Below are 144,179 nucleotides of genomic sequence, written 5' to 3' on the forward strand. Positions count from 1 at the left end.
AGGTACAGCACAGGCAAAGCAGAAGAAATAAATGGAAAATGTTCAAATGCACAGGAAAGAACAGTAATAGTGAGATTTTATATGATGTTTTCTAATGTGAGTATGTCATAAACTGAAATTAGTAATAACTATGTACTAGCCGTTGTTTCCTTCACTAGATTGGAAATCAATGAATGGTGGTACTATAAAATCATTAGAGGTAAGTTGTGATCCAGAGCAGGGCATAAAAAAAGTAATCTGTCACTTAGGTCCTCTGCACTTAGGTCCTACGTGTTATGTACCGCAGGTAACTTTAGTAAGAGGTTAGTCATGTCATGCTCTCACATGATGTAATTAATACACAGTAAATGACTCCAAAATTTAACACCAGTCTGAGTATAGTAATTGTGGAATTGTTCCAGATCTCCAAGAATGCACGAGTGTATGGTGTTAATAGCCTGATTATGTAGCAGCAAGGGTTTAAATATAGATTTTGAGGTATCTAATTCGATTTCTCAAGAGGCAACTAATTCGACAGCAAGCACCTTGTATTGGAAGCTTAGTTTGTGGAAGAGCTGTAGAGCCAGGCGGGTTTTATTTTGGGGAGCGTATGAGACCTGTTAGATGCTTCAAGTGTTTACGTCTTATCTGCAGTACTTTAACAGCATCCCCAGACATACTGATTCACCAAAACCTGAACTGTGTGCAGTTCTGGGTGCTACAATGTAAGATTTAAAACTACTAGTGAACATCCCAAAAACAGCAACAAAAGCAGTGAAGGATCTAGAGGGCAAGACAAATGAGGAGCAGCTGATGCTCCTGGTTTGTTCAGCCCGGAGGAAAGGAAGCTGATCTCAAATGTTGTCCTGCAATAACATAGCATCATCACCAGCTTCAGAGCATGATGAGACTACTGAGTGTCACTGGCTGACTTTGTCCATGAGAAAGCTGAAGAAATAATTTGCCTATCCAGCCCCATTCTTCCCTGTTTCACTTACATATGCTCTCTCCACAGTATTTTTTTATAACCTTGAAATTTGCAGTAATCTTTCAGAAAGCCCTAACATATACTGCGTGTTTTGTGTGAAATCTGTGTAGCTTCTTCTGGTTACAATAGTTGCTTTTTCTGTTGCCAAGAAAATAGCATCATTAGCTACTTGGACTATACAGAATATTACAGAATAAAATCAGCAACAGAAGTACACTGTTATTTTCTTCTTCCTTATGTCCTGCCTTGTGACAAGAATCCTTCACTCTTCTAAGTTCATCGGTTCACAATAAACCAAAGCTGTTTTCAACAACTGTTTTATCATAGCCTCTGCGTAGCATAGTACAGTGATCATAACATAACTGGCTGGCTATTATTTGTATGACTTGCAAAATCTTCTAAATGGAGATTATACATTTTTCTTGTTTCCAAAGAGAACAAAGCTTCTGCAATTCCATAATAACAGTGTCAGAGAAAAGCGTTCACTGCAAGAGATATGGGGTCATAGAGATTTTGGAAGTGACTAGAGAGTTTACTGTGGATTGTGGGTTGCTTATATCTTTCATTCCTATTAACAGAAGTTTTTGTCATCGATCCTTCTTGGAAATTACATAAGGATGTTTGGCTAAATCTCAAACACTGATTCATCAAAAACACCTTTTAAAACATGAAAAAAAAATTGTTCATCTTGTCCAAGGGAAATGCCTTGAGGCATTAGGATAAGAACTTTACAATCCTCAGTTATAGGAAACTAATTTTGGTCAACAACATTGTGATTTTAAGTTCTGAGTAATCCCTTTGTAGTTAACAGAAAGAGGATCTCCTGGGGATTCTTGACCACAGTTAGACTTTTGATCAGGAATCTAGCTTTCTTCCACCCTTCTGAGGAGGCTTGTGGGAGAGATAAGAAAACCACCTCAGACATCCTTGGTGATATAGGAGGACTTGCATTGGTGGTCTCAGTGTTCCTGTGCTAGAGGCTGGCTGTCAGGTCTGGGGATCTCCTTACAGGGTGAGGAGGACATGAACACAGGGTGAGGTATCAATTTCTAGCCAACATGTCTTTACTTTGTCTCCTTTAGCACTGCTTCAAAACAGATAGTGAGCTAGAATCACCTCCTACACCATATACCTGACTTGCAGACCACTTCTTTTTAGGGGTATTGGTTTGTCTTTTACTTTGCAGGTACTCTGTCATGCCTATCTTTTGTTTTTCAAGTTGTATAATCAACAAATATACAGGGTGGTTAGGCTGATGGTATAGCTAGAATTATCTAAGTGGGTTATCACAGTGGAAAGGGGTAATCAAAAATAATTGAAAATACTGGGGCTGGGCTCACAGGAAAACTCCAAAAGGAGCTGCCTACAAAAAGAGATCTTTCTAGAGTGGCAGTCAGCTCTTAAATGAAGTCTAGCAGATGTGGAGCCAGGCTCCTCCCCTTCCCGGTTACACAGCTGAATTGCCTTCACCTGTGTTCCTGTGGCTGACTCAGTGCTTGCCTCAGGTGATCAATCAGAGGTTCAGGCTGTGATTCAGTAGTACCCATACACAAGTATATTGTACGTGATTTTTCTGATATGTGTGCGTAAGGTTTTCCTGCTCACGCTCATGCCACGCAAATTGTATGATGCTAAGTTCTGATTAATTCTTTGTTCTGTTTGTAGTTTCAGCTGTGGATGATAACGTTTATATTCAGAAAGCACTGACTGTGCCTTTATGCTTGAATAACTGTCTCAGGAGCAGGCCCAGGTACCCCAGGACCTCTGATCTCTCCACTGCTGTCTCACAGACTGACCACGTGGAGCTCGTTCGGTCATGTGTGATGTTTTTGTGACACTGGTGGTGCTTTGGTATTTGAAGTTGTGGGTTCACCTTCACTCATACCTGGGAGTGTTTTTTCTGAGTTTACAGTTTTAGGTCTACCCAAAACTGAAGTTTGGAGAAGTAACCAATAGCCTTCAAAGGTAATGTGAGTATTGACTGTGATTTACTTTAGGTAATCCTTCAAGTGGGCCACTGACCTGCATCTTTGTGCTGGAGAGTGTCTGTTAAGGAGTCCTGTAACTTGCTGTCCTTTATTGCACTGTGCTGCTGTATCATTTATTTAATAACGTACTTATACTCAAAAACTGTTACAGATATCTGGATCTTGAAATTTGTTGCCAAATTCTGTAGCGTTCATCCTTCTCACCCAGTGAAACTATCCGCTCTCCTCAAGTGAATAAGACATAAAAATTTCTTTGTATTTTTCCTTGCATCTGAAATTTCAGTTTCTACAAAAATCTGAAGGCTACTTCTGAAGGTAACAGCTGTGCTATTTTGTTTTCTGTTGTCAGTGTTTCTTTTTTATTAATGTTTATGTTATTTCTCAGTTAATGTGGCAGCCTAACATTTAGGTAGAAGAGAATCTGATTTTACATAGAACGCATTTTATTTATTTGAGGCCATTCTAGATGACTTGTTTAAAGGGATGTATCACAACTTAACTGATGATCTCATCCTCCTTCTGTGCAATTACAGTTCTACATAACAAAGAGATGGCCATATGTATCCAAGGAAAATGGAATTACATAAGCAGAAAATTAAGCCTGTCAAAATAGTATATAAATGATGTGTAGTATATAGCATATGAATACTTTTGCCTGGTAAGTAGAGAGATTTCCAATGTGATCTGAAATTTTGCTCCTTGGACCAAGGCAGAAAATGATCACCTCAAGGTAAAATACAAGTCTCTAGTCCTTTTAAAAAATATTAGTTACATATAAATGGGTGATCATGTTAAAGCTCCTTGCTTTGATTTATCTTATGAATTAAATTTATCAGCTGCAAAATTTGCTGCATCAGGATTTTCATAATGATCCCCCCTCAAAGAGATGGCATCTAATGTGCTAAAATGAAGGCTGATATCGAAAGAGTTTGAAGCTCAATTTAAAGTGCTAATCAGAGGTATGTCTGCAACCAACAACTGCTCTTACGGTACCTCTGGGTTGTACCTCTTATGATAATGCAGCATAATGATTTATAGCAAGAGCTTTATAAAACCTCTCTCATACAGAAAAGACTTCAAGAGAGAGAGTGAGGCTTCTTTACTCAGTGGTTTAGCCCTCTACAGAGGCCTTCTAAAATGCCATGGACATTAACATTTACACAAGCACAGCTGGGATGCAGTTTTTTTCCTGGCATCTTTCTCTTCCTGGCATCTTTCATTCAGATATAAACAGGTACCAGGAGAATATTAACAAGTATATTTTTGAAGAAATATAGTCTTGAACTAAAGTCTTCAAGAAAGCCAGCATTTTTATTTTTCAATTCTGAGTACACATGAGACTGATTAGGAACTCTAAACACAGAAAGGTGCATGCCAAATGCAGTAGATCTTTAGTATAACTTGTTTAAATGCTCTCTTTATTAAAGCATCATTGTTTCCAAATTCAAATGCTTTAAAAAATATGCAGAGTTGCTCTGTGTGAAGAAAAGCTAATAAAGCATTAAAAAAACCAACATACATACAAAAAACATCAACCACCGCACAACAAATTTTATTTCACACATCCAGGAAGGAATGTTTGGAACACTTAAAAATTAATAAAATGTGAATTGCTGTACCTAATCGAAAGAAAATTGAACTCTGAATGAAACTTTGTTGCAATTGCAGCAAAATAGAATTTAAGTTGAAATTGGAAAAAACTGACAACTTGAAATGCAATTTGAAATAGAGAATCCAATTCCATGACAGGTCTGTTTAATTATGATTTCCTATGACCAAATAATTTTGATTATTTTAAAGAGAGAGAGAAAAGTCAACTCACAAGTGCAAGTGTTGTATTAAAAATCTTAGACTAATTATTCTTTAGCAAAGCACAGAATTCTCCATTACCTGAAGTATAGATTGCTCTTCTTTTGCTGATGTCTGAGAACTTTTTAGTTGATCTCTGTATGTTTTAAATGTGGTATTGCCTTTGGAACAAAGAAATCATGGCAGACAAGCTGTTAGGATGTCTGGATGCATCTCCATACATCACCACAACGTGTTATGCCATGGGTTTCACCAGAAGCTGGACAGTGATAGAAAGCTGGGAAATTTTTTTATTAGGAAGAACACCTATGTTAGTGGAAGAAATGTTGGTGGATGCAGATGTCATTAATTTGAAGGAAGCCGAGCCCATTCATTAGCTCTTTCTTCTGTGTGGGAAACTGCCACATAAAATAAAGAAGACTAGTTATGCACTGCAAGTAGTTGCTATGTAATGAGCATTAACTGCACTGTTCTTTGAATGTAACAACAACTGGTGGCTGGCTTTCTTTTTTTTTTCTCCAGGGTTTTTGATCTGTTTCCTGTAGAAGCAGATTCCTTGTGCCACATTCATGCGTTTCCCATCACTTTGTAGGCTGAAGAAGAAATCCAGTCTGCCAAATTAATTAGCTAGAAATCTCCTATGTAGGCGACTTTGTAGGAGTGTGTAGACCTTAGAGGACTGTTTGTCACCAAGTGAACGTGTCTGTGCTAGTTCAGAATCCCCTTCGAGCTATGTCTGAAATATTTTTCTGTTCAAATGAGTTACTCCTTCTCGTGGGTGTAATGGAGAATCTTGTCCTACATCTTCATTTGTATATACCAGGTTCATGACAGAGCAACTTAGTCATATGAAAGAATGCAGATATCGCCTCCCTTCTATACTGTGTAAACCTACTGTGAGCACTGGAGCTGTGTAACTAACAGACAAGTAGAACCAGGTCTGTGAGGTCTACCAAAACAACCCGGTTGTGAAGTCTGCATAGTCAAGTTAAAAATCTAATCTGTCTGTATGTATACTTAATCATGGACATACAAGTTCACATTCAAGTTATCCTTAATTACACCTCTCAGCTCTACTACCTAAATGAACAATACTTTGATGAATGTTGCTTTGTTTTTTTTTTTAAATAATTATCCTCCTATTACACAGCAACTGAATATTCCTATTCTACCTATGGGCTTTTGTGCATAGGAGCGGTACACTGAAAACTAAATATATCCAATATTTATTAAAATATGTATCTAAGAAGGACAGCAAGACAATTCTTTTTTACAGCTTTATGAGAAGATTTGTCTATGCATGAAAAAAACTCAGTCAGTGTCTTCTACTTCAATTTCAGATTTATATTTACATCTGTGAAAATGAGTAACAACTGCATCCTGCATTTTACAAGTTGGTATATGCAAAAAAACCCAAGCTTTGGTGAAACTGAGTTTTAAAAATACTCTGAAAATGGGAAGAAATGATGCAAAGGGCAAAAGAAAACCGAAGATAAAACAGGGACAAAATATTTAAAGGGAGGGAGAAATAAACCAACAAAATACAAATCTGGACATAAAAGTATTGGTGAATCCTGAAAATGATGTACACTGTATTACATTATAATTTTGTTTGTTATCTCTCTCGCCCTATTAATCTCCTGCAAGTATATCACATATGATTTGTGCTCTTTATGCTTTTCTTCCTTCGTAATGAATGTCTTATCTCAATGAACAAACTTATCATGCTTCCCACCAGGCTGCTGTATCTATGCTTCATCTTCACACAGTGTTGCCATCAGTCCAGCTGCACTGATGTGGCTCTCTAGAAGTGTGCACACTAGCTAGCGTGCTTATTGGCACCGTGCTGCGCTGAGGCCACGGTGCTGCCTGCAGTTCCAGTGCCTCTCTGCCCTGTGTAAACATGTACACTGTCTTTAATCATCTCAGCTGGTGGCTCTGATGCACCACCACAAAACTCAAAGGTCTTTTGCTCAGCTGTCTGCAGTAGCTGTGGAAAGGCTTCAGCAGAGTTCCACCTTGAGTTCAACAGAAGTCCACCAAACCTGAGATGGTGCAAATTTGGCGTGCTGAATTCAATGAATCAGAATTATCCTAAATTCTTTTGCTTGGATGTAGAGCTGTCACAGGTTTACTTCATCTATAGCGCAAGTACGCTCTTATACATAATGCTGCTGTTTATTCCTTGACCAAAGCTGCTTACCCACTCTTTCCATCCAGGGACATGGACAGAGACAGTCTGGCAAAGTGAGCTGAAATAGTTTGAGGCACAGCCCCTCCAGCTGTCTGTTCTGTCCCTTTTTTATCAGCTTCCCCTCCCACAGCTGGCTTGGCAGGATGGAACACCTGCACATGTATCAGCACAAAGTCAGCTGTCTTTGCACAAACAGTCTTTCATCAGCACTTTAAAGAAAACTGATGGACTTTGCATCTGAGGTGTGCACACAGCTCCAGCCTGCTGCTTTTCTGTGGGGATGCTTTTCCCTGGCAAACAAGTGGTAGCAAATTGTGGAGGGCTTACAAGTTTAAGAAAGGAATAGTGCCTTAAATCGTCACTCATTTCTGCCATGGGTATATTTTTGTAGCTTCAATCTCTAAAGATCTTTATACGTATATTTTTTTTTCCCTTTCTCCTCACAGTGTTGCAGAAATTGTTACTTAGCTCTACTTACATAGCTGTAACAGAAGGCTGTTACAAACGTTCTCAAATGAAAAACTATGTGGTATGTAGGCACCAAAGAATGCAAATAAATATTTTGCAAAACTGTCTGTAATTATGCAAAGTGAGTTTTATGCAAGGAGTGGCACCACTTAAATGGCAACATAACATATGCACACATTCAGAAAATACCATTTTTTCAAACAGGCTATTGCCACCATCCTGGAGTAGCTGGAAAGTTGTCTTCAATTGCAAGTTAAGTATCCCACTTTAAGTCTTTAATGTTGGGAGTGGGCCATTTTTCTGTAGTAACCTATTCTTGTTATTTGTTGAAACAGTCAAGTGACTCAAGTCAACAGGAAAAAGTAGAAATGAATGCTGTATGCAGCAACATGACAACAGTTCTGCTACAACTTTCCTCCAAAAAGAGATCTGAAGTGAAGTGGCTCAGATGTTACCTAAGCTGGTTTATAGCTGGAGTTTGTTAATTTCTCACTTTAAACTTAGACCCAGGCAAGTAAGTTTTGTACTAACAATAGTTCCAGTACTTATGGTTCTCTCCCAGTTCACCTCATCTCTGTTTCCTGATGAATAGAATTGGTCCGGTGGCACTGAGCAGCAACAATTTGCTGCAAAGTGGGAACAAGGCTGCTCCAGCCATGGCAGCAAGTATCTGCTGTATGCTTGTCTGCCATGACGTCTTCTTCATACAGACTCTCTGGGGAACTGGGCTGAAATTACGGCACTGTGGTTGAGAATGCAATTGCCTTTTTAGAAGGGGGGAATTTACAGCTCTATAGGTTGCAAACACAAAGCTCCCTCAGCTATTGGTGTGATGAGCCCAATTCTAACTGCCCGCATTTTTAAAGTTCCAGAAAGCACATGAGAGTAGTATCTGTTGTGATGAGGCTGCTGCAGTAATAGCTGTGTGTCAGAACCAGAAGGTGTTGCAACTTCCTAAGAAGTAATAATAGATGAGTTGATAAAATCTACTTCCTTAGTTTGTCTTTTCCTGCTTTGTCATAAGGATGTCTGTCTGGCAGGGCTAGAAAAGGGAAGACACTGAAAGATTTGCAATTGTAAGCAGCTGGAGTGCTAATTTTCTTCAGGGTCAGATTATTACCCTGCAGTCTGTGTTGTGCAATGAAGCAGGCTCAATGACAAGATGGGTTCAGGCTTCACTAGAGAGCAAGAGAGTGGTGATTTGGAAAGGCGAGATTCTCAGTTGGTTCCTAGTAATTCTCCTGGTTACCTGTGAAAGTCTTAGGGATGTGCCTATCAGTAGAGCCATATTATCCATTAATTTAGGTGTAGATCTCCCCAAAAAGAATGGCTTTAAGGAAAAAGTTCAAATGGATGAAAAAAAATAGCACTGATTCTGATAAAACAGATGCCTTCATCCATCACCTTTCCAGATGAATCCTCAAATCCATGACTGCTTACACTAAAATTGACTTTACAGTCTATACAATCTGGTCTTCAAATATTCAAAGTTTTCCTTCCCACCATATTCCCCTAATGAAGACCCAACCATTTGTTATTACTTGAATCAATAGGGACACCATTTGAATCTCAGAAGTTTATGCTGAGACATTTCAGTTGTATATTACAGCAATTCATGTATCTTTTCTGTGGAGGCCTGAATATCCCAGAATAGAAAAAAAGGCTTACATTCTGTTTTGCAATGTAAAACAAGCAAAATAACAACAACAAATCCCCTTACCATGTAAGATATGTTTACCTGAACTCATCACCTTATTGCATATGTAATTTGGTGGGAATGGGAATTTTATGTCTCTTGTCCTCTTTGTCTTGCTCTTTCATTGCACGCATGGAATTCACGTTCTTAGCATCACAACTTCTCCAGCACCACATGAAAGTGTCTGCTTGGGAAGGCTCATAGAGCAGGGAAAGAACTGTGATGTCACAGTTAAGGCCACCCAGTCTGGGGCACACAGAGTGCCTGCCCATTGTCCTCTACTGCAGGGATTTTTCCCACAGCCCCTCCTTGACATTGTGGGAGTCCTCCCACAGTTTACATACTGCCACCCCTTTGTACTATTTAGCCGTGCCATCTCGCAGCCTTGGTTAATAAAAATAAACAGAACCCTCAGAACTGATTGCTCTACCTCTGTTTTCTAGATGCAGTGCTAAGATAAATGTATGAGACTTCACCTACCTGTAATGCTGACCGGCTACATTTAGAAAGTTTTTGTATTTTTCCCTGCCTTCATGCTTAGGTAATTAACCCATATCATGTTCATGTGATGGATGACTTCATTGTCTTCATTTTGTCTATTCTTACATTAGATACATAGGTTTATTTGCCTGGTTTTTTTTGGGTTTTTTTTTTTTTTGCTTTGTTGATTCTCTACAATATAATATTGAGCATACACATGTATAGCATGCTTGAGCCGTGCTACAGTGTCCTGGGTGCTGTAATACCCACCCTCTTCTCTTCCAACTTTGAGATTCATGCCACCAAGGCTAGCCCCCAGAATGGTTTTCCTTGGAAACATGTAACAAATGTGTAATAGTACAGTAAATTGAATAATTTTTAGCAGGTTTTGTATTAAATATTCTTCCAAATGCTGTGCAAAGGATCGTCAATGAAAGCCCCCACTGAGAAGCAAGTGCCACTGGAGATCATGTGTCATGCAGTATGACTAACACAATTTATGACCCCATCTCATCTCATCAGGCTCCAGTTTTTCAAATGTGTCACCCTTTCAGTGTTATGTTTCACCCCAGCTGTTCGTGTTTTAACATTTAAAGCCTCTGCTGTCTGATGCAGTAATAGAGTTTCATTTCTGTTACCAGACATGATGAGGAAGAGTCGTAGTCCACTGTTCACAAAATAAGCTTAAAGTGTTTAATGTATTAAGTGATTGCTTTTAGTTGGTCTGTTCACTTCAAGTGAGACTAGAAATCTCATTAGAATACATAATATTCTCTGGGCAGCCTGGTCTGGTGGTTGGTGACCCTGCACATAGCAGGGGGTTGAAACTAGATGATGATTATGGTCTTTTTCAACCCAGGCCATTCTATGATTCTACAATATAAAGTGACAGATTTTATGGAGCCAGCTTACTCTTAGTGACCAATATTGTCCTTCATGTGAATGCAAAGAGAAAATAATTGAATATTTGTTTAAAGGCTGTCATCTGTCATACAGCTATGTCTGGAGTGCCCAATGGCATCAGCAGCAGTTCTGCCTCTGAAGAGGTTTTCAAAGGGCAGTTTTATACTGACTAAAAACTTTATTTTTCTTTCTTCTTGGTGGGTAACTCTCCTAATACAGATTATTAAAATCTTCACTATTTAATCAGCAAAATGGACAAAATATACCCAGATAAAACAAGTCATATCACAGAATCACAGAATTGTAGGTGTTGGAAGGGACCTCTGGAGATCATCTTTGCCCAACCCACTGCTAAAGCAGCTCCCTACAGTATGTTGCACAGGAAAGTGTCCAGGAAGGTTTTAGACATCTCCAGAAAAGGAGACTCCGCAACAGGTTGTTCCATTGTTGTGCTCTGTCACCTTCACAGTAATGAAGATTTTCCTTATGTTCAGATGGAACTTTCAGTATTCCAGTTTGTGCTCACTGTCCCTTGTTCTGTCACTGGGCACCACCATTGACAGAGCCTGGCCCAAATCCACACACACCCATCTGCACTTTGGATATTTATAAATGTTGATAAGACACAAATACAACAGAGATGTGAAAATGATCTGTAACTGTCAGCACTGCTCTGTAAAAGTTAATTGAACCAAGCGTGTTGGTTAAAACCACGAGAATAAAAGGAAACAGATATTTTGTCATTTCCTCAGATGGCCACTGCCTTACAAAGCTGCTGTTGGGGCAGTCAGTAAAAGCATTTAGATACCATGTGCCATTGAAATAACATAAAGAATATATTATTTCCTGCCAAAACAAAACAAAACAAAAACAATTTGAAAAAATGTGATGACTGCATCTAGACTGGATAGTGAGTAGTTCTGAGAAGTTCTGTGCGATGCAGAATGAGAACCATTAATTTTAAAAAAGCTTTTAAGCTCAGGGTGTGGGAATCTTACACTACAAGAATCCTATAAGATCCTAGAATGTTGTACATTGTAAAATCCTATTTTATCTCTGTTTTTTAAATACCAGGGAAAAATAATTGAGGTCATTTATGAGAACTGTCCCAATTGTTGTCAGTGTTTCCGGTGGCTGAACATTTTGCTCTACCACAACAAACCTTTTGCTCCATCACCATATTCTCTATGAAGCTACCTGTTGTCAGTTAGATTGACTGAAAATATGGAGGGGAAAAAAAAAAGAAAAAAGCAAAATATTCAAGCATCCCCCCTAAATTTTAAGGCCTCCTAAGTGCTGGTGAAGGACAGTTTCTGAGATGTTGTGCTTCCAACCTGGCTTGGGAAGAAAGCAGCTTTCCTAAATGGGAAGACATTCCCCAGTTCACTATTCCTGAGGATGCTGATAGGTGTACTTTAGGCATGCTGGCAGGAATGAATCAACATGAACACACAGCAGCCTTCGGTGCTTATTTGAAAGATACAGACTGCAAAGGAACTGGTAGTGATATTTGGTTGGTTTTTTTGTTTGTTTGTTTGTTTGTTTGTTTTTTAATTTCATAGTGTTTCATGTCTTCTCTGAAGAGGTGGAAAGATGTCGGTGTTGTGTCCTCCTACATCACCAATGGTTTGGAGCCCTGCTTGCAGAAGAGTGGCCAGATACAGGGGCTGTAGACTGTGCTGCAATAAGGAAGTGGTGTGATTGGAGGTGGTTATGAATCATTAAGTATGAGTTGTGAAACATGAATTTGGACACAGAACAGCTTCCCACTTGTCCAAAAGTAGATTCACAGTCTGTCTTAGGGTAGGATATTAGGCTTGTGCCTCTTTCAGCATTTCAGCAAGTCAGAGTTTGTGCTAGGCTGTAGATCCCAACTTGAAGTCTCTAAATTTCTTCAATATCTAGGGCAGGGAGCTTAGGCAACTACCTGAAGAGTTTTGGTTACTCTAAGAACAGAATACTTAAAGATAGGTTTTCATCTAGAGCATGTCAATAAAATACTGCACTTCCATGCTCTGCATTCTTTCATCTCTTTACTTAGTAGTAGTTTATGGGTGACAAGAAAACTGGCATCAAAAAAATGATAGGAGCAAAAAATGTGAATTTTGTACTGGTCTCACCAGCCTTGCCTTCTGGTTTTAGCTGTCAGTTAAAGGATCCTGATGGAGGGCAACCTTGTTTGTCTACATAGTCCATCAAACATAAGGTCATTGGCTAATGAACCAATTATCTTTCATTATTTAATAAGGAACAGTGTATGTAAATGACTGTGTGCATGGGAAACTTGTCCAGGAGGTACAAGAGTATATCATTATGTTCAATGAGTATTTGCTTGAATAGAAAGCAAGGCAATAAGTGAGAAGGTAAGAATGTGACATTTTATTTGGTTAAAAGTTATGATATTTCAAAAAAAAAAATAAAAAAAAAAAATCCCCAAAATCCCTAAAAAAAAATCCACAAAGTACAAATAAATAATAATAAATGATTATTATTTCTTCATAACTTTCTGCATAACTGGTTTAATTATTTTATAATCCAATATAATTTATTTAGACGTTGAATATTTGAATGTTACACTCCCATGATGATAAAAATTATCGATGTTTGAGCAGATATGCTTTCAAACTAAGCACTGGAAAGAATCATTAGCTGAAGTTTCAGAAAGTTTTTTTTTTTTTAATTATCTTGTTTTTGGCTTAGTACTATTTATATTATTTATTCATTATTTACTGTTATTGAATTTATAATTCAATTAGGATAATAATCTGCTGTGAAATGTTTTCCATTAAATAAGTTACCTTTTCAATGAGAGAAACCTTTTAAGGAGAGGTTCTGAAACTTTCTACTGCTTGATAAATAATGAGTAGTGCCTACTGGAAAGACTGGTTTTCATTGTTGAGCTCTAAATTACCTTTAGTCACATTGGAAAAAATCTTATTGCTTCTAAGGGAGGCTGTGTGAAATATATGATCAATGCACAGGAGTGGTCAAGAAAGTAAATAAAGTGTGAAGATGGCTAAGGCTAAATGTAAGGCACTCAAAGCCTTACATTTAGGTTTTCAGGCTCTCTGAGAATCCAGAGGTGTATTCTGTGCAATTCAGCTGCAGCTGTTTTATTGTTTATTGTTGTTGTTGTTGTTGTTTGCTTATTTTGAATATAGTATTTGACTTTTAGGAAGCATATGAATAGACAGCTGCTGTCTAGAAGCAACTGGAAGGTGATGGACCTTCACTTTTAAAATACATTCATCATGGAATATGAGGCTCTGTTTTGTACAGTAACAAAGCTTACATTCGTATTATTTTAGTTTCACTTTTTGTTTTCAAAGGGCTTTTGTGTGGTGATTGCCCTCTTCCCTGAGTTACAGCTTCAGTTATCTTTTGGTTTGATTCCCACAAAGAGTAACCAACAGGAGATTTTGCAGGCACAGAAGCAACATTTGAACTCTCACCAGTGACTGAGTGATTGTTAACATTTTGGTTTAAAAGGTGTTGTGTTTAAAAAGCTTCTGGAGCGGTGTTGCTTTTGTTTCATGTGTCAGAACTATTTACTGCAAAGATAAAAGATCTAAGTGAATGTGTTCCAAAATAGGTTTCATAAATGCAGATCTATAGAGGCTTTTCTCTAGGGTTAATGCTGTGTGTTCGTAGCATTTAATGTTTCATAGCAGTGCTTTCTCATGGCTGTTATTACAGGTCACACATTTGGGAAAAGAAAACCAAGAAGTTCAGACTTGTACTTCCTGAGGAAGTAACTAGTGTAGCTACAGTATAATTAAAGTCCTAAATAAATGATGTGCTTAAAGACAAAAACAGACAGATTGAAAACAAACAAAGAAAAAAAAAACCCAACAGGGGAAATAATGAGCTATTTCTTGTTGTACATGATCTTTTTGTACGACAAAATGTGCAAAAGCGTTTGCGGTTGGCTGGGGTCTTCCTCTCTTTTCATAAAAATGGGAAGACCACGAGAATCATGAGCAGGAGCAGGCTGTGTGTGGGCAGTGGGCAGTCCGCAGGCAGGCACAGTCACCGCCTGGTTTAAGAAGCGTGTGAAGCAAAGTTCAGCATGTGCTATCGCTAAGTCTGTGTCACCCTCTCTTTCGGGCTGGCACAGCTGTTCAGCTGCCAGCCAGTGAACCATTTTGGGGAAGTGATCTAGCAGAAAAACAACCGGTGTGAGGTGGTGAAGCTGCAGCTGTCCTTCAGGTGGATCTGCTCTCTAGGGAGTTGGTGGCCAGGGTGAGCAAAGAGGACAACCTTCCTGAAGGCACCAAGCAGCTGGAAGTGAGGGCTGCACCCAGACGCTGTGTAACACAGTTGCCAAATGCAAGCCTACCCTGTGTCACCATTAAAAGGTGAGGAGAAACTAAGTGGCGATAGGACAGTAATATTTAGCTACAGGCTGTGCTATTTAAGATATTAAAGGTACAGTAAGGTACATTGCCCAACTTGTAGCCAACTCTATAAGGAACAAGGAAGGGATAAAAAGAAAGGAAATAAATTTCAGCTCTTGAGACTCATAAGCAAACATAATCACACAGCCTTCATTTCGCTGCAGACCAAAAGCTCCCTTTTCTATGCACTGTCATCAACACGACTAGCAGCAAAACACTTCCAGCTCTGGTTACGTGACAGCTAAATGATTGCTACAGACTAGCAGGAGGAGAGTGGAAAGTTAAGGCTGTGGGTTCCTTGTGAAGGAGGCATGTCTCAGAAACAGTACCTCTTGGGTACTGTTGTGCGGGAGGATAGATGAAAATACATAATTTAAAAAAGCAACCACCTGTATGGTTGTTTTCATGCACTACCTGCAGGAGTGACAGCTTGTGGACCTAGAGTTACTGTGCTGAATTCTCTGTTGCACACACAAGATGAATCTCAGTATCAGTCAATGGGATCTGGAAGCAGAAGAGGAATGAAGGATCCCTAGAAATCAAGCAGCCTCCTTGTTCAGTTTCTTCTGAAACAGTTCCTTACATATACTAAGGAATGCTATCTTGGAGTCAAGAGCTCTTTCTAAATGCGGCCCTGACAAAATTATCAGTTTTCTGACAAAATACTAATTCTAATGCTATATGTAGCCACATAGAAATGTGAGCACGAAATTCCATTCCACCAGTACTCCTGGGCTATGGCCCACTTGTGTTTCAGTTGTAGATCTCTGCTCAGGGACCTACACACATACACACGTACACACGTGAACACACATTCATCAGACTTCTTTTTTTTTTTTTCTTTTCTTCTTTGCTTAAACGATCACTCAAAAGTGATAAATTTTTGTTTTGTTTTATTGTGTTGGTTTTTTTTTTTTTTCATTTTGTTTTTTCCTTTTGGGAGGGTGGAAGAGGGGTGAGGGGAAGAGGGGAGAAAAGGGAAGGAATTTAATGGAAGATGATACTTTGTCATCCTATCCTGATTAGAGGTAAATTGAGTAAAAAATAAAAATTCTTTTCAACACCTTTTTGGATCCTGTGTCTACCAAGGAAACAGACTTTAACAAATTATTGCAAAACAAATTCTGTTATTGTTTTTAGTGCTCCACTGAAGCAAATACTTTCAAAAAGTATAAACAATATCTTTAATGGAAGTTATTTAATTCTGAATAGTGCAGCATATATAAAAACAATCAACAACAGAAACAACAAACAAGCAGCATAGGAGAATCTGTAAAATAATACAAGAAAATCTATATTTTGGAAGGGGACAGGAACTGGCACAGTACTTTGGCCAACAGTGCAACAGGAAACTTTTCTTAAAACAAACCAAAGTCCTGCTGTTAGCAATCTCACACAACGACACTGGTATAAGAAGAGATAATTTCTGCTTATTCCCAAAAAAGCAATTTGTAAGCCGTTTTTGATCTCATTATATCATCTTCATTGTTTCTCGCCTTTTGCGCAATAAACTCTTAGGGAGCATTAATTTTAAAAATTGCTTTGCATTTTGCAGTATAAAAAGCAGAAGCATTAAAACTGATACAATCTATGAGCACCAAGCCTTAGAAAAGGAACTATTGATCAAATTGCAACACCTCATGCTCAGAAACTGCAGTGAATTAAGGCAGTATTTAGAGGTTGTCATGAGCTGTGCAAAAACTGGCGCTTTTCTTAAGGACCAAGAGCTTGCAGAGATGTCATTGCCTGATAACCTCATCTTATGTGGGGGAAGAAATTGAATTGCTGGGTCGTAAATGCTCTGTGTGGCCGACAAGCAGCACACAACTCATTTCAATGCATTGGGCTCACAGCTGCAGAGTTTTTGGAACATAGGTGAGCCGCTCTCCCAAGCTTTTCTTACAGATCAGACTTCACCAGTGTGGGGAACTCAACTGGGACACATCCACCATCCCCCAGACTGCCCACAGGCCTGTCCCTGCAGCACCAGGGGCTGGCAGGGGGAAGCAGCTGTGTCTGTGGCCAGCTGGGCCTGCAGCCCGCAGAGTGAGGAGGGCAGTAGGTACACATACCCCCTGCACTTCGTATGACTGGCTGCAAGGATGCTCACTTCTTTACACAAAGGGACCTGGACAGGCCCCCCCCAGAGAGGTGGCTGAGTCACCATCCCTGGGTGTGTTATGAGAGTGGTGAGGTGCTGGAACAGGCTGCCCAGAGAGGCTGTGGATACCCCATCCCTAGAGGTGTTCGAGGCCAGATTGGATGAGGACCTGGGCAACCTGGTCTAATATTAAATGGGGAGGTTGGTGGCCCTGCACGTGGCAGAGGGGTTGGAGATTCGTGATCCTTGAGATGCCTTCCAACCCTGGCCATTCTGTGATTCTGTGCTTAAAAACCACAGAATCAGTGTTTGGGTATGGTGCTCAGGGACATGATTTAGTGTAGGGCTCTTGGAGTTACGGTAGTACGGTTAGGTCGTGGTTGGACTCGATGATCTTTAAGGTCTTTTCCAACCTGAGTGATTCTATGATTCTTGTAATTTTCTTGACTCCACAGACTGGTCTTATAAAAATAAATCTTTTTTTTGTTCTCTTTTTTTTTTTTTTTTTTTTTTCTTTCTTTCTTTTTTCCTAGTACTGTTTATCTGAGGTGCCATAATTTGCAGATCTGAATGCATACACACACATCGTCATAAGCATCTCCCATTTGTTCCCATTTACCCCTCGTGCTGACTACGGCCATCTCGCAGCCCCGCTGGTCAAACGTTATGAGCGAAGCGAAGTGCATCCTCAGACCCCGTGTCGGGACACCTCCCGCCCAGAAGCCGCTGGCCGGACAGCCGCCGGGAGCAGGTGGGTGTCGCTGCCGCCAGGCCCCGCACGGAGCCCGTTCTCCCGCGGGCATTCGCCGGGCTGCGGCAGCTCCCATCTCCCTCAGCGCCGAACCGGGGAAAGCGCAACCCGCGCGCGGAGACACCGCCGAGCCCGGCCGGGCAACGGGGCCTCTCCCCTGTCTCGGGCCGGACCGGGCCGGGCCGTCCTACGGGGCCGTGCGCTGACTCCGCCGCCAAGATGGAGGCAAGCGCTGCCAGCGGTGCCGCCCGCTAGGTAGCCGCGAGGCGGCTGGCCTGCGTAGGGGCAGAGGGGCTCCGGCGAGGCAGGTGCGCGGGGCGGCGCTGCCGCCGGGAGCCGCGGCGGAAGAGCTGGAGGCGGGGCCGCGCTCCGAGCACGCTGGGCGGCGGCGGCCGCGCTGGGAGTGACGGCGGGGCCTGAGCGGATCGGCGCTGCCCCATGGCGGCCGCCCGCTTCGGCGGCCCGCCCGCCTGGCGGTGACTCGGGCTCCCCCTCCCGCCCCTCCTCCTCCTCTTCGTCCGCCGCCGCCTCCTCCTCCCTCCCGCTCCGCTCGCTCAGCCCGGGCCCGGCCCAGCCGCCACCGTCGCCCGCCCGCCGAGCCCGGGGCGCAGCCGGGAGCCGCGCGGGGCCATGACGGTGGAGCAGAACGTGCTGCAGCCCGGCGGCGCCGCCAAGGTGAGAGTGTTGCCCGGCCCCGCAGCGCCGGGCCCGGCCCGGAGCGCGCCGCGATCCCCTGCCCCCGGCCGAGCCCGGGCCTAAGCGGGGCCGCTCCAGTCCCTGCGGTGCCACGGCCGGCCGCGCCGCCGCCTTCGCCTCTCGGGGGAGCGCGGTCCCGCTGGCAGCCGGGCCTGCGTCCTGCCCGCGGTCGCCCCGAGGTACGGCCCCACGCGCCGCAGGGTCTGGCCGCAGCGCCGGCTCCGGGGAGAGCCCTCAGCCGGCCGGCCGCTGCCCCGGGCTGCGTGTGCGGCCCTGTTGCGCTTGTGGTTGCGGGCGGAGGGGGAAAGGTGCAGTGCCGAGGTTGCGGGAGGGCCTGCCCGCTGCTCCGTCAGGGTGGAGGATGCTCGTGTGCGCGGCATGCCGAGGCCGAGCAGTGTGTGCGAAAGGTGACAGCTATTTTGGGGCCGTGACACATACATGGCTGTGACGCTCTCTTGCTGAAGTAGAAAAGTGGTGGTGTATTTAGGGGCTGCGTTAATGCACGTTATGAAAGGGGGCTGAGCGAATGGCAGTTACACATCTTTTAGTGTGGACCGGGAGTTGCTGAAAAATCTCTTTAGAAATGGACACCCTCTGCAGCTCTTTGCTTGTAGCAGATGGGACTGGCGAGGGGAAGACGATCCTGGAATCTAACCGCGGGGCTCTCTATTCCCCCCTGAAGGTAACTGTTGCTTACTCATGTGCCTGCCCTGCTTACAGGACAGACCTGCCTCCTCTCCCATGCTGTATTTTTTTTTTTCTGTTGCATGTGATGCTTTTGTGGGATCATGGAGGTAGGTTTGTGTTGGTGTAGTCAGGATGGAAGTTTAATGGTAGTGGTCACACTTTATAAGCAGTGATGAAGGTGTAATTGGTCCAGGTTGTGCAACTTACATTCATGAAGCTCTCCTGGAGGGTGATGCAGGTATCTCTGGGCTGCTGTTAGCTAGGAGCATATATTTTGGCAGCCTCTACAGGAAGGAGAGGGCTGAATGGACATTTTTGTCCCTTCCTTCCTTTGTTGGTATGGTTTTCAGTTGAGGAGAGCTAGCAGACTGTGTGCCGGGCTTCTGCTGGTTGGGCTTGTGCTGTGCTTTCTGTGTTTAAACGCTTCTTCCTTGCTGCTATTTATCTGGCAGTTTTCCTGAGAAGGTGTTCTTCTGCAAAATGCACTGTTGATGCTTTACTTAAATATCCCTTAATTATTGTATTGGACGTTCTGTTATGTAATCCTTGCTGAGCCTTTCTAGGGCTTGATGATCTTTCAGCAGTGCTACACAGAAAATGTTATGGATAAACTACTGCTTCTAGGTCAGGAGTTCAGGAGGATTACAGTTTCAAGAATTTCTTTACTGTGAGGGTGACGAAGCACTGGAACAGGCTGCCCAGAGGGGTGGGAGTTTCCCTCTCTGGAGATATTCAGAACCCGCCTGGATGCTTCCCTGTGCAACCTGCTGCAGGGAACTGCTTTAGTAGTGGCTTAGACAAAGGTGGTCTCCAGAGGTGCCTTCCAACCCACCTTTACGGTTGTGTGTAATAAGCTTTAAAAGCGACTGGAGATTGAATCATAAATATTATTGGGGGCCGTATGCTGGAGCAGAGAATTAATGTCAGCAAGAATTTTAAAGCTGGCATTTCTCTATGAATGCAAATTACTACAGTATCTGCAGAAGCTGTGTAAAATTTCAAACTTTTTTCATAGTAAACGTTTGTATTTTTTATTTCTGTTGAACCATCTGATTATTGTGCTGAGATTCCTTATTACCTACTTTATCCTCAGTTGCATTCTGGGGGAGGGGGAAACAAACTTGAGAATAGTCTGCAAAAAATCGTGTTTGACTCGTATTGTTATTTAGTGAGGCAAACAAATAGCTAACTGAGTGACAAGCTTTAACATTGTACAGTTTATTCTCATTTAAAAAGAAAATTTATGGAAGTACAGTGGCCTGAGGCATGGTTGGAGGGATTACCACTAGCTCATCATCTTCCCTGAGAAGAAAATCCCATGCTCCATAAATAAAGAGAGTTTGTTCTACAGACCTCAAAGTTTGTCGTGATTGTTTTCTGTTAGTGTGAGGAGACCACATCTAAACAGAATTATATTGCATTTCCAAGAGATGTCTGAGTCACCAGCATACCTTATTCACAACTCTGGTTCCCAACATTGTTCATCAGATGTTTTCTTACTGTCATACAGGAAGTACGTGTTAAGCTTTAGCAGAACTGGGAGATGCACATTTTTATTAATAAATACCCTGAGTACAAACAGCCCACTTCCCACTCAAGCTGTCTTTAGTTTATTGTACAGTCGAAGAATTTGAATCAGTTCAAAGGAAATTCTTTCATGTTGAGTGATCATCTTGATTCCTCATTGAAAGTAGCAGTATATCTTCTGGAGCAAATAATCAGTCTTTTGACTCTTGTCACTCTCAGCTCCTCTGTGATCCTGTGGTGTGGTGGGGTGTTTGTAGGCTGTCTGTTCTCACCACATGAAGCCCAGAGAATTTGAACGTGGCTGCAGAGTGTCTCTTGTGCTGTGCCCTTCTCTGGTGTGTTCCTAGAGCAGTGGGTACAAGAGCAGGGGGTGGCGAAAGGTAGTTTTCTAGTGATTGGGGGGGAAAAAAAAGATGTGGAGAAGTCAGACATGCTTCAGCAGTGTGTCAACCTAACCATAATTACTGTGACGGTCATCTTGTGACAACAGATTGGAGAAACTGGATTTCAGAGGGTGATAGCTGGTGTCTGAGCTATGTGTGTCAAGTTCTACTGCTTTTGGAGAAGGGCTGAGTGTTGGTGCGCGCATGGATTGAAAGAGTAAAGAGTATGTTTGTTTCTACTCCCCTGCTATTTCAGACTTGTGATTCAGCACTGTATTGGTAGTCTAATCACAGGAGTAGTGAAATAAAGTTAGAGGTGTCAGTTTTCAATTTTTATTTATTTATTTATTTATTATTTTAGAGAAGTGCATATCTGAGGATATTTAGCACTAGAAACAATGGATGGCATTAAGCAAGATCTAATACTGTTCACTTCTCTTTTGCTCTTTTTCAAGGTATTGAGAAAACTGTTAGCTAGTGTATGTATTTCTACTCTGCTTGACCTATGTATTTGATGTCCTTACTGGAAGAGTGTAGTCCTGTGGCAGTAACAGCTTTTCTTTGCTGAAAGCAATAGCTGCTAACTTCTTAATACCGTGCAGTTGTACATACAGAAGACGGTGCAGTTGTGTGTCTCCAGCAACAGAGACAGTGATGTTTATTCAGTTCTGAATGGTGGGAGGTGATCTCAGAGAATATCCCCTCGGCATTTGGTACATGCAGAAAGTATTTGAGAGTTGTGCTGTTTTTCACCTTGATAGATGGTGACCTTCCCAGCAGCCCTACAGCCTTAATTATCTCAGTGTTATCATCAGCTGAGCTCAGGGCTGACTGACCTGCCATTTGTCCCATAGACCTACATCTCCTCATGTGACCAGAGGCTCTCTTCCAAGTGTTCTCCTTCATCTGATAAGAGTTCCCTGCACCATGTAATGGGGCCTTATCACATATTGCCCCATGTGCAGGATGCCTGTGTGTGGGCTGTATGGCAGGCCAGCTAATCATGGTGGGTTTGGAAGTGGGGAGTTAGACCTCTTTGGCTGACATGGAAGGTTTTATGACCTCTTTTGGCCAGAGAAAGGAGAATAACCAGACTGATGTACTACCTGTGTTGTCACCAGCTACTCATTAGTTTGCGGTAATTATTTGTAGTGTGCAGTTGAGTCACCAATTTAGATATACACGTCTTGTTACGTAATTTAAAAGATGTTCATTAAAAGCCTACATACCATATGCAGATATACATTCTGTCCAGACTCAGGTTTCTGTTTCTGAAAGCTAGAGCTAGGCACAAAGACCAGTGATGACACAGAGTAGACCAGTGATGACACAGAGTAGTTTTTGAAAGTCTCCTCGGGTTGACATGTTGAATGCTTCCCTTATTATGAATGTTCTGGTGGGTTTTGCTGGCATTTTGTGACCTATTAGAATTATCACTGAGTTTGTAGCTACGTAGTTTTTTTGACTCCTGTTTTATTCGTCGTCGTTGCTGTTGTAGTAGCATAATATGCTATGAATCTGCACCTTTTTGAAACCTTTAGTGGTAGCTTAATACCTACTGCGTTCTAGAAAATCTTTCACAAATATTCAGTAATAATTTTGGTGGTGGTAGCAGGAGTTTACAACTATAATACTGTCATTATCATCTGGCTGAAACAGCATCTTTAAGAAGGGTAGGTCCCTACTTTGTGAAGAAAATACTACTTCAGAATATTAAAAGTTAAGATTTATCCTTTTTTTTTTTTTTTTTTTTTTTTTTTTTTTTTTTTTTTTAATTCTGTTAACCCTTTGCAGTAGTTTAAAATGTCTTTACGACTTCCCAAATAATCTTTAGGATAAGTCCATATCCTCAGCCATTAGGAACGGTAGCTACAAAAGATGACACAACCCATCAGCTTCTATGAAAAGGTCAAAAAGCAAATTACTCATACCTTAAAATAGCAAAATATTTCACATTTCTAAAAGTGCTTTGTAGAGGTAAGTGGGAGGATAATAGAACTGTTGCTTTTTTTGTTCTCTTACATCTTGAAAAGGTTTGAGAAGGGAGGAAGTACAATCTCTCTAATCCTGTGAAATCGTCAGTGTTTGTGGGCCTCTCTAGCTGAGGATGTAATGTAATGAGCAGGTCAGACCTGAGTTCTGATCACAAGCAGGGAAGGGAATATCATTTTTTTAAAACTTCAGTTCTTGTCTAAGTCTTTTATTTCTGTCTGAAGATTGTACCTAAGCTTTGCTAGTCCATCTATTTGGTTAATCCATGGGAATCTCACCTCATAACTTCAATTATTTAGAGGATCGCAGAATGGCCTGGGTTGAAAAGGACCTCAAGGATTGTCTAGTTTCAACCCCCTGCTATGTGCAGAGTCACCAGCCACTAGACCAGGCTGCCCAGAGCCACATCCAGCCTGGCCTTGAATGCCTCCAGGGATGGGTCATCCACAGCCTCCTTGGGCAACCTGTTGCAGTGCGTCACCACCTTCTGTGTGAAAAACTTCCTCCTAATATCTAACCTAAACCTCCCCTGTCTCAGTTTAAAACCATTCCCTCTTGTCCTATCACTGTCAACCCATGTAAGCAGTCGTTCCCCCTCCTGTTTAGATGCTCCCACTGGGTTGGGACTAGTTCAGTCTCATGGTCCTGGGTTATGGTGTTAGTGTGGAACCTCCCTGACACCGTGACCTGGCTCAGGGCTGCCCTCGGAGCACAGATCCAAATCTTGGTTGAGCTTACAGGGGTGCTTGGGATGAACATGGCCCATGGTGGAGCTCTGAAGGTCAGCGCAGTGATGTCAGTGATGGGATTTTCCAGGTGCTTGCTGGGTGCTTGTGGGTTCTTCTGTTTTGCTGTTCTTTGCTTTCTGTGGTGAGGAACTGATCTGCAGCTCCCAGAGCCTGGCAACAGCCAAGAACTGCACGTGACATTCCTGGTGTTCCTTTGCAGAAAAAAATAAACCAGAACCTTAAGGGCAATGTCTTCCCTTGCATGTTTTCACATAGGAAGATACTCCTTTTAAAGGTAACTTTTTTTGAAATACAGTTTTTCTTGTTGACATCTTGTGGTTCACTTACTATGGCTCAGATATCAAAATTCAGAGTGGTGGGACAGTGTGTCTTGTCTGTCTTGCTGGCATGTAGGCTGAAACAGAGAAGTCTGTCCTTCTCTCATATTGAGTTGGAAAGACCTGTGTGAGAGCAGCTTTGCTTTTCTGGAAACGAAAGTGTCTCGAATGCTTTCACTTTCTTGTTCTCCTGCTCAGTGCAATTGTGCAGTATGGCAAAGGTTGCATCAAGTCAGAATGAAGTCTGTTTTTTCATTCCTTTCCTTTCAGGGTTTTTTTGTTATTATTATTATTATTATTTTTTTTTAGTGGACTTGCTAAGCTTCCCTGTCTGAAGTGCCGTTGTAATATTATGGAGTCAGCAGTCAGACAATCCCAGTTTGTGGGCATTCAGCATCTCCCTCGGGGGGCTGCTCTCTGTCCCTGGGTGAGCAAAGCAGTCCACGGAGCACCACGAGAGGCTGCTGTGACAACAGATGGCTTTATGAATTTGGGATAGACTTCAGTTTAATTCCTGCTAGGAAATAAAGGCTTCTTCCATTAGGCGGTGACTGCACTTTGTCAGCTCCCCACCCAGGAGTGGAAACTATTTGATTGGAGTGCACATTAATTTCACTGAGCATGATTAAATTAATGCAACTTGCTCACAATTTCTGCCTGAGAAGTATGGGCACAGTATGTAGGCAGGGTGCTAGCTGAGGCTGTCCTTGTGACACTCACAAACTTCTGGTTGATAAAGCAAGGGTGTGTGAACACTTGAAACTCTTAACTTGGCAACGCAGTTTTCTGAACAGTATGAATCTTACCAGGAAAGTGGCTGAGGGAACTGGGATTGTTCAGTCTGAAGAAGAGGAGGCTCAGGAGAGACCTTATTGCTCTTTACAGCTGCCTGAAGGGAGGCCGTGGCGAAGTGGAAGTTGGCCTTTTATCTCACTTAACTAGTGATGAGATGAGCGGGGATGGCCTCAAGTTGTGCCAGGGGAGCTTCAGGTTAGATGTTAGGAAACATTTATTCTCTGAAAGAGTGGTTATGTGCTGGGATGGGCTGCCCAGGGAGGGGTGGAGTCATTGACCCTGGATGTGTTCAAGGAACATTTGGATGTGCTGAGGAACGTGGTTTAGTGAGGAAGTGGGGGTGGAAGGCAGATGTTTAGACTGGATGATCTTAAAGGTCTTTTCTAACCTTGGTGATTCTATGCTATCAGTTTTTTAATATCTTCAAATGTAACAAATGTTGTCACAAGTTGCATTCTGCTAATGTAACTTAAGGTTAAGTTAGGATTGTAGAAAGCAGCCTTTGTTTGGATCATAGTTGAGTGCAACCACTGCGTACAATGTTGCAGTTTTACAGCACTAAGATTTCCATGTTCTCATGGTACCACAGGCTTTAGTTCCTTTAGGACATCAAAACTTGAAGTAGATGGACAAAGGTCTCTACTGGGCATCAACAGACAAGTTTTACGCAGCTTTTTAGAATAACCCTGTCTGTCCTGCCTTTCTGTTCTTGGTATCCCAATTTTTAGAAACGAATAAAGGGAATATAATTATCTCTGTGTGCATTGGGAGTGACTGAGGTGCTCACACTGCCTTCTGGTGTGAGCTGTGGGGCTGTATCTTCTCATAAGTGACAATGTGATTATTGTCTTTTATTGGTTATTGGTGAATGTGGTGATTCCTGTGGTTCTAGACTTCAAAGTTCAGCACATTTTAAGTCAACAGTAAAATTTCTATGCAGTACTATGGAGGTAGAATTTGATCCTAAGGTAAAGACAGATTGGCACAAAATGTCATTGCAGTAATTTCAGTTGTTTAGCAATCCTAGTGAGTTCCTGTCTGTCCAGCAGTGGATCAAGCATTGTAACATTTTCATCAGCGTAGGCTTGGAATCTTGGAGTTTAAGAAGCTGTTCTTTTTTTGTTTGTTTGTTTGTTTGTTTTTTCCAATTAGTTTTCATAGCTGTTACTCTTTTGAGACTATCAAAAGAATAGGTGCTGCTCTGAAAGTAATGCTTCCTATTTTATTATGTTGGCCCACGGTGTCAGAAGCAGATGTTGGTGGTATGACAGTAGAGGATGAACCTTCTCACCAATATTTTGTTGCTGTGTGACAGATGGCAGCATAGGAGCAGCCTGGCAGAAATGGTGTCTGATATGGAAGTATGTATGAAATAAAGGTGTGTCATCAAATTCGTCCATGCAGAAAAAAATGGCACCCACTGACATTCATCAACACTTGATGAATGTCGATGGAAGCCAACCAGTGGATGTGAGCACAGTGAGGTGGTTGATGGTGTGTTTCAGCAGTAGCAGCAGGAACGTGAAAGTCAAGCCATGTTCTGGACAGCCACACACAGTGGTCACACGCCACAAAATGATGAGCATCTCGAGTCAGCTCATCTGCACAAATTGGCTACTGGTAGTTGAAAAATGTTTTTATGTGGCTGAGATCTTGTTCTGTCAAATAGTGTTGCTGTACTCTTTGTACCTCATATTGTAGTTCCCATGAAAATAAATAGGAAGCAGTACTTTCAGAGCAATATATGTGACTCGCTGAAGTTCAAGAGCATGCTGAAAGCCATCAGCACAAATGTTTTCTTGAAACCAGGTGTTGTCTTATGCTGGGACCGTTGTGAGAGATTACAACACTGAATTTTTACAGTTGTAACAGAGCTCTCGTAAGTAAAGATGCATATGTGGTATGGAATAATTTGAAGGCTGAGGTGCAAGTAGGTTAACACTGGAAACAACACCTGACATCAATTTGTGTATTATTATTATAATCATATAATATTATTTTATAGTATAATATTATATTGGATAATATAATTATACGTAATTATAATATATATTGTTGTGTAATATTTTTTTCTTAATGTAGCAGAAACATCCATATGCAATCTTTTAAATACTGAAACTTGCAGCTTTAACTTGATGCTTTTGTTTATTGTAGAGTTCTGGATAATTTTAATTGGTAGATTCTTGCTGAAAAAAGTGTACACTGCACAACATTTTAAACTGTTTCTTAATAAAAAAATATCAGTTTTATCTTGTTCAGTTTTCAGTGTAGATTGTACTTATGACAGTGTTTAAATATAGATGGTACTTATGACATCTTTGACTGAAACCTTCTTAGTCATGTAGCAAAAGCATGTGCATATAAGCTCATGTAGACAGAAAAATATATTTGGTGTATGTATTAGAAAATTCTCAGAGAGCAGTGGTGTTTTAAAGGCTTGTTACATCGTTGTTCAGTTGTCCTATATCTCTTGACTCAGTCTAGGCAGAATTTATGGAAATTAATGCGTGCTGTATAGTAGCATTATATGTCTCTGTGGCTCCTTCCTACCAATTAAGTTGTCATAATTTTGCTTGTGTTCTACCCCGTAATCCACATGGTTCCTTTTGATTTAAACAGGATGTTTACTCATCATTAGGGTCTGAAGCCTGAAAGTTTTGAACAGTGAATTGTGTAGCTGTGCTTAATGCCATTTATTGCTTTTGATGAATAGTGAGTGCTAGGCTTGAGGTTTGCACGTGGTTTCTGTGATGTTCTTCTCACAGCTGTACGACCTCAAGAGAAGTGAGGTACCTGTTCAATTCTAAAACTTTGAGTTTCAGTGAAACGGCTTTTAAGAGTTCATTTTGAAAAGTTGTATTTAACTGTGATCAAAGTGTTGCATGCAAGCTGAACATGGTATTCACATACATTCAGGTGTGTGCTGTCCATGTGCTTTAAAGCAAACAGCAGGCATAGGGTGGGTATGTGGCGTTTGTCATTCTTTGCAGAAGAGGAGGAGATGGTGAGAACAGACTCCTTTTTTCTTTTGTGTTCAATTTCATTTTATTCATGTAAAAGTGGCTTCAAAATAAATGTCTTTTGGGAATGCAGCTTCTGGCAATGATTTTTTTTTTTTTTTTTTTCCTAAATAAACACTTTCCAAAGTGCATAGGAGCAAACAGCCTGGCTAGACAACTGAATACTGTGTGTTTCCCTGTGTTCTAGAAATCTCATGTTATGACTGAGAAACCAAACATGATAATGCTGATTGCTTTTGGAGTGCTTGCAGAGTGGCATTTCCCTTCCTGGTATGCTTTCTCACTTGGACAGATGCTTTCATATTTTTCAGCTTCTTTTCTTCAAATTCCACTTTTGTCTCTTTCATGATTTGTGATTTATTAGAGGGGTGTGCTTTTTTTCATTTAAAGTCTTTGCCACCAGTGTTTTCTCTTCTTACTTGAGGGTCTTCTAATTATTTGATGGTGGTCATCTGCAAGCTTGTTTGATTCAGGCACCTAAGTTTACAGGTGTTTCTTTTTTATTTTATGTGGGATACTGGAATTAAGCCTTTTCTTTACCACAGTGTTCCTTTATTTGTTTGGAAATTGAAAAATATCTCTCATCGTAGTGAGAGGCTTTAAAAGTTCACTCTAGTCTTACATATGTCTTACAGGAGTCATATTGAAAGGCACAGAACATGTCTTGTGACAGCCCTGGGTGAGCCATAATCACCCCTTACCTGAAGCTGGCTGGGCTGCTGCATTAGGTGCCTGTCTGTTGGCCTGCTGGATAACCTCTAGCTTCATGATGTTGAGATGGACAGAGGTCCCTGTTTGTCACTGGTTCCATATCCTGTTGCCTCGGCATGTTGCCTTGGAGCTTTTTCTAGAGGTGTTGTAAAGAAGAAGGTTGTTAACTGTGCCACCTACTTTCTAATGCTGGCTGAGAGCGTGTATGCACTGTACAAGCACTTCTGTGTTACTTGTAGACCAGGGACGGATTTTGCAGCCGCCTGCTACTTCCAGCAAACATGCTGAAGGCTCTTGTTTTTCTGAGTGGAAAATGATTGAAAATTTTGCTGTTGGAGTTCAGTATTTCTGTTGTTTGATGGGGAGCGTGTTGACATCGTGTTGTTGGTAGGCAGTGCAGTTTTCATTGCAAAGAACCGTTGAATTATTTGGGTTGGAAGGGACCTTAAAGCCCACCCAGCCCCAACCCCCGCCATGGGCAGGGCTGCCCCCACCAGCTCAGCTGCCCAGGGTCCCATCCAACATGGCCTTGAGTGCCTCCAAGGATGGGGCACCACTGCTTCTCTGGGCAGCTTGTTGCAGTGGCAGCTGAGGTGCTGGCACAGGTTGTGGGTGACTTGATGCTATTGGGAGTCTTGCTCTACTGCAGAATTTCCTCATCCTCCCCTCAAGCTAACAAGGTACATTTTTTTTCAGGGTATCTTTGAAAATGCTTTGTAGGGGCAGGATAATCTATTAAATCATTTACTGATTGCTGTGAGTTATGGCAACTCTCCTTTCTGATGGACTCTGATAGCAGCCCAGGTGAGAAGTCATGAATGTGGGAAGAGGCCAGCCAAGGCCACAGCCTGGGCATCCATGTTCCAGGAGCATCTCGAGTCTGCGCTCAGCCTCCTCTGTGTGTTACCAGTGGGGCAGGGCCAGCTGCTGCCCTTCTGCCTGAGCTCCAGGAGGGCAGGAGTGCTGAGGATGCAGGGCCCTCTTCTTTAGGCAATCAGGTTAGCGACTTTTTTATTGTTTTAAATCATACTGAATAGAGAATCCATTAATGAAAGGCTTTGTCTTTTTTTTTTTTTTTTTTTTTCCTCTTCCTTCTCAAATCAGGTTGTCAGGTGAAATTGCTTTCCCTAAATGTCTCCCTGCTATTAGGTACCATGGACTGTTTGTTATAAAGACTGGTCTTAGGAAGTGCAATTTAACTTTTATTTAGGATTCTCATGCTGTTCTATTTAGAAAGACAGCTGAGTCTGTGAAATCCTTTCTGATCTCGTGGAGCTTATGTGCAGTGTACTCTTTGATGTTGGTCATTAACAGCTGCAGTCAGAGTGAGCATTCTGGTCTGGAATACTGGACAGCATGCAGCTGCAGTATGTCCTGGAATGGGCTTAGTATTTGCCTGGTGTGTAGTGCACTGTATGGCTATATCAGGAGCATTAGATCACTGCGAGTGCTGTGCTGCTGTATTAATTTTACATTCATCTTCTGTTGGAGTAAGTTTCCTGCAGTAGTGCTGAAGTAGGGCAAAGATTACGAGAGATTTTTTTCCCCTCAGTTTCTCTCAGTTAGAAATGGGATTAAAAAGAAGGCAGAGAAACAATTCAGTTTTACAAGACTGCTGTTCAACAGCAGTTTGATCCAGCCTAAGTAGTTGCAGCCTTGGTCTGGTCCTCTCCCTTGCACCAGCTCTGGCTCTCACAAAGTCAGCAGGAAATGAATTTAAAAAAAGAAGAATTTTCTGCTAGTGAGGCAAGAGCCTCCCTGGAGGTTCAGACAATGGGCAACTCTGGCTGACAGGGAGGAGAGGATGGTACCTGGCCACACATGCATGGACTGGTGCTAGCAGGGGCCACAGCCTGGAAAGCCTATCTGCCACTTCAGAAACAGCTTGCGGTCTGAGAGTACCTCTAGACATTATTATTTGCAGGTATTGCAGACTGCTGTGCTTGAGGCTTCCATACGTAGTCTGGTTTTTGCTAGAGCAGTTGATGTTGTTATTACTGTAATGGCAGAGTAAGAACAAAGGACTCATCTGGTGTTCTTTAAGTGGGATCTCTTTTGTACTGTGCAGAGCAGGGTGTGAAATTGTGATGGTTGTCTGGAGAAAAAAATCATTTAAATAAAACCCTGACCTGCTGCTGTGATTTGAAAGGTAGGTCTTTGCCTTTTGGTGACAGGTGGATAATAAATGGGTGATGATAGGGCTGTAAAGTCTCTCAAACATGAACTAAAATAACCAGTGTTTGGCATGAGATGTTAAACTGTGATTGGGCAAAGAAAAACATCTCGGAACAGGAAGCTAAAAATGTGCAGCGTTGTCTTAGATCTCAGAATGATAAATTTCATGGTTTTTTTTTTTTTTTTTAGACATTCAAAAGGACGTCTGTGATAATTGATGCAGTGAAATTATGATATTCTAGACTGTAGTTTTTCCTGTGAGGAGAGAGTCTGTATCTCAGTGATGTTGCATGGGCTGTATACTATGAAAGTTAACATTTAGCCATGATGGTGTGTGTGTGTATATATGTATATACATATATATAATATATATGTATATACATACATACATATATATATATATATATGAATGAATGGACGAGGAAAAAAGAATAGAAAAAAACACTTTTACTACAGAAAATGACCAGGAGTCGTTGTAATAATAATAATTGAAATTTATAGTGATATATACCTGAAGAGCTAGCTGTATACCTGTCATCTTCTAGCTTTTTTTTTTTTCTTTCCATGTGTATAATGTCACTGGTAATTGAGCCCATTGGTTTTAATTTGCTGCAACTTGCATATACTGTTGGCAGTATGTACTTGATGCTGGGTCTAAGCATGTGGATGTGTGATGAGGGTATGAACTGAAACTTGAGCATTCTATCAGGATGGGCATTTGCACAGCAGTTGGGTTCCCTTTAAATTTTACATAGTTTGCTGATAATATGTGTTTGTGCTTTGAAAGACCCGCCACCAATAGCTCTAGTAACCCAACAGATTTGGAGGGGAATAGAGAGACTGTTAGAGTTGATATTAGTAAGATAACAGCAGAAGGACAAGCAGTAAAACACTAGCTTGACGCTGTTTTGTTGGGAAATTCTGTTGTGCTGAGCCGAAATTATGATCATAGAATCACAGAATGGGTTGGGTTGGAAAGAATCCAAGTAGTAAAACTGTAGGGCAGTGGAGCTGGAATATACAGCTGAGTTTCAGTGCTTCTGTAGTGTGATAGGAAATGATAGAAAATCCTCTGACCATGTTTAAAGCAATGTGTTGCTTTCTGTGTGCTGTGTTACAGTATGTATATACTTAGTAGTTCTCCACTATTACTCCAATTCTTAGCCACCTAACCATTTTCCTGAAGAGACCATATAAAAAGGAGATACTTCCTCCTTCTTTTCTCTCTCAGCTGCTGTACGAGAAACCAAATTTTGGGGGTTCCTTCCTTTCCTGTTCTGTCCATTTGAATGTGAGGATGTGAAACCACTTGGCCTGCTTAGAGACGGAATAGCCTGAGAAGTCACCAGCTGTGAGCTGACAGGGTTTTCTGCTTGTTGCAAGGATGGTTGCCATCTAGGTGATAATTTGACTCACGTTTAACTTTGCTATTTTGTAAATGTGTATAACTATCTGGGCTGAGTTTGCTTTACATTTAATGTCAGTAAAAATGTGCAAACCAAATCTCTCAAGTGTCCCTTTAAAATCTTATTTAAAAGGTTTAAATAAAGAAATGAATGTGAACGTTGTATTTAGAAGAGAGTAAATGGAATCGTAGAATCATAGAATCCACTGAGTTGTAAGGGATGTCTGGGGGCCATCTCGTCCAACCTCCTCTGCAATAAGCAGGGACACTGAGGTTCAGAATAGTGAATATTTATGTGGGTGCGTGCTCCCTGTTGTGTAGAGTCCTTCAAGTCAAATCCTGAAATTCATTGCCAAGTCACTTCACATTTTCAATTGAAGTAGTGCAGTTTTGTGATAGTTTGTGGAAATTATGGAAATGCAGTGAGTATTCTTGAGTGCAGTCTTATGATGAATACAGGTATATAACACTGTGATAAATGGGATCCTGCCTTGAGCTCTTCATGAGGGACTGAATGTACAGAAGTAATGCACTCAGGCATTTTCCCCTGTTAAACTTCTGTTTGATCCAGGCTGCAGTTGGTTGAAAGTTGCTGTTGTGTCCTTCTGCTTCCTTGAAGTACGTTTGCTTTCAGCCCAAGCTCAGGCAGCTCACTGCCTGCTTTGCAGCAACTGCTGCTGTAATTGGCAGCCTTGGCAGAGCAGTCACAGGCTGACAACTTCCAGCCTCTGTGCACACTTTTCTCTCTGCAGGTGATTTTTTTTCTGCCAAGCCCAAAGCTGGGGTGCATTTTGTGTGTGTATAAAAATAAAATGATATTTTTACCCATTTTCTTGATGGATGCGATGTCAGAGATTTCTCTTTTCATGACTGAAAAGAAGGAAATCCATTTAGTAGATAGCAGGCAGGCGAACCTAATTACTCTGTGCTTTAGGAAGGTGCTGTAAGAATGAACAGGTCAATGCCTACTACTTTTTATTAGCCTGTGTAGAACTTGGCCAGTAGCTTATTTGGAGGATGGTTAATGTACAGTGTCTTGCAGGCTTTCTTCCTTCAGATAGCTTTTTCATATCAGCGTTACTTCAGAAAGAAAAGTGAGTAGGATTTGTGTGGAGGAAATGAATCAAGATGCAGTTCTCAGCATTTGTCTGAGAATTTTATTTCATTTTTTTTTTTATGTGTCTGTCCCTAGTATAAGTGTACATCCCTTGGGAAGAAAAGGGCGCAGGTAGTTCATTTTCATTGCGTTCTGTTTTTCAAATGACCTGTGCAGTGAGGCAGTAGGCCCCATTTTCTGCTAGTAATGGTTGAACCATCTCATTTATTACAAAACATTTCACTTTCTGTTGGAAACTGGCATGGCATGCTTTATTGTCTCAAGTTTTAAAGTGCTTGTGTTGCAAATATGAATATTTCAGTGTTGCCATGAATTAAGCCAAAGCTTATATGTACTTCTTTAGAAGTTGCAGAGATGAGAAAATAAACAGCTCAAAAATTGGCTATTTTTAAAATTCATTTGCAGATTCATTTGCAGTGTAATTCAGAATTAGTTGGTTTTTGAGATTTACCTTATCCAAATAAGCATTGAGAAATAGTCAGAGTTTACAGTACTGTTGTGGAACTAATTTCAGCATAGTATCTTCCTAAGCAGATAATAGTGCACATCCTTTTCTGCTTCACTAGCACTGGCACAGCTACTGAATGTGCTATTGTGTGGGGTTATAAACCAGATAATCTTAATTGGGTGTTTCCTGACAAGAAGAGAGGGATGGCTGAAAAAGGAAAGAACTGGAAATAAGGGCATGCATTCCTAATGTACAAATTTGGCATTTCTCCAGGAAAATGGAAGAATTTCCTGTTAGTTTAAATCTTCTAAGAGCTGAGAGCCCTGAGATACATAGCACGTATCTCAGAGATGCAGAGGAAGGGGGAAGGCTGGGAAAAGCTCATGCATGAAAACCCTGGGGAGCTGGCTGCTGCATGACGTGATGGAGGAGAGGGCTGCAGGACTGTGAGCAGCTGGGGATTGGGGCATCAGTGGGCCTTTGTTGGCCATCATCTCCTTCACCGCACCCAGGATTTGGGTTACTCTGCAGCGCTTAATGCCAGTGGAATCTGGTGGCATAGAGCAAGTCCTGGAGCCTTCTTAGAGCTTAGTCAAATGCTATTGGTGTGTGTGTGTGTGCGTGTATGTATTGTATATTTATGTATGTACAATGTAATACGTGCAGTGGCACATGTATGCTGTGGGCATATGTAGGGTTCTTATTAACTAAACTGCAGGATTTGAGCTATAGATCAACTGTGGAACCTGTGGAACTCCAAGGGCAACAATGGCAAACAGGAGTGGACATAGGCAACTAGGAGCTGAAAGGCTTGACATGGATCTCAGCCCCAATAGCTGTGTCTGGCTCTGTTGACTTTGGTGCAGATTCTACTACAGATGCACTAATTAGATGTAATATTGAATCTTTGAATACAGATATGATTACATTTCTTAAACTTACATGAATGGAGAAGCAAAAAGAAAATGCAAACTTGTCCTCTGATGCATGAGGAAAGGGTGTGATTGTTATTCCTAGATATTGATTGTCTGCACTGTCATTTGTAATGAAAAAGAGCAGAATGACGTATATGAGTGCTGTTTAGCTCCCTGTGAGGCATCCAGGATAACTGTTAATTTTCCTCTTAATTTCCATCATTTAGAGTTCACTTAACTACCAGCCAGAAATTCTGGAGAGGAGTGCCTAATCTTTCGGTCTTTATATATATCGGTATATATTTAGGTATTTAAGTAATATCTTGATGATGAAAGAGCATCTCTGGGCCTGGTTCCGATTTCTGAATGGCCGATGTCCTTGGGCACGGGGTCTCGAAATGCAGCTTTGCACCAGAGTCCTGGAATCTGGATATAAACTGCAGATGTCTAGGTTTAAATGGCACAGCTGTGCTCATAAATTAACAGCCAATATTTTGAGCTGCTAAGAGATTGTTTGTTAGTAAACTGTCTCTTATGCCTTTTCCCACTCTCTGTGAATGACTGAATTGTCCTTCAGTCTTCTTTCTCAGCTTTTTCAGGTGTTGTATGTATTGTGGAAGACAGGAATTTGTTGTAACTTTGTTGTATTTTATATTACAACTATTAACCACCTTGTTGGTAACTACTACGAAAGCAATCTTCTGCTGTTTGCTGCCCTTGAATTGCTCCTGTCAGTTGTAATGCTTTTCCCAAATATTCTTTTTAATTTTTTTTTTCTTTGCTTTTTACCAGACTTTATAAGGGAAACAAGTCTTGCCTTTGTACAGTGCTGTGAAATGCATGGAGTAAACAAATGAGGAGGCGGGGGACGGGGAGAGAGTGGGAGTTTGTTTGCCTCATTGCTTGGCTTCCCTTGTGCCAATAGCAGGGCTTTTAAAAAGAAAAGAAGAAAAGCAAATTGGATTGTTAGCAGCGTCCCTTAGGATCATAAATGAAGGGAGGATTGTGTATGTAATTCATAAACATCCTGAACTATACGCCTTCTATTTCAACTTATTAGGGCATGAAGTGGTGCCTGCCAGGTTAATTTCACACTGGGGAGTTCAGCATTCATGCAGTACTTAATTTCCTCCTCTATACAAAGCTGTGATAAGGAGAGAATAAGGCTATTTGAATATTTGATTCCAAAGAACTCAGAGTAAAGAAAAGTGTCTTAGAAGTGGTTGCAAGACGATTATAGTTATTTTTTTTTAAATAGTTTGGAGAGCAACGTGAGACCATTTATTTGTCACCAATAGGAAATATGCCTTTTGTCGAGCAAACCCATATTTTACAAAATCTTTATAGATGAAATTATTGTTTTGAATTCAGTGTGTGGTGGGCAAACAACAAAAAAGAAAAATGACTTGCATGTACCACCAAGCTCTTCTCTTTCTCTCATCTTCCAAAAGATGAATGGAATCATATAGTTTAGAATAGTGGTCAATCTTCTGTTTTTCATGGTTTTAATGGCTAAGATGGTTTTAATATTTAAGAGAAGTGCAAGGACTATCCCAGCCAAGTGCCTATTTTTGCTTCCGTGATGTGATATCTGAACATGAGCAGAGAGTGTCAGCTGTTGGCTGTAAACAGGGCTGGGAACAAATTTTTATTTATATTTATATCAAAACTCATTTGACGTGAACATCTAAGTTGCAACCTCTTTTCCCTCTGTTCTAACTACAAGAATTATTTGAAGTTCTACCATGGATGCTGACTGATTTTCAGTTTGTGAGAGCTGGATTCAGCTAGTCTGGGAAGGTGGTGAAGACTGATTCCCAGTGTTTTGCTTTAGCCTTTCTCTAAAAAGTAAATCCTTTTTATAAGATTTCTTCTAAAACATTTATATGTTCAGGAAAGAGACTTTCCGAATCTTGAGGTGTGAATGGCTGGAAATTGCAAATGTTAAGGAACTCAGAGTTGAGAGTAATTAGGAGTTGAAGTTTTGATGGGAGTAAAATAAACTATTTTCCCTACTGCCCTTGAAGACCAAAGTAAACTTGAATTTGTTTAGGAGAGCTGACTGGGGTTTTGTGTGGGCTCCTTTTACTCATGTGTAAGCTCAATTATCTTTTTTTTTTTTTTTTTTTGTAAAAAACAAAAAAGACCATTTAATATGAGAATTAATTGCCCAAGGTGTACAAACTTAAACAAAGTGAAGGCTCTCCCCCTTTGTGGTGTGTAGAGCTTATACAGAGATGTTTCTGATGTTTGTAGGAAGCATGCCCATCAGTAACGGTGGTTCTGTTGTTATTTGACTGTTACCTAATTCTTTTATCTGTTTATTTTTTTTAGCATCAGCAGACATTTTTGAATCAGCTGAGGGAGATCACTGGTATCAATGACATCCAGGTACTGCAACAGGCACTGAAGGTAAGATAGTTGTAGGGAAGTTCCCTACATGTAGCTAAATGCTTAAAACTTATCATTAGCTGATGGTGAAAGCCAGAAAATGGCATGCTTTCTTCTATCTTTCCTTCCTTTCTTTCATCCCATTTGAATTATTTTTAGATGTATTTTCGGGGGGTAAAAAAAGCGATGGCTAATTCACTTCAGAAGCAGGCCTGATCTGTTTTGGTACTGAGATTAAAAAAAAAAAAAAAAAAAAAAAAAATTAATCTGGTGATCAAACATGAAAAGACAGGAATGCTGTGACTTGCCCAGAAGGTAACCTTTGACTCAGGTGTTTTGAGTACTTTGATGCTAGTACAGCTGCTTGACACCTGATGAGTTAAAATCTTGTTTTCTTATCAAGGTGTAGATAATTTTTTCTAGCACGGACAGATCCTGCTTAGTGTGCAGAACAGAGAACTCTTCCTGAACTTGTCACCTTTTGCTAATTTGGCATTGTTTCCGTGCTTTCGCAATCATCACACATTCCTTCACATAACAAGATGTTGCAAGAATGGTAGATTTCTGTGTTCTCTTTCCCCAAGTAGATACAAAGAAACTTCCACTGCCTCTTCTAAGCAGAGCTTTTTAGCCATTTATAAATGGTTAATTACATTTAGTTTATTTAAAGTATGGGTATAGTTGTTGCTTCTGATTCAGCTTAAATAATGTACACAACTGCCTTTCAGAATCTAGTATTTCTGGACTTAAAAATGAAATAGTATATTTTTGGAAGTGTATGGTTAACTGCTGTCCAAGTCTGAATGTGGTCATTGTGCAAGTTGGTGGGTTTACCTATGCTGCAATATCCTTGTTTTCATACAATGCTTTATATTTATTTTGGTTAGAAAAAGTGAAATATGTAAAACATGCAAGCATGGAAAATTTGCTTTTTAACAAATATTTCACCTAAAAATGTGGTATTTCATTGATCTGAAACAAACAAACAAAAAGTGGAGAAATTCTCACTTTTTTTTTTTTTTTTTTAATATATGTGGTTAAAGGATAGCAATGGTAATTTGGAGTTGGCTGTGGCTTTCCTCACTGCAAAGAATGCCAAGGTACCCCAGCAAGAGGAGGCAAGCTACTATCAGACAGCACTTCCTGGAAATGACAGATATATCAGTGTGGGCAGCCAGGCAGATACAAGTAAGTATTTTTTCTTTTCATAAGTTTAGTATAAAGGCAAGGAAGCTAAAAACTTGCCTGTGAGATGACTGATAAGTCTTACTTAACAACTCTGAGACTGTTACGTATATTTTCATTCCTTATTTCAACATCTTGGTTACCTTTTTCTTTTTTTTTTTTTTTTTTTTTTTTTTTTTTTTTTTTTAGCTGATAAGTTAGTCAGAGGGTGGATACCTGGGTTTTCAATCTTTTTTTTTTTTTTTCCCCTTATTATAGGGTTTATTTGTGGGATATGTAGTACATAATTGAAGTCAAAAAGCAAGGTGTCTGACAGTTAAAAGAAAAAAATTGTTTAGAAGAGTCTGTGATGTGTTTCCTAATATGCTTGAGTAGCTCTTCCCTAGCAGGGGTGACTTTGCTAAAGAGACCAGTGTAAGTTTAGATTTTAAGTTTAGATTTGCATTTAGATTTGCATTTTGCAGTGAAAGACTAGGTATTCAGTATGTGAAATTAATATTAAAAATGTTTCTTTTTAAGCAGTTTAACATCACTGATATGTAAGGTCCGCAGAACTGTTGTTCTGAGTTCTGTAGATTCAATGTCTTTGCTTACGTAGGTACATAGTTAATTTCTTGGAGAAAAACTGAGGATTTTAAAGTAACTGTACATTTCATACAATGGTGATGAGAAAACTACTGATAGGAGAAGCTTTGTGTTGTTGTGGTCCTGCATATTAAGTTTGTTCTGCAACTAAGCATAGGAAATAACAAAAGCAAATTTGAACTTTTGCAGAAGGATTGTAAAAGCCAAGTTTCTTGATGCTGTATTTCCTTCCCAAAATTCTAAACCTTGCCATACAATATTTTTATATACAATACAATGTGTATTAATCCTTTGATTATGTGGGTAGTACATCTATGTAGCTTTTATGAAATTAGCAGAATATTTAGCTTCAGGCACAGCAGGACTTTGTTCCTTTATTTCACTATTAATGGGTTGGCTCTGGTTGTAGTATTGTTTTTTTTTTTTTTTAAAGTTTATTTGGAACTCATTGCTCATGGTACAATTGTCTTATAGTCTTTGACACCTTGGAAAAAACTCCTTTTTTAAGATGTTATTCTTGCAAACCAGAGTTGAGTTTATTCTCAATATCTCAGTTGCGAAAACTGTTTCAATTGTTGCTATTACTAGCATCTCTGTATAAAATCCCCTCACTTTTAAAAAGAAAACACACATGAAATCCCATATCTGCTGAATTTGTTATGTCTGGAAACCAGTTGAGTAAGCAGAGACTGTTTTCTATGGACTTAGCACTGTTGATGTGGTCTCCACTAATGAAGATGTACTGTGGCAGTGCAATAGTAAACTGGAATCTCTTGCAGTCTGCATTTGATTAGATTTAATGTTAATCCCGCTAATCAAAATGTTTAGCTTTGGCATCACTTGATGTGTTATTCAATCTTATTAAAGGTATGAAGTGGTAGGGTATATAAGACAAGGAAAAGTTGGTCTTGCAGAGTCAACATTAACCATGATTGATGGTCAAATTGGTAAGAATTAGCCTTTAGTTGCAGATTCCAAACTGGATTTCAGGATATTCTGTTTTCTAGAGGGCTGAAAGCAGACCTGAATTCTCTATTATTAAATATTACTGCAGACCAGTAGTCAAGGCATCTTGGCCAATTCTTCTTCACTTTGGGGGCGCCTGGAGGCAAGAACTGATCATCTAGAACAGAGCCAAAGTCTAAACCAATCTGATTATATAGCTCCTCTCCATCTGTAAAACAGTTCTAGTGAAAGCTTCTTGTAGAAACTTGCATTTTTCTCCTTATGTTTTACTTGCCTGCAGTTATTTTTGATTATGAATTTCAAAAATGTAGCATGTTTAAGATGGACAAATTTTAGGGCACTACATTGGTTGGTGGTGCCAAGTTAGGGAGTATGGTGAAAGACTGTGGATAGAGATGAGAGCAGAAGGCTGGATATGAATGGGAAAACATTCAGTAATGATGGCTTCAGCCATCGACACTCCCCTCTAAAAAGAATGTTATTACCACATCTCAGAAACTATGTGGACTTGCTGACAGTATCTTGCCTTTTAAATTTGACTCCCTTTTACTATCTCACATAAGTATAATTGCATGAGGATAATTATAACTCACTCTTATCATTCCTTACTGCTTAACTGCGTGTATGTATTTGGCACTTAGGAAGTTATGAGTCACCTAGGTTTGCAGTCCCACCAAGTTAGATCATTCAAACTGAGGCAGTAACAGATAAATATCAGAGCTCTTTTTTTTTTTTTCTTTCTTTTTTTTTAAACCACAAAAAAGCCCTCCAGCCACTAATGGAAATTTCTGAACATATGCATTGCATAAAAAGCACATCTGAAGTATTCAGTGGGCTTGACTGATGTTTCTTTGTAATGGTTACTTAGTTAAAACTGTATATAACAGGAAATCGTATTTTAACAATCAGCCTGGATTGTGCTGCATTGGCTCTTTCAAAAACTGATGGTGGTCGCTCAGCTGAGCACTTAGGTTGCATTCAATATGGTAGGAGGTATAAAGAAAACTGTTATTAGCTTATGTAGCATTTCAGCAGTTATGAAACGTGCAGAAAACAGTTTGCATAAGTATTTAGTCTCTTTAAAATCCAAGAGTGACTTGCACAGTCATTGTTATTCAGGATGCTTGCCTTTTTTCCTGTTCAAAACAGTATGTGCAAGCACCTGCAAGTGCAGCTTTTTCATGTCAAGTGATGCGTGCTTCATCTGATCCCCTTGCAGAGGTGGTATTACTCTGCAATCTGTTAGAGAGCAGAAAGTGCTTAAATTGCAACATACATGGGAAGAACTTTTAATCTACGATCACTTTAATGTTCTCCTTTATTGTGTACAGCCTAGGCACCCTACTTAAAACAAAAGAAGTAGTAAAGTAGTACTTTCCAATATTTTCTCCTCATTGATATCTCTAGAAATTATTTGGATTAATTCAGAGAAATTTCATCTGTGGCTGCACATCAGAACTATTGCATTGCCAAGCATATATCAATTTTCCTTCTCATTGTTTGAGAAACTTGCAGAACCTAGGGTTAAAGGAAGCAGCAGAATAAAAAGAAGGCGTAAGTATTGTCTTTGCATAAAGCAAGGCCAGGACAAATTCTCTTCCACTCTTCTTTCAAAAATTTAGGAATTCTTTGTCGAAAAAAATGAATTACCCGCTCTACAGCCAAGGCAAAAAACTTGAAGCCTTTTTATAAGGACATTGTACAATTGTGAAATGCCACACACACCAATTCTAGGGAATTGTAGAATTCGTTGATTCTGGGGACCTGTTTTTTTTATCTTCACGTTCCTTGTGGTGGTTTCAGAAAGTCATTCACTCAGCTGATGTTTATATAACCTGTTTCTTAATAGCTCTTGTGTTGTAGAGACTCTGAATAGTTCAGAGCAGCACGTTCTGGTGTTTCACAGACCTTTTTGACTTCTAATATCTTACCTGAATTCCTCTTTTTTTCTTCAGATTTAGCACTTTTGCTTGTTGTGGTATCTCCTGTGGAGATCAGAGTACAGTTCATCACTTTTGTCTTAGCTCAAATATTTCATGGCTCAAGATGATAAATCTTGGTGTCCTGATTTTCCTTATAAAAAGATGAAGAGCCCAAGTTTTCCAAACCATTGCCCACGTTCTTTACCTAGTGCCATTTTTTTTTTGCTTCTCTATAGATCCTCTCTAATCGTTCTTAAAATGCTGCGCTCAGAACAAAAACCAAGATTGTAGCTGAGTTCTTATAAAAAATGGAATAATTTATCTAAATGTCTATATAAGTATTCTGTTATATCTCAGTGCAACACTTTGCATTTTCAATACTGTGATGATGTGAATTGCAAGGTGAAAGTGAATCAGCTGTAGCTCCTAAGTTCTTCTTGATGTGAGTCCTAGTCAATCCCCATTCTGCAGCTATGTGTTTTACTGTTTCTGTGAGCAGAATTTTACACTATTTTATTCTGTCACCATAGCCAACTTGGATATCACTGTGTCTTCATGACACTTCCATCTATTGCAGGGATTATTTGTGTCATGTCCTATTCAGGTTCCTGGTAATGTCTCCAGCATGGTGTGGCAGGATACCCTGCTTCAAAATGTCAGGAGCCTTTTCAGGCTCTCTTTTCATTTTACTGATTCACTCGTTCCTTTGCACTGTGGCTATATCTCTCCTTCCCATTTCTGCTGGTGTGAAAATCATCAGTTCACTGTGCTATCATCCTGACAGTAAGGATGGAAGGAGCATCTGAGATGAAGAAATTGCTGTGAGACAGCAGTGGTTCGTGTTTGCTAGTTATTTCGTAGATAGACAGTTTTTGTCAGAGCTGTTTGGGTTGGCTAAGCGTGTGCCAGGGTGCTGTGTGTTCTTGCCCCATCCAGTTTTAACAGAAATTGGCCTATACAAACAATTAAATTTCTTTAGTCTTCTCTTAGGAACCCATGTCTATCATGATGCCCAATGTTGCGTAATAGACTGTAGAATGTATCTTGCTTAGCTCTGGAAGTGTAAGTAATCTCTATTTCTTTCTTTTTCTTCTTATAACATTAGTGAGTTCGAATTGCAGTCTTGCAGGATTTTTTACTTGGCACCTGCCTCTTGAACCCATCAGGCCTGCCCTTTCATTTTCCTCTCCCTGTGCTTGCAGTTGCATCACTGTCGTTGTCTATTGCTTGTCCTCGTGTTTAATTGCTACTCCAAACCTGTCCCTCATACTGAGTTTCCCAGCCTACTTAAATTCAAAGTTTTTATTCTCAGCCTCCTCCTGGTGCAAGTAATAAGCCGATAAGACAGTAATTATTTTAATGACCTAGGCAATTACCAAGTAAGAAGCATTTATTTAAATTATGGAAAAACTTCCCAAGTAAGCAGAATGACAGGGTTTTATCAAGAAGATTGATATATGTGTATGTGTATCTGTGCATTTACTATATATGTATTTTTGTCACAAATCTCAACGTTCAACTCAGCATTGCTTTATATAATTACAAGCTGGCTTTATGGACCAGAAGTATACATCATTATGTAACACTTTTGTGGAACAAAAATACCTCACTTAATAGAACAGCTTATTAATTCTACATGCTAATTTGGTTTGAATAAACACCATAAATATGCTAAGCTAAACTGTTTTGATGTGCAGTTTTTCCTTTCATACAGGTTTTTTTTTTTTTTGAGAAGCAAACTTTCTTTGTTTGCTTTGTAGTCATGGCTTAATTAAGAACATGTTTGCATTTTCAAAGGTGGTGATTTACAGTAAGAAGTACCTTTATGAGTGTAAGATGCTGAGAACTGAGGTGTTCTTTGGCCTAATGAGAGGGGTAAACAAAATCAGGTTTGAAAGCTCAGTGGCTGAATTTGGCTTTCTTGTTCTTTTTCTTTATATCTTCATAAAAGCTGTCCTTCAGACAAAATGATTATACAGGTTTAACTGCTGAAAACTGGACACGTTTTCACTAAATAAAATCTGTAAGAGTTCCCAAAACATGAAGTTGCTAAAACAAATCAACAGCAACAACAAGCCTGTGTGAATTTCAAGTATTACAAGTACACGCGTATAGTCTATAATTTGCTGATAAGGATGCAAACCATGCTATTATGTAAACTGATTTTTTTAAAAGTTAATAATTTTTTTTAAAGAGGAGTTTAGTTTCAGATTGTTCCCCTTCTATTATGGCTTCTGTTGAGATCTCTTATTTACAGTTTAAGATTCAAGTCATACCTGAGCTGTTGTGGCTTAATGAGTTACTGTGTCAGCTGAGATGTTGAAAAAGATCTTGAATGTACTCCAAGAACAGCACACAAGTTGAAATATGTTAGCCTAAATATCCATTTATTTTACATTTGCTACAAGCTAAGAGCTTACATGCAGTAGGCTACCAAGGATCATCTGACACTGAGCTTATTTTTGTGTCTTAGCAGTAGGGAAATTCTGTATGACATGCAACAATTGCACTGATCACAGTAGTATCTGGCAGCAGATCTTTGCCATAGTGTCTTTTTTTAAAATGCAGATCACGAACACTTTGTACACAAGACTAACATTTCTGGAGGGAATCCTCCTCCAATCCCTGCATGCCAAAGAAAACTGTTCTGTTGATTAACTTTCTGAGAGAAAGTGGAAGTCAGGGATTTGGGGCCTTAATATTTAAAAGATATAATCACTTTAATATGAATGCAAAAATGTCTTTAACATGTAAGATTGTGGTATAAGTTAAAGAAGAGTGAGGAGCTGGAGAGGTTGCAAAGAAATTGGAGAAGTAATGGAAGCTGGAGTTGATTTTGACTTTGCTAGGTTTTCCTGTGTTGATCTTTATAACAGTGGGAGCTTTTGCAAAATATTCAGCTGTGTTATGAGTGTTATGTGTTATGGAAAATACTGTCCATCTTCTTTATTGTTGTATAAAAGTTTCATCACTCTTACTTTAGAAAAGATTAGCTAATGGATTCTTCTTCTTCATAAGCCCTGCTTCACCACACAGCATGTGTGGCTTATTTCATGTTCAGTTGTGACCACTGTTGTAACTCTTAGAAAAACAGGTATTCTCCAGTGGAATTCTCCAGTTCATGTAGAACTACCTGTGAATGTGTAGAATGTAAGCAGTGCATTTTAGAGCGTAATAGGTAGCATGTGTAATCACAAGACACTATCATTGCTTTTGTCCTTTCTATACTTGCTTCTGCTCATAGGTTGTAGAACGTAAGAATGCTTGTATATGACCCAGGTTGAGGTACTATTTTAGTCTGGATTGCTTTGTTCTCACCATGAGAGCTCACATATCAAAACTCCTGTGGGTCTGACTTCTCTTGATGATTCCTGTAGTGTTTAAGAAGGAGAAGTTCAGACATCTAAGTTACAGTATCCTTTTAACATGCCAGAATGTTTGAGCTGACTGTTTAAGCATAAGAATGAAATTATAAACTGTGGTCTTGGTGTTTTTTCATACTTTCAGATTATGACAGGTTCATGGTTTAATTTGTAGGTAAGAGGGCTTCCTCTGAAAGCTCCCTAAATGAAACATATTCAGTCATCATTGTTTGGGGGAAGAAAGGCCTAAGTTGAAACTAGTTTTAAAGATGCTGCTGTTAACAGAAAAGTTGATTTTCCAACTTCTCTTCAGTTTCAGCTTTCAGTGAGGACAAGCCATCCCGTTTTTCTGTTAACGCGTAATTACAATTTTTGTGTCATGAGTTCAGTGTGAGAAACGTCCGAGAAAATTAAGCCTGGGGAAACAGTGCAAGCTGTCTATTCAGCAGGCTGATCCATCCAGGAAAAAAAATAATCTTTGGGAATTGATTGATCTCTTCATGACTAGCCATCAACTTTGAATAGGTTTCTCTTCCTCGTGTAGTCTTTCAACTTTTAACACAGAAACCCAAGGCTAGAGAGCAATATCTTTTGTGGCTATTTAGATAAACTTTGGCCTTTGAGTAGGGAAGGAAAACAGTAGGGTGCCAACTCCCTGTGTACCTCTGTCTGCCACCACACCTGAAAGTCACTTTCATTTTCCCCTCTTTCTGTCTGGTTGACTTGCAAAAAGCAGTTTTTGGCCCTTGAAATCAGGGTAACTAATGACCTTGGTTTTTTTTCTGAAGGCCTCCTACAGCTGACAGGCAATCCTCTTGGCCCTGACTGTGCTGAGAAATGCCCAGTTGGGGAGTGCCTGGTTTAGAGCTGTAATCTGGGCAGTAACGCTCGTTTTTATTCCAGAGGGGAATACAAGCTTTTACCACATCAAGGAAATGTGCAGAAGGAGTAAGGATCTGATTCTTTAGTTAATCTGAACTGGAGAGGAGGTAAGAATAGGGTTGTTTTCAGTTTATTCCCTGGTTAGTAACCCATCGGGTATTCTGCACTTGTTCAAGTATAGATCCTTTCTTTGATTTCTCTGTTTACTCTCTTAATTTTCTCCACTGAGGAGGATACTTCTGACAGAAAGAAATTAGATTTAAATAAATTTAGAAAATGAATACTTGGGCAGAATGGACAGGAGTTTTGTTAAGAAAGGAACTCTCCCACATGCAGTGAAACTGTGTAGAAGTCCCCATGTATGGAAACACTTGTAGAATTTGGGCTTCTTCCCGTGTTTTGGGGAAGCTAGACACACATTCCTTTTTGAGAAGGAAACAGCTCAGGTATCGTTTTTAAAGAGAAGGTGGTTTTCACCATATGTGACCTGGAAGAAACTGATCATGGTAGCTGAAGTAGTACACTTAAGTGCATTTCTTTGAAAGGGCTTTCAGAAACAACAGGTATTTAAGTTTCACAAAACAGTGAGATAAATTTAAAGTCATTAGGAGGAAGAATGACTGTTGACTGTCATGTCCTCCTAAGAGCAAACTCCTGAGGTTTTCTTTGGTTTTGAGGTGATTGGCATGGTTAGTTGTTGGAAGAGAGCAGACCACAGGAGGGGTGGACTCAAATATAGCTCAGCAGTCCTTGGGGGTTCTGTCTCCTCTACAGTAAGACTTGCCTTTCATTCTGTTTCACGTTTAATTTTGAGAAAGATAGTTTTGCTTTTCAGATGTGATTGATCTCACTGGAGATGATAAAGATGATCTTCAGAGGGCAATTGCCTTGAGTTTGGAGGAATCAAACAGGGCATTCAGGGAGACTGGAATAACAGATGAGGAACAAGCCATTAGCAGGTAAACAAACAACTTATGTAAAGCAGAAATTAAATTAAAGAGTTGGAGATTGGCCTGTGTTGCTTTTTTATTTCTTTTTAATTTAACAAAGAATAACTTGTTTGTTTTCACTTGTGCTACTTATATGCCTGGCTTCAGGATGTTGCTTTAATATATTTTATGTTCTAAACTGGAAAATAGTCTATTATGTGTGGGCTAGGAGTTAATAGTATGTTTATCGTGTTGATGTATTTGTTTAAATTTTGAGGAAGTGAATGGAGATTGAGGGTATGTGGTCATATTTAAGTAGGACTTAAAAAGTTTCTCTTTTGTATCAGGTAACAAGCAATGAGAAACAGACAAAATAAAAACATTTCTAAAAAGCTAATAAATACTCTACCCTGTTTGTTACACTGCTCATTTTATAGTAACATTTTCTTACCTCTGGTATGGCTGTGGTTTTGGGAGTGGGGGTTGTAATGCTATGGCTTGAGTACACTAAGAACAGCTGCTATATTTTTAGCCAATGTAGTATGATACTAACTTCTTTAACAAGTGTGATTTATTAGATTTACGTGAAGTTAATGTCTTGTTTTCAAGTTTTATGAACTTAACTTTTGCAGCTTTGGAACGATGAGAGTCCGCAAGTTAACCTTGAGTAAATTTTGCAATGTCTTTGTATAGTGTGTATTTATATATAAATAGAGATATAATTATGAAATATTTGATACTTGGACTAAGACCCGAGTGTAAGGTTGTGTGTGAAGGGTTTTTTTTTTTTTTTTTTTTTTTTTTTTTCATGGCCTTGTTCTCTGGAAAAATGGCAATGATTTGATCCTAGGGTTGGAAGATTAAGTACTGCTTGTTTAAAAAAAAAAAAAAAAAAAATTACATGGGGCAAATTTACCACAGTAATTCTTTTCCTCAGTAGACTGTATTAGGCAGACAAAATGGTTAGCCATATTCTCAGATTGGACTTAAATGGATAGAGTTATTCAGAGTCATTTTCATTTTCCTTTTTGAGAAAATAATGCATTAATTTTGAGAATAAGCATTCCAACAAAGTGTGCCCTGATATTTGTGACAAAAAGCATATAGTTATTTGAATGTAGTGTTAGATATTTTTGAAAAGTGAGATGAGAGAGATTTATATTCTCATTAATAATTGGAATAAGTTTTAAAGAGTAGTTTTTTTCTAAGACCTCAAGATATACATGTGCTCAAGATAATGGAATACATTCTTTCCAGTTTTGAGTCAGAAATGCAGCTCTTATATGTTCCTTTTTGAAGGACAGAATTGTCATAATTAAAGAGTTATGATTTAGCCAGACGCTCAGAAATATGGACCTATTTGGAAGAAATATGGAAATATGGAAGTCTTTCTCCTTTTTTTTTTTTTTTTTTTTTTTTAACCTCTGCTCTGCTTCTGCTGTGTTTGCTTCTTGTGTGCCTAGAAGATCTAGTTGTTTTTTTTTTTCCTGTAGCCACTGTTATTCATTTCTCAGACTAAAAATTCCTTTTTAGTCTTACCTGCTTACCCCAGAACTAATTATTCAACTTAAATTTTAGTGTGCTTTTTCTGGTTGTAGAAGATTGTGAAGTAGCATGACTTCTTTTTCCATGCATAACGTACAAAAGCATGTAGACACTTTTCAGTTATATAGAGAGAAAAATGTTGGTCTTTTATTTTGACGAAACTGTTAGAAAGGTATATTTGGTGGCAAAATTGCAAACAGCAGTGTGTGCCAGTTTAAGAGCTTGTTTCTACCAAGGGGGGTTATGGAATACCGCTTGTAACACATCTTCTATTCTTGCTGTAGTATTCTTTGGAGCATTTGTTGTACCAATCCAGCTCCAAAGCCATACAAGAATATTCAGGAACAGATTCAAAGCATGTCATGTCTTGAGAAAAGGGATGAGGCTTGGTTTCTGAATGGAGACATAGAGGAGTGAGAATGTGGGATTTTGGCAACATTGAGGTACTAGATCAATTCAGTTACGTGTCAGGGTACACCCTGTGTTGAAGGCAAATTATTTCAAAATTATACAACAACAAGAAACAAATTTTTGCTCTGAACCATTCAGTCAGTTTCATTAAGGGTAGAAGTTTAGACTGTTTAAAAAAAATAATAATAATAAAAAGATTTCCTAGTTAACACCCCACAGAAGACTGTTGGCATTGGAATAGAAAGCACAATATCTGTGCAGGACTTTTAAAAACAAAAAGTAGAACAGCATGATTGTAAACAAGTCAAACTGCAGCCATTTGTTGTTGTTTTTTTCCATTTAGTTAAATAGAAACAGAAATCAAATAGGATCTCAGTAATACTTTAATAATGTAGGATGTGTGCATATATAAATAATTTAGTTGTGGAAGAATTTCTTTCAAAGGTATTCACTCTGGTTTGGGAATCTGACTTACGCTGATTTTGTTAAAGTTTCTGAGGGACCCCTAATGGAATTTCTTGAATTCTGTAATTAATGTTGTAATTACTCCATGTAATTGCCTTGTGTTGCTTAATGAAGACAGATCTGATTACTATGTAGGTGTTAAGAGGAGTGCAGCTGAAATGTCCGAGCGTTCAAAAGCTGAACATCTTGTACATGGTGTGTTTAGAGCTATTTACTGTTCTCCTTTCAATCTCCAAGGGAACTTTGAATTTTCAGTGTATTTACACATATGAAAAAATATTTCCCATTTGTATAATTTTTCATGGATTGAAGGAGTTTGAGGCTGGCCAGATGGAGCTTTAACTGGGGAAGTCAGTCAGGTGATTGAAAGGAGAAATTAGCTGACATGTGCATTGTGCTTAGAGTAGCAGCCTTGTAAAAATGAAAGCCTATGAGGGCATAATGGTGCATGCATCCCTGAGCATTTTATTATTATTTTTTTTTTAACATGGTCATGAAAACTGATGGGGACTCTGCACTGTGCGTTGTCTGTATGGATAGAAGGTAGAACTGGTGAGGAATGTAGGGTAGAGGTTAAGTTTATAAGAGAGTTACAATGTTTTTGCTGAGTAGCCTGCTAGTAAACTTCTGTTCAGCATGCTTAGTGAGTTTCCTCAATGTAGTTTGGCCTGAACTTTTATCCTCTGAACACATTTTGGCCTTGGTTTTCTGCGTTATCTAGCTAGCCCCATGCAAATGACTCTGGAAAGCAGCTTAGCTATACCTAGCTTGTTACTGAGAGAAATAAAACACTGCTTTCAAGTCTCATGCAAAGCCTGGCATTAACTGACCCCCATCTGAAAGTTACCGTCTGAACGTGATTCCAAAACTTGGCCCCATGAAGTTAGAGACATACCATTTGTTGCACATAGTTGATGGCTCTGCTGCTGGTGACAGCTGCTGTGGTCTTTTATGGTCGTAGAGAGGGTATTTCAGCTGTTTGATGAATTGCTAAATCCTCGTGCTGGCTTTCTGTAAAGTTACTGATCTTGTTGAAGAGCAAAGCATGAATAAGGTGTTTTGTCAAGGTAGAATCTCAAATCAGGACTTCATTGTTTCGGTTTTAGTGAATGTTTTTGTAAAACAGAAGAGACATATTTGCTATAATGGGAAGTGCATTTATTTATGTAGCTTTTGAGCTGGTCACCTGATTCCATTTGAATATGCTCATTTTTATTTCAGCTTTATCATAGTTATCATTGTGACCCCCCAGAAATTTGACATTATAGAATGTACAGCAATTGCGTTTTTCGTTGAAGACAAATAATGTTTTAGGTAAACATGAGGAAAAATGGGAAATTCTGAGAATCAACTATGTTATTAAAATGTGAAATCAGATTTGAGGGGGATCTAGAGCTGAGGAAATCCCTCAATTGCTATAATAACAAAAAATATTAAAATGTACAAGAAGTTACTGTTAGGATCATTTATCAATTGAATTGCCTAGTCTTTGTGCTCTGTAAGCAGTTTGAAAATATGTGTGTACGTTCAGAACTTTAATCTAGAAATATTATTGAAGTTAGAGGGAAAAGATGACTCTGCATGCAGGTGGTATGGAAAGTATTTTGATCCTATTGATAAATTATTCTGAATTTGTTTCAGTCTGTCGGTCATGTAGGCAGTTTTTAAGATCCCTTCAGTTTAGTTTAAACTGAAGAATTTGGATATTCTTACTGAAAGAGAAATTATTTAAAATACATTAGTCTTTTGATTTGATTTTAATATCCTCATTGAACAACTTTTACTCTCAAATCAGAGAGATGCTGGCTGTCTGACACTTTTTGAATGAAGGACATTTTTTTTGCCACGTTTTGTCAAGTTTTGTCCCTTCATGCTTCATTATTCTAGTATATCTTGCAAGATATCTTTTGCTGCTTTCACAAGAACGTTGCTTTAAACAACAACAAAAAAATGTTACAGTTAGGAAACTGATGGCTGTGTAGTGTGAGCTTTTCCCTGCTTTTTTGTGTTTTCTATTATTGAATATTATTATTTAATATCTGTTTTTTAGTAAGATGTTCAAGTTGTTGTCCTTTGGGAACTTCATTCAGAACCTAGTCTAAACCTGTCCTTTCTTTGAGATTTAGTGAGCCCAGAACCAAAGAGGGCAACCCTTCAGGCTGCACAGACTATGTACGTGTTTGTCATACAGCTCCTGTAATGCTGTGCTTGCCAGACTTAGTAGTTCCTTAGCAGCTCAGTCTTTTGTGTAATAGTTGGACTTGATGGTTAGGGGTAGTAGCAGTGTCAGTGTCTCCCGCCAGGGAACTTTGCTTAAGATTGTGTCTATTTCTGTCTTTCAATTTAGAATGTGTAGTTACTACAAATTACCTGTAAGGTACCTGTCTAAGGATATGTGCTGATATGAAAATGCTTTATTAAGTGAAGCCTGAGTTTGGGGCCATATCAGATCTTGTCATGTGAAATAAGGGCATTCCTAATGTTAATGTGGCTTATAAAGTAATTATTTACTATGGAAAGCAATTAATGCTATGGCATAAAACTGGAAATAGGTTGTCCATTTTTGAAATTTATGTAGGTAGTTTTTGTTTCCTGTCAGTAAAATAAATATTGATGACTTTGTGCTCTACGTACCAGTGAAAGCATTTATAGTTGAAAGTGCAACAGTAATAGTACTGCCTGGAAGTTTTTCTTGACCATCATATTGAATCAGATTCTTAAATAATTAATGACTTACAAATATGGCTTATTGTATTGATAGTTCTTGTAGTAGGCTCACTCACTCACTGCAATTACTTTTCCAGAACGTAACAGAATTACTGTAATATATCTAACTGTAAAATACTGTTGTTTTTGAAGTGATAAGATTGTGTGTAAATCCACTTTGAAACCAAGTTCAGTACAATCAGTTATCAAATGATACAATTAAGATGGCTGTGTTAGTAAATGAAAGTGTTTTACTACATCTTTTTTTGCTTTGGCTCACTTTTTTTTTTTTTTTTTTCCTTCCTTCTGTTCCCAAAGAGTTTTAGAAGCCAGTATTGCAGAAAATAAAGCAAGTTTAAAGAGGACGCATCCAGAAGTATGGAGTGACTCTCCAAACCCATATGATCGGAAGCGACAAGACAACTGTCCAGTGGGATTGAAGAATGTGGGAAATACGTGCTGGTTTAGTGCTGTCATTCAGGTAAGCATCATCTTTGATCAGCTCCTCATTGCATTTAACATGATGTGAGTTATCTTAAGGGAATAACTAAAGATATCTATTTTCCTAGGAAGTTTAGGGCATTGTATGAGAGATTCTTGAGTACTACTTTATTTACTGCGCATCTTAACATGCTGAAGTTTATAAAGTACTACAGCATAACCAAGTAAAGCTTCAAATTGTGAGATTTTAATGATTTTTTTTATTAAAAAGTTGTTGAAGACAAGGAGTTGAGTCTTTGAAGATGTTGAGTGCCTGCAGCTCATGCTGACATCAGTGACAACTGTGAATGCCAAAAAGCATGCAAATTGGATTAGGGATGAGGAGCAGACTTTTTATATTAAAAACAATGTATGCAAGGGATAGGAAGGTGGTGGCTGAGTAGGACAGGGAAATGAAGTGCGCTCAGTCATGGAGTGCATACTAGCATAGCTATGTGGAGGTATAGCAGAGTAGGGCAGAAGAAGAAATAACTGGTAGAGAATGAAACTTGAGAAATGGGAAAGGGAAAGGTGTGATATGGATGCCTCTGCATCTGTTTTGAGATTTATTGCTTAATAGTCAGTACGTGTGCTGTTTAGTCTGTTTCTTTGTGTATGTATAGCTGGTTGCTGACTTGGAATAATTGTTAAGCTCAACTACCTACGTAGCTATCACCTACCTTGTTATCAGTTAAGTAGAAAATACTTCATTTTTTAAAAAGATAGAATAGGTGAGTATAGACACTGCAACTTGTCTTGTGGAGTATAATGTTCTAGTATCGTGTGATGCTTTTTTAAATCCATATATGTTTTTTTGTAGATGCTTTCCGAATCATCCAAAACCACAAATATCTGTGGCTGAATCTGGAATTCAATATGTTTTTTAATTTTTTATTTATTTACAAGAAGCAAATTCAGCATATATTTTTCTTGTTGTGATTTGTCAGAGGAGTCAAATGAAATGCGTAATACCCATTTTTTAACAGATTACTAACCTGATGAAGGACATCCAGTGACTGAATTGTTTCTGTAACAATAGGTGTTCCACTTCTGGCCAAACCTGTTTACATCAGTGTTCTGCCTGACACAAATGCATGCTCACAGAGAAATACAAACAGAATAATTTACTATTCTGTTCAAAAATCAAATCAGAACCTTCAGCTACTTTAATCTTGGGAGGTTGTTTCTTGATCCTTTGCAGTTTTAGTTGATAATACCCCTGGATTTCTCTTTTGTGCACTTGTCTCCTTTAAGCATTGCAGTCTTTTTTCAGTCAGTGTCCTTTCTGTAGGAATTCTGTAGTTGTGCTTTGTACTACCTGAAGAACTGCCTCTTTTGTTTACAGACCTGGCTCTCTCTAGCTTTTTCTGGTGACCTTCATGTTGGCCGGTAGACAAGACAAAAGTTGACTGCTGTTACATTTCTGAAGACTTCTGTCTTGTTTCTCTTTGAACAAGTTGTCTTTTTTTTCCAAGGTGACTATTGAGTAATTGTCTATATAAAACCTGTTGTAAGCTCTATCAGCCTTCTTGTCCTTCTCCAGGTGTTCTCTAGCTCTAGTAGCTGTTTTGCTGAGGGTCCAGAAAAGTTTTCCAACAGCTCTGTGGGGGATATGATTTTATTGAATAGCGCAATGCATGCAGGCTCTTCAGGATGGGCAATCAGGGATGACAAGGCATGGTGTTGCTTTTCTTGGGAAAAAGCAGTTCAAATGTGTTTATATTGGACAAGATAAACTTGTTAAGATGAGTTTGTTGGTCAAGGAGAGGATCATAACAAACTAAAGAGGATGCCATCTTCACAGAGCACCTGATCTGGTTGAGAATATGGACAAAGCCTTACTTACAGGCAGTGAAGATCTGGAAATAAAGATGGGCTACTGAAGAGTTTGGAAACATTGCCCAAGCATGAGGAGGTGTCTTTGGGAAAGTGAAAACTCAGAATTAATGCTGTCAAAGGATATCTGTGATAAAAAGAGCTTCTTCTTTTTTCTTGTACTAGTAATAAAAAGCTGACCCAGGAGAACTTTGGTCTATTCCTCAATACGTAAGTTGAGTTAGAGATAGCAGGCACGTATAAGGTTGAGATATTCTGTGTCTGCTCTGCTTCTCTTCACCAACAAGGTCTCTCAGCTTCCTGTGTCTAGCTGTGGCTGATGAACTATGAACAGTGGATGATAACTGAGTCAGAGGTTACATGAAGCTAGCTGGGCCCATGTAAGTCCATTGGACCCACTGAGCTCTGCCCAGTGGAGCTAAGAGAAGAGTGCAAAGTCTTAGGAAGGCTGCTGTCATTGAGAGTATGAGAATTTTCCAGTAACTGGAGAAAGGCAAAATTCTCAACCTTGGAGTGTTGGCATGGTTGGCCTTTCACTGAGGTTGGCCTCAGTGAAAAATTGGAGTTAGGCTTTTCACAGCAGTGTATGTTGGGAGGACCTCATGAAGTTCAAGAAGGCCTAGTGCAAATTCCTGTGCTTGAGTGGAGGCAATCCCTAACATTAACAGTTTCAGTGATGACTGGATTGAGAATGGTCCTCTAGAGAAGAAGTTGGGGTTACTGGTGAACGAAATATTTGACATAAGCCTGCAGCCAGAAAGCCAACTGCATCCTGGATTGCATTAAAGAAATCGTGGGCAGCAGGTCAAAGGAGGTAATTCTCCCCTTCTTTTGAGATAGGCTGCCAGTGTTGGAGTTCTTTATCTTAAAGAGGAAGAGGCTCCAGGGAGACCTTGCAGTGACCTTCCAGTGTGTAAAAGGGTCCTATGAGAGAGGTGAAGAAGGACTCTTTACCAGGATGTGTAGTTATAGGACAAGGAGTAGTGGTTTTAAACTTAAAGTGAGTAGATTTAGATTATAGAAACTCTTTATTGTGAGAGTGGTGAGACACTGAAATGGATAATTGAATAACAGCTAGCTTGGAGCCTGTAATTTTCTATAACTTTCAGAATTGTTTTCCACCATGTACCTCACTGTACAGTTACGTGTTGAATTTTGATATCTTATTGTCTAGTTACTCAGTCCCATACGATCCTTCTGTCAGTTCATAGAATCACTTATGTTTGAAAAGACTTAAGATGAAGTCCAGCTGTTAACCTTGTGCTTCATCTAAACCTTGTCTCTAAGTGCCACATTTATACATACTTCCAAAGATGGTGACTCAACTATGTAGGTTGCTCTGAAAGCAGTGCCTCTTATTTCCATGGGAACTACAGCAGAGAGCAAAAACGCTATTTGACAGAAGAAATTCTCAGCTACAAAACACTATTTTATTTTATTTTTTTACATAGTCACCATTACTAGCTGTGCATTTTTGTCAGTGATGAGCAGGAGCTGACATGCTATGCTCATAAAAATCTGCATGGCTGTATGTAATGTGGCTTTTCTTTCAAGTCATTGTTGCTCCACTGAAATGCGTCACCCGCTGCCTGTGCTCACATCCACTTCATAAATGTTTGGCAAGTGTTGATGAATGTCAATTGCTGTGATTCTTTCTGCGTGGAGGAATCCACCTTTGTTTCAGCAGCCTATTCCAATGCTTCACAATCCTTCCACTGAAGACTTTTTTCCCTAATATCCAGTCTAACCTCTCCTGGTGCATCTTGAGCTAATTTCATTTTATCCCATTGCTTGGTGCATTTGCGAAGAGACTAGCCCCCACCTTGTTGCAGCCTCTTTTGAGATAGTTACAGAGAGCGGTAACATCTCCCCTCAGCCTCTCTTTCTCGAGGCTAAACAACCCTAGATCTCTCACCTGCTCCTCATCAGACTTTTTCTCTAGACTATTTACCAACTTCATTGCCTTTCTTTGGACATATTCCAGCACCTCAATGTTTCTCTTACAGTGAGGGTCCCAAAACTGAAGAGATTTGAGAGGTAGCCTCTCAAGTATAGGGAGACTGTCCCTTCCCCAGTTCTGCTGATGCTATTTCTGCATTTGTTCTCCCTTCCATCTCCCTTACCACCTAAGGGAATTTTTTGCTGTTCTTAGACCTCTAAGTGTCTAATAAATTATCATGTTTGAATTTTCTGTTTTCCTGGGATCTTTTGAAACTTTACTCCTCTCAGTTGCTTTCCCAATTCCCTCTCATTCGTAGGTCTTTTTTTCAGTAGCAGAAATGTCTTGGTGCTACTAGAGGAGCATTTTATTTCAGTAAAGGTCTTCGCAGAGCTAATACGATTTGGCATTTTACCTTCTCTGTTGTGTAATCAGATTTTACATTCCATAACACTTCAGAATCTCAAGACTGGTTTTTTTTGGTGAATTTCTATTTTCATAAAATGTTTTTTTTCTTAATAGGAGACTCAGATTTTTAAAGAAATATTTTAAAGGAAATTTGAATTTTAATTAATCAACCACTGAGATAAGGACAAGGAGATAGGGAAAATAAAAGCTCTAGACCTATGATCTCATGTTATTTATACCTGACATGGAACTTTGAAAATTGGTTATAAAGAGACTAGCTAGTTCCTGTGGTCATTATCCACATTATATGAATTGGGAATTATACTGGTTTGGCCCTAATTAGGTCCATAGAATGTAATTCAAGTAAACCATTAAAAGATTTATAACTTCAATTGGTCGAAAATTTAGATTATTAATATTGTCTGTCAGCAAGAAGGACTTGTGTTTCAAACAGCCACCCCAGGAAATTTAATGCACGTTAATTTAGAGCATTAGCTAATACCATATTTATTTATCCACAGGGACAAATTGACTCCTTAGGTTGCATTGACTGTGTAGAAGTATTTTCAAGCTTTCTTTAGGAGTCTTTTGAAACTTGACACATCACAAAGGTCAACAATATCTAAAGGTTAACTACTGTCAATCACAATGACATATTGTGTAATACAATCTAAAACTAAATTGCGAAGAAAAGGATCCTTCTATTTCAGACCTGCTTGTTTAAAAAGGAATATGCTTTTGACATGTTGACAGTTTCCTTATGCAATGTATATTGTTTTTACAGCCACCAATTAGATAATTTAGTCAAACGCAATTATCAGTGGCTTGTTGTATTTGCGTTAATAGCATGAAATACCTTAAAATACATTTGCAGTGAGTGACAGCCAACACTAACAAGTTTTAAACATTTCTAGAAATACTGACTTTTATTTATGTGTTAAAGAAATATGTGTGCAGGGAAGTCATTTTCTTTCTTAAGGAAGAGGGAAGTCTCTCCAAAACCAAAACTTTATTTTCAACAGCTACTTCCAGTATCACTAGAATCAATGCTAATATTTTTCTTGAGTGTCTGTTCTGCTGTTGAAAACTTAATAATAACTTGAATTTAGAGAATTGTGTTCAGAAAAATATATCAAAGCAAAACTGTGTTAAAGCATGTTCAATTCTTTCTTATCTGCCAGTAAACTAATCAAGTCCCTAAACAATTTCCTCCGTGCTTTTGGCTTACAATGAACATAAATTTCTGAAGAATTAACCTGTACATACTTGATACAGTTTGGGTAGATTAATGTTTATTGAGCCTGTCCAATTGTCTGTTTTTTTGTTTTTTTTTTTTTTAATTGTCATGCTAAGCATGAATGAATTGCTTGCAGGACTTAAGATGTAGAAGTAGTAGAACTCATAGGACACATGCTTTGCTGAGACTGTTGTCTGCAGGCTTGCTTCTTGTGCACATTGTTGCCAAGATTGTGTCTTTTAAGACACTGAATAAGAGTAACTTAATATTTCTGAGTTTGAAGCAGGATTTCTGTCATGCACTAGATGTGTTTACCCCTTGAAAAAGGTGTCACAGGAGACGTATCAAGTGGCTGACTGTTGAGTGAATGCCATGCAGTCATGCCCTAATACAAAGTTCTGATGGAAGGAAGAAAGGGTGTGTATGGAATCACATGAAAATTGTACTGTAAATGCTGTTCTATTTCTGCCACCCCTTGTCCCATATTTAAAGTAGTAAGTGCAGTGTTTATTTGGGACTTCCAACTTCCTGATTGCTTATTTGGATCGTAGTTTCCCACGTTAGCAAATGAGTTATCTCAACACGACAAGTGGGATTTGGTGTCTGCATGCACTTTTCTATGGGAGCCTTTCAGAGTCTAGTTAGTCTTTAAAAAAAATAAAAATGCTAAGATATTTTTTCCTCCCTTAAACTGCATAGCAAGTATTAAGCTACAGTCTTTAAAAGCATAGTTCTCCCTGGCTGCCCTTTAACTATTATTTTCAGACTTCTTAACAGTACTTCAGGTGTTCCACTCTTGTTTTCTGTTTAGGAGAAACCTTTCTTCTTTCCTAATGTCAGTGTATTTGGAGCTTGGCTCTCTTTGCATCCTAAGAACTTAGTTCTGGGAAGAAAAAAGTCTTCTCAGTCTTCACTGTGAATCAAGTAAATGTTTTCTTTGTGGTTGGTGGCTCAGCTACCATTCTTAGTATGTTTGAAGCAGTTTCCTATGTGAATCTAATTTTTGAATTGTTTTGTTTTTCCTATTGGTCACATTGAATTAAGGAGATTGTGATGGATGACAGAATGGCCAGGGTTGGAAAGGACATCAAGGATCACGAATCTCCAACCCCCTGCCACAGGCAGGGTCACCACCCTCCACATTTAATACTAGACTAGGCTGCCCAGGGCCCCATCCAGTCTGGCCTTGAACACTTCCATGGATGGGGCATCCACAACCTCTCTGGGCAGCCTGTTCCAGCACCTCACCACTCTCTCTGTAAAGAACTTCCTCCGACATCCAACCTCAATCTTCCCTCCCACAACTTAAAACCATTCCCCCTTGACCTGCAGTTATCTACCATTCCAAAGAGTTGATTCCCCTCCTGTTTGTAGGCTCCCTTTAGATACTGAAAGGCTGCAATGAGGTCACCCCGCAGCCTTCTTTTCTCCAGGCTGAACAAGCCCAGCTCCCTCAGCCTGTCCTTGTAGGGAAGATGCTCCTGTCCCCTGATCATCTTTGCGGCTCTCCTCTGGACCCTCTCCAACAGCTCCCTGTCTTTCTTGTACTGGAGGCTCCAGACCTGGATACAATACTCCAGATGGAGTCTCACAAGAGCAGCGTAGAGAGGTTAAATCACCTCCCTGTCCCTGCTGGCCACCCCTCTTTTGATGGAGGATGATACCAAAAAGCATATTATTATGTAAAAGAATTGCTTATATACTCATTGTAGAAAGCTCTTGGTTCCCTGGGCGTGTAATGGAGGACTGAGTCCTGAAGAGCTTTCAGTCTGCAATCTCTGAGTTGCAGTTGTCATTGACATAATATTTTCTTTCCTCTGTTTTGTCTGTGAAACAGCTGAGGTGAAAGTGGGTGGAGAATGTGGTTTAAACTGTTCTGTAGTTTTACAGACAGAGGAATAAGGATTTGGGAGTCTAGGTTCTCTCTTTCCTTCCACTACTGCTACTGTTACACTGCTGAGTAAAAATCTACCTGTTTCTTTCAAGTTCAGATATCCCGTGTCCCTTTCATATGGGATGTTCCTTTTCTTTTTGTTTTTATGTGTGGTCCCAGTTTTCTCTTGTTAGTGCTGTGATTTTTCAGACTTCCTTTATATTTAGCATATAGTGTGAAATCTGTTTTGTGAAGTATTGGAAAGCCTTACTGGATGATGGCTTTAACTTTGATTAATAACAGGATTAATGAAAATGAGGCATATGGAATAGAAGTGCTGTGAGCCTTTGTGCGGTTTCTAGGTTCAGTAGGATATGAAGGCTTGAAATTGCTTAGGTGTATTGTTTACTTTAAGTAAGAACTTCAAAACTGTATCCATATTAGGAAAAGTTGGCTGTTACTTTATGTCCTAACAGAGTATTTTTTCTTGCTTTGAACATGTAACAGAGGAGTGGTTGAATGGCATTTCTTATTATGTGCCAAGACACAAGTATAAGATGAGTTATTCTGGAAGCATCTCAGATCATGCTTATCTGTCTTTTGAATTACAGTTGTGTTCTGAATTTGTTGCTTTAAATGAGTAAACTCATTTAAACTCATAAATTCTCTAATTGCAGGCCAGTAATACTATGGTGAGCTGTTGATTTAAAATGTTGATTTAACCCAAGTGTGCAAAAGTTCTTAGGTTAGTTTGACTTTCTAGATCAAAATGTATAAAAACTGTTTTCCCTCTTCTTCCATGTTACAGCAAAGCCTTTTAGAAAACAAAACATGACAGCTTAAAGCTGGTTTTCAGCAGTTTGGAATGCTGAACATTTATGAATAAATACGCTTTTTGTGGTACCTTCCAAAGCTTTTAAGATCTATGATTGAGTGTCTCTGTGACTTGAAAATTCTGAGTTTTCTCCTGACTCCACTGTGCAAGTGGAGTTGTTCTGGACAAATTCAACTGCAAAATTTCCTTCTTCTTCCTTACATGCAATTTATAAAGAATGTGTGGATTTCCAGGAAAGCTTTTGATTGTGCAAATTATCAATGCACAGGAAAAAAAAAAAGCAACATGGAGATTATGCTCAGGGTGATTTCCTCATTTTGGAAGGTCTTTTTCTTTAAAAGGTAGAAGGCAGTACACAGAGCTACTAAGTGCCTAGGAGGAAAATATACTTAAAATTCTCTTTCATTTTTAACGTTATTTTCTACATCATAAGTAAAATAGATATAATTTTATATCCAAATAAATATAGTAGTCAGTTTCATTTTTGTGTAAGCATTATTCTCCATACATATTCTGATTCATGTTGTATTGTGTTTGCTAAATGTTTTACTGGTATGTGATGTGTGTATCAGCTTAAATACAGGACAGATGACCTGCCATTAGTCACTATTCCAATAAACAGGGTTTATCACCATGAATAAGACATGAACAAATGGAGTAACGAGCTGCTCCAGTGTAAGTTAAAGGGATGTGCTGGGTGGGTAGGAGTGCAGTGCATGTATGGGAACTGCTGAGTCACGGCCTGAACCTCTGATCACCTGAGGTGAGCCATGAGTCAGCCAGAGGAGCACAGGTGAAGGCAATTCACCTGTGCTGCTGGAAGGGATGGAGCCTGGCTCCACCCCTCCTAGACCTATTTAAGAGCTGGCTACCACTGGGGATGGATCTCTTCTGGAGATCCTCTCTTTTGGTGTCTTCTGGTGAGCTCAACCCAAGGGTAAGCTCTTCCACTTATTCTCTTTTTGTGATCGTTGTCTGCTTTGCCTTACTCTCTTGATTATATTGCAATTATAACATCTTGATATCTATTGATTATACACAATTATATTGTGATTATAACATCTTGGTTATACAAGTGCATAAACAGAACGGTTCCGTGGCAACGAACAATCCTGTTCATGGAATTCTGTTGTCTAAAGAATAGATTTAAGAATATGAACTAAAAAGTAAAGTATATCACTGAATGGAAAAGGTGAGGAAGGCCTTAAAGGTAAGAGAGAAACAGTGCTGCTGAATTAGTGGTGTAGAGTCAGAAAGACTTGAGGCTTGGAAGTAAGTACATTTATAGCCAGTGAAGTTGCTTGTGTTTTTGCAGTATGGTACTAACGTGCACTCTTCAGTCTGTAGGAGTGCTAAATCACTAATAAGCATAAGTGCAATAGCATTTTATTTCTGAACCCTTAACACTTCAAATATCAGTAACTACTAAGTTTAAGCATATGCTAATATGTGTGGTTGTTAGCATATACTCCATATTATTCTGCATTTTCTTTAGCGTAGGTTATCAGCATGAATGAGGAAGTTAATCCTAATAATGTCTAGTTGACCACTAATACTAGCTCTGTGTACAGTAAAACACCAAAAATTGTTTATAAAGTGAAGCAAGAATGGAAGTCAAATTTGTCATGGTGGCCAAGGCAAACTATTAAGAATGATATTCTTAGATATTCTTGATGTATTTAGTGATGTAGGCAGAACTCTTTCTGCTCTTTGCTTTTAGAACAGTAATACTGTACTCATTCTTGTACTCATTCTCTGTTCTTGCTATACAGAATGAAGGTATATATGATATCTTCTTTGTGGCTTTAAAAATCTGAATAAACATAAGATCAGAAATGCACAAAAAGGCCCAAGATGACTAAATGTTACATTAATGAATGAGTATTTTAGAGTGTTAATGCGTATGTAATCTTTTGTCTTACATAAATCATATTTTAGCTAAATGCCAGTACCTGAAGAAATTCATTATAAAATTGCTGTATGAATGCATGCTTCTTTCCCTCTGCCTAAGACTTGCTTTTTAAGCGGTACTAATATCTAACATCTTTTGATTTTTGGCTTATAGCTAAATAAGTTCTTAATTTTCTTTGCCAGAATTCAAGTTTATGATTTTCTCTCTTAAGTCTTAAGCCTTAACACTACTTTGGACAAATTCCTTGCTAGTATTTGCTGTAGACACGTTGGTATTGCTACTCACACATTAGTGATGATATTCTTGTCCATTTTAAATCCATTTCTCTTTGGTGTGAGCCTATAAAATAGCATGCTATAAGAATGGAAATTGCACAGCTCTTCTTGAGGCTGTTGGAAAAGAAACCTCAATGATGACTGCATTTTACAAAAGTCAGTGCTGTCCCATCTTTCTGCCTGTGCATATGTCCTATTTTGTTGGCTAAGCTTTCTTAGTAACCAAGATATTTTCTTTTTCTTGCTTATCACCTTAAGAACCACCTTAAGAACCACCTTATCACCTTTCGGTTTTCTGCAGCCATTATCGCATTGGTCAAGTGTGTTCATTCTACTTAAAGCTAATCAGTGATATTCTGTGAAATGAAGGTGTTTTTGGCATCCTGCAGATTGGTTTAGAATTAGTAGTCTGAGTCTCTTCAATATGAGCTTTACATAATAATTTGAAGGTTCTTCCTTCTGACATTAATCTTTGTAATGAATAAAAAGATGGCTGTGTTCTTTGTATTAGAAAGTTGTATGTTTTCATGTAAACTTCAGAAAGGTACTCAGTATTAATAAATCATCAGCTTTTGCTGAGAAATTTTAGCTTCTTTGTCCTCTGTGATGGAAACAAATACAAAATTTCTAATCAAGGAAAACAATGTGTACATGTCCAAGTAATAGCTGGTTTTAGTGCCCTGCGTTTATAGATATTACAAGAATCTGGTAGTGAGTGCCTGTCCTAAGATACATGTAACAACGTGGTAAGTTTTCTTTTATCTAGATGGAGTGTTACTGTTTTCCTATTCTACAAGTATGTTTGATGTCAATACCTTTACTATTTTGGGACTCTGTTGGCAGCTGTTAATGGTCTCTGTTGCATACTAAGCTTTTATGGATTTAATATGCTAATTTATATTCTTGCAGTATTAATATAACATCACAGTACTTGAATGTTAAGAACTAATCCATTATTCTGCCAAGCTAAATTCTTCCAAGGTCCTTATTTTGATAATCCTAGATATTAAGAGGGAAAAAGGGGGATAGGCAGGATGTTTTAAGTGAAACCAAGGCTGCTTATGTTCTGAAACCGTTAGACTCCGTGTAACTAGGTTACACGTTACTCAGAAAAGTGAATGTTTCTAATATCTTATGTTCTTGAAGCTGCAACTAACGAATTCACATTGACATGACAGAAAATATGTAGGTTGCCTTGAAAATAATGCCTACTATTTATTTTCATGGGAACTACAACATGGGATACGAAGAACACAATAACACTATTTGATAGAGCAAATACTCTGCTACAAAACACTGTTGTTCAACATAGTCACCATCATTAGGTGATTTGTGTGGATGAGCTGATCAAGTTGCTCTTCATTTTGTAGTGTGGCAGCTGTACATGGCTGTCTGGAACATGGCTTGTCTTCCATGTCGCTGTTGCCTGTGCTGAAACACACCAACCACTGCCTCATTGTGCTCTGCTGTTTGGTTTCCACAAACATTCAGCAAGTGTTGATGAATGTCAGCAGGAGCAATTTTTTTTCTGCATGGAGGAATTCACTGACACACCTTTGCTTCATACATGTTTCCATGTCACATACCATTCTGTCAGACTGCCCCTGTGCTGCCGTGTGTTGCATACAACAAAAGGTAATGGAATAATAGTGGGAAGGTTCAGCTTCTCTTGCCATACCACCAACATCTGCCTCAGACATCATGGACCAATGTAATAAAACAAGAAATGTTACTTTTGGAGCAGCCCCTGTATGTCTACATCACTACCTACACCAAGACAGCCACAGACATTCTGTTGCCATTCGGTTAGTACTGTTAGTTTGAAGTCCCTGAATTAACACAGATTTTTTTTTTTTTCCTTGTTCATTTGGACTTTCTGTTATTCTTTTGTTCTGTCCGAGCACAGACACAGTAAGAGACAGTAGTCTAAAAATCTTGATTTTTGTGGTAATTTTAACTGGTACTACTGTCTCCCATATCTGTCTGCCTAGCTGTGGGAGAACAACTTTTCAACAGTGGATGAGGACTGAGCCAGAGGTAACTTGGCCCATGCAAGTCAGTGGGATGGTCAGCTTTAGCTTGGTGAAGTTACCAGAAGAAGATGAGGTGGGAGGCCCAGTTTATATTCTTGAGGGCAGAGTTGCTGTTCAGAGAGACCTCTGCAGTCTGAGGGAATGGTCTGAAAGCAACGTTATGTATTATCAAGGACAAATGCAAATACATGTTCCCAAGAAAGATGAAGTCTGTGCCTGTACTAGCTGGAAAGCCCTTGTGGTTCCAGGCTGTCAGCAAGCTGAGTGGGAGCCTGCCCTGGCAGCAAGGAAGGCCAGCAGCATCCTGGTTCATAGGAGCAAAAGCACAGGTGGTAGAGCTAGAGGAACGATTGTGCCTCGATATTCATAGTGCTCTGATTTGGACCCACAGTACAAGAAGGTCACTGACATGATGAGGTGAACATCAGTGAACTGGTTAGGGACTGGAGCGCTCCTGTGAGGAAGGGAGAACTTGTGGGAGGACCTTGTACCTATGGGAAGGCCGTTGCCCAGCTGGAACCAGGCTTTTCACAGCAGTGTGTGTTGGGAGGATGTGAATCAAAATTTTTCATTTGGGGCAAGAGATTCACTGTGGATGTAAGGACCACTTTTCTCTGTGAGGAGAGACGGACAGTGGAGGAGGCTGCCCCGAGAAACTGTGGGCTCTATTGCACTTCAAAGACTGCAGCTCAGCATGGCCACATGACCATTTCCTTCCCCATGGTGCGACAGCAGAGAGAATGGGAAACAAAGCAGAACTCGTGAGAAAAAATATTAGCTAAGACAGATGAGGAAAGTGGAAACAAAAAAACAGTGCTAACAGTATATATGGCTCACTGCAATTACCACCTGCTGTCTGACACCCATTGCTAGCATGATGCCTGGCAGCACCACAGGGTATCACCCTGCCAGCCAATGCTCTCAACCCCCAAGCAATGGCTGCTCCCAGCCAGTGTTATGGCCTTCAGTGTGGTGCCACATGGTATGGAGTGATTCCTGTCTTCATTTTGGTCCCACCTTCTTGTCTGTGCCATTATGGTGGTGGCCTTGCCCCAACAAGTGTCCTGGTCCAGCCCCAGGCATGCATATATCACTCAGCAACAAACAAATGGTGTATGATTGAAACTGTTCTGGATGAAACTGACATGCTGCGTAGAGTAAGAGGTTGTACACCGTGACTTCCATGGGTGCCTTTCAATCCTAGTATCTCTGTAGTTTTACTGTACAATTAGGGATATTTAAATACAACCAGGAATTTATGTTCAGTTAATGTAATTGAGTGCAAGATTTATTATAAATACAGAGAAATTTCCTGAAGTTGATATAGCTTGGCATGAAAGAGCTATGACACGAGAGTGTCCTGTTAGCATTATCACTATGGGCAGTGAATTACTCTATGAGCATTCTGCTGCATCTTGGATCAGACATGCACAGTGTATCATGTAAAACTAGCTTCTGTTTCTTAAGAGGCGTTTAGTAACTCAATACATTTAAGAAATCCCCAAAATAACTTTGAATTGAATGAAGCTAAAGAAAAGAATGTCCTTAATTATCTTCAACTGTTTTCAGAAAAAGATTGGTTCAGCTTACTAGAGCTGTATGTTCACAGTTGAAAATTCTGGGTTAAATGAAATGTGGATCAAATGCCAGGCAAAAATGATAAACTTTGGTATGACTTTCTGTGCTTGGCGCTTTGATAGCACTTGGATTAGTCATGGAGAGAGGTCAATCTTTGGTCATTATATTTCAACAGCTGTTTTGTTTTGTATGTAAGACATTGCTATGTTTTAGTTGATGAAGAGCCTATCAGTGGAATGCTGTTACATCATAAGACATAACTTCAATTAGTATGAACCTCTAGAATATCACTTAAACTAAATATTAAGATTTTCTGTGCTTTGAGTAAGTAAATAAAAAACTCTGTATTAATCTTCCCTCTCTATGAGGAAGGATGAAATGGGAACCTGTATTCTGAATGTCAAAACAGAAAGGAAAAAAAGGAAAAGCTTGCTTATTTGATTGTATTGGTTTAGCAAGATCAGAAAAGTATTTTTTTTGGTGGCTTAGCAGGATTGTTTTTTTGTTGTTGTTTTTAACTCTAAAAACATTGGGAAGGACAACATCTGTAGACTTCTGACTTTGGAGATGCTCTGTAGTCTGGTGTATAGGAAATATCAAATTCAGAAAAGGCTATTTTATGAGGAATGTTGGGAGTGCTGCAACTTCTCATGAATTCATCTTTTCCTTGTTCCGAAAGGTTTTAAATTCTTAGAATAGACCCAGTGGATCTTCAAAGTATATGTTTTACTTTCTTTCCATTATGGTTTGAAATCCTGTGAAATCCACTGTGGTCTGTGACATGTTTTTACCTGTAGGACAAGGTGCATGATCAAAGTCAACTGTCAGTGTAGGCAAGCTCTGCCTTTCCAAAATAAGTAGCTAACATGTGAACAGGGGAAAAAAAAAAAAAACAACGTTATAGATTGTATAGACAAAAGTAATGAATAAAGTTGGATGAATAAGAGAGTCTTTCTGCATTTCTCTGAGCATACATAGATAAATTAGATCCTTTTTGTAAGCCTTTCTTCATCAAAATGCTCATCTATTGTAATGAAGTGATATTATTAAGCCTAAATTACTTTTAAGAAACTCTAGAACTTCAGCTTTAACTGAAGAAGTTCCTTCTTGTACTGAAAAGCAAGGATGCAGTTACATAAGTGTTGAGGATGTTAATTCTCAGCCACTGCTTTGAACTTTTATTCTTGCGATCAAAAGTCTTGTTCTTAGACTCTCTTTGTTCCAGGCTCTGTATTGCAGTATTATGTTCTTTGTAGGTGTGCCCATAGAAACCTGTTCTCATGTCCTACTGTTCATAAAATAGCAACAGTTTTTGCCAAGTTGCATAGCCCAGTTTCCCACTCTAATGTGCATTATTCATATCCTTCAGTAATGGGAAGAATTGATAGAATGCAAATATTATAAATAATTGCAAGTGGGTTTACATTATGTGTACAAAGATATAGCCACTCTCCATTGAGGAGGTAAATTATAGAGGACTACGAAACAAATTTCCTATGGCCAAACAAGTGTTCACTTTAATTTGAAAATTAATGGCTATGCGATTAAAAAAATACTTGTTGTAGAAAAGTAATTTCTTCTATCTATCATACATTGTTCTTGTTCCATTCACATGGTTGTTAATATGTTTTTAAATTATACTGTGGAGTTGTTTGTTTTTGTTTTTTTTTTGTAAAGATAATTGTATAATGTTGAAAATATGTTTCACCAAGTTAAGTGAAATAATGCAGCTTCTGAAATGAAACTTTGGAGTTGCATATGTTTAGTATTTATTTTACTGTCACTTTTGAAGAATTTTTTAGAGTTTTCAAAAGTGCTTTAACACTTTTTTTCTTTTCCTTTTCAGTCATTATTTAACCTACTGGAGTTTCGAAGGCTAGTTTTGAATTTCAATCCTCCTGCGAATGCTCAAGACTTGCCCCGAAACCAAAAGGTAAATTAGGAGCTGACTTCCCCTAGTGGTTAATGAGGACATTTCTCTCTTGTAATTGAATTTTGTACTGCTCTGTAGCTCAAATTAGCACATTTTATAGAAGCCAATTAACACTGCTCTGAGCTTTCTATTACGGATCTTACCTAAAACATGTTGACTACGCAGTAGAGTAGTACTTTCTTAACATCCTGGCCTATAGAATTTGCTTAGCATACTATGCTAAGTATAATATGCTGTTTAGACTTGATTTGTTGAATGGGCTTCTCTGATAGTGGTAGCACTGATGTTAGTGAGTGTGCGGTTTTAATGTGGAAGTAGTTTGTATGAACAAACATGTTTTATTCTGCTCCTCTCGCACTGTAGGTATGGGCATACTTTTGGGTTGCTCTGCATAGTTTTGATCAGTGTAGTTTTACCTGTAACATTACTGTTGACAAGGAGTGTGTGTTAATTATTTGCAATTCAAGATCTGAGAATAAGCCTTTGATTATTAGTTGGTCTCTTCTAGCCTTTTAGCAAGGTGATAGTAAACATAAATTCTCCAGTGTTCATTGTGGTCATTGTGGTATTCATATAGAACTGAGGAGTGGAGAAGTTGGCTCAGATTTCTCGTAATCTCAGACTAATGTGGAGGAGTGGTCATGAACTGAGGGACAAAATAGATCAAGTTATTTTCCTTTAGAGGATATCCTCTGAGGAAAGATGTATGGGTACACAAATGAATTCTCTGTTACACATTCTTTTATAAGGAAGAAATAGAAGAAGGAAGTTGCTGTATGTTATGTAAAAGCATCTAGGATCCTAATTTTCAGCAATGCAGAGCAGTGGATTTTTTGCATATCCTGAAATAAGACTATTGTCTTTTGCCCATTTCCTTAAGATTTTATAAAGAGAGTGTGTTGACAGCCTGGCTTAAAGTTGTTTGGCATTGGAGGATTGACTGGAATGTTCACTAGGAAAAAAAAAGCTGCAATTTGAAAAGCAAAAGAAAACAAATAGAGATGGTGTCCATTTTCTAAACCTTTAGGTATGCACCATAAAAGGGAAGCTGCATGTTCAGTCAGAACTGTATTAATCCTCCCTTCCACCCCTTCCCCCTCTGCTTAAAGAGCAAGTTGTCACTTGTTTTCTTTAGGAAAAAGTGTTTGCATTAAATCATGAGATTTTGTGAAAATACAGCATTGATAGAGTTAGGAGCATATCACAAGAGGATGACAGATTGGTATATTCTAGTAAGAAGGACAGGATAAAATCATGCTTTGCTCCAGCAAGGCAATTCACAGGTAAAGAGATAATAATTGCAAGCTATTGTCTTTGAGAAATATCTTACTCAAGCATTGCCACAAGCAGCCATATTCATTTAGCAATTTAAAGTGCTATTTCTTAGAAATTCTTATCATTACAAACATGTAATGATCGTATGAGATGATGAGACAGCAAACTGTAGGATTCAGGTAGGAACCTTGCTTGCTTGCAAGCCTACTAGTAAGAATCTCTGGCAGTAGTTCCTATCCTCTCCTATGTTTAAGCTTAACTTAGATTCCAGAGTGGAATTGTAATTAATCCATATAATTGTATCTCATACCTGAAGCTGAAAAAGGATTGTATTAACATAAAAATATTTTGAGAGGAGAAAGAACAAGAATAAAAAGGCCCTTGGATTTACTTATGTCTGCTTACTTGTTTTAACAAATATTTTTACCTACTGTGGTGGTGTGTGTTTGTTTGTTTGTTTTGTAGGTGGTGGTGGTTTCTTCTTGCTTTGTGTGTGTATGTGTGGTGTGTTGCTTATTTCCCCTTTCCTCCCTATCTAGTATTAAACCCTGGATGTGACTGATATTCCTTGCTCATAGAACAAGTTTTAATAAGCTCAGCTTTGGTTCTTGTTGATGGAAAGTAGAGTTTAATGCCAGGATCGTAAAAGTGTCGTGGTATAGAATTAAAGCATATCGTTGCTCTTCAGTGCACAGTGAAGTGTTTCTGATATCTATTACCAATATATTGAATTCAAATTCAAATGCAAAATTTTCTATCTGGAAATCATTGGGAAAAATTGTGGCATAACAAATGAAACTTCTACCACCAGCACAAAAACAACAAAATCCACACGCACTTATTTCAGCTGATTGAACTTTGCTTTTCTTGACTTTTAAACTTCAGTATACACTTAAAATCTCAAATAAACTTTTCTTCCTTTCTGAAATTCCTTCTTCTTCATTAGTGGATCAGTCAGCTTCCCATGGAGCAAAATATGATTCTCTGTACTTGCTGCATCCTACATGCTTTCCCAGTTATCTGTTCATATGAAAGCATAAGGTATTTTTTGCTGTAATCAGGGAGGCCACAAACATATTTGATGTAGAGTAGATCTTCAAGAAATGTTCAGTTATTACAGGAAAAGAGTTAATGTGCTACAGGTTAGGACATTGTTCACTGTTTCAACATTTTTGGCATGCCAGTGTGCTGGCATAGTGCTTGACAATAATGAATGCTTGCTACGTATCAAATACGTAGATTGTTTTAGAAGTATTCCTTAATCACAAATTGTCCCAACATCACTGCATTAACAAGGTGCTTATGCAGGCAAGATATGTGATAAATTAGAGAACATTTTAGATAAGAATTTTCCATATAACTTCTATTTTAAAGTTGAATTCAACTTTTTTCTTGTTGCACATAGAGTATGCTTCAAAATGGAGACCTTATGCTGTGCTGTGTTTACTTCATCAGTTCTTTTGTTCTAATACACAACTCCTTGTGACCCAGCTAAATCCATTTGAAGATTTTAGCCTTTGTTTAGTGAAAATCACTGTTTGTTGTGCTAGTACCTGCATATTCTGGTTGAGGATCATGACAAATGCATTAAAAGAGCACTTTCAAAGAAAAAAAATTACTAGTTTTAGAAAACCTTTTTAGACTTTACAGATTATTCCATGTACTCTTTCTGAAATCACTATCCTTTTCTTTAACTGAAAACTGCATGCCTGACAGTCAGCCAAATCATTACTGTAAATTTGGTTGATGCAGTTGTGTTCCTTGTCAGTGTACTTGCAATTTAATAGTACAGAGGTGATATCTAGAGCATTGTGGTCAACTGTCTATGTTATGCATATGAATAGATAATTGAGACTACAGAAGATTCTTGATAAATTGTAATTCTGTTCATCTTTAGTAGATCACTCTATTAAAATTGTAAGAACGAATCACAGTTAGTTTCCCTGTTTTATAATTGTAAATTGTTTTAAATATGTAAATGGAAGACTAAATTATATTCTCAAATTATGAAAATTCATTGTAGAATTAGGATGGCGTTTGGTGAAGCCTTTGATCTTTCCTGTGAACATTGGTTATAATTGGTGTTTTGCAGAGGGAACTAAAAGAGCAAAGAAAATTTGTTGAGAATTTACATGACTAGAAGTAGTTTCTAGGTATTATGAAGAACACGTTTTAATTCCTCACTGCCGTGATATTTGAAACTGAAATAAAGCCTTTATGTACTAGAAGCTTTATACATACTGAATTGACATGGGAATGACTAAACAAGTCTGATCTTTGATTAGTGTGTTTGTCATCAAGTAATTCCAGTTTGATGGGCATCTGACAGCTGTGCTCTTTGAATGATACTTCGTTCTAAGTACAAGTGGATATTACATGGGTTTTAGTTTCACAAGTGTGTCTGCTACCCACTAAGGACTAAGAGTGATAGTTAATCTCCACATTAAACCAGTGGATTAATCTGTGTTGTGATTGATTGTGTTTCAGTTTACTTATTCTTCATTATAAGGGCCTGATAGAAATAAGCATAGGGAATTTGGGCTTGTTGCCCAGAGTGTATAAGATTTAGTGGTAAGTAGGTTTTGGGATTAACAGATCTGTCCACTTGTTCATTCGGCCTTATTTTAAGCTAAACAGTCACATCTCGATGTGATTTCAAAAAGCTGTCAGTTTCTGAAGTGTAATTTTCTTTCCAGATAATTACATTATTTTGTAAATAGGACATTATTTTGTAGTACCAAGAGGTCTTGTGCACAAACTGGGACAGGATGTTCCTGCAACATCAGGAAGCATGTCTTTATTGTGAAGGTGTCAGAGCTCTGGCGCAGGTTTCCCAAGGAGTTTTGAAGTTTTCTCCTTGCTAATTTTCAAAAGCTACCTGGGCACCATGCTCTGGCTGACCCTGCTTGAGTCAGGGGTTGGAGCAGATGGACACAGAGATCCCTGCCAACCTCAAGTATGCTGTTGTTCTGTGATAAATCTGACAAGTAAAAGGCAACACAACCTCGATAGCAATGGAAGTAAACTTAAATATTAGTTTGACAATTGGCAATATATATGCTTAGTTCATTCACCAGCACTTTTGTCAACTGTATCTTTGTTACTGCTTTATTAAATATTTTTAATTCTTCAAATACAGGAGCATAGGAATTTGCCTTTCATGCGTGAATTGAGGTACCTGTTTGCACTTCTGGTTGGTTCAAAAAGGAAATATGTCGACCCATCTAGGGCGGTTGAAATTCTTAAAGATGCTTTTAAATCAAATGATTCTCAACAGGTAATTTATGTTTTTTTTAATTCAAAATTATATATGCTCTCATACGGTCATATAACAGTAGGATTTTGCTCTTTCCAGAAACACTTTATTTCTACAGAAACATCCTGCATGAGGTTATATGGTTAGGGTATTTAATTACAACAACATGCTGAAGTTAGTGCCTGGTGAAAGTAATATTAGTCACTGTTGGATACCAGAGGGTTTGAACAATAGGATTCATAAGATGCCTTTGAACTGCAGTGGTATGAAAGCTGAGTCCAAGTAATAACGATCACAAGACTACATAGAGGCTGAGGAACACTAGAATATTAATGTGCTGTAAGAGGTGCATGTGGAAAAAAAAAAAAAAAAAAAAAAAAAAAAAGCAAACACAAAAACAAACCATGGCATAGTCTTGGGGATTGTGTGACTTTGGAATTCTTGTAGGGGAAGGAATACTGCTATCTTGATATTGCAGAGTGACATACCACTGTATTCTGTAATGTATGTGAATGTTTACTGATCATTTAATATTTTCCAACAGCAAGATGTTAGTGAATTTACACACAAATTACTAGATTGGTTGGAAGATGCCTTCCAAATCAAAGCTGAAGAAGAGAGGTAAGATTTTTTTTCTAACCCTGTGTATTGAACGTTTAGTTGAGGAAAAGACAAACCAAACAGAAATCTACTTTTAACTGTATGGCTGAAAAAGATCTGAGCTTGTAGCTGTACTCGTTAAAATGTAATTTTCCTTGTATGCTGATAGCTTCAATTTTCTGAATTTTCTTTTTCACCTTCTTCTTTCATGTTAAATATCCAGAATATATAAATAGTAGAGATATGTGTTGTCAGTAATGTTAAGCTTTTTTTTTCATTTGAATGCAGTTTAATTTTCAATACCATAGTTTAAATTCTTCAAAACCTTGCTCCTGTTTTTGTTCTCAGAAGGTGAATGCTGGTAGTTTGTGTAAGTGAACATCTACTTGTAAACTGCTTTTTGAACATATACTTGTTTCTATAGTGTCTGAAAAAGTAGTTCTTTACAAATTTATTTTGATTTGAATTTGATTTACATAAGTTTTGCTGGAATTAAGTGCTTCTGAAACTTAATTTTCAGACTATACTCACCATTGCAAATATGTGAATGTTTGTTGTCATTAGAGGAAAGTACAAAACAGTGAACTGTAACTAAGTAAAATAGTCAGCATTTCTATAATAAATTTAAAATATCTTACACATTTTTGTAAGAATTTATGGCTTTCTGTGATCTTGTACTAATGTGCTTTCTGTTTTCAGGGATGGAGAGAAACCAAAGAACCCAATGGTGGAGTTATTTTATGGACGATTTCTAGCAGTTGGTGTACTTGAAGGTATGTGCCTGAATTTACTTGGACTTTTGTGCAGGTGTGTTTTCAGTGGTAGTCTAAATGCACAGATGAATGATGCAGTTGTAACATTTTTAGCTGTCTGCAAAAATAAGCTTGGAGAATACACCTGCAGAATGTGTCAAAAGGTTTGTCCTGAGAAGATGAGACTAACAGTGAATGTGGTGAACTTCAGCCATCATGAATGACTGTTTCATTACCTTATAAAGCTGAGTGTGTCCTGAAGTGTAGTGGAAGTTGAGTTGCAGACCAAAAATGATTGCTAGAACTGATAATCAGAGCATTTTTGTCATTTGCTAATGGTATACAGAAGGTATACAGAAGACAAGTGACTACATTTTATTGAGCTAGTCTCTCTCAATCTTCTTCATTTAACGGAATTTAAATTTTCAGTTCTATTTGTCTGCACAGTTTCTGTTGTGGATAACTCATCTTCTTTAAAGTATTGTTCAAGGAACCATTGGAAACTTGCTCAAGGGCAGTGTCAGAGAGTGTGCTGAGCAGTCAGAGAACTGTACAACAAGCTTTCCTTTATCTAACTGGTTACAATTTGTGGAAATGCAGCCTTTTATATTTTCCAGTGGATGGAAAGTGTGAAAGCATTTGTAATGTTGCTGATTCTGTCCCTGCCCAGAGAGCAAATAATTGTTGAGATGCATTTGAATGAAGAACATATAATCTTTGAAGTGTCTTTTATATTGTCCCTTGGCCTGGAACACTTCAGTGCTTTGTTGTCAGACTCAAAAACTGTTGTCTGAATTCCTTGCTACTAGCTAGCATTCTCATTCCTTTCTTTTAGATTCTTTTGTCCTTCACAATCACATCTCTATTGAGCAGATATTAACAAACAAAACAAAAACAACAAAAAAGAGACAACACCAACTGGCCGATGCAAGACTTGTTACTGACTTCAGGATGAAATAAATAGAAATTATAAATTGAAATTATTGAAGTTATATTTCTCAACATGTTTGAGCTTGCACACTGTAGCCAAGCTATGATCTTCTTTTCAGGATGGAAATAATGAATGTTCTTTTCTTGTGGTTTGTTTTTGCAAAAAATACTTGTCCAAAGAGCTGCATCTTACCAGCAATTCTACTTTCTTTGCTGATGCTGTAGAGGGTTCTATTATTCAGCTGCTATTTGCAAGAGGGCTTTGACTTGGCACTACAATTTTACACACTTAAAACATTTTGAGTTATGCTTATTGTGATTACATATAGAAATAAAATAAATTATCTAAGGTGAAAAGTATTACCTTCTTTTCATAGATATAAGTCAATTGCTCAGTAACAAAATAAGAATATTGTTCAGTAAATTAGGCCAGGTGATCTATAATTGTTTGGTGTTACCGTTTTTGTTTTGCCTTCTGTTAGTTTTCTTAGATCTTTTCGTGTGTATTTTTGTTGGTCATTGTTATTACTTTAAAAGTAAATGTTAATTCTTAACACCTTATCTGTTTAATTTCTTCTATGAAGGTAAAAAATTTGAAAACACGGAAATGTTTGGCCAATATCCACTACAGGTTAATGGCTTTAAAGATCTGCATGAGTGCCTAGAAGCTGCAATGATTGAAGGAGAAATTGAATCTCTCCATTCAGAAAACTCTGCAAAGTCTGGTCAGGAGGTGAGTTGAATGCCCCTGAGCACATCTTTCAGAATGTTGTTATAGTGCCCTACATTTCATTTGGATTTCACTTGGAATGTTGCTCATCTTTGTTGTGTGACCACTATTAATTTTGCTGCACATTCTGCTGTTTGGCATAATTGGATTGTTAATTTTGGGGCTTGTACTACCTTTTGAGTATCAAGAATATTTTTTTTTGGTACGATAGCACTGCATAAAGTGATTGACACAGACTGGTTCCCACCTATTGCTGATATTTGATCTCCAAAGATGTCATGTTTATAACGTTCTGTGGTAGTTAATCACTGCTTTTACTGACTTGCTGTCCTATGCCATGCTATAAGCAACATGTGCATGCTGCCTGTTTGACCATTGCTTCAAAGAGTGGTTATTATTCCTCTGTACTCTTTCTTGTAATTTCTCAGCATGCTGTACTTTTTCCCCTCTCCCATTTTACTGTTTTTTCCAGCATCTTTCTCTGCCTATTGCAATGCACAATTCTCCTCTCTTTTGTTAATTGCAGTGGACAGACAGTACTTGCTTTTAAGAGCTGCTGTTCATTCTGGTATGAACTTCCAAATGTTTCAGTGCTGTTCCTCCCAAATACCAGAGCATGCTGTAAGCATGGGTGGAGGGAATAAGATGGCACCCCTCTAGGAAGTGGGATAGGCAGTTAGTGATGTTGAGTCAAGGTGATGAATGAAATTTCTTGAGCAAAAGTAACAAGTTAGGGAAAAGAGGAAGTTGGATTGATGGTAGTTGTAAGACAAAGAGGTGTATTCTGATTTGTCCATTTTTTGGTCATGCTTGTGTATGTCCAGCATTTTTCTCTGGCAGGACTCCTTTCAGTAACGTATTGGTTATTGATGTGGAAATAAAGTAATTCCTATTTCCTGCAAAGGCTGAACTACTTGTACTTCACAGTCTCTTATGTTTCATCACAATTACTTTAAAGACGTAAAATCTTCAGAGGTTTCTTCTGCTTAAATAAAAACATCAGATGTGGTTTCTTCTGGTCTTTTGCAATAATGAAATATTGCAGCCTTTAATAATCTCAGTATGCAGGATTTAATTACCCACCCTGATGATACACCTTGATATCATACTCCAATTTGAAGTGTCACTTAAAATTTGTGTTAACAACAGAAGTTTTGTAGCACCTCTTTTGCAGTCAGTTTTTCTGGTCAGTTAATGCTTATCAAATACTGATCAACCAAATTAGATGTTAGCAAGTGTGTATATTTTCAATTACCACATTGTCAAATGTATTGTTGCATCTTACTATATACTTCTCTGCCAGGATGCTTCAAATTCTTTTTTCTTTTTTAATTCCAGCACTTTATATAAATTACTTCTAAAAATGAGTAGGTTTTTGGAAATATAACAAAAAGAAAAAAAAACCTAAATATATTGGCACAGTTCAAAGTTTGATTTCTTTAAGCAAGATAAAATCTTGTATGTAGGTGCAGTGAGAACAGTATCGTCCATCTTATGGACTGTAGGCTTGAACTTAAAGTCTGTGTGCATTCATGCATAAAATGTCAGTTCAGTTGTTAATGCTTGACTAGAAATGTCAGACTTTGTTTATTTTGGGTTGTTTTTTTTTCAACCTTTAATGGTTAAAAAATGTTTTTACAGGGGATGGAAGGATAATCACATACTGTTCTAGAGTGTTAATCTTTGAGCTCTGTGAAGCTGTTTTAATTAGTTTAGGTTAGCATGTGAAAATGAAATGAAATAATCATATTGACAGCAGTGGCACAATGAGAAAGGTAACGTGAAGTCCTAATCTAGAAAACATTGTTATTACTACAGAGTCACCCAAACAGATTATCTTTCCCTGGAATTAAATAACATATTTGTACTGGCTGCAGCTGTTAGTTTGCTTAAACATTAATGCCTCAAAAGTAGAAATTTGGAATTTCTGAAGGAAGCTGAATTAATTGTAGTTTTATCAAAGTGAATCTCTGTTGAAGAAGACTTCAAGTGGCATTGCTAAGAGTTGGTAGATACCAAACTTAACGGTAATGATGTTGATGTGGTTGTAGTGTGTTAAGATTCATTCATCCTTTTTCCCACTACTGCTTTTAATGGAATATTTAGCTAGTTCACTATTTTTATAAAAGTAGTGTGTAGAAAGATCAGCCATGCAGTAGAGGATATCCACATGTGAATTAATATTCAAACATGGAAAAGACAGCATTGCCTGTCTCAAGGAATTAAATCCAAATTCAGGAGAAGATGGAGGTCAGGGTGTGTGCATGGGGTTCGAAGTATGGAGAAAACTAGATCAAATCTATCAACAGCATTGTTGATGTTGATGAGTTCAGCAGATTAGCAGTTTAGTTATTAAATGGTTTGGGGTCCTTGCAATAGAACGGATTTAGGGAAGGATTGTGTTTTGGTTTTGCTAATTTTAGCATTGAAATATACTGCTGTGTGAAGGAGTTGAAAGACTTAAGTTAGTAATTGTCTGCTTTAATACTAAGGAATAGTTAGTAAAGGCTAACATAGGCAAGAAAAGGCAAGGCAGTTCCTTTTGCATGCAGGAAGAGAGTGATGCTGATGGTAATGAACTAGGAAAATTCAGCAATCTGCTTGAGAGCTGTTTGTGTGACTGCTAAGGCTGGACAAAGAGGAAACACTGCTCTGAGATGTGGAATGGTGAGAACCTAGACTAGAATTTTAACCATGAGCAAAGAAAGAAAAGCCTGTTATGGAGGTGTTATGTGAAAAGAATATTTGAGACATTTCACTAGACAGAAAGCTTGCAATGAGCCCCAAGTCAAATACATTGGTGCTTACATCAAAATTGTGTGACAGTCATGCCCGCAGCAATCAAAAGCTTGCATTCAAAACATATTACACATCCATAAATGGATAGACCGAGCTCTTTATTTTGGAGAATGGAAGGGGGGAAAAAAAGAACTCTAATGGAGCTGAGTTTGTCTAGTTTGTCTTGTATTTTTGTTTACTAAACGAAATATAAAAGGAGGGTAGGGATAGACCTGTGTTGAATACCTAGAGGAAGCTGGGATGAGATGATAATAATATGGGTTGGTTAATGGACAGGCTAGCAGTGATTAGGGAAATGAAAAGAAACTTTAAAAGATGTTATTTGTACAAATGAGATTTCAAGAAAAAGTACCAGTTTTACAACAATAATAGCACTTAACTAATTTGGCACAGAGCACTTACTTACTGATTTTGCTTATGAGGAAGGAGGTCATTAGAAACTTCGAGTGTTATCAGTTGAATGAAAGGGTCAGAAACTCAAATCTGAAAGAACTTGTTGGAAGAACACTTCATTGAAAGACTTGTTCATATTGTATGGCCTTTGAGAGTTGAAGGAGAATAGGACACTTGGAAAGGTAGGGGCATTCAAGTGCAGATTGCTTTTAGTACAAGAGAGATTAATGTGAAAAAATAAGAAGCCCTCCAGTCTGCTCTATTTAATGCAGTAAATAGTAGATGAGTTGAAATGCTCTGATGTGCATAGGTAATGTGTTGTCTCTATTTTCAGTGAAGCTGAAAATATGGGAACTTTGGAAAACTTATGTTGATGGACTCTCTAAAAGTAATTTCTTCCATAGTTGTGTCAGTATGCAAGTACTCTACCATTATTACTGAAGTTCTGTTACTGAAAGCATTCACAGTGGGTTTTTGTCTTTTTGTTTTGTTCAGCACTGGTTCACTGAGCTTCCTCCTGTCTTAACTTTTGAGCTGTCAAGATTTGAATTTAATCAGGCTTTGGGGAGACCAGAGAAGATACACAACAAATTAGAATTTCCTCCAATTTTGTATCTGGACAGGTACAGTATATTGTTACCAACAAAGTCTTAGTATGAATATAAATTGAATTTCAAGAATTTGGTAAAATTGCTAATGTATCTAGTGAATTTCTGTTCTAGCTGAAAAAGTTGTAATTTCGTAGGTTATAGTGACAGTTTCAGAAAATACACTTAGATGACAATTTAAGACATAATGCTACATCATGCCAAAACCTTCTTGTGCTTCCTCTCTTTAACTTATTGCTAGATAGTTGTATATACAGGCAAAATACTCTGAAAAATGTCACTGTCTTGCAGTGTTTATTGGTCAGTTCGGGAAAGAGGGTGAGAAGTCAGCTATTTCATGGTGTTCCAGATAGACTGCATGGTATGAAGATACTCAGAATGTAAGGATCTGCAGCATCAGTGCATGGTGTCTGTATGTAGAGGTGAACTATCATCATGGCTTTCAGTTAGCTACTAAATGTTATTTGTGAGCCTAAACAGTGAAACAAGAGTATTGATACATGGCTGCTACTAAAAGCGCTTAATTTAGAACTTTTCTGATATGTTTGTAATACGTGTATAAGACACATACATTACATGAACAGAGCTTTTGATATTGGGGATAAAGTCTCTACTAAAAGGTATGGTGGGAGGCTTAATTGGCTTACTATTTACTATTCAGCTCTGTTTTACTGTTTAATGTGTTGTAGGTAAAAGAAGTTCTGGAGAGTAATTTTTTAGCACTAAGTGGTGACCACGCTGGCGGCAGACTTTTGTTTCAGTGCTGGAATGATATGAGCTGATGTACCTTTGTAACCTTCATGTTTTACAGATATATGCACAAAAACAGAGAATTAACAAGAATTAAACGGGATGAAATCAAGAGACTCAAAGAGTATCTCACGGTTTTACAGCAGAGATTAGAACGGTACTATAGATAACTGTTCACAATGTAAATGTAAATAATGTTACAGGCTCTGTAGAACAGAATAACTCCTTTCAGCTCTACGCTTTTGACTGTAGTCATTTGCTCTAAATTTCACTGCTTTATCTCTTTTCTTTTAGTGTTTCCTTTGAAAACTATTTAATTACGGTAGTTGTGATGCATGAAACTTGCTAGGAAAGGTGTGCTTTATTTAATTGAAGTCAACCAGAAAAAAAATCCTTTTGCTTTGATTTTTATTCTTTTGTATGTGTGTGTGTGCGTGTGTGTCTGTGTGTGTTTCGGTTTTGATTGTACTTTTCTTTCTTTCTTTCTTTCTTTCTTTCCTTTTTTTTCTTTTTTTTTTCTTTTTTTTCTTTTTTTTTCTTTTTTTTTTTTTTTTTTTTTTGTATATGTGAGTGATGGCATTAATACATTTTATGGTTAACAGATATTTAAGCTATGGTTCTGGTCCTAAACGATTCCCCTTGGTAGATGTCCTGCAGTACGCCTTGGAGTTTGCCTCCAGCAAGCCGGTGTGCACATCTCCAGTGGATGACCTGGGTGCTAGTGCCCCCTCCAGTGGGACGCTGCCTGCCCAGACCTCACCCAGGTAAGGGCACCCTCCTTCCACTGTGAGATGCAAGCGATGTGCTCAGTGCAAACCCTGCAGCTGAGAGAGAGGAGAAGCAATCTGTTTCAACTAGGTGTCTACCTGAGGGTTACCAAAAACCAAATGTTAAAAATCCAGGGCTGTCTAATGCCCTGGATAATAAATAAGTACTTCTTTAGTGGAGAACTACCACTTTTAAACAAAACACAAGAACTATGGTGCTTGATGGACCTAAACATCAGTACTTGTATAGTTTTTAACAGCAGGTCATTGTCCTTTGCTTACCTGAAAGGACATCTACAGTTCCAAACAATCACAATATTTGATGAAGTTACTGTTTCCCAGGTGGAATGTATTAACAATTTGAATTTGGGCAGTATGTATGTGCTGCAGAGCTTCCAGGTTTCTGGTGTAGACTTTCTTTTAGTTTTGCCTGAGATTTAAACTTTTCTCATTGGCTCCTTACATTCCTGACTGAGATTTTGAATTGAGTTTTTAAATTCATAATAGCCATAGTACTAGGGAGAGAAATGTCCATTAATGTTATTCTTCTCATTGTTGAAGCTAGAAACTGTTAGTAATACTTAATAAAGTAGAGTATCAATTAGGATAGGTGGACACTAACAATTTCTAACAGAGCTCTTTATTTTGCATTCTGAAAATAGGGTTCTAAGTTCTAGTTCAGTCAAAGTGTTTACATTAGTACTTCAGAGAAGTGAAGAAAATTAGTCTGAAAAGCTTTCAAAAATTTTTTTTAATCTTACTAATATAATGCTGATATAACTACTGTCAATTGATTAGAAAAGTGTTGAGAGATACTAATGATTGCATGACATACCATGTCAAGAGTACTATACTTTGAATTCCTGTGTAGAAAATTTATTATGTAAAAATGCAAATACTTCGACTTTTTTTTGCCAGCCTGTAGAAATGTGAACACATTACATGGGGTGACATCTCTAAATGTTCTGTCAACTTTCTCAGCTACTGAAGACTCCAGATTCCTCAGGCTTTATCATGATGCAATACCCAACATAAATAAGTAGTGGATTGCTAGGAAGATCTTCAGATTCATGTTCTGCTTAGGATTACATAAACACCATCTTTTTTAATGGGAGCAGAAAAATCTGTAACAATTTTTTAAAGTTCTGCTGCTTTCGTACAGTTTTCTTATGTTGGCCACTTTGAGTTACAAGACTTGCTGGAAACAAGTTCAGATGGTTTGATACGAAATATTAGAGGTACTTTTTCTGTTGTTCTTCAGTTAACATGTGCTCTAGCTAGGTGATCAGAAAAAGAAAGCCTGCTAGGTATAAGGCATGAAAAAGTTGTTAAACAAAGAACTAAATTTATTGGATTTTACAGTCAATAGGCCAAAACCCAAGTTGCTGTAACTCTTCTGTCAGCAGTTTAGCAGTAAATGTTTTAAACTACAGTGATTACTTTTGTGACATTATTTGAAAGTGTTGAATAGTATTTCAAGTAAAGCAAACTGTGGCTTGACTGATCCAATTCCTTTATCTTTGATAATAGCAACCACAGTCATCATTGTGCTAACGTGTACATCACAAAGTTTCCAGCCATTATAAAGTAATCTTTGCATTGATATTTTCAGTGCCTTTTTTGTATTGCTCTGTTGGTAATTACCTTTAAAATGTTTCTATTTGAGTGAAAATCTTATTTTTATAGTTTTTATATAATTATATAGTTTGTGTACTTGCTGATTTAGTTTTGGTATTTTATGTTCTGAATGAATGCAGCACAGTAGAGCAGCAGGGGCCTTCTTCTTCAGATGTTCCAAGCACATCACCTGTACAAAGATCTGTAATACATAAACCATTCACACAATCACGAATTCCTCCTGATCTGCCAATGCATCCAGCACCCAGGCACATCACTGAAGAAGAGCTTTCTGTCTTAGAAGGCTGCCTGCATCGCTGGAGGACGGAAGTAGAAAACGACACTAGAGGTATTGCCACAACCTGGAGAATGTAGTTGCAGTTGGAAAGGATTTATGGAATTTGGAAGGGAGAGAACTAGTGTTAATGTCTGTGTGTGTGATGAGTTGTTTGTTTCATACTTCTCAAATTGCTTCTAGGACGTAGGAAGGTAAGTCAGTTTCACATCTCAGTAGACTGGCAGCATGTAAACTGGAGATGTTGGGCATTGAGTGTAGTATGCATTGATGTTCTATTAAAGGTTTCTGTGTGCGTGGTAATGGGGAGAGCAAAACAAAAGTGGAATCTACACTGAAGGACCGTCTGCAAATGCGTTCTAGCTGTCACAGTGATATTGGGCTGGGCCTGTGTTGTAACTTGACGTTCTGCAGAGGTGTTTAAGGCAGAGTAGCCCCTTCAGCGAGGAAGAATTTAGCTCATTTCTGAGCAAAATCTTTTTTGAATGGATAGACCTTATGGTCCGTTTTGATGCCATGGGGAAAACTAATGAAGTAATTTTTCCAGTGGAGGTGGAGTTAGTTGAGTTTTAGGAAATGAGCAGTAGTGGATCAAAAAACATTGTCTGCTTTCAGTTGAGATTTGGTGTTTGGCCAATAGGTAGTTAGGCAGATGCAGAAAATGTGAGATGTAGCTTTGTTTGAGCCTTTTATGAGAAAAAATAAAGATGTAGCCTGACACATTATGCAGCCTAATAGAACAGAATTTGTATTCTTATTTTTCTTTTCAGATTTACAAGAAAGTATATCTAGAATACATCGAACAATTGAGTTGATGTACTTTGACAAAACAATGATCCAAGTAAGTATGTTTTCTGTATCAGATAAGTAGATGTTTTTGTCACTTCTACTAAAATTCTTAGATGCTTGAGAAGTGAGCAAGTATATAACTATTACATGCAGTGGCTTGAGAAATCTCATGGAAAATCCTAGTGGGTTTTGCAAGCTTCCTAATTATGCACAGTCAGATGAAAGAGAACATTACAGTATTTTACATATGACATGAGGTGCATATAACATGATGTATGTAAGTTTTAGCAACTTTGTGATGAAAAACCAAAGTAGGTTCCATCTGGTCTTTTGACTTGAGAGCAGAACTTTAGTTTTTATACAACAGTAGAATTTTCTCACCCTAATTCAACCTGTTTGCTCGGTAGTGTCATTTCTTTATGGTGACAAAACTATTATTTTCTTATGCTTTATACTCAATGTTTACTGCCACTGCAAATTGCAACTTCTATACTGAGATTTGGGAATTTACAGCTCCTGGTTTTAGTTAATAATGTAGTTATAATAATAATTAAGTTAATGCCAACATGACTCTTGTTTTTTAGTGTTTTGTTTTTCCTTTGTCTGTTTTGTTAATCAAAGGAGAATTTTAGGGCAATTCTTCTGCTCTGTAATCAGAATAGCAATTTTAGAATGCTTTACTCTGGAACTGTGGCTCCTGTAGTATTTCTTGTGTTCACATGTTCATGTTCACTCTCTTAAACATGTTTAAGGGTAAAGCTTACTTCCTCTGCTACTTTCTGTTAGTAGCAAGAACTGTTGTCCTTCCAAGTTAGATCTGTTCATCTTATTTTTCCTTGAGATGTGTTTTCATTTTGTACACAGCTTGTATGTGGCAGCTGAACTCTGCTGCTAAGATTCTCAGGCAGACTCTGTAGGATGGCTTTCTTTAATCTTGTTACTGGCAGGCTTTTTATTTTTTAGTAATACTTGTGACGGGAAGGCTACAGTCTATGTAATCTAACGCTAAAATGAAGAAATTTGTTGTTTTCATGCCCAAATAGATAGCCTTTGTTGGCTTATGTTTTCATAGGAGGAAACACATTTGGATGTATTTGTCCTATAACAAGGATATGTCAGCAGTCATTACACTGGAAAAATTAGATTATTTAGTAAAACACTTTTTTTCTAGTACATAATTGTAGATTTTATTTTATAAAATAAAAAAAAAGAGAAGAAAATTCCAGAAATAGAGGAAGATGTAGTTCTGCAGAGGATGTTTCTGTGCCACACCTGAAAGCAGCGATGTATGTTGCTAAGTGATTGTTAGGGGACCTTTTTTTAAAAGGGTCTCTGGACATCTGTTGTTGCCTTAGAATAGAAGGAAAACATGAGGAGAAAATAAGGAGCTTCTTAAGAAGTTCATATATGCTCTCTTATGTATTCTGCAAATAGAAATATTTTCCTTAAAGAGTCTAGTTTTGTGTTTCCAGACCTTATTGACTCAAAAATAAAAGCTCTTCCTGTAATTGTATTATTTAGAGGAGAAGATCAATACTGCAAATCTTCTCCAAGGGAATGGAAGAATATTAAGCTGTCCTGTTGGTCAGATATATAGTGAGTCAAAGGAAAGGAGACTGCTATATGCACTCACTTCTTTGCTGTTGTGCCAAAGTACCCATACAAATGAAAAAGTTGAGCTGCAGAAGAGTAACTTTCACTTCCAGTGTGTGATTTCAGACAGGTTCAATAGCTAAATATTCCCTTTGTGACATAAATTCCTTATTTTGCTTCGTCCTCCTGAATGGATAGACTCTATCAACTGCTTATTTCATTCCGCTTTTGTTTTCTTCCTTCCATGAATGTGCTGTGGGGGAAAATAAGGTGCCAGCTGGTGCTGGAGAAGCAACATCTAGTCTCAGTTTGTACTAAAGAAAGCTTCATAGCTTGTTTTCCCAAAACAAAAAAATACTGTTGTATTTAAAGCTCAGAGTTGACACCAGTGGTTGTTGCCCTGATACCACAGATGTCTTTAGCAATAACCTGTATGATAGGTTACTGTGCATGTCTTAAAGAACGAACGTTCCCCTCTGTTTTTGAAGTTGATAACGTAGAAACCAAAAAGGGAAAAATACACCCAAGTTGGCTTGTGATGGTGAAAAGGTTTGCTATAGTGACTATTCACTGAAGATGCTGAGACCAGTACCTTTATCCCCTTTCGCTGGTTTTGCCATTCAGACATGTAACTGTCACTGTCAACTGGATCAGGTAAAGTCATACAATCTAAGATGTCACAATTACCATTTGAAAATGTTGTTCGTCTAAGAATGTATTGTTTCTAATCCTCCTACTCTTAAAATATTAAGCTGGCCAGTGATGCACACTGTGAAGTGTTCTTCTTGTCAGTCGTATTGTTAGCATTGCAAGGATGCCATTCTGGTTTTCATAATTTTTTCCATCAGGCTGCTATTTTGGTTTGGGGTATGTTCTTTTTGTTTTGTTTTGTTGCCCTGATATATCTGTTCTGTAACTGCGTGTGAAGAGGGTATTGAAGTTCCATTTCTGTTTCGTAAGTAGTAAGTGTAAGCTATGAAGCTTAATGCAGACTGTTTATTTGGTCTGTTGCCCTCAGCCTTTAGTTGTCATTGGTATATGGAACACTGTAAGAGATGCCTGTGTGTATCAAACTTGCCTGTCCCTCAGTCACAGACCTTTGGGGAGCATATGCCTGGAAACTGAGCATGGATGACTGCCAGTCAGCCCTCCAGAGCTGGAGGAAAGTAAAAGGATTTAAATTCACCCGGGATTGTACTGTTTTGTTTTATAATGAGAAAATTTTATCATTGAAGTCTCAGGAGACTTGGTTTACCATTTTTAATCAAGATCTGCGTATATTTATATGCATGTGCACGGACTGGCAATCTCTTTAAGAGAACTTTCATGTGGTTTTGATTAGATGTTAACCCCCCCCCCCCCCCCCCCAGCACATTCAGATTTAAGGACTTGCTTGAATTTCTTCTTGGGTTTGAGAGATTTACAGTGTGGTTTGGTCTCTGGGATGACAGTCTGTTTGACTTCAGCTGCAGTGCAGTCAGCCAGCTTTACAGTTCAAAGGCGGTTGCAAAATCTTCAGCATTTCCATATAGTCTGAAAAAGAATAATGAGGTAAAAAATAACTTCAGGGAGTTTAAGTCATAGTTGGATGTGTATTTATGGTTTACTGATTACTTTGGTGCTTAAATGAAATTTAAAAAAAAAAATTTACTACAGCTTTTTAAGTAGCTGTTTTATCCACAATACAGACTTTTACTGCAATAAAAGTTGTCAGGTTTTTCAGCCTAGCTAAGCTGCTATCATTCAGGCATAGCAGGGAAGATTAGTTTTTTCTATTATGTTGCATGTACTGTTTCAGGAGGTTAAAACAGGCCAATCACTAAGATACTTATAAAAAGCTTCTAAGTAAGGAAGCACTCATTCTACTCTTTGTTCTTCAAATTTCCAATGACTTAAGTAGGAGCTGAGTATTTCGTTCCTCTTACTTGTCAATGAGCACGTGTAACCTGTGATACTTTTTACACTGGTCCAAAAAATCATCTTCCTTCTCTGCAGAAGGATAAAGAGAGGATCTATTTATGTGCTCCAGCCTTCTCTTTGCAGTACTGTAATGATACATTTGACATACGAGAAGAACAGTTGTAATTTTCACTGGAAGAATTTTACTCTTTGGAAATGGAAGTACTAAAAGTCCCAGTTACTCCTTTAAATAAAATCACTTTATAGCACATAGAAAGCATGAAGTTTATTACCTTGAATTCACATATACCTTACAAAATTGAGAATAAAGTTATTGGGTCAGAACTGGAACAAACTGTATATGCGCAAGACTGACATACTTAGTCTCTTTCTAGAGATACAAGAACTGTACAAATATTTAAGAAATTAACAGAAGAGGTTGTCTTGCAGTAAAGATAGCAGAGCAGACATTTCTTCTGCAGGCTTGCTCATGTGCTTAAGCTTTTAGCTCATAATGGTAACTCAAATAACTCAAAGTTATTTTGCATAATGGTTTGCTGATTTTAGCTTTTTGGTTTTTCGCTGTCATATTTTGATCCTGTTTATTTTTGTTACTTTTAATGTAGCAATTATTATTGATGGATAGTCAGAACAAAATGCTGACAAGGACAGTTTGATGATATTTTGTTTGTTTTCTTAGGTTCCTTATAGATTGCATGCTGTGTTGGTTCATGAAGGTCAAGCCAATGCAGGACATTACTGGGCATATATTTATGACCACCATCAGAACAGATGGATGAAGTACAATGACATTTCTGTGACAAAGTCAACTTGGGAAGAGTTGGAACGGGACTCTTTTGGTGGTTACAGGAATGCCAGTGCATACTGTTTGATGTATATCAATGATAAGGAACAGTACTTGATAGAAGGTAACGTAATGCTTATGTTTTCAGCATGATATAGAATTACTGAATGCATTTACAAGAAGAGCATTTTCTGGTGGATTTCCAGATCTTTGAAACAGCTTTAAAAATTATTGAAAATTCAATTTACAGTCACAGTTGTCAGTGAAATTGCTTCTACAGATTAAATAATTTATTTTCAATTTTCAGGTTAATAGAGGTAATTGCAGTGTTCCTGTATTATTAAGAGAGCAAAATTAACTAAGTTTGCTAATTTCTGAAGATTTTGGATCATCATGTGCTCAGTGTTTCGGAGGTGTTATCTCCTGAAGAGTAGAATAGAAATAAGGAAATGTGAAGTGATCCTTGACATTAAAATCTTCTTTTCTTCATAAGCTTTGGGACTCACATGAACTTTATTGGAGAGTGGAAACATCACACTTTTTGCAGGGTATTGAAATATATCCCTATATAGACCTACCACCAACCATATGTTAAACTAAAGAAATGTATGGATTTTGATTTTTCTTTTTTCAGGTTATGTAGTTATATGTGATTATAAGGCTCTTGTGAAAATACTGGGAGGGAGTGGAAAGTTCCTTAGTATGATATTTATAGGCCCTGTTAACATTTCTTAGGAGTCTGATTGAAAATGGCCAGATTCATAGAACTGTAGAATGAATCATAGAGTGGCTTGGGTTGGAAGGGACCTCAAGGATCATCAAGTTCCAGCCCCCCTAACACAGGCAGAATTGCCAGCTGCTAGATCAGGTACTAGATCAGATTGCCTAGGGCAACCTGGCAATCCAACCTGGCCTTAAGCACCTCCAGGTGCATTCAAAATTTCTCTGGGCAGCCTGTTACAGTACTTCCTCACTCTCAATAACAGATGACTGAAAACTTTGTTCCAGTTTATTCATGGAGTTAAATGCTAGAATGTGCATTTGTTCAGTTTTTAAATGAAAACTGATAATAACCTTGACGATTCTATGCTACCAGGTTAATGGTAGACTTGCAGCTATCAGGTTTATGAGCTCTGTAGTAATTTGGAGGTGGGTTTCCTGGGGGAACAGTTAAAGCTGATTAATCCTTCAGTACTTGATATACTAGAATCATAGGATTGAAATGGACCTCTGGAGGTCCAGAATTCTTCAGACTGTTCAGAGTAGTAATGATCTGATGATGCCTGAGAATTTGTCCGAAGATTGAAAGAGCAATAGCAATATGTTCTATTAGTAGAAGAGTGCCCAATAAATGTTGAGAAAAATTAAAAAGTAAGACAGTTTGGGAGATTTGATGTAGTATTACATGCTTTAAGTAATTCCCTTGAGAAAATTTAACATCTATTTTTTTTCTCCCTATTTTTTGTCTGAAATATAATTTGTATTTTACTACAGAGGAATTTAACAAAGAAACGGGGCAGGTACTTGTAGGAATGGACACACTACCTTCTGATCTAAGGGATTATGTTAAGGAAGACAATAAACGTTTTGAAAAAGAACTTGAAGAATGGGATGCAGAACTTGCTCAGAAAGCACAGCAGGAAAAATTGCTATCTCAGATTCCCAGAGCTCCAGCACCCTCACCTGCTCCAGGTTAGCTGTTTCTACTTGTTTGTAAAAGGAATAGAATGAAAAATCATTGGTTTGCATATAAATTGTTTAGCTGCTTAAAAAGGGAAGAAGTATTAATTTGTGTAATCTTGAATTTTAATTATTTACTTGACCAAGGTAACTGAATTTTAGTTTTCATTTTTATTTTTTTGTCTTCTGTTTCTTTATCTTTGCCTTTTCTCTCCCAGTTTTGTGCTCATTTTTTATTTCGTGATTATTTTGCAAAGTGAAAATATATCTGGAATTCAATTGTCTGCAGATCATTTAGTGTACTACTAAAATCTACATAGATGCTCATTTATTTTCTCAGTTGTCCCTAACATGATTGATCATCCCTTACTCAAGCTTTAATGATCTCTAGTCAGTACAGGTGTCATTGTTCCTAATGTAAAATTGTGAGTCAATTTGTATGAAAATGTTCAAAATGTCATAAGGCACAGACTGATGAAATATTGGATCTTTGAATGGTGTGACCTACCTGCATCTTTTGTGTGGGTTACCTTATCTGTGAGATGATGATCCAAATAAAACTGCTGAATTTAGAGTTTATGCTTCTGTTAATGTATGGAATTATCTTATTTCTGTCACTAAGTTCAAGCAGGAGAACCAGAATATTTAGAACAGCCATCAAGAACTGATCTTTCAAAGCACTTAAAAGAAGATTCTGTACAAGCGATCAATAAAGCTTTAGCTGAACAAGAAGATAGAAGTCCAGAAGCTATAATGGATACGGTGAGGATATTTTTAAGCTTGAAGTAACTCTTTTATTTTGCAAGTGCAAAGGATGATAGCTGCTCGAAGGGGAGGGGAGGAAAAACAAAAATGAGTGAAAATATATTTGTTCTTCAGGGCCTCTTGAACACTACAAGTCCATCCAGAAAGTGTATACTATGTCAATGAACATAGAAGTAAAATACTGTAAGTAGGTGTACTCTCTGTGATGGAAGTACTTGCTGAGAGTGCTGTATATTGCTCAGATGACAATCATATTTCTGCCCCGCCATCAAACAACTTTTCAAAATGTTAGGTGGTTCAATTTATTTTGAGGAGTTAACATTGACATGCCATATAAACGACTTGAGAAATGCTGTTTTAAACATTGATTTTTACCAGAGTAATTTGGGAATGTGAGTTATCTTGAAAGAGCTATGGAATTTAAAATAGCTTTCAAATAGAGTTTTTTCTGAATATTATGTTTATGGAAGAAAGTTCAAGAATGGTCAAAAAATTTGTAATATGATAAAGCTCTTAGTTCAGCAGTATTCTGTAGTTTTAGTGCAAATTACAAGTTTGTGAAAATTAACTTTGTGATTTGCTTTGTGATTAAGCAGATGTATATGTTATAATGCTAATAAGAATTACTGTTGGGTGATACTGTTTTCACTTCATGTCTGAATAAATACCGATTGGAAATTGGAAATTAACTGCTTCATGAGCTGCTAGAGAAACGTTTAAATTCTTTCTTTCAGCAAGTGTGTCTTGCTTCTGTATATGAATAGCCAATATATTTGCCAGAAAAAAAAAACGTATCTTCTAAAGTAATATATTTGTCTGACTTGGAACCATATGCCATGGAATGAGGCATGCAAAATGTATAGTATGGCTTCTTTGTACACAGCAAGTAACAAATAGTGATACGTAGTGATACAAACAATTTAGATATGCTCAAAATTTCAAATATGTTTCCTAAATTCTGGTACGTGTTCTCTTTAAACAAAAGCAGTCTGGGCCCAGATAGCTTTGGGGCCAGCAGGAAAATTTTTTAAAGCTGTTGAAAATTATGTGACAACTTGTTAACTTTTCTACCTGAAATGTATTCTATCCCTTTTTCCTGTGGTGTGAGGAGAACAAAGGAGCATGCTTTCTTTGCTAAATCAAAATCAAAACCAGCAGGGAAATTAATCATATGTTAAGATGTACTCTACCACTAATAATTTAAGCTACTGCATACTTGGCTTTGTTGAGTTCTCAGAGCAGAGACCAGTGAAATGGGAGCCTGTTTAATATGAGTTACCTCTTATGTTAATACCTCCTATACTTAGCTCTGTGATAGTATGGATGATCTCTGACGGAGTAGCCATGCGGATATCCAGGTTGGGACAAAATGTCTTGCCTGATGCTATCCTCTTTCTAGGGTCTCTGGGTATCCTTCTGGTGGGATTTGGAAGAATCTTAGAAACCTGATTCCATGGATCAAGTTTCTCTGTTTGCTCAGTGTTGTATACAATCATCACCTTAGATCTTTGCAAGATAGTGGCTGGGAAACTGCTGAGTGAGGCAGATACAGGCCTACTTACCCCAGTTACTCTGATTTCTACTGCCTTGTTCTGCAACGAAGGGAATGGTTCTTCAAAAGCAAAAAAAAAAAAAAAAAAAAAGAACACCTACAATAAAACAACCAACAAAACAAACCCAACAACACACAAACAAACCAAAATCCCACAAACTCTCTTATTTAGAGACATTATGCTTTTAAAATATAAAGCTGCTTCCTAGGTAATCTGAGGCACCTCTATTAATGGATAAGAGCTACCCTCTGTTTACCTGAATTTAGATTAGGTAGAACTATACTTCCTTTGGAGTGTATCATCATACTCTTTAATTGTTCTACTTTCATCTTCATTCTGATGTGCAGTCACATATCCCTTTCCTCCACTTTTTGTTTGTCCATTTTAGAAAAAGGAAAAACAACATCAGAACATACAACAGAATTATTGGTTACTCGCCACGTGATCATTTGTGTCCATTTTCTGCCCTTTGTTCTTTCTATTTGTTTCTCTGCAGTCTTCCTTTGTATTTCTGCAGTGCTGGGTGATACCGTGTGCGTTTCTGGAATTTTTCTTAGAAAATAAAACCATTATGATTGCCGTAGAACAGCAGCACAGAATTCTTTCTGCACTCCGTGATTGCTTAGATTAGAGTTGAAGTGCTGCAAGTGTTGTAAACTGGCAATCATAAAATGATAGACTGCAGTAGCTGAAATCATCTCCGTTCTTTACAAGCTTGTGTTAACATAAGAATTTCAGTGACTAACACGATCTTCCTTTGTATCTCTGTGCAGTTATTTCTCTAAAAAACAGACCTTTTGAGTGTAACCCACCTTTATATATTCTTTCTAATACCTTAATTGCTAGAGGCTTTTTGTGTTTTTTTTTTCCAGTGCATCAGAAAATGTTAGCCTTTGACTTTTTGCCATTTCTTAGTATGAATTCTTCAGATACCTTGGTTATATTTAGTAACTTTTTGGTGGAGGATATGACAGTATGAAAAGAAATGGTGGTTCACAGACTCATCCTTTTAAAAATGCTTTGAATCTGTTGCTGCAGAGCTGCAATAGTGGCATACTAGCCTATGAAGATGTAATTAGTGAATAAAGGAAAAAGGATTTTTTTTTATAATTCTATTTTAATTGTAAAATGTGCTACTTAAAGTAAACTGTAAGTAACTAGAGAATATATATTCATCGTTTTTGTCAGAAATGTACTTCTAAAGTGCATTTCATTTTATTTGATCAGCCTGTTAGCTTGTGATTTTCTCTGCTGTGTGATTCCCCCTCCCAACACACATACTGATCATAATTTTCTTCTGCAGAGCTCTCATAATGCCTCAGCTCAACCAGCTCCTAACCAGCGAGTTGTAGAGGTGGCGATTCCTGATGTAGGGACTTTTGTGATTGAGTCAGAGGAGGGGGGTTATGACGATGAGGTACATTTGATTGCAATTGTGTGCACCGCTCCTACTTGGTGCTTTCTTGTGCTGCCTGATGAGAATTTTTGGCATGTTTGCACATCATGACACCTAACAAATTTGTGCATAACGATATGCTTAACAATTCGTAACCGTAGCGATGTCTTAATTTGTAATGAAGTATGAAAGGAAAGCACTAGCTACTCTAATTGGGCACGCTTTGCATGGTGCTGTGTACACTGGAGGTATATTTGTCTTTTTAGCTGTGGAAGTTGAATGTTTGTGCTAGGCCAGATAATCCTTGAAATGCTGGTGGTAGCCTGTGGACTACTGCATTATTTTAAGAATATCAGGATAGAGAGTGGTGTTGTTAATGTTTGTGCTTTCTTGTCAGTCTGATAAAGGCAATGTTCAAGTCCAATCTTTTATTTGCCAATGTTAAGCTTTTTAGACTTTGAGGATTTAGTTATCCACACAAATAATCTGAAATTGATATGAGTGCTGGAAGTGACTTTTTTCCCAAGCTTAAAAATGTAAATTGTTGGGTTTTTTGCAGTTCAGACCCAGAGTGGTAAGTGTCCCTGATACTATTTGAGGAACAGATGGTAGAATCTCATTCTTGCAGGAAACAGTACTTTCTTCTGGCCTACTTTAACAACAGAAAGCAGCACAGCCAGGGTCAGTTCTGCCTTAACGCTGCATATTCCGTGTTTGTTTTGGTTTGGGGTTAGATCTGATGCGGCCCATATTCTTGGCTATCTGGGCATGTGTTATTGGTGGGCTGTGAGAAGCTTTTGCTTTGGTGCATAAAAGGATATTTCAGGAAGTTCTGTCCCATAATTATCAGCAATTCAACTAAGAGTGGGGGATGATAAAATGATTTAAATGCCATCATCGCACTGAGTCTTCTCACAAGTGTGCAGTCTCTACCTTTAAAGATGTGCCTTTTTTCATTTTTGAGGCACTCTTGTCCACATGCCACTCCTTTTCCAGAGGGTGCTAACTTGCTGCATAATTTTACTGTTTCTTTTGTAAGCATATTTGCTTTTTTAATGCTGTTCTTATGTGTGGGGAAACTCTTCTGGAGGGTTTAGGGCTCTTCATCTTCTTGTCTTGAAGGCCAGCTTTTGTTGCTGTGCCAGTTGTGTTAGCTAGACTGTGGGCAGGGAAGGAAGGAGTGTTTTTCCTTGCTCACAGATATCAAAGAGAAAAGGCCTGTCTGAGTATCCTGCAGGTATCATATTGTTTGTGCTTAACTGATGTGAGTAGCTGTGAGATGTGTGTATGTTTGGTTTTGTGTTTGTTAAATGTTTTGGTTTTATTTAAAAAATTTGTCTGGAAATGCTTCTGGAACCAATTGTGATTGTAGCAGTGAGTCCATTTACTTTGATGTTGAAATATGTATGCAATACACGAAGTGTAGTTCATTTGTTTGTGTCTAGTGTATATGAAGTGTGATTGGATGATTATCTGAAGCAGTTTATTTTATCCTTTGGTGGCCATGTGGTAGCATTCAGCCAGTACGAAATTCCTGATGGATACTAATGCTGAACGAGTGCATGCTCCTTTCCTTGGAAGTTTTGACCGTGTACTTTTCAAATTGTACTTGACACACTTGTTCAGTTTTTGTTAAGCTTCCTTTAAGTCGTATGTTTTGCAGTAGAAGTGTATACACATGCCGTGATTGATTTGCAGAACACGCACAACGGTTTTTGTAGTGAAACGTGCCATTTCAGTGTATGCATGCATTAAGTTGCTTTTTTATCTTGCATGAGACTAAAAGCATATTGAATTTAAAACTCAAAATATTAATCATTCCAAACTTTTACCTTAAATCCCTTATGGCAGGTCATGCTGACCCCGAACATGCAAGGTATTATCATGGCTATAGGTAAAGCCAGGAATGTTTATGACAGGTGTGGGCCAGAAGCAGGGTTCTTTAAGGTACAACTAACATTTTCAATTTTTTCTCTGACTTTTTTTGTTAGATATACCTTTTTCCTCCACCCTTCAATGCGTATTAAGACTGTTCCAGCATATATAAGTATTCTTCTATGGCATCAGTCTTCCATTTAAATATTACTAAATTATAATCTCTGCTAGGGAGCAATATCTGTAGCTATTTCCATCTTCATTTAGCAATGTGCTGCCTTGAATTCAAAAGCTTACATATCTTTTTCTATTTTACTTCTTAATAATAGCCACAAGTAGCAAGAAACCTGGATGGGTAATCAATAAGAATATTTACTTTTTTCCCCTGTTCATAACAAAAAGTGTTATGTTAACAAAGACTGTTTGGGACTTCAGTGTTTTCACCAAGGCACACCAGTGTTTAGTCACTTGTTTTTTGTTTAGTCATATTAACAGAAATGTTCTTGTGTTGTCCTTAAAAGATTTTTTAGTAGATCAAAATCATATTCTTTTGTTTTGATGTCAATACAGTTTATTTGTGCAGAGTTTTATTACTGGGAATTGGATGTTACACTCATTGTGTTTGTTAGTCTACACACTAAATAGATTAGAAGATGCATTAGTTTTATTAAATACACAAACTTCTGAACAATTTAGCTTGTAATTTTTTAAGTTTTCAGAGTATAAAAAGGGAATTACTTTGACATGTTGTAGAATCCTCTCAAATATGATACTTTATTTTTATCTGCTGGAGGAGATGAAAAAGTTTCTTGCCTGTCCTTGAGTAGCACTCTATTGAATTTTTATGGTACAGTTATACTGAAAGAAAACATTTGAAACTCCCTCCCAAAAAAGGCCAAAGGAAAAAAAAAAAAACCCTCAAACCACCTCTATAATCCTTTGCAATGGAAAAATTTAAATCTTATGCTTGTTTGTTTGTTTTTAATTTTTTTTTTTAATGAATATTTTGTGAAGTGTTATGACCATGTTGCATTTGTCTCTGTTAAACATGCCCACCGTCAGGCATCGAAGAGACAACTGCCATAGCCTTTATTTAATGAAATGGGTTTTGTTTGGGATTCAGTGCTGTGTTTTTGAATTTCTCACTTAATGACAAGCTGTTTTAATTGAAAAACAAAACAAAAAACCCATGCTGCTCTTATCAAACCAGACATTTTTGGAAAGGTTAATTACACTGATTGATTTACTTATTTTCAATGTGAAGTGTGTTTTGATGATGAAAGCTTCCTGATGAAAACCTCAGTGGAAGTGTGAAGGTTAGGGGCAAAATTTGTCTTTGAGAAAGTGGTTTTTAAAACTAAACTAAGTTGTTGGTGAGTAGAAGGCTGCTTACTCACTTTCTGCTGAATCCTGTTCAAAGCAACTTAGCACTGCTGAAACATGCTACATTTTTAGTAATGCATTAGTCTGAATGTTTGCAGATGAAGTGATTCTACTTAGTACCAGGTTTAATATTTTGAAATGTATGAGGTGAAAACCCCTCCTATTTCTTACAATTACTATCAGAAAGATTCTGTGATATTTTTATACTGCTATGCTCTGGTTTTGTTCACGTGTTTGTTTTTTATAACAAGTGTTTACAAAAGACTGAGGTTTATTTCTATGATGTCCTTATTGAAGTGTACTGCAGGTAAAACCCAATTAATGAGGGTCATTGTTACTGCCCAAGTTTGATTCCTACTTTACCTCCCAGACTTCAGACTTAACCTATTGCAAAGCAGCTAAGATCTTCATTGATCAGTCATATTTATCTAAACTTCATTCACCGTTCCTTGCAGTATGTTTGCCTTAAGATTTTTATATATAATTCTTAGTGAGAATCCTAAAGCTTATAATACTTTTTCCTGTATTTTGTTGAAAGGAATAATACTGGTTTAGTTTTCTTCTTTTCAGTATATAGAATTCATGAATCTGTAGCATAACGTTTGACTTTTTTCTAAGTATGTATTTGAAAATCTAAATTTTCTTGCCTTTTTCCTGTTTGAGTAATTCTCTGAAGAATTAAATGCAAAATAGTAATAGCTTTTTGTTTTGTGCCAACCTCAGAAAAGCGGCTTTAGTAACTTTGTTATCTGTGTCTGTTTTCTAATGGTAGAATGTCTTATGATGCAAGATAATAGAAACACTTCTGTGTGACTTTTGATAATTATCATTGGTTCTCCAAATCTCTTTTTTAATAATAATACATATCATTAGGATGTAAAAATATGAATATGAATACAGAATGTTCTTTTAATTTTTGAAGTTCTCCACACACTCTCTGTTTAAGTCCACATGAATAGTATCCTATTCATGTGTTCAGTCTCAAAACACAGCGTTTCTTGGTAAAGTTTAGTAGCCCAAATTTCCAATATTTAAATGTAAAGAAATATTTTACTGCCAGGTAGAGGCATAAAGAGATTTGTAATATTGAATAGGGCATTTTCTGCCTGGTTTGTAGCTTTATTTTGTCTGTATATGGTATTGAAAATACTAATGTGTGAAGCTGCTGTGTTAGGTTATTTGTTTCAAATTGGTAGTAACGTTAGCCAGCAGTTTGATCACCTGCGTATTTTGAGAGAGAAATTATGGAGTATATTAACATTTGTCACCATTTTTCTAATTATTTTTCATGTTGCTCTTGGTTGTGTTGTGTAGTTTCAATGGATAATTTCTAATGAACGTAACAGATGAGATTTCTTAAAATCTAATGTGCTGACAAAGGAATCTCTTCCTATAAGCTCTAAAGTTGGCCTAAAATACTCAGTGAGGAGTCTGTCCTTGCCTTATGGGAGGCTAACACTGACCATATTGAAGTATTTTCTGTAGAAATCATGCAACTCGATTTTTATTGTACAATGATTTCTATTCTGACTTACTGTTTTTAATATCTCACACGTTCATTAAACTTTACCAATAATTTATTTGTGTATTTGCATTTCAACTATGTATTAGGGGTACTTCTGGAAAAATCCTTAAAATGAAATGTCTGTTATACTGCTTCAGGACAGTTCATGCTTAATGTCCCTCTTTAGGGACCAGATAAACCTTCTCTCAGGGTGATATAGTGAAGGACTGGGATTGCTTTTGAAGTACAGGTCCACTTGGGGTTTTGGTAGCCCTGCTTAGGGAGAGGCAGGAGCAGCTTTGCCATTTGTTTATTTTTTTTTTTTTTACTGTAGTTCAGACTGTTTAGAAGGGTCGGATATGGAATTGTTAAAATTCTTTTGTAGTCAGTGGGCCATGGACATGAATTATTCCTAGTATCTGAAAAGTCTGAGTTAAAAGCCAGAAAGAATAACGTATGTTTTTAAAATTATGTAGGCAATTAAGTTGGAATATACGCGTCTGCTAAAATTAGCCCAGGAAGATCCACCACCTGAATGTGATTACCGTTTGCGTCATGCGATAGTTTACTTCATCCAAAACCAGGCACCAAAGAAGATAATTGAGAGAACGTTACTGGAACAGTTTGGAGATCACAATCTTAGCTTTGATGAAAGGTAATAAGATCAGCATGTCTCTCTTCCTGTGTTTGTGTGAGTTCTGTGTAAAGACACACTTTTATATTCAGATATGCATGTAGAGAAAAGAACAGCTTGTACGTTTGGCTTTATATTCTAGTTAATAGCTTGAAAGTATAAAATGTGTAGAAGAATAATTTTATAAAAGTTTTAATCTCTATAAACATCTCTATAAAAAGAATAAACAAGAAGTTGGGTTTTTATTGGTAGGAAGTAAGGAAAAATCCTTAGTGTTGCTCCTAATTGTATTCAGTTCTCTGTACCTATGTTTTGGAGCACTTAAGGCTGTGAAATCTGTTTCTTCAGTGGCCTAAAGCTCAGCAGTAGAAAACAAAGCCTGACATCTCTTAAAATGAGACATCAGACTAGATGAATAACTTATTTGAATGCAAGACGATGTCTTCTATACTTGAAATTTCATGTACTTATAAAACAAAATAAAAAAAATGACAGGCAGAGAGTGTTAGTCTGACTCCTGCTTATTGACAGCTGTTAAATCTTTGGTTCTAATCCTCTAATATTATTTTCACAAAGTGAGAGTTGGGGAGCTTCAAGCCACCTGAACTTCAAATTTGAAAAAACAGGAAAAAAAGAGTAATGCAACAGTTTAGTTAGTAAAACAGGAAGTAATTCTTAAATGGCATGGCTGTGCATCACATGTATTAGAAAAGTATGCCTTCTGCTGATTATGCAGGGCGTAGTAGAAAGCAGATTTTTCAGTGTTTCCATGCTGTTTTGCATAAGGCTGTACTCTAAACTGCTTGAGTTTGCTGTTTTTGTATAGATGATATTTTTGAAAATTTCTCTTTCATGATATGTTGTGGCTTTTTATAAGGTGCCGTAACATAATGAAGGTTGCTCAAGCTAAGCTTGAAATGATAAAGCCGGATGAAGTAAACATGGAGGAATATGAGGTCAGTATTTCTTATGCTGTAAGTTAAACTGTAACTTCAAATAATTATCAGTAAGTTGAATTTATCTTAGCAAATTTCTTTTTGTCCTACACTGAGAAGATGAAACTAGTTCCTGAAACATTATTTATTTCTAGGAAAGCTGCTCTGACCAGTTGATCTAAAGCCATTTTTTCCACATCTGTAATTTCAAATTCAAATTTGACTTGAGCCACAGATAAATGCCAATGTTGATTCTGTCCATACTCCTTAACATGCTTTGACGTCACTAACAGTATTTCATAATTTAACACCATGTGAGCCAATTGGCTTTCTCTAGTCAGAAACTGCTGTGAGTTGAAGGAATGAAAAGGATCTAAGGCCAACCTTAAACATTTAGAGAAATGGGTCACAAGGTTCAGGGTCACGTTTGTGTTTTTTGTCCAGCTTTTTTTGTAGCCACTCCCATTCTCTTACTAGCATCTTTCTCTAGGTTCTTTCATTTGCTAAGACCATACATTTTCAATTTGATACTTAAAAAAAACTTTGAAAAAAGAATGGAGTAAATTGCAGACATGATACAAGTTTGACTTATATTTAGCAAAACACTTCATCTCATATTTAAAGCTAAGTCTGTAGGTGTCATTATTACATGAGTTCCAATTCTGTGTGATACTGTTCATTAAGGCCTCTGAAAAGGCCTTACTTATATCCTGGGCAGATTCCAGTGCACCACTTAAACCTCATTGTAACCAATTTGTAGGTCCAAAACAGCTTGTTCAGGAGGACTATGGGAATAATCTTGCCCTCTTGAGGCAATAAGGGAGTGGGAGGAATCTTCTTCCCTTACAGGTACATGCCACCTTCCTGAGGCAGATAGTTGGTGATTACTCTGAGGACTGTATCACTGATTATCCAGTATGGGACTGACATTGCATAGAACCTTTCTCATGCATTTTGTGTTGAATCTGTAGGTGGCTATGTATTACGGTATGTTGTCCCTTACTTAACTATTAATGAATGATTAAAAGCTGGTTAACCAACTGCAAAAAAGACATTCTTTTCTCGTGGGGCAGTCACCTGTAAAGTGTATTAGTAGTCACTTTGTATAAGTGGTGATGCAGCAAGATAAATGTTTTGCACCAACGTAAGCATTGCCACAGTCTCAAGTACTCAACAAGCTATACAAGCCATTTAGGGCATTCAGCGTGTTCAGGCATTTTCTATGTCTTCCTTAAATGAAATTTAATATTCAGTTCATATATAAGCTTTCATTCACTTTTTGAGCAAAGAACTGTGCGTAATGAAAAGAAGAAAAACAGAGTGTTAGCCTTTCCTTTTTTGAGGGGGTGGGAAAGTAGTGATTCTCATAATTCTGACTGTGGTTCTCCAAAAAAACTTTTGTGTTCCTTTCAGTTCAAGTGGTAATGTATTCCTGTGTTTTGTTTATGTTTTTAATAAAAATCCTACCTGAAACTCATCTAGAAATATTGTAGGAATTTAAGAATCTTATTTTCATTGAGAGAGGGGGGATTCAAACTGACTTTTCCATCATACAAACTTAGTAGGAGTCCTTATCACTTACTGTGGGTATTCAGCACTAAGTGTGTAAAATATTTGTATTTCATGTTTGTGGATGAAATTCTATATACCCTTTCTTATATGCAGAGATGGCATCAAGACTATAGAAATTTCAGGGAAACAACCATGTTTCTCATGGTAGGATTGGAGTTTTTCCAAAAAAAGAGGTAAGTGGTAGTATAGAACTCAAATGTGATAGAGTGATTTGAAAGCAAAATGTAACACTGATAACGTTAAAAGTTATTATTAAAATTAAGAACTGTTTAATGTGTTCTTCATTGTATTTAAAATTTATTCAGTTCATTAATTTCTTCAGTCTCACATCTAGATCAGTTTCCTGCAACTTCCTACTTTTAATCTCCATTTCTTTGTCCCTTATCAAATCACGAACTCTTCTCAGTGCCCCACAAGCACTTCTTTTTCTCCTCCTTTCCTACTCTGAATGGTCTCTGTATTCCTCAGACATAAGAATCTTTCTTCTCTTGTACCATATGTACACATAAATGTGGACCTGAACAAGCTTGAGTAGGGAGCCCACGCAAGCCTAATAGGGCTCAACAAGTGCAAGGTGCCGCACCTCAGTTGATGCAGTCCCAGATACATGTACAGATTAAAACACATGGAAAATAGCTGTGCAGAGAAGACATGGGGGAGTTCTGGTGGATGAAAAGCTTGACATGAGCAAGTAGCGTGTGCTTGCAGCTCAGAAGGCCATCTGTAGCTTGGGCTGCATCAAAGGAGGGCTGGCCAGGAGGGAAGGAGAGGTAATTATCCCCATATATTCCTGCCCTTACAGGGCCTCATCTGGGGTACTACCTCTGGGCCAGGGGCCCCCAGCACGAGAAAGATACGGAGCTCTTGGAGTGGATCCAGAGGAGGACTATGAAAATGAAAAAAGGGCTGGAGAACCTTTGTGTAGAAGGGCTGAGAAAGCTGGGCTTGTTTGGCCTGGAGAACAGAAGGTTCTGGAGACTTCCTTGCAGCTTCTTAGAGGGAGACTGACTTTTTATATGAGAGGATAGTGGTAGAACAAGGAGGAACGGTTTTAACATAGAAGAGGGGAGATTTGGATTAGATGTTAGGAAAAGAATTTCCTCAAGAGGTTGGTGAGGCACTGGCACATGCTGCCTGGAGAGGCTGTGGATGCCCCACTGCTGGAGGTACTCAAGGCAAGGTTGGATGGGGCCATGGGCAGCCCTGCTCATGGTGTAGGGGTTGGAACTAGATGATCTTTAAGGTCCTTTCCAACCCAAGACATTCTGTGGTATCTATATGCCAAACTTAGTTTCTTGTTTGTATGTTGTGTAGCAAATTGCTTCGTAGTTCTCTTTCTTGTCGTGTATGTTTCCAAAGAAAAAAAGCTCTAACAAAACAAAATGATAATAACATACTTATTTCTGTAACAAGCTGTGTGTTTGTGTAGTGGTTAACACAATGAGCCATAATTTTGGTTTGCTGCATTGCAAATGTTAGTACGTTTACTAATAATCTAAATTGGCACATCCCACTTTGTTATTATTAAACAGCTGGTATATGAAAGTTGGTCAGAAGACTGCCTGACTTAATTGGGAAAAAAAACAACACACCAACAAAACAGTCTGGTATTGCTGGATCCCTTACAGAGGGAAAAAAAAGACATCAGTGTGATATGTAGGAATCCTGCTTCTCCTGGACATCATGTGTGCTCCAAGCATGAAGTAGTTCTGGTTCCTTAACTCCAGGAATGACAGCTTTGGCCACAAAATTGCAGTGTTTTCACTGTTCTACTTCTTACTGTAATATATTCTCCTTGGGCCAGCAGGAGGTAAACAAACAGAAACCACAAACAGGTTTCTGTTTGTGCTGAGCAGTATTTTTTTTTTTGGCTATCTAGTTTCTATGTTGATTTGAAAAATTAGAGTGACCCAGTTAGAAAACAAGCCTATAATGCCTAGTTGTGCATTCTGATATTGGCCAGAAATGTTTAAAAAAAAAAAAAAAAAAAAAAAAAAAAAAAAAAAAACGATATTATCAGACTCATGTGCAGGAGGTATAGTGTTCATTTCCTTTGGCAGTAAATGCAATTTCGCAAGTACTTCAAGTTGTATTTAACACAGAGGCACTAGGATTAGAGGTAAACAGGTAAATATGCTTTAAGGGATGCTTGAGGATCAAATATCCGTTGACTTACTTTAAAGGCGTCTACTGAAATTACGCTGCTGTGTTTCGGCTACTGGTTCCCAAACACCTGAGGTAGTTATTGAGGTTTACAACTTGTTATATTTTTAGAGGGCAGTGCTACTGTCCATGTTCTGAAATTGAGACTAAACTGATCAGCTATTTTGATTTTCCTTCAGTGTTCCCTTAACTGTGAAATCATAAACTGTAGCTTTAAATACTTATGAGAACATGGACTTTTATAATTCAAATATGACCTTCAGTAACAGGGGTTTGTTTTGAGGATTTGTTTTTTGTTTTTTTGTTTTTTGTTTTTTTTTTTTTTCCCAGAAACCCATCTCTCTAAATTGACAAACTTTTCTTACTTGAAAAGTCAATTAATGTCTTGTAGTGCTCAATATCTAGGTGGAGCAAAAAACAGCCTTTACTCAGGGAATCTGATTTTCTTAATGGTGCTGTGCCAAGCAAACACAAACATTGAAAATGTTTTTACTTTTTCCTTCCACCATGCTAATAGCTTATTTTTAGAGGTGTTGTTACTGGTGTGCTGGGCATGGAAGACTGTACTTTGAAGGCAAAGGAAACAACAGTTTCTCAGTATTTCTGAAAGTTACCCGGAATATGTTTTTTGCTGAAGTTTTTTGCTGAAAGTAGGCATGATTTAAGAGTCATGCCTGCCTTCATAGTTCACTCATGATCCTTTATGGTGGTTGACAAGGCCTTTTCACTGCAGATAAACGGTCTTTGAGGCATACCTTCACTGATTATACTATTGAGTAGTAAACTGCTGTGAGTGAGGTGAATGTAGTCAACTAAAGAACCTTGGCAGGGCATTTGCTTGTAGCTTGTTCTTATGGTAGTGACTGAAAAGCAAACAAACTCTAGACCTTACCAGTTGGATTCTAATTTTTTTTTTTTTTTAAATAATATGATTTTTCAGCTTTGACAATTTTTTTTTTGTAAGCTGTGTTAAAATTTTGTTTATACATACCTGTGCTTTCCAAAGCCCAGATCCAGTTAGCTCCATAATTCTGTGCATCATTTTAAGTTCAGACTTAACAAACTGGAACTTAAATGCACTTCATATTTGAAAAGCTAGCATCTGTTTGCTTAATTTAAGCTGAAGTAATATTCCTTGGACTCTCAAGGTATATAAGATATTTGAGCCTGGCTTTAGAATAATAGTGATGTGAAATGGCTTCCCTTCCTGTGAGGTAGCACTATTGCTGGTTCAGGTAAGGATTACACAACTTGCAGACAGAGCAGGAAAAGAGGATCTGGGAATTAGGCAGCTGGCAAGTACAAGTTTTTAATTTGGATCAACTGAGTTGTTGACACTGTTAATTCAGCCTGCAGTTTCACAAATAACTGAACCAAGAATGGAAAGGAATAGAAGGTCTGGCTCCTCTGGCTTTGTATCCATCAATCCCAGTTTCTTGCAGTCATGTTTTCCACTGTCTTCCTACGTTAATGTTTCTGCTGTCAAGTCAGTTGCATTAATTAGTGGCTTGGAGAGATTTCATGAGCAGAGAGACTTGAGAAGAGGGCCATAGAGAAGAGAACTTCTTGCTTTAGAGGACACAGTTTTATATTTTGAGGACAAAAAGACAGAGAGTAGCAATTATATATATGTAGGAAATATTTAGGAATACAAGAAAAAATAGTGATATTTGAAAGTAAACCTTTAAGTAACCACTGCTATTTAAAGTAACCTTTTCCCTTCCTTTTATGTTGTCTTGTTGGGAGGCCTTACTGTAAGTCTTGAGTTTGTCTATTTTGGAAAATTCTGACATGTATTTTTCATGTATCATGTGCTCTGTGTGCTCACACATAAGTTTTAGCCACTTTTAGTAGTTTGATGTTTTGGTAGTTTATGCCCTAACCTTGATCTTCTGTTCTCACTAGGAGTGTATAATATACTGTTCTTCTAATACTCCATTAGAAAATTTCTCTCCCTAGATTTTTCTAGTTGTTTGAATAAAAATGATACATCTAACTGCTTGTTTATAGCATAGATGCCTGAACTGCTTTTCTGGCTGTCTGTCATGACTGGGTTTCTGCAAGTCAGAGAATTAACAATGTAAGGTGTTAGCTGGAAATGGTATGCAGCAGCGTGAGGGGATTTAACAGGGCGGATGAGATCTCTTGATTATTAACTGTTAGGTTCTTAGGTCTTCTTTTACTCATCCTTCACCAGTTAGGAATGTATTTATTATCTGCATTTAGATTACAGACAGAAGTGCCAATAGAGAGATACTTCTGGTTTTGAAATGCTCTTGTGGCATCATACATCACTTTGGATTTCATTAGTCCAGAAAAAAAACTTAGTGAGGCTGAAAGTTCACAATTTATTTTTTTGGTTAATTTTTATTGGTCAGGCATAGAATGCTATCAGGGTAATGGCAATTCTAATGTGACATAAATGCATGCAGGGGAAAAAAAAAAAGCTTTCATGTATATTCAAGGTTAATCCAAAGCTATTTTTGAAGTGGATGAAATGATATAGGTTTATGTCAGTGAGCTTTGGATCACACTTCATGTGCAAGTTTATCTAGCCTGATAATAAAATACATTGTTCCAATGTATACAAAACAAGAAACTATGTGGTAGAAAAAGCAATATTATGAAGAGATGGATGGGGAGGGTTGGATTTACAGTCAAACAAGTAAGTGAAATTACATGTCCTATGAATAACACAGTAGTTAACTTGAAATAGGTGTTACCTGGATTTGCATCTAACAACTTCGTTTCTTTACTTTGCTTTAGCTATATGGAAGCCTTGCTCTACCTTATCTATGCTTACCAGAATAACAAAGAACTCTTGTCCAAAGGCCCATACAGAGGGCATGATGAAGAGCTGATATCTCACTACAGACGAGAATGTTTGCTAGTAAGTGAAGGGTGAAATATACTGCAAAAGTTGAACTTTCCATTTAGCTTAAACAAATCAGACAGTGTTGCTGTATTTTCAAAAAACCAAAAACCAAAAAAACTCTCATTAAAAATTACGAAGATTTCAATAAGAAAAAGGTGAGAGGAAGAAATGTATGTAGTAAAAATAAAGAATGTGTTTGTTTTAAGTAATCAGTTTATCATTTTAAGTGGTGTGCTCACTGCCACTGTGTCTGGGCTAGGTAAAAGCAACAGTGGACAGTATTGGTGGCTGAGCTCACAATGTTACTGCAGTTGGACAGGGACACAAATATTTAGAAAAAGGCATCAGCAGATGGTGAGCTTTTTCCTTGATTGTGTCACCTGTTTCTTAGCAATAGCAAGAAAAGGCAAGAGCAGGTGGTAGGACCTCAGTCTTGAAAACGAGCAGCTGCAAATGTTGAGTTGGCAGGTATCAAATGAAGTGGCCTGAGGAATAGTACAAGATCAAATGGTTTAATAGAATGTATGTATCATTGCTGTGAATGTTAAAGCTCAGTTGTTATTGCAGATTTGCCATAAGGCAAACAAAAACAGAATGGTAAAATGTGAAATGCTGTATACTTAAAGAATTTCTTTTTTGTGGTGGTACATGAAGAAACTAAATGAACATGCTGCAGCACTGTTTGAATCAGGAGATGATCAGGAAGTAAATAATGGCCTGATCATTATGAATGAGCTTATTGTCCCGTGTTTGCCATTACTACTGGTGGATGAAATGGAAGAGAAAGATATTGTTGCTGTGGAAGATATGAGAAATCGTTGGTGTTCCTATCTTGGACAAGAAATGGAACGTAAGTATTTATTAGCCTATATGATTTTTAGTATTTTTTTAAATGTCTTGGTTTGTATCTTGAATGGAGCCTGAATCCTTTGTGTTTTGGTAACATATTTTGAATTACCGTGGCTTTTGAATAGAATGTTCACATCTAAATGAACAGCAGTTTTTTCCATGTATAATAATGAAGGTCTGCAATATTTTCCATATGTAACAGTGCCCTTAAAGGAAACTTTTTTTTTTTCCAAAAGGAAAAACATTGAAGGGGTATCTGTGCCAACATCTTCCTAGGAACCAATGTGTCCTTCAGTATTTACTGAAGAAAGTGCATTATTCCAAGTGAAACTCTTCATGCTCCCATCCCTGTTAAAAAATTAAAGAAGTGGAAGAGTCAGTTTGGGGCAGGACAGGAAGAGGAAAATTGCACCTGTGGACATAAAAACTTATGGTTGTGTTCTTTTCTTTCATTTGCAGCTAACTTGCAAGAAAAGCTGACAGATTTCCTGCCAAAACTACTAGATTGTTCTACAGAAATTAAAGGTTTCAATGACCCGCCAAAGTTACCCTCCTACTCCACACATGAACTGTGTGAAAGATATGCCCGAATCATGTTGTCACTCAGTCGAACTCCAGCTGATGGAAGATAAATTCTGCAACCTTCCTGAGCACATTGTATAAACTTTTTTAGTTCTTAAACCTTGCCTTCCTGTCACAGGGTTTGCTTGTTGCTGCTATAGTTTTTAACTTTTTTTATTTTAATAACTGCAAAAGAGAAATGACTGTACAAATTTTAGCCAGACTGCAAACAATTAAAGCTGGGAATCGCATGGCGCTCAGTTGTTTCAACCAGAATTGATGCAACTTGCAAGTCTGATAACTATGGCAAAACTGCTTTTTTTGCCACTTCTCTGTTACAGTATTACTTTGCTTTTATCTTAAGATCCTTTACTTTATCAACAGCTGTCTGGATCATTTTGTGACTGCAACTAAATTTAAGTGTCCAGTGCTGTGTAAATACATGGTACTTGGTAGCTTGTAAATGAAATGAAAGAATAAAGTTTTATTTATGGCTACTTCTGTGTTTGCAAGCAGATACCTTGTATATTAGTGTAAAATATGGGTATTTTTAGGAGAGATACAGTATATTGATGGGTAACTCAATTTTATAGACAAGATTCTTCAGGATTTATGGACAGTTAGATGAAGGTAGTCGGAGATTACTGTATGTGAATATACTGAAAAACTGTTGCAGTATTATACACTGTTGGTTGGGTTTCTTTTGTATATACTTTTTTGATCTTTATGATACTGCACCTGAACACTTTTTTTGTGTGTGTGTGTGGCTATGCCACATATATTCTGATGACAAGGACTGGTTTCTGAAGAAAAACAATAATGGTACTTTGCTTCTATTCTTAGAAAAAAAAACTTGGAAAAAAAAAAGTAAAACTATTTTCATTAGAAATATATTACAATCTCTGAACAACATTTTTAGGAGTTGATTCAAGAAGAGAAAATAAAGATTTTGAAAAAGTGAACTTTGTGGATCTTCAGGGGTAATTAGATTTTGTTTGTTTGTTTTTTTAAACTGGTATTTTAGTTATGTAAGTGACCAGAAGGTAAACCGTAACTAATCCCTTACTTGAAATGTGTAGCTATTGATGCAACACAGTATCTCAGAAATCTTAAGTGTGTCCTAATCACATTTCTATTGGAAGTGAAAGAAAAGATCTGCAGGGCTTGCTTGGTAGAACTGAAACTGTCTAGTTTAAGCGATGATTGTTTTTTATTTTGTGGAGAAAGAAATTTAATGTGTCCTTAATTAATCTTGTTACCTGACACTTTTGATTCTTACTTGTTTTAGAGAACATTTTATGTTAGAACAGTAAAATATGTGAATGTTTGCTTGTTGGCTTTATTGGAGCGGCACTGAACTTCACACTGCAAGCTTTCTAGTGCAGAATATTCTAATTTCTGCTAACGAAATAACAGAGGGAAGTGGGAAGACGGAAGGAGGAAGGATTGATTTAGTTCAGACTACCTGGAAGTGTGATGGGAATAAGTGTGGGCAAATCACATTCAAGAAAAGGCTAACTTCAGTCTTGAAAATTACTCACCCTTGAAAAAACAACGGATTGTAATATATAGTAAATAGAATGCAGGCTTGACTTTAAAGTTTTTGTTTGTTTGTTTGTTTTTCCCAGGAGTATTTTCCTCTTCTTTTTTTCAGTATTGAAGTGCTTCATAATGGTGAATCTACCCATTTGTTGTATTAAATTGAGCTATTAGTATCACAGTACTACTCAGAAGCCTTTTTTAGGCCTGAAATTACTTGTGTGTAAAATTTCACCTTTCAACGAAAGAATAAATGCATCTTATGAAAATGTTGAAGATGCATTTTAAATGACTTCACATTTTGTATCTGTTGCACTTTCATTTGAATCTGATTAATACGCCTTCTTATCATTGTGTATTTTCTATATACACAGTGAGTATTTAAAATTTATCCTTTGCCTTCTTAAATAATGGTAAAAGCAACTAAAAGCGAAGGAGGGCTTTTATTTCTTTATTGCTAACAGGTTTTGAATTTGAATGTTTGTGAAAGCTTTTAAGGAAAGCTCCTCTCTAACCCTGAAGGAGACAGTTAACCAGACCATCTATGTAATCTTCTGTGACAAAAACAGGAGAAAAGACACTGTTTGTAAGGTAAAAACAGGAAGCAAATATTTCACTTGTGAAGAATAGCTAAGATATTTAAGTTACGAGGGCATAAACAAGGACAAGATTTTTACTGTTCTGTTAATTTTACGTTTTTTTTTGGTTTCTAAGAGTATGACTTGAATTCTGAGGAGAACTGAAAAGGTCTGTCCAGTAGAGCAGCAGAAGTAAATAAATATGTATAATATACACGTATTTTACTATTTTAATTTCTTTGGAGTATTGTGTATGAATCTAAATGATCAGTGAAGTAATGACAGTACTGTTTTGTCTTTTAAAGCTTACTTATTCCACTGTAATAATAGAGCCTGTATTCACCGTGACTAGCACAAAACCTATACAAGCAACTGTAGAGGACCGATGTGTACGATTAATTTGGCTCCCTAGTATATAGATTTTTTTTGTTTGTTTTCAAAATGGAGAATGTCAGGTTTTTATTGAGTTTTCAGTTTGTAGGGTAATTCACACAAAGCTCATTTACGGAATCACCCACACCAGGTATTAAATGCAGTGGTATTTTTCCATATTTTGCTTCATACACCAAAGGTATTGTAGTCCCCCAAAGGCATGGCACTACAGTCTTGTAGATATGTGCTTTCTTTTTTCTCATGTGACTTAGTTTTAGATGACTTACCATATTGCTTTGCTTTCACTAACATTTTGGTATTGTCAGAAATCCCATAATTTCTAGTTAAAGGTCTTACTGCAGGTGTGTTAGCCTCAGCCTAGCAGACCATGAGCAGCAGGAGGATTAGTCTGAACAAGAGAAGAGGATTGGTGGATGAATTTGAAGTCGTTAGAAATGATTATCTTGAAATCGCACCACGTACAAGGTTCTATATTGAAAATTCATTACTGAGTCATCATGGCTTTCTAGACAGCCTGTACTTCAACTGCAGTTAACGACTGATACAGTCAACAGATTTGCTCTAGAAAGCATGAAGAATATGCGCGTAGTCAAAAGCATGTGTTTCACATTCAAGCATTAAAAACCAAACAAAACTGAAACCACGATGTCTGCATTATACCTAAGTATCTCATAGACTATTCTTAGTAGTAAGCTGGAGTAACCTCTGCTCCAGAAAATTAGATGAGATAAACAGTAGCACACTGGAAACAAGCTGAGAGTGTCCAGCAAAAGTAAAAGTCTCTGAAGAAGGATGATGGTGGTGGTTCATATTCTTTGTTTAGTTTCTTCTAGAAATACAATGAGTTCAAGTGTCTGTGGAGGTGTTATCACAAGTCAGGAATGTTGGTGAAAAACTCCAACACTAAGTATATAATAACTAATGTATGCATCACTTTTCAAATTGTGTACTTTTTTTTTTTTCCCCCCTCAATTCTCTTTGTGTCTAGAATGATGCAAGAGAAGTCATGGCACTGCTTCTGGAGTGGAGATTACTATAGATATGTAAAAACTCTTATTTGAAGAGGTCTTGTAGCAAAATGCACATTCCTTCAGACAAAACAAAATAGTTTTTCATGTGACTTATGCCCAGTTTTCCTTTATGTATTATGTCCTTTTCCATAAACCTTGGATCTTTCCAAATCCAAGGTTTAATGGATAAGAAAGTTTCTTGAGACAGCACTTTGAGAGTACAGCTTGACTTACTTACTGGTCATTAGGATTAACTCAGATCTCTCTCTCACTGGGAATTCTGTAATGAGACAGGTTTATTATCAGCATAGCATTCAAATAAAGGTTTAGCCTTCATTTTTATCAATTTATTTATTTCTCCTGCCCGGTTGCTCCGTTTTAACTCCTAATTTGCCTTCCTTACCAAGCAGAACTTGTGGTATGGAATCATGTTCTTCTTCTGTCTCCATACCAGTGTAACTTTCCATCTACAGGTGCTGGAGTACTTTCCTTGGAACCATTCTGGTGTGTTTGCGTGTGCAGGATATGAAGCTAAAATACCACAGTCCAGACACATGCTGTTTAGCAGCTGAATGTTTTACAAGTACAACGAGTACCCTGCTCACTGTCCAGGTTTATGGAGGTTGCAGAGGCTGTGCCTGGCATTGAATAATTTGATCCCTTTGCTTTGTCTAGAGTGCTTAAATTTCAGTCAAACATAAACCTTGGCAAAAAAAAGATGCTTTGTCTTGCGCTACTGGCTTTTGCCAGTATGTTCTCTATATGCATTCAGTATCCATGTATTTCCTGTGCCTTTGGGAGATTTTTGTTATCTGTGTTAAATTTTTCTGAGCCTGTTTATATTTCATGCATGTGCAGTCAACAGGGAGGAAAACAATAATTCTGTTCCTTTCCTTCAAGGAACAAAAGTGGCATTTTGTCTGTGAAATTAATCAGTGACAAACTTCTAATTGATTTGTGGACTAAGGGATTGAAAAATGTAGCTGTTTTGCGTTTTGTCTTTTTTTTTTCCCCCTTTAGATGAAGAATTATATGATGGAGGGAATTACTACATAAATATAATAAACTTTTAGGTTAAGCTAAAAAAAATTTGTAATTTCTAAACAAAATAATTCAGAGTTGAATATGCAATTTGAAAAAAATCATGTTTTCTCAGCAAAGAAGTTGGAGAGTTTAGTTTTTGAGAGAAACTTTGATCTCTGGAACTGGATATCTTGTACGTTTTAACAGCCTAACGTAATTTATTCTTGTAATATACTTACAAAGCTCTTTTGTTCAGAAATGCTTTTAAGTATTGCATCTCATGAAGCAGATGGTTTAGGAAAAAAAAAAAAAGAGGGAAAGAAAAGGAAAGAAAATACATCTTTCCTCCAGCTAATGTAACAAAGCCTCCATTCCTTGAGAGAGAAAATACAGTTTTGAGTAGGCCAAGTTAAGTTGGAATGGTCAGAAATCTTATTTCCTCCTTTCCATGCTCACAGTCTACATTTAACAAGTAAGTTCTGCTTTGGTATATGTACAGCTCCCCTGGAATTTCTGAAAGGGGATTTATCATCTTCAGAACCTGTGAATGGGAGGTTAAGGTCTGCCATTATATAGGCACAGATGCATGTTCACTTTCAGCCAATGGAGATTTAAATGTGGTGGTTGTTGGTATTTGAACAGATGATGCAAACAGTTTTCCACTTCACTGACCATATGCTGGATGGAGTCCTTAATATACTTTGTGTACAAGTGTTTGTGCTTGCTGTGTAAAGAACTTTGTCCCTACTTCTTTTTTTTGGAGGGGGGTCTGCTTATTCAAATACTTTGCACTGAGCAAGTAAAATAGTACTGCTTATTCTTTTGCCATGAGTATCTGTGCTTTTAAGTTTCTTGAAAGGCTTTGGAGCTTTATGCTCTGTAAAATTAAGTGAAATGGAAAGCGATGGACCTAATTCTATACATTTTGTAGTTGACACAGAAGAATCATGCTGTTTTCTGATTAGTAACAAAGTAAAACATACTAATTTCTCCCTTGGCACAGGGCCTGACAAGCTTTGGAAATGTTAGTGTTTTTCCAGCAAATTGAAGTCACTAGGTGGTAAAAACTGACTAATCTTAAAACCGGCAGTAATCCCTTAGGGAAGGATAGACTGCATAGATAACGTTTATTCTTCTGTCTTCTGTCATGGAGTACAGGCATACAACTGAAATTACTGACTCAAAAATATTTATAATGTACTTTTACCTGCTCTGTGGTGATTTAAGTATTTTGCTTTATACATGTTTGCTTTAAAGAGGCTTGTTTTTTATTTACATGATGTCAGTTCTTGGTTATAAGCAAAGCAGTGTAATGAGTTCAGATAGCAATTGTATATTGAAAGTACAGTAAGTTGTAATACTTCACATTTATCTCCATCCTGCTAGCTGGGTAATTACTTCTTCATCCAACCAAAATACTTTTGAAGCACAGCAGTGGGCAGACTATAATGTTTATTATTAGAATTATTAGTATTATTTCTCTTTTTTGGGGGGGAGAAAACTTGGTGGAGTGTTACACAAGAGAGTTCTGTCCAGGGCAGCAACCAAAGAATGGTAAGTTCTAGCTAAAAGAAGCTTGTAATATAGCCAGTTTTAAGCTAATCTTTTTTATTTCTGCTATTGAGAGTGAACTGATTGGTTTAATGCTGTGCTAATTGTTAAATTGTTATACTGTTTACAAGCCTTGTATAACGGTACTGCACAAAGAATGTCTAAAAGGAAGTGCTGGACTGAGTAAATGCTGAAGGCTCCCATCTACTGTAGTTTCAGACATCCTTCCAGAGTGAACGTATTATGGAGTTTCATCTCAGCAGAGTTCAGTAAAGAAATTTGGGGTGTTAACACCTACAGAAATACTCAGATGTGTGAACAGAGAGAGGTGTTCATATTCCATCAGGGTTTCTGCAGGGTGAGAGGGAATAAAGGCTGCCACATTCCCTCTTGATCAAGACTAAGTCATCTCAGCAGAGTAGTCAAAACTGGGTTTTGCCACAAGGGGAGTAGGAGTAGGGCTCCCTTCCGTAGAGAAGGGAGAGGAAATGGGCATGTTTTGGATGGAAGCCTGAGGGAGTCAGGCACACCATTTCGGGAGCTGGGAATGATAGCAATAGCTGGGAGGAGTTTCCTCTTTTCTTTAGGAGTAACTGACGTACGTCATCCATCCCCTCCCTTCTGCATCACCAGCAGAATGGTAACTCCAGGGCTGGCGGTGTGGAGAAGTAGGCACAGTCCTGACAGATAAATGATGTTCTTTCTTCCTGAAGCAGAGGATGCTATGTTGAACCTGCGCTCATAGCTGAGTAATCTCAGCTATGCTGTAGTTCTGAATGATTGATGGCAATGTATGCCTTTCTTTCAAATTTCATAGCATTTTCAGACTCCATCAGCCATTGCTTGTATTTCAGTTCAGTGACATAGTGACTTGACTCCTTCTCCTCCCTTCACTAGGAGTGCTTCCTGTGCACAAGAAAACTGTGTCAGGATTCCACAAAAACTTCTCTGGAATGAACCATCAGCTTTCAGTCTTAAAGCCTTCTCAGGCAGAGCCATGGGGCTGTAATGGGAGGCTTTGGGTAGTCTGTGCTCTCTGCACTACCTTTGACAGCTAGGCTTGGAGTAGGCTTCCTTTGACACCAGCACAGACTGCTGCCTTGCAGTACTTTGTGGTTTTCCAGAAGCAGTAGCAAATGGCCCAGCAGCATTGATAGAAGGGTTGTGTAGATTACCAGGTTGCATATAAGAAGCTATTCCTATGTGCTAGGTCCCCAAGTTAAAAATGTCAGCATTGAGCTGTTTCTTACACCAGAGGGGGATGAACACTTGTGTTAAATGACATAAGACATACAGCAGATAAAGACAGATCTGTGAAACTGAAACATTTGATTTTTGGGGGGATACCTTATGTGGTAACAACCTGATAATGTACAGTTCAACTTACCTGAAGTTCCCCATTTGCTCAGTTTTGACCCAACCCTTACACGGTACTGTAGTATTCAGAAAGTTTCTCTTTTTTTATACTATTTCCTTACAGTAGAAATCTGGGAGGCTTCACCATAGCGCTCAGTGATGGTCTGTGTGTAATGTTTTTTAATAGCTGACCTATATAGCAAGTCATTGAAAATGAACGCATTAATTTGGATAGCTTTCTCTAAATGGATGAAATGTATGTATTATTACAGTGCTTCTGTACTGTGAATTTTACAGCGCCGATGGGTTTCCTATGGGATGGTTGGTTGTAATGCCCGCCGTGGTTATGCTGTTTGTGTTTTAGGTGGCCCAATGGATCGGCACCCGTGTCGGAAACTCCAGAGACGGTGTATTTTCTCAGGGAACGCAGCCTGCTAATGCTTCGACTGAAAGTATCCAGGTCCGGCTTCGGGTGACGAGTAGCCCCAGACCGAGAGCTGGGGACGCCGCTCGCTCTTGGATACAACGCCGGGCTGCTGCTGCCTCAGCTGCGCGGCTGCGGGCAGCCTGAACCTACCGCCCCGCGCGGGGACCGCCGCTTCGAGCCGCTTCCGCGACCGCCGGGAGCCGCGCCTCTTCCGAGCTACTGTGGGGCGCGGGCGCCCCCTGCTGGCTGCCCGCCGCCTCGGCCACTGCTCCTGGGAGGCTGTCGCGGCGTCTGAGCGCGTTCTGTGCAGGTGTTCTGACGCCCCGTTCTTGGCCGAGCGCTAAAGCTGACCGAGTCATTAGCAAGCTGGGAGTGTTTTTAAACGAATTTGATTTTTTTTTCCCGTTGTTAACGCCGTGCCGGCCCTGCAGGGTAGAAGGCACACTGCAATGCTATGGCCACTGGTTTCACTCGTGACATTTCTCTCCTGCTTCTGGCTGTAGCCATGGGAAGCAGTTCTGCACATTCTGCTGCTGGTGTCTTCCTCTGAACCACAACAATTTACTCCTGTTTCCTAATCCCTAGTTCGGGTTAGACAGGAGGTGTCGATTTTAAAATAAAAAGCCTGTGTGATTGGCCGAGGCATGGTGGGCGGCTTCTTGCAGCGGTTTGTTCTCATTGGTGTAGGCAGTGCTGCTGTTAACTCACACAGCTTTCTGCTATTGAAAATGGCCAGCGGCAGACAGGGCAGCGTTCTGAGTGACCGGGCACTTTGCTCTGAAATTCCCTTTTTGTTTTGTGCCAAAAAATATGGCTTTGGCGGGACCTGTGGGCTCCCAGGAAGCATTCCTAAGAACCTAGTAGGCCTGTAACGAAGAGTGCCAGGGATGGTGTATTGGGAGGTGTTTAAAAGTAATCCAGCACGGTGCAAATTTAATCATTCTGCTTTGGCACTGTGTACCAGTAATGGACTCAGGCAGCCATATTTTTGGGGAGCTTAACTTCTTATATTTATGATGGCAGTCGATCTCCAGCAGGAACAGCCAGTGTTCCTCCTGTGATGGAGCAGGGTTTCAGGGGATGCCCAGAGCCAGTTGCCAGCTATCTAGTGTGTTAGTAACTAACTAACAGGATTATTGCCTTTTTGGAAATATAAACATATGAAGAAGCACTAGTGAAAACAAAATGATCTGGCATGGTCAAAGTAAGGAAGGGAAAACCTCCAGAGGCTGAAGAAATACAACTGCTCTATTCCAGTATGCATGGCAGGATCCCCTACCCGCCTGCCAGGACTGATGTGTCAGCATCCTGTCTGTTACACTGGGTCTGTGGCTTGAGCTCTTCTGCTTTATTTAGACTTGCTCTGATGAAGTCTTCCTCAGAGTGCCTACCTGATAACAGAGGTGCTCAGCAGTCTTCAGCACCCCGTGTGATGCCAAAGAAGAAACATGGATGAGGTTAATCTTTATTATGTTTACCTAGTTTGACATTAAGCAGGCAGACCAAAGATTACTTTACCTAATTAGAATCTCTAATTGGATTTGAAAAGTTATTAACCTTTTAAATAGGCTCTCCAGGGTGGTATGTCAGCAAGCACTGAGCTAACTTTCCACCAGTTTTGGTTCCGCTCGCAGGGCTGATGAATGGATGGCAGGCAAGGGCCACCTGCTGGTGGTGGGATGGTAGGAGCAGGGATAAAGTGCGAGTGGGACCCGCCGACGAGCAAAGTGGTGCTGTGCGTGCTGGTGCGCAAGTTCAGGCTCAACACATCTCACTGGAATGGGTACGTGGCTGAAGAGCCTGATATCTTGCCTGTTCTATCACTGACTGCTACTGAAACTAGCTAGGGTTTTACCAGAGGCCTGAATAGAGAAAGAAAACTGTCCCAGAAGTTTTTCTGCCCCTTAACTCTGTCTTGCCATCGTGTTTACCTTTTGTCTGGCACATAATGTGTTGTTTCTTCTTCCCACAGCCTGAAGGTTCCTCCTACAAAAAGCTGTAAGAGCTGAACATACAAGGAAGCTAACATGGCCAAAGCTGTGGCAGGAACAAAAGCTACAAAGCAGCATCTTATTTGCAGCATTTATTAGGAGGTACAATTAGTCTTTTCTGATTTTTAGACCAGGACTGCTGGCAACTTTTTTATTCTTGATGAATTTAAGACCTGCTAATTGTTTGCTCTTCTGTGTCACTCAGTCCTACATGTGCAAGGCTTAAAATAGCATTATACAGACAGCTGTGAAAACATGAGAGAGAACCTGGAGTGTTTAGATGTACTCGTGATCAACACTGTGAAGTTGGATGGAACGTGAGTCTGTTGTACCATGTCTACCAGGACTTTCCTGTGAGCATTTCTCATTGCCATACTTGCTTTAGGACTCTCAAACTGTTATTTCTTTCCTTAATTCTCTGGCGTATGAAGCCATGTGGGCAGAAGAGAAGGTAAATGTTTATTAAAAAGACACCACAGTAGGACAGCAAAACTCTTAAGACTGGCATGTTGCATTTTTTGTTCTGACTGTAATGAATATTCTTCCCCTGCTTACAAGTCGTAGCACTTTTCAAGGGCTGCAGAACTGAGGCTAGCATGAAGGCCATTCCAGCTGTTCATGCTAAGGAGCATTGCTTGGGCTTTTTAGTATTGCCACATCTGCTCTATGCTATTTCCTTTCCTGCTTCCCTGGCTGAGGACATTTCTTCACCTGCTCCACGGGGAGCTCCATGGGGGCTGTGCTGCAGTGCGGGTGGCTGGCACAATGTCAGCCTGGTGGTGATGGACTCCTGTCACTTTGCACATGGAAAGCTTGGGGGCCAACAGCAACCTCAAGCTGCCAGGGTAAGCTGTCGAAGAATTGGCACTGAGCGGGAGGAAATATATTGTACTTCTGGCATGGAGCTCCACTTCTACATGCTCTGCTGAAAGGGAGCAATAGGTTTCTTCAGATGTATCTTGTACTTATTACCAAATACTCAGGGAGAAGCTTGCCAAAGCAAGGAATTGAAGTGGTGCTTGTGGTAGTAATGCTTGGTGATAGATTGCACAGGGAGTTGTTCTTGCTTCTCACCTCAAGGTAAAAACTGAGAAACGTTTGGTAAAACCTCAGATTATTTTAAACACCTCTCATCTTGGGCCTAATTGAGAGGGTACTGAAAACAGGCTTCTTTGTATTTTTCTTGGTGAAATGGAGCCAAAGGACTGAGTGTCAAATCTTTTTATGCAGATTTGTTGGGTTTAACCTGGAGTGAGCAACCTGTGACCACCAAAGGTCAAACAAAATCATAGAATCATAGAATGGCTTGGGTTGGAAGGGACCTCAAGGATTATCAGGCTCCAGTCCCCCTGCCACAGGCAGGGCCACCAATCTCCATATCTAATGCTAGACCATACTAAACAGAGATACTGGATTAGATACAGAATTTTTCCTAAAGGAGCCACCTGTATTGCTCAGGGACATGAAATAAATCCAGCATTGCTTACAGCTCCAAACTGTGTTTTACCCTCCCTTATGTTATCACTAGCTATATGCATGCCTTGTTACAGATCTAATTGTTCCTTTTTTTGTCCCTATAGTCTTTGAGTTTGCTGATGTCAAGCTGATGACTAGACTGCTAAGAGATGTATTCGGGTTGGACAGTAGGAAAAAGTTTCTTCTCGGAAAGAGTGATGAGGCAGTGGCACAGGCTGGTGAAATCACTGTCCCTGGAGGTGTTCAAGAACTGTGTGGATGTGGCACTGAGGGAAATAGTGAGCACGATGTGAAGGGTTGGTGGTTGGACTAAATGACCTTAGTGGCCTTTTCCAACCTTAATGATTCTGTGATTCTGCTGTTCTCTGTGTTGAAAGTAAGCAGTGCTCAGCACCATTCCTACTTTGACGAGTGTATCTGTGATCGGGGTATTGATTCTAACTTCTAAAACCACGAGCTTCCAGAGAAGTTAGAAGGAAACAAAAGAGATGTTAAAAACAAGTCTTCGATGTGTGCTGCCAAGCTAGGCTTCATCTGTTCCTCCTACAGATTAGGCAAAATAGCTGCTGCCCGTAGTTTGGTATTGCGCACAAAATGTATGTGTATATATGTGTGTGTATTCTGATTCTTCCTCCACAAAGGAGAAAGTAAAGTATACTGCACATTCAGCGAAAGATTGAAGCCTGCAGACTTGCATTCTGGATGACCATATGTTGTCATAGGAGGAGATTTGTCTGTGAGGATTCAGTAATTCCATCTTCAAAGTTGATGATCACCATTTTTGTCTGAAGATATTCAGAGCTTTGCAAATATGCAACCTTAAAATGCTTTAAAAGATTTTTTGTTTTGATTTTTTTTTTTAATATTAACTACTATCTTTAAAATTTAGTTTCAAAAATAGTGAAGCATATAAAAACTATTGAAGAAACTATATAAAAACTATTGAAGAAACTGTGAGAACTCTATGTAGTTATTGCTGAAATACAAGTGTGTACATGTTGGAGGGCCATGTGGGACAGAATCACATTCAGAGTGCCTTCAGTATCTGGTGTATTCACAGTCCAAATCTAATCTCTTTTCTTCCCTTAGATAACATTATCGCTTTCTGGGTAATATAAAAGAAAATGTTTTTTAAAGTATAGTTTTAAGCAGAATAACACGCACTCTACCATACAGTAATGTCAAAGTCAATTAAAATTCAGTGTTATTATGCCAGGATTAAAATACTTCCCTATGGTGTGCACGCTGCAATTACTCAGCTATTAGCTATTTCTGCGCTAAATGGAATTTCAGCCAAGCTTTTTTTTTTTTTTTTTTTCAGGTAAATACTAAAGATAAAAGTTGGATTTGAAGTGTTGGTTACAGCTTCTAGTTTGCTCCTTTTTTTTTCTTTATTAGAGCCTTTTTTTTGTGCTGTGGGATTCCAGCGACCAGAATCATTTTGTGCATGGCTTTTTGCATGGCTACCATAGATCACTGTTTGCATAAACAACAGCAGCAACTTGGATACCAGCACAAAACAGCCTTGTTGAGATGACCGTTCAGTGACAACTGCTTCTGGGATCCGATCTTTAGTCCTTATTTAGTTGTACTTCTCTCCTCTTGAAGGAGAGGGGAACGCTTGCAGGGATTTATTCCCATGCATCTGGTGCTTCCATGCAAAAAACTTCAGCGTGGGGCTGCAAACACAGCACCCTAAGCTGCGAATCCTGTTGTAGTACTGACATGATGACAATGAATGTGGGTGGTCTCAGCACTGCTAATTTCTGGTGCTAAGTACTTCTGGTGCCCTTATAATAGTAGTAATAACAAAAATGATAATCATTTGAATTATCTCTCTTTCAGAAACTTGCTTTAGATAGTAGTGCTAATTGTAATTCGGTCATCTCTACATTTAAATCAAAAATTTAATGCCATTTTTGATTTTAAAGTGGAGAAAATTAGCAGTGTCTCAGGAATCCCAATTTTGAAAGTATTATCACCCTCTGTAATTGATCATGGAAGGCAGAGAGCAACATGAGGTATACATTTAAAACATGACTTTCTTTTTCCACCCGTACTGCAGCCCCACGGCGTTTTCTGAAGTCTCATTCAGCAATTTGAGGATAAGTCTAAATGGCCAGAATAATTCAAATACAGATTAAAATATGGCTATAAAAAGAGTACCAAAAACCTAACGACAGCAAGAAGAAGCTCTGAAGAAGCTGCTTTTTCATTAACTGGTATTCTAATACAGGTGGTGTATTGTGTAAGTAATGGTAGAATTTATTTTAAGAAAATAACGCTAGAAAATATTACTGTTTTCAGAAGGAAATAAGGCACCGGGGCTTTTAAGTCTTAATGCTGCAAAAGCATCTTGTGTGCCAAATTAATGTGTTGAGATGATGATTATTTAAACCAAAATTGTTTTCTGTGAAGTTCTAAATGGTTGGGGTGCTTTTGTAAATAGGACTTTGTTTAGCTTAGGTATTTATGTACTGTGAAAGAAAGGGGGAAGGATTATGCAAGGTGATCAACAATTAATATACTTGTAACTTTTTAAACTTTCTTTTTAATTTGGAGTTAGTTTGAGCTTTCAGAAGAGTCTAGTACATTAGATGTCACAGTATCATTGGCACTGGAGAGTAACACTTGATTTCCTTAAACCATCTTTGAAAGTCTAGATGTTTTTCTAAGAGGTGAAGAAATGATTAAGCTACAGAGTGTATGGAAGTTGTTGACTCTTCCTTCAGAAATGAGGATATGAACAGTAAAAACCTTCACAAACCCGTTCTTCTTACATAGCTGTGCAGGTTTTGATGCTACCTAACTGATGCATGTGCATGTGCAGTTTTGCAGCAGTCATGTGAGTTTACCCGTCTTTCTAGCAATAAAGGAAGAGAGGAGCTTCAGCTGTGTTGTTTTAAATATTGACTAAGTTTTCTTTAAAGTTGTCTCATGGACATCTGGAAGTCAAATTTTATATGCATTATTAAATGTTGACTTTTCAGAACCTCAATGAATCTTTAAAGACATTGTGGAATTTTATTGCATAGGCTTGGGAAACATTGTACTCTTAACACATGTCATGCTGCCTTTTGTTAGTAGTTCAGAAATTTGATAATACTATTCCTTCAAAAATAAGGTAACATGTTTGTGTAATCTTTTTGAGTATTTTCTTTTTTTTCAGAGCTTGTGGGGACATAGCAAGAATGGAGCTGTTTCAGTAGAAGATAATTTGTTCTTCTGATGAAAATATTTTCTAGCTCATCTCATTTGAAATGAATGTTTGTTAACAGCATACGCAGACAACATTTGTTCTTGTGGGGTCAGGTAAGATTAATATACCTTCTCCTTTTAACAGGAGTTTGCTCCTAGCTATGAATTTTTGGTGGTTTGAGAAACCAGTACCTTGGAAGAATAGTTGTATATACTTGCATATTTCCTGGCAAGTTAAAAGCACTCTGGAATGTTTGTAATGGATTGCTGAACTGGATCATGGTAATAAAGTAGTACCATTTGGTGCAGTTCCTACTGTAAAAACTCCTTTAGCAATGCTTGTATTAAACGCCCTTAAGAATTAAGTGTATGTATCATGAAGCCACATATTATTTGTTACAGAACACTGTTTTTCAGCAGTCATTTCCATTAGCTGTGCGTTTTCACCAGATGAACTATCACTGTAGCTGCTGCTGAAATGCATCACCCACTGCCTCATGGTGCTCACATCCACTGGTTTGTCTCCATAAAAGTTGAATATCAGTGGGTGCCATTTTTTGTGCGTGGAGGAATTCAGTGACGCACCTTTGCTTCATCCACTCTTCCATGTCAGACGCCATTCAGTCAGATTGCCCCTCTGCTGCCATCTGTCACATGGCAACAAACATTATAGGATATTGGTGGGAAGGTCAAACTTATACTTCCATGCCACCAACATCCACCTCTGACTTCATGGGCTAACATAATAACATAGGAGGCGTTACTTTCAGAGCAGCCCTCAGAGTTCAGCAAGCCTCAAGGCTGTCAGAAGATGGGTGCATAGAAGAAAAACAATCAAAAATAATCAAATCCTTCCCACAGGATTTCACCAAGCATCAGTTATTGGTTAATGTTAAGAGCGGGATATTGAGATGGAAGCTCTTCTGGTCTCATCTAGTCAGTGGTCTCAGCTGTGCCATATGCTTTGGTGGCAGATCCTTCACCACAGTGCACGGCCAATCCAGAAGGGTTGAGGTGACACACTACTAGGTGCCTCCCATGATCGTTACATGCCTATCTCTGCAAGAGCAAATGTGGCTGCATTCAGTCTTTTATGCTGTTTGGAAAGCATTCCCGTAGGTTGCTTGGGTAAGGGAAGAAAAGGAAGCAGTCAGAATGAGAAATTTATTTGGCCAGCTTTGCAGTGCTTCTCAGTAGAATGCAATCGTTGTATTTCTCCTGTCTTAACCAAGGCTGAAATTTAATTTGAATGTCCTCTAGCCATGCAATTCTCCTGGGAATGAATCCTATAAAACAGGCTGTATCAGGCCTGTACGAATTGTAGACCTGTTTAGTCTGAATGAGCTTTAACTTCATTATGTTAGTACAGAATAATTAGTAGAAAACTGAAATGCAATTTTGTCTGAATAATGGCAGTTCGGAGGCTTTACCTCACCTATAGCCTTACAAGGCTTTTAGTGTTCTGACAAGCAATCTGTCAGAGCAGGAATGTTGAGTGCATTCATTTTTTACTTCAGTTCTTTTCTTACAGGAGCTCAAGTGACTCCACTGAAACCCTGGCATTTATCACAGGCAAAATTAGGTCAGAAGAGAGCACAGAGGTACTGAACTGAAAAGAGATAAATTCATCCTTAGAAGGAAAAGAATGGCTCGAGCTGCAAAGTTGGGTTTAATTTGTCTCCTCCACATAAGGTAAGAGTTTTCCTAAGTGATTTTCCAGCCAAGTTAGCAGTATCTTCGATGTTAACTTGCACTATTGAGCTATAGGACGACTATAAAATGCCCTTTGTTGGACTGTGTAACTACAAAGAACAGAACAGTTTTTTTTTTCCAAGTCGTAAAGAAAAGCAGCTTAGGGAGGAAATCTTTTCCAGTTTAATCCAATGGTTGGTATCCAGTCTTTCAAGCTGCTGGGCGTGTTTAGGTGGCAGTGACAGTGGCAAGACTCATCTGTTGTCATTATTTTTCAGGACCCCAGTATTTGCATTCTGGTTACTACCAGCATAGTAATTAAGCTGTATAGATAATTACTGTTGGGCTATTTTCTAATGTTATAAACTATACCTTTCTAACTGATGGTGAAAGAAAACTTTAGCATCTTTGCTGTAGAATATATTCCTTAATTGCACATTCTGCTATAGTTTAGATAAGGTTTTGAATGTCTGTCTGGGCCTAATTGAATGGAAACACACACAAATGGCATGCTCTTTGGAAATAGTCTCCTGAATAATATGCCTCTGGTTTTACCTAAATCTTTCAGAATTCACTGCTGTATTTGTGTTTTGCTCTTCCTCTCATGTCTATTGAGATGACTCAGAACCTGCCTACAAGGCTCCTTCCCTTTTAAAATCTTTTGTAAGCAATTAAATCTCCTGTTGAATTCACTGACCCTAACAATAAGCTGGTTAATAGCTCCAGATTTTTTCACATCCATTGTTTTTGATTAAAAAAAAAAAAAAAAAAAGTTTATTGTAAACTTTCTTACAAGCAACTTAGAGCTTTCTGCAAGAGAATTATCTGGTTTGCACCCAATAGCAATGTGTAGCATCTAATATCTTCACGAATTGAAGACTCAGTAGACAGGATGAGGGGAAGAATGCTGGAAAGAGCAGGCAGGATAGTGGAGATGGTGTCTGATGATTTTTCTAGGGGTAATGTGTTGTATCACCTCTTGTGTGCTGGCCCTGTTACTTACCTTTATGATGTGACTGAATCCCTTGAGATTACTCATGTGTGCAATCTTAAGCAACACGTGTGTTTGCAGGCTTGCTGCCTTCATCTGTGAGTTGTGTGAGCTATGCATGTTGATTCTGAATGAGAATGACTGGGTTCCTGAGTGCACAATCCTGTAAGGGAAAAATAAGGCAGAATAATGTGCTTCCTTATCCAGGAAACCTACAGGAGGAAGAACTTGACAGGGTGCTGGACACCAGGCTGTGACTGACAGTGAGCAGCTGAGGTGACCAGACTCCTTTAAAATATGTATATGTAGCATGAAGCAAGTCAGCCAAACATGTGCTTCCAGGTGTTCTGTGGCTTGTGTCAAATCAAGGTTGTTAATATAAATCATTTCCTCCCCCCTCCAAAAAAAGTAAAATGTTTGGAAATGTAGGTTAATAATTATTTCCCCCAGGAATTTGTTGAAGAGCATCTCTTCTGTCTAGGTCGTTTATAGTACATCCTTACCTTTTTATATTTCTAATATGAGAAGTTATTTTTGTAAACATATTTCATGAATCGCCCAGTGCGTTAAAACAGTGACTGTATTTGTATCTGTATCTTGAGGTGTCAGACCTTTTTAGCTCATCTATTTTAAGAATTATAATTCTAAACTAGCACTTCTGATAGCAAAATCAGATTCCTGAAAAGAAAGAATACACTTTTTTATAAGGTTGATTAATAAAAGGTATTATGTTAATATCTTGTTGTTATTGCTAGAACATTTAACTAACCAGCATCTAAAGATTTTCTACATCTGCATGTGGGAAGAATAAGTCACTGAGGTAGAAAGAACAAGACCTTCTTAATGTCCTTGTAAATAACAAGGAAAATCTGAAGATTGCCTGGGAGCTGATGTAAAAGAAAGATCTAGTTTAATGTGTTGACCTGATTCTGTTCCTCTTGATAACTTTGATATAAGGTTTTAAATCGGATGGAGCATATTTGAGAACCTAACAGAAAGCAGTATGGATAATGAAGTGCTTTAATGAAGTACAGAAAGACACTGGGAGTTCTAGTTTTTGATTTTCATTTTTGTCTTTTGTTTCAAATACAGAAAATTACTTTAGAGTGTAAGTGTATATACAGCCCAAAATGTGTTTGTTTGCATGTGCTGTCACTTAAATTTAAAAAAGAGAACTGTTTGTACACATGATACGTATACGCCTATACACACAATATGGTTCACTGAGATGAAAGATGATTGCTTTCTTACATTTTAATGCAAACTTTAAGAACATCATGATGTTTTTCAGCTACTAGTATCCCAAATGGCTGCAGCTATTTTTTCTTCAGACTCAATGGAGAGGAAAATACGGACGCACCTTTACTGCATCATAAAATATCAGCCCCATTAGGCAACACAGCTTAAAAATAAGGCTGAGAAAATTAAGCTATCTGTATAGCTAAGCAGTAGTACATTTGCAAATGTATGATAATGTGGATTACAGCAGCTCAGTCTAACTGCACTGATGTCATATGAACATGTTGCTAGAACATTTCTCTTTGAAATGTTCCCAAAGCTGCAGTTGCTCAAGGACTGTAAGGGGCAATCATATGAGACAAGGATAAGTCAAATGTCTCTTTTGAAGTGCCAAATTGTATTTTTGCGTAACATTCTCCAAATGGAAGTTCAGTCTTCTGCGAGAGAGTTTGAGTGCAATCTGCACTTTGGAGAAAAATTACTGTCATTTAAGCGTGAGTGATAAGGACTTCTGCTGTCCTAAAAGAAAGTTTGTGACTTCAAAGTTCAGTATTTGCCTTGCAACAACTGCCAGCTTTTGACATCTAGACTCTGAATCAAGGTTGATCTTTGCTCTCCAAATCACTAATTCCGTCTCAGAGGTTGAAATTATGAGGGAAAAAACATATGTCCCTAAAGCTGAATTCTGGTTTTCATTTTGACAGGCTGCTTCTTTGTAGGGATTGTCAGGGTGGCTGCGTAGTTTTTCATTTGCCCTCTGTCTGTCTTGTATCAATGGAGCTGATAGGCAAGTTTCTAATTAAAAAAATCTGATCTAATTCTGATTGATAAAAATTCTTCCCAACCACACTTTAGGTGTGGAGGAGAATAGGAAACAAGAGGAATGTGGATGTTCTGCTGCTAAACATTAAGTAACTTCATCATGAAAGCTTCTACTGGGAAGCTGAGGTCCACAGGCTGGGTCTCTCCTGTGTTTGTACAAAGGCCAATAACTCTGATGGAGCTGGAGATACTTTCTCCAAAATAGTTGGTGAACAGGTAAAAGTTTTGGAGTCTTAGAGTCCAAGGTTCAACTTCCTTTTCTGAATCACTGAGAAGAATTAATTTTTGAAAAAACTTGAGAAAAATCCTTGTGTTCACAAAGGATTTTCTGCCATGCAGAATCTCATGTCAAGCAAATCAGGCACTTCAGTCTTGTCTCTGATGGCTAGGAGGTGTGCTTTTAGAGCTAGGATGAATGAAATCTGGGTCCATAATTGAGAGTGAATGACAAACTTTGAAGACCTTCATCCATCCTGATGTGAAATTAGGAGTGAATCTGGGTTCTGAAGCAAGCTGTGCTGTCTGTTAGGTCTCAGCTTTGCTTTGGAAGATAATGAGGGATGGAAATGGAAAAGGAAGAAATGCAAAAGGAGACAATGGAATTATGGACAATCCTAAATAACGTATTAAGACTAGACCCCTCTACAAAGTAAGTGAAGTCCTCAATGAACTACAAAATTCTTAGCTGAAGAAGAAATGACTTACTTTAAAAATATAAAAATCTATAAAAATCTTACTATAAAAATCTTTGCATTTTAAGTTACAGATAATTTATACACCAGTCAAGCTTCCTTGCTTGCTAAGTCAGGCTTCTTTGAAAAAGGTACCTTTAAATGCTGTAGGATGTTGAGGTGCAGAACAAGATGTGCCTCACTCTCAGACAAGCATATCTTCCAAAGCATACTGAAAGAACTAATACAGTAAGTGGAGTTCTCTGACATAGGAGAATATGAGATTACTAATGGTGTGTGTATTGTTTGTTTATCCATTCCAGCACTATTAATGCAGCTGTAATGGAGATGTAATGCAACTCTATGTAGCCTAGTGTTAACTATGACAGTTGCCACTAATGGATGCTTAAGCAAGAATGTGTGATGTGTCAGCATACAGTGCTACTTCCGAAGAATGTTTTCCTATCCTCCAGCAATATGTAGCTCAAGAAAGGTAGCATATTTTCAGTGAGAAAACTCATAGCTACCCATTTAGTATATGTAATAAAGGACTGAACTCGGTAACCAAACATTATATGAGTACATAAAGACTCTGAGTTCGGTCTGTGTAAACAAGCAAGGGAGATGGGGAATTAATTTCCCCATTCGTTTCCTTATTACTGTTTTACTTAAGAACATTTACAGTGTTTTTTAGTTGTTTTCTAAAAAACAAGGATGAAGCCCTGTACCACGGTAAGGAATACTTTGATGAAGGAAACCTAAGAGTGATAATTAGAGTAATATTTAGCAGTGTTCTGGATGTTATGAACAGTGTTCCTTATTCCCATCACAACACTGATCTTCAAAGGTAAGCAAGTTATTTTAACTGTTGTAGCCATTTTGTTCATTTTGTAGGTAAATTCTTTTATTATTACCAGGATATTTAATCCATATTGCTAATCTATAATATGATAGCGATCACAGCCAATTATTTCTCTTTTGTATAATTTAATTGTAGACGCTGATACAAATCTCTAGAGAATATTTTCAGATGGTGTGAATAGCTGTTCCATGTAGTATTTCCTCATGTTCCAGTGAATCTTGTGGCAAATGCTTACATGTCACATGTGTGAAATGAGGTAAAGGTGATCAGATTCACAAATCCCTCAGATAGATTAAGGTGAAACAACATTCTAGACCAAACACAGTAATTTGAGTTTTAAGGAGAATCTCTATACTACAGTTATATTAACAGTACTGGCACTTTCACAATCATATCTGTCTAAGCTGTGCAGTTAAATGACACAAATATATAAGAAAATAAGCTTTGCAATTACTTGACAACTTTATGAGGGAAAACAATGAGATAGAGAGAGACAGAGAAAGAGAGAGATAGAGATGGGGGGAGTGTTAGAGAAAGAGGTAAAGAGTTCCCTCGCCCAGGGTCCAGCATTGGTCAGCCAGACCTTTGCTTCATCCACACTTCTACCTAATACAAATCTTTATATACGTGCAGTACACAATCTGAATTGATTTCCAATTTTAGGCCCTAGTACTGCAAATTAAAGAATCTAAGATCATGAGATAAGATCATCGGGGTCTGCTGCCTGCAGCTCTGAGCAAACCCTGGAAATGCAGCCTGTTCAGCAAATCTTCTGTAGAGCTGGAGAGCCCCTGGAGAAACTTCCAACGTAGCTTGTTTAGAATCTGTATCTTATCTAGCAGGAAGCAGGATTGTGCCAGGCCCTGCCACAGTAATTATTTTTACATTAGGCTGTTATCTGAAAAGTAGAAGTAATATTGGAGTTGAAATGAGGACCCATTTTATCATTTCCTCTTGTGTGAGAATGGCAAAAGGCCATGTCATTGAGTTCTCTCCTGCCTGTGCCCTTCTAGATCCATCCCTTTTCATCTTTTTATTTTATAGTTGTGCAGCTACAGCAGTAAGGACGGAAAGTACTCCTGTGTGCAATGTATTCACTTGGATTGTGGGAGTTACAAGAAACCATTTTTGTAAACACCCAAACAAATGGTGTTAAGGAATTCCTGAAGATAAACTTTTATTCTTCTTATTTACTTATTTATTTACTTATTTATTTTTAGTTATACCTAAAGATAAGCTTTTTAAGCGGAGGAAATATGGCACCTTCCCCTTCTGAATTTCTGACTGTGTAAGTCAGAGAAGTAGATGTAAGTGCAGATTTGTTTAGTTAAGCTGCTTCCTGGATCAGCCTTTTGAACTTGTGTGTCTAACTTACAATTCCTGAATTCTGTTCATTTTAGGTACTTAAATTGTCAGTAGATTTGGCCTTCAAACTGTCATGATAAATTTTACTCATAGACGTAATGGCAGAGTCCATCTTAGATTTTGTCATCATGTGGACCAATTTAGATGTGATTGATTTACTTTAATTCATATGATTCATTTCATAATTGCAAAAACCTCTTTGAGGTATTTTATTTGTGGGTATTCAGCCTTTGTCAAAGAAAGAATTTGTATGGATTTGAGAAAACTAGAACATTTGGAGGCTAGGAAGGTGATTTGAACACTCTGAGGCTGTAATGTTTGTGTTACCTTGGTTATTTGTCAATCAACTATCTTCTTTAATTGGAATATAACAACTCTGGCCATCTGTCAATGAAGCATTTCAACATCAGTCTCTGGCCTTTTCCTGAACTCTTAAGAATTGTGACTTTTCTTTGAACTCTCAGCTTTTAGTTCCACTGACCCTGTTGCCCATTTATAACTGCTGTGCCATTTATCACTCTCAGGCTTAGAAATATGGTTGGGGCAAAAGACTCAAGTGCAATTATTCACACCTGTAGTCTCTTTGTACTTGGACTTCACAATTTCTGCGCAGTGTAACAGATAGGGAGAGATTAGTTACAAAACTGTAATTCCATTGAAAGATCGCAATGGTACCGTACCATAAACTGTATACAATGCTCCAGTAGTTTGACATCATCGTGGTTCTGAGATTAACTGACAGCATTTACTATCAGTTTTTGTCACTGTCTGTTTTAGAAAAGGGTCTTTGTGTAGCCCCAGTGTTACATATTGGAAATACAGTAAGTTAGGAAACTTGCTCTTGTACTTATCCTCATGGTATTTGTTGAACTGTAGTGTGATGCAATTCCTACTTGGCACAAAAGGACGTAAATATTCATTTTTACCTGATACAGAGATATTCTCTGTATTGACTGTTGGCAAGACCTTGGCGTATCAAACTGAAATGGGACTACTTTGGCATTTTAACATTTTTGCCTTTTAAAATAAATAAGACAATACAGTATGGGAACCTATCAGGAAGAGTTACTGGTGAGCATACAGTATTATTCCAGGAAAAAAATCCATGTGCCATTTAAACAAAAAACAAACCTATGTCTTACTCTCTTGCATTCCCATTTCCCTGTATAGTTTCTGCTATTTGCACATATGCACTTTTCTCATAGGAAACGTGAGCTTTTCCTTCCTTGAGTTCTTCTTTACTACTTGCTTTTGTCTATTTTTTTTTCCATCTCGCTCTTTTCTGCCTATTCATGTGACTTTTACCATTACTTAAGTGAGAAACAGTTGAGTATGTTGTTCTGTAATGCCACTCTGGCTAAGGAATGCTTATTTTCTATTTGATTCAGCCTTATGTAGAAGAAATAAGGAATTGCTTCAAAACTCAATCAAAGTATAAAAACATTGTTTATATTGGCAAGAAATCTTTTTACAAATCATATAAGGCATGCTAGGTAAGGGAAAGCTGAATAGCTCCAGTTAAGTTGTTTGAAAGCACTCAGTTGTTCTTTCACTTATGAGAAGAATAAACCCAAATCCAGGATTTTGTGCCATGAAAATTAAAAATGTTGCCTTTGAAAAATGATTTTTTTCATTGCTACATAATGAATGAATGGCATTCTCTAATCAAATCCACTGATTTTTATGTGTGATTTAATACAAAGTGTTTTGCTTTGTCTAGGTTCAAGGGTGAATGACATTTGCCTCATTTGACCTTCTCCCTTCTGCCTCCTATGTCCAGGCTCACTGGCTGGACTGCCTCTCCCATCCCATACATTTGTGATCACAGCTTTCTATGGTGCATTGTGGAATAGGAAGGAAGGTTTGCAGAGGCTAATGAGTCTTTCTCTTAATATCTGCCTTCACTGTACTTTATAAGCACAGAAAAGTGTTGAGTTCCCAGCAAGCATTAAATTTATGCTTGATAAATACAGTAAGGAAAGCAATACATCAAACTTCATTGTAAATTTGTGCCATAGCATGTGATGGCTTGTATATTCAAACCCTCCTTCATCTTAATCACAAAACACAGCATCCTAGTGTTACTCAATGCTAGTGAAAGTTCAATAAAAACTCACACAATTTATTATAAGGAAATAAAGTGTCTGGTAAGAGACCACCTAGCCTACAGACAAGGTAGTCAGAGTCTCAAGCCGCAAGAAAGGACTCAAAAAGGAATGGGCATTTTTTTCAGCCTTGGATCTGTGGGGGTGGCTTTGAAATCTGTTTAGCATCTAATACCCCAGTGAGACATAAGATTGTAGAGCTGTTTTCAATTCCTTCTCAGCATTTCCTTGCTCAAAATGCTGAAATGCCAGTATTCAAACTGTCTCTTGAGTAAGATTGTAGCCAAGTCTGATGATAACCTGTTTATGCTGCAAACAGCTATGAATTTCATGCTTTGTTTTGTAGAACTAGTTTTAAGTTACACTTTGCAATGATCACCGTTTAGGATAAAGAAATGGTGTGATATCCCAGTACAGATACTGGTTAGGGTGCAGTGCAACTTATGTTTAATTGGCAGGTAGTTAGCTATTAGTAATTGCAAATGTTTGTACTGCAAGTGTTTATGACTAGTATTGTTGTGTTTAAAGGGCTTCAGTTTACTTTGCTCATTCAGAGTAAGCTACTTAAGCTACTTTGTTTCTGCATTCAAAGCTCATACTCCAATGAAACCCTGTAAATTTTGTTTCCCTCAGAGGGGAAAGTATAAATTACATGAACCAGCCACCATTACACTTGTGGCTGACTGTTTAAGTTGTGTTTTAAACAGTGTTTCATAAATCAGTTGTGATTTAGTGTAGTTTTAAATCCTCTTTTTGGTTTTAAAACTAGAGCTGTAAATGAAGCAGTGGGACTGTGAAGGGGAAAGTTATTCTTGTTTAAATACAAATTGGTTAATTGATTAACTGCAACTGGATTAAATGGAATTAACACCATTAACTGGAAGCTTCTTTGGTGTTTGCTTGCTCCCTGAATTGTGGCTTAGCAGTTTGTAGCTCCAGTTATTTTAACTTACTACTTCTTAAAGAGTGAGACGTATGTTGGAATAAGTTTTAACATATATATTGGAGGTTTTATATTGCGAATAAAACAGGAAGGTTAGCATTATACCTGTTTTCCACAGAAAATGAAAAAGAATGCAAAAGGGATCTCAGTTTATTTGTGGACCATTGACTAATTTGATTCAAATACATAAAAGTTGGTAATCCTCAGGAAAACTATTTTGTAACTCACTGCAACAACAAATTATTCTCTAAAACATAAGTACATGTATTTTAGAGCTATCCAAGTGGTGTGAGGTCTATTTTTCCTTAAAGATTCAAAGAGGATGGAGAGGCAATCTGCGCATTGTAGGGACATAACGTCATGCTCTTAACAAATGCTTGTCTCCTCACTCTGCTTGGCTTGGGGGTAGCATTTGCTTTATTTTCCTGAGACTGTGAGCCCAAAGGAATTCCCTTCCCGAGTGTGCAGAAGGAATTAGGACAAATAACTTTCTTTAGCTCTTTTTCTCAGTGGGTTATGAAAAATTAAATAATTAAAGTTAGACTATACATAAGGCACTGAACTTGCTCAGCTGAGATGCAATGTTGTCCTTCTCAGTAGGAGGACAATTTATACTGTAAATAAAATGATTATATTCCAGGGACCAAATGGACAAATGGGGAGGGAGGGACTAATGCAAGCTGCACAGTGGTAAGATCCAACATTAGTTTATCAAACCTAGCTTTGCTTCTGTGGCTCCACACAATGTAATTAAGACTTACTTTGGCATGTATATGTGAATTTAATTGAATAAACTCTCAGGTGATATGTGTTTTTTTTTTTTTAATTATTATTATATTTGTTTTATGTTCTTGTAGTAAACATTCTTAGCCCTTCCCTTAGATTGAAAAATATTGAGTGGCTGTTGATGCTGCTTTTTAATGTGCTTTTTTAACATTTTGTTCTTCAGATTTTGAGTTCAGGAAAAAGTCTTTTATTTTAGTGACAGCAAAATGCCTACAGCTTAGATTCCTCGAAAACAGTGAAAATGCTTTGTGACATGAATGCAATTTACCCTCTTCACATTCCCCTTATAGTGCTCTTTGGTTCATGAGTGTTATCAAGTGGGACCTTAAGGCATTTTCAGTGGGGTTGAAAGTACACGGGAAGCAAACAGATCAAAGTGTTCTGAACCTCTGGAAGATGATCAGATTGACCTGCAAACTGATGCATCTCAGCATTTAAAAAGACCAGTGAAATATTACTCTCTTCCAGAACACTCTTGCAATTTCAGATTTGTTGACAATCTGAATGCTTGGAATTGCATGTGCATAGTAAGGATTCATTTTTGGAGGATAAGCCTTTCTAACTATTACAGAATATGAAAATTTAGACACAGAAATACTTTTAAAAATACTGTGTCTTGGTTGATTATTTTTCCCTAGAGTGAAGTTACTGTAGGAGAGCAAAAGGAAGAATGACAAATAGCCAAGCAAAACTGAATCTAAAATGAATCTATCTTGGGGTTAATGGGAAAGTCATGAGAAGGAGATACAGCTTTAAGGAAAATAAAAACAAACAAAAAAAAAATCAAGAATGGTGCAGCCAATTAATTTATTTTGACACGTGATTTTTATTTTTATGGAAAGCTTAGAATTATAGAATCATCATAAAATCACAGAGTGGCTTAGGCTGGAGGGAACCTTAAACATCATCTTACTCCAAACTTCCTGCCATTGTCAGGGCTGCCACGCACCAGGTCAACCTGGCCTTCAGTACCTCAAGGGATGGGGCATCCACAGCTCCTCTGAGCAGCCTGTGCCAGTGCCTCTGGCACCTTCTGAGTAAAAACTTTTTTAGTTTAAAGCCATTCCCCCTTATCCTATCACTATTAGACTGCTAATATGCGACTGCGTGGATAGGTAGTGTTTTTGTCTACAGCTCCAATTCATGTAGAAATATTGATAGATATGCTATAACCAGTTGAGGACCATAAATCTTTTGCACTGAGACTGAAACAATTTATCAATTTCCACTGTCAAAACATTCTCTTTGATTATGTGCCTTACATAATTTCTTCCATATGCTGTAACTGTTAAGAAAGAGTAATAGATTAAAAGGACTTGGAGAGTTGTTTATGTTGTAGTTGTGCTTAAAAAGTCCAGCCGAAATTGTGGTTCTGCTGTCTCACTTTCTGTACGTGTGGAAAGGAACAAAGCTTAAGCTCCTTGTAACTTCATTACACAAGACTTCCTCTGATGAGAAGAAAGTACAATTGTTTGTTTGATAGAGATCAGATCGATGCACAGAAAAATTAGAGAACAAATTTTCCTGACCTGAACACAAGGAATTTAGATGTTTAAGTGTTTACAGTTACAGGTGCTGAACCATCAAACCATAGTTGATCCCATGGCAGTAGGCTGCCTATGGACAGCTAACTCCGTATTTCACTCCCCACACTGATACTCAAATATTTCAGGTATATAGGCAGAGGATTTGGAGTTTTGGATATTGGAAATCCTGCTCCACACTGATTTAACAAAAATATTGGGAGAAGAATCTTCCTGATTGCCCAGAGGGTTGTGGATGCTCCATCTCTGGAGGTGTTCAAGGCCAGGTTGATGGAGCCCTGGCCAGTCCGATCTAGTGGGTGGAACCCTGCCTATGGCAGGGAGGGTTGGAACAAGATGATTTTTAAGATCCCCTCCAATCTAAGCCATTCTGTGGTTCTATGATGAGTCTATTAACATCCAGATTTGAAAAGGACACATAACAATCATAGACTCCAATTTCTGATTCCACATAGCACCACTCAAAAATCAAACCATGTTATTGAGGCTGTTGTCCAGATGTTTTATTGACTTGGACAGGCTCAGTGCCACGACCGCTGTCCTGGGCTCAGCCATGGCTAAGATCCCCTGGTGAAGAACATTTTCCTGATATCCAACCTAAAGTTTATCTTGGGACTCTTCTGTTTTCAACTGGAAACAAATATCTTGTATCTAAATATATATATTTTTTTCAGAGCTGTTTGTCATTTGTACTTTAAAAGTAATGCTGACATGATTTGGAATACTTATATCTTGTTCAAATACCACTCTTATAAAGAAAAAGACAAAAAGAAAAAAACAAAACCTCAAACTCCATCAGCTTGAAAATAAAAAGCATGACTTTGAATGAAATGATTGTTAAGCCTCAGAAATCTCTGTATTAATTTCTTTGCCCTTAAATACTGCAGTAGGAAGAAATTTCCTGTCAAAGCCATAATTAGCAGGAGGGATATTATTTTGTTTTGTAAAGACAAAAAACACATCACCTAATATATGTATTTTTCTCTCCATGGCATTCTCTTCCCTTGTGCAAGCAACTTGGTTTCATCATGTTTTATAGAAACAGACTGATGAAGTACAGTCTAAGTCTCTCAGGCTTCTGTCTAGCAATATGACCCTTGGCTATCATCGCTATTCCTTATTGAGTTTACTGCCTATCAAATACTCCCACTGGATTTGTAAATTTTTAGAAATGGGTGTAAGATGAAGTTGAAAATAGTTTTGCTCTAAGCAATTTTGTAAGTTAGAATAGTTCTAAAAATAATCCTTTTCTAATTATAACAAATAATATAATGCATTTTTTAATCCTTGCATCTTAGACCATTGGCTAAGGTAAGTACAGATTGAATGTCAATCATCTTTCAAACTAGTAGTTAATTTTATCTTCTTAGATAAAATTGACAGCACAAATATCCGTATTTTGAAACCTTATGTCTATAAGCAACAGGAAAAGAAGACTCATTTATTTATATCCACTTTGGAAGCTATGTTGCCAATCTGCAGCATAGCTATTCAGCTCAAGAACTGTTCTTGATTTATAGTAGAAGATTCACTCAGTATTTGGAAGATTTATTTGAAATATATATGCTCTAATCTTAAACAGGTAAAGAGGGTCAAAAACAAAGATGTGGGAGATATGCTTTCTTTAACAAACTTTTTCTGAGAACCAATCTCTTTCCTGATTTACTTAACAAAATCAGACATTGTTGCTCATCTTGAGACTTCTGAATGTAGATATGCAGCCATTATCTCTGCTACTGTTCTGAAGTATTGGGTAGAATTTGTTTCAGAAGACCTTACGATGTTGAAAATCAAACTCCTGTTTTCAGCCAGGTCTCTTCTATTTTATGTCACTGAGGTTTTGCAGATGGGAGCTGAAGAACTGAACTGCTAGGTTGCAGCAATTCAAAGCCTCATCAGTCTGAGCTTTACTTTCTTTTCTATTTCAGAAGTGACTGTGAAGTGCCGGTGAGGATCACAATTAATGAACAATGGGGAAAAGGTACTATATTTTTCAAACTGTTCAAAATATAAATACTACAAATTCAAGCTGAGACTTGAAAGAGAAGCTTCTTTATTTTATTTCTTATTTCTGTCTCTTGTGCAGAATCCAGAAAACTTCACTGTGGGTAGATTCCTAAGATTCTTCGACATACAAAGCTCACATAAAAGGCTCACAAACTCTTTGTCATAGGATGTGGTTGCTCTCTTTTATGACAATACTGGACTGTTTCTGCAGAAATTGCTCTTTCTGGAACAGAAGGAGGAGAAGCATGCAGACCAAGCTGTATCCTCAGTGACAGTGGATAAAATGTTGGTGGCTGAAGGCTTAATTAGATGTAAGAAATACCTGTTGTGAATGAAACTAACAGATACAGAAAGAATCAATGCTGGCTGTTTTTTTAAAGTTGCCTGCTATTTGTTTGTTTTTGTTTTGTTTTTCTCCTAGTCTTAAATGCAAGGACTATTCCAAAAAATACTGCCTCCTATTTTATTATGTTGGCCCACGACATCAGAGGCAGATGTTGGTAGTATGGCAGTAGAGGTTCAACCTTCTCACCAATATCCCATTACATGTGGTTGCTGTGTGACAGATGGCAGCAGAGGGGCAGCCTGACAAAATAGCATTTGACATGAAAGCATGCATGAATCAAAGGTGTGTCACTGAATTTCTCTGTGCAGAAAAAATGGCACTCGTTGACATTAATTGATGCTTGTTGAACTTTTCTGAAGACTACCAGTGAATGTGAACATAGTGAGGCTGTGTGTGCATTTCAGCAGTGGCAACAGTGACAGTGGGTCACCTATGCTGGTGCGGATTTTGACTAGCATGGCACCGTAGGCTTTTGTTCATCCCTGGCAAAAATGGATTGCTAATGGTGTTTACTTTTTCAACATACTATTTGATAACTGAGAATTTGTTCTATCAAACAATATTACTGTGCTCATTGCACCTGTTGCAGTTTCCATATCAATAAATATTACTTTTGGAGCAACCTAAGAAATACACTAATCAGAAGTAAGGATCTTTTTGTCCCATCTTTACTAATGTTCTTATAATGACATTTCAGAGTTGAAATTGTATTACTGTAATGCAACAATCACTTTTTTCTTTATTTTCACCTTTTCTTATGATTTCTTTTAGATTAGATCTAAATAGTTCAGATTTAGAATACAGATCTTGCAGGATCAGGACCAAAGTTGATTAAAAACAACACGTAATGATTATAAATATTCTCTTAAGGCCATTATGAGGTACTAAATAATAAAATCTCTGCTTATGTGATGAGAAATGGAGTCACAGACTTCTCCAAAACGGTCAAGTATGGATATGCTGCATGATGAGAACACAGGGGCTTTCATGGCCCTGTGACCCAACCATCACCAATAAACAAGGCTGCTTCTCATTGGAGCTTAAATATAACTTGAGCTTTTGATCTTACACTGAGGAAAAAAAATCTGCCCTTGATTTAGAGATATATTTAGTAAGCTTATGTTCCTTCATAAGTGATTTATGTCAAGCAGATTTATCACTCTGTATTATGTAAAAAGGAAGTTGACGTGAGATGCTCCATGACTTGTAATAGAAGAAATTGTATCCCCATCCCCACTTCAGCCTTTATAGTGCTGGATTTGCGTTCGGAAGAAATGTCTTTCTTTGGGTATGCACCAATATGTGCTCTTCCATCCATGTGCCATTTAAATACAACTTAGATCTAGGCATAGAATCATTAAGGTTGGAGAAGACCTCTAGAATCATCAGGTCCAACCCCAACCCACCCCCACCATGCCCACTGACCATATTCCTCAGTGCCACATCTCCATGGTTCTGGAACACCTCCAGGGACAGGCACTCCCAGTTCTGTGGGCAATCCTTCTCTTCTGTTGAAATAACACTGTTGTAAATACTTTTCTTGCCAAATTCCCCTGTTCCGAAAGATTCTTACTCTCTTCCAAGGATTTTTCAGTCTCTCTGCAGCAGGCCAAAAACAGCTTTTCTGAGAGCTCTGTGTGCTTTGTTACACTAAGACTTTGCGTCATTGCATACTCAAGATAGCTTCAGGTGGTTTCAGCTAATAGTGTGTGAAATGCACCCTTTCCAGAGTATGTTGGAGCACTGGTTTCAGCTGCTCACTACGCGTTTCAGTCCTACTGTGTCTTTATTTTTTTGTTCCTTGTATTCATCTACTTTTATTTTTACCTGTGTTCCAAATAAGGACTTAAAGGAGGATATTGACATGGAGGGCACTGTGAGCATTTCAATCAGCATAATTTCTTAAGCAGAGTTTTAATTAAAAAATGTATCCAGAAAAGATGTATGAATTCTACAGACACAAAGGAGGTTAGAGGAGTGTATCTTCTCATGTATGTTCCTGGAGTATAGCAATTTGTACCAGCAGCTGAGCAGATATTGATCTTGCAAGAGAAGTCGCAGGCGGGAATGGCAGCTCTGACTTTCTGTATGCCTGGCAAAATAGAAAAACAACTCTGCGTTTGACTTATCTCTAGTAATTGCTGTAGCAAACACAAAAATTGCTCAAAACATAGAACAACCTATGAGCATCCCACAGGCTCACAAGTCTCTCACCTTTATGCACTTTAAAAAGAATCTTGACACAACAGATTCAGGAGGCTTGATGTCAGTTTTAATGTGTTATTACATGGCTGGTTCAAAATGCAAACCTACAGATTTCATTAACAGTTTCCAAGCTGTAAGTTTTCTTTACCAAGGATTTACCATAGCTGAATTGTGCAGGGTCTGTGATTTTTGGTGTGCGAACCTGGAAGGGTTTGTTCCTTTCTAAGTACCTGGAACTTTAGCAGAAGGTAGCTTTATTTTCTTTTTTCTGTTTCTTTTTTTGGAATTTCACACTTGAATTTTCTATTAAAGTTCTAAATATTAAGGACTTGAGGAGCACGTTATATGATACAAGTGTTTGTAACCAGGTGACTATAATTCCTTGTCCCCCTATACTTCCATTAACTTAACAGACATGCAAAAACGAATATGGATAAATGATCAGATTTTAAAAGTATTTTTGCAGTGTTTCAATATGCTCACTTCTATAGAATTGGAGATGGTTGTCCTCTGCTGCTTTACACGCGGCTCAGTAAATGCATTTGATTTTAATGACCTCTTTAGTTGCTGATATGACTGCAACTCTCCACTGCCGTGCCCTACATTGTCTTGTAGTTAATGTTGAAAAGATACTGGGAAATACTTGTTACATCTCTGAATGATGTCCTGCTGCTCTGGGTTTGCTGATGTTCCTCTATTGCTCTATTTCAGCCTGCGAACGCTCAGCGCTTCCAGTAGGGGTCAGGATGACATTGTCAGATATTTTGTAAACGTGCTGACTTGAATAGGAGCCTTCCAATATTCCTTATTCACGCAGACAAAACCTTTGGGTTGGTTTTGTTTTACTTTTTAATATGCAGATAAAGCATGGTATAATTATGTTTGTTTCCACGGGATTTTAGCGGAAACTTTGAAAAGTTTGATGACAAATGTGTCGAGTTTCTTGAGAAACGGTGAAGGTTGGGAGTAGAGGAAAGCAGTGGGAAGGAGGTGACCCTGAAGAACTAACGCTGATGTTGAGGTAAAGGTCTGTTATGCTGCGTGTGTTGGTACGAGGGGGCCTGCGAAAAGGGGTTGGATCTGTTTCCAGTTATCTACATGGAGCATGTGTATGTAGGTGTGCACATACATACGTGTATGTACACGTGTGTATGCATATCACACCTACACAGATGGACATGTATGCACATACGTGCTTATATTTTTATTCAAGGCTGCGCTGTGCATGCACAGCTGCAATATTTAAGCAGCCTTTGCTTGGCTGCTCATTTCTGCTTTGTCATTGTAGCTGCCATGTCTTGACTTAGGAAAAAAAAAAAAAAACCAACAAAAAACCTATACAACTGCAGGAAAAGAAATGAGGGAGGATTTTAATTTTTATTTTCACACGCACCAATTAATTAATCAGTTTTGTGGGATTGCCATGCAAATAAAGGTACCCGTGCAACATACCAGGCTGCTCAGGGAACAAGGGCTACCTGAGCTGCTGTGGTGATTGAAAAGAGCCAGGGAACACAATACACGTGTTTTCATTTAAAAATGAAATCTTCTGGACTCTAGAACATAGTTTTATGCCCAGGGTTCATCTTTTGGCAGATTCTAAAGTGCAGAACCACGAAGTACAGGTAGCCTTATTGCTGAAGTTCTCACCTAATGGTGTAGATTTGATAGCACATATGAGGGCAGGTCACAGAATAATTCACATCATTTGTTTTGTATAGTCCACCGGTGGCAAACGCTGAAATGTGTGTTTCTGTTTTCAAGCCTACTTTGCATTAGGTTCACAAACACACATACACATATGTGCTGTACAAAAGCAGTAATTGTGATGTATTGCACAACTTCTTGAGATCAAAAATTCTGCATTCAGTCTTCCATGTTCTTACTGGCATGCTGTTTATTGGCACATCAGCAATGTACCTGTGCACATAGCTCTTTTGCAGCAGTGCCTGTTCTTCTCTGGATTCCTCAACCAAGCCTTCAGTGGGCATCAGCTCCTGGTGTGCTCATGAATTATTCTATCCAGGGACGCTTCATCTGTGTTCAGAAAGAGCTACAGCAGTCTGTTGTTTACTGCCCCTTTGACTAGCCATAAAATAGCTTAGTCCAGTTTCTGTAGGAACCACCTACAAAATGCATGTAAAATTCAAGTCCCATCCTGCAACATGGTTAACTGGAAGGAAAAGATGATGTTCACCATCTCTGAGTATATGAAATGTTACGGAGGAAGATAAATAACCTAGGGTGAGGGATAATAAGATGAAAATGAAATAGAACCTGCTTTTCCTGATGTCTGCCCTACATTATATTGACAATAAGGGTTTTATCAGACTGGCATACTTTCCAAGTGGAGGTGGTGCAAGTTCGTATTTCTGGTGACGTTAATAGCTAGAATGGAAAAAGACCCACTCTGAGTGCTTATGGGAAAGGAATCAAAAAGTTCAGCAAGACATATGAGGTAGCTCAATTGGTCTTCTTGATCTATTTATTGTGACAAAATAAAACTAAATATCGTGCTTTCTCTCTGCTGATTTAGGAATTATTTTATATTCAGATTGATGTTTCCTCTTTTTATTGAAGGCAAAAGTTCTGTGAAATCAAGCAGTTGTGGACTGAGTTGGGTATGAAAAACATAAAGCAATGCTCTTACATGATATGCTCCTGAATTTATCATAGTAGGCAAGGGCAGCTTACAAATGGCAATGTCAGATTGCATTTTAGGAGATTAGTTTTTCTTACCAAAAAAAGGTTTCTTTCTTGTAGTGATTCTTACTACCTGACTTTGGCCATGAACATATATTTACGTTCACAGAGAAGTTTGTCAGTGCTCTGGGCATGTGGTACAACTGCTGGGTTGACAATGGCAGCATTTCTCTACAGTTCAGGAGTATTCAGCCCATTAAGGACAAGCTCCTTCTGAGCTAGGAACGCTCTGTGTTCTGTGCGCCTTCTGCTATGCCAGAGTAAAGAGCCCTTTGTAAAGCTGTTTGGTAAAACTCTTACCTGTAAAACTATCACCCAGGTTTCACAAACAGAAGGTCTTGGTCTCTTGTACTTCTCCAGCTAGAACACTGTCCATTCCATTGCATCTTTTGAAACACTTCTCAAGACTGATTTTTGTTTCTGACAATAATATAGGAAAATCATGAAGCAGTAGTTTCTCCTTATATAAACAATATTTTAAAATTCAATTAATCAGAATCTTTTAATATATCAAATATTTAATAAGAAAAATTTTATAAGCAAATGCCATCATTTTGATAGCAAGAACATAGCAGGTTCTTTATGTTCTCTTCAGTGTAAACTGCATCCTAAATTTTGAATGTTTATCTGAGTAGGTTTTTTGTGGGAAATGGTATGAGTATAAAAAAAAAATTGGATTCCGTTGTGCTTAAATCTTTGTTGAGCTCTATCCCATTGTATTTACTGTTGCCCTTTCCCATATGCTCCATATTTATGTGCACCTGCCTCCCAATTAAATCTTCATTAACATGCACATCTGCAGAAGCTCTACTTGCTTTCATCTCACTTGAAGAATTAGATGTTTTACACTGTATACATATCCAGCTTACTTTTTTTTCTGAACTTCTGAAAGAAGCAGAGATGGAAAATGCAAAAGTTAATTTTAACTTTGGAACTCAGTAGTCTTGCTAAATTTTGCTCTGACTTCTGTTTTGTTTGTATTAATTTCTTGTTTCTTTATATTCACTGTAAACATTATTATTGTTATTATTATACAATAGCATTGTACAATTTTTGACCAACTGAATGCTGATTGGAATAGTTAATTTTCTTCCCAGAAAGCTCCTAGTTAGCAGAATCTCTTCAGAAATCTCAAAATTGTGGGACAGATTACAATGGGAAGCAAATTATCCACTTCACTGCAATGTTCAAAGAAAGTAAATTTACCTCTGCTGCCATTAACACCATAAATAAATCATGTGCTCTACACATGTTGTGTACATGTTCAAGTGAACTTTCATTAAAAATCTGATTCTATAACAAGATATAACAAATGCCCACTGGTATAATAGTTGGTCTCTGTTCAATAATAGAAGCACAAAACTAATGCCTAGAA

At 38.1% G+C, this 144,179-nt stretch overlaps 1 protein-coding gene and 1 long non-coding RNA gene across 4 annotated transcripts; both read left to right on the forward strand.

Annotated features, from left to right (window-relative positions):
* The first annotated feature begins 18,184 nt into the window (after positions 1 to 18,184).
* USP25 (ubiquitin specific peptidase 25) lies at positions 18,185 to 108,127 on the forward strand. 3 transcript variants are annotated; one of them, XM_048936737.1, is made up of 26 exons: positions 18,185 to 18,429; positions 37,025 to 37,102; positions 38,125 to 38,269; positions 46,819 to 46,942; positions 52,358 to 52,520; positions 68,292 to 68,378; positions 72,793 to 72,930; positions 73,454 to 73,530; positions 74,209 to 74,282; positions 75,776 to 75,924; positions 79,609 to 79,736; positions 80,533 to 80,628; positions 81,074 to 81,235; positions 82,996 to 83,204; positions 83,921 to 83,991; positions 88,132 to 88,360; positions 89,731 to 89,928; positions 90,539 to 90,678; positions 93,538 to 93,651; positions 95,482 to 95,577; positions 98,869 to 99,047; positions 99,904 to 99,982; positions 101,627 to 101,706; positions 106,463 to 106,586; positions 107,226 to 107,421; positions 107,880 to 108,127. In XM_048936737.1, the coding sequence occupies exons 1-26, from the start codon at positions 18,385 to 18,387 to the stop codon at positions 108,050 to 108,052; spliced, it is 3,354 nt and encodes a 1,117-aa protein (XP_048792694.1). In that variant the 5' UTR covers positions 18,185 to 18,384; the 3' UTR covers positions 108,053 to 108,127. The 3 variants fall into 3 exon arrangements, with proteins under 3 accessions (XP_048792694.1, XP_048792684.1, XP_048792703.1); XM_048936727.1 differs by lacking the exon at positions 18,185 to 18,429 and adding an exon at positions 18,960 to 19,132; XM_048936746.1 differs by lacking the exons at positions 18,185 to 18,429; positions 93,538 to 93,651; positions 95,482 to 95,577 and adding an exon at positions 18,963 to 19,132.
* A 13,313-nt stretch (positions 108,128 to 121,440) lies between these two features.
* On the forward strand, positions 121,441 to 137,855 carry LOC125686654 (uncharacterized). Its single transcript, XR_007373862.1, has 5 exons — positions 121,441 to 121,573; positions 122,495 to 122,637; positions 124,055 to 124,215; positions 137,472 to 137,524; positions 137,630 to 137,855. It is a non-coding gene; the product is annotated as an uncharacterized LOC125686654 (long non-coding RNA).
* The last annotated feature ends 6,324 nt before the right edge of the window (positions 137,856 to 144,179 follow it).

The sequence above is a fragment of the Lagopus muta genome, chromosome 1 (genome assembly GCF_023343835.1).
Source record: "Lagopus muta isolate bLagMut1 chromosome 1, bLagMut1 primary, whole genome shotgun sequence".
NCBI lineage: Eukaryota > Metazoa > Chordata > Aves > Galliformes > Phasianidae > Lagopus > Lagopus muta.

Coding starts and splice junctions, on each gene's coding strand:
- USP25 (XM_048936727.1), top strand. CDS start 19,034: ATGGACACCCTCTGCAGCTCTTTGCTTGTAGCAGATGGGACTGGCGAG. Junction 38,270..46,818: donor GGGCAGCCAGGCAGATACAA/GTAAGTATTTTT, acceptor TTTGCTTTTCAG/ATGTGATTGATCTCACTGGA. Junction 74,283..75,775: donor AGCAGTTGGTGTACTTGAAG/GTATGTGCCTGA, acceptor TCTTCTATGAAG/GTAAAAAATTTGAAAACACG.